This window comes from Crinia signifera, chromosome 3 (assembly GCF_055691185.1).
Source record: "Crinia signifera chromosome 3, ASM5569118v1, whole genome shotgun sequence".
NCBI classification, from domain to species: Eukaryota; Metazoa; Chordata; class Amphibia; order Anura; family Myobatrachidae; genus Crinia; species Crinia signifera.
The window spans coordinates 189796115-189940293 of NC_139219.1; the positions used below are offsets into that span (position 1 = coordinate 189796115).

A 144179-nucleotide genomic window follows, 5' to 3' on the forward strand; every position below is an offset into this window, starting at 1 on the left:
CTCTTAGATACTAAATACTATAAAACTTTACCATACCCTAAATATACAGTAGGGTTCTACTCCGTGAGGAGTTGATTAGTGTTCGCACAACCTAATGGATTGGTAGATCCCTGTTTCAAAACAGGGTGAGGAGGCCCCAAAATAATTTTTTCTTATCAGATACGGGGGTGCTGTTCCCTACAGTATGGGTATGTACATATTACAAGCAAAGAAGGAAAGGACTGTTTGGGGGAACGCACTGAAAGTATTTATTAAAATGTAACTTTTAATGGTTTTATTCTAATATTCCCTATATCAGAAAAGAGGAACTTACATAAACAGCTGAAATTTTTGAAGAAGTTAAAATCACATACAATACATACACAGATACATATAGTGTGTTGAAAGAAAGAAATTATTGTGTTTAAAAATTTACTCAGTCTGTCCCTGAGAACTGTCCATTCTATGTGGCCCTGAAGGAAAAAATGAGTTTTGCTATTGATGTTATTCCATAAAAAAGGAAAAACTCTGATATTACAACCTGTTGCCACGGTATTGCAGTTTATAATATAATGCTGCCTAACCTCTTGACACAGAGGATGTTACAAAATGTAACAGTTACTTTTGAGGGCTTTAAGATCTTCTTTATCAGATATATGATCTATTGGCGCCCTCTTCTGGTCAGTCTTTGTATATTAACTTGACCACAATTACTATATAGTGATTTGTATAGGGCGTATTTAATTCTCTAATAAAGAAGATATATTGTATCAATTAGAGCCCTTCTCCTAATCTGATTGCACTGCACTGCTGGAGTGTGCTATTACATATAATGCACCACCGATTATCAGAGTCTAATTCCTAACCAAACATTTTGAGCAAAACATTTTTTTCTACATCAAATAATCTGGGCTAATGGACATCTCAAGGACAGACAGAGTGCCAACGTAGCGCAGACGTTTCGCTGTTTACCAGCTTTGTCAAGGCCTTGCTTGTAATATGTCCATACCCTAAATACCCTGTGGGTCTTAACTTCACTAATTGTTGTCTACCTCTGTAATTGACATGATAATTTGAATTTAATGTGGATTCATCCTATGACCTCTTAATTGAATAATGAATGCCATCAGACTAGAAGAATAGTTAGTAATAACAAGGTATTTACTTTTATAAGTACATTATCTAAATTATTATTTAGACTGAATAATTTTTGATTGTATTACAGTTAACAACATCAATTACGTAGTTAAACAATCCATAGGATATAAAAATAGATAAAAAAGTATTTAACAGATCATACAATGAAAATAACAAAAAATCTATAGTTAAAGGACAGTGAAAATATTACATAGGAAAATGTTTTGTCAATGATATCACAAGAAAGCTAAATAGACTTTTTACAATAGTAAAAGGTAATGTGTTGTCATTTACTAATAAGAGGCAACATATAGTCCTTATTCTGGTGCTCATTCATTGGCTGTGACCCGAGACACAAATTTGAGAGTAATCGGTTTCTTAGGCTGCATGAAACCTAAAGTGCTGAACTCCATTGGGATCTGCAGACAGAAAATGACAAATGTAAAATTATGACATTCAATTATCACATCAATAATGCCACAACTTTTATTATTTGGTAAATAGATACTAACTTCATATTTCCGTACTTTGCTATTTTCGTTACATATAGGGCCACTTGTAATTTGTGAGTGGTATAGTAATAATGGGGGTGATTCTGGTTGAGTCACTAAAAATAGCTGCTTAGCGAGTCATCTAACGCCACCCCCCGGGCAAGGGAAGGCCCCCCACCCTCGCTGCTGTCCGCACATCTCCACCACTTTGTAAATGGATATTTAGCATAAATATCCATTTCCACGGTAGCCTATGGGAGTGAAATCATTCAATGGTCGCGACCATATAATTATTATTCCCCTGTTAGCAAATGTAAGCCAGTCTTGACGGACCTATATTTGCACCATACGAGTATGAGAACGGGGGGGTGCGGCTGATGTCCTGTGAGGTCAGCCGCCCACCCCTGACAGGCTGCTGCCCTACTGCGTTCGCATGGGGACATCCAGCATTTTCCTGGGTGCACCCAGCGATTACGTGGGTACACCTAGGAAATGCTGGGCATCCCCATGTAAATGTCACCTACCCACCTCCATCCCGCCCCCCCCCCCCCCCCTGTGCGAATGCCATAGCGACTGAGCAAGTTGCCAAAGGAGTCTGCACAGCAGCCCTGCACAGCAGCCCTGCACATGCACATATGCGAATATGCACAAAGCACAAACATTGGTCCCTGGTGCGAAAGCACCAGGGACCGAGCAGATTAGATTGAGAGCCAATGTCTGTTATCAGAGCCAGATTAACAATGGGGTGGATGGAGATACAGCTTCAGGCATCCAGAGAAAACAGGCTATAAGTATTTAACTGGTATTTCTAGTTTCCTCACAAAATGGTACATGTCCACATGGCTCTGGTCAAACTCACACAGCACTAGTCACAGGGGATAGGTACAAAATACTGACAGTTGGGATCACGACAGTAAGAAGACCAACAGCAGGATCAGAATCCCAATGGCTTCTATGTATTTCATCCTAACCCAGCCTTCCCGCAGCCTAACCCTAACCTATCATTAGATTGTATCATTGCCATAACTCATGATTTTTGGAAAATTTTATGTTAAAGTTTCCGTTTGTCCGACTATACAAAAATTGTTCATGTTTCCCCATAAGGATTTAATGCAGTGGACCCAAATTGTGTGCTGTGTGACCATGCCACAGAGCCCTTGCAGGGATCAATGTGATAGAAATAACAGTGCTGGTGGCTGCCAATCATAATATATATGGACAAACAGAAGCACAACCCTGTCCACCACCACGTAACTGAACCAGAGGATAACAGGTTTAATTCCTCAATAAATAGAATAATGTTCATAGTGTGAATGCTTAAATTATTAACATATTTCAAAATGTATAATGTATAGTGTCTGATTACACAGGATGGGTACAAAATACTGGTGGTCGGGATCCTAGCAGTGGGATCCTAACATCCAGAATCCCGAAACAACTACCCAGGGGCGTATTAATAGAGGAGTAGTTTCCATCCGGGCCCGCTCCTCTCTAGCTGCATAGTGCCTCTGAGGACTGGGTGCTGCGCAGGTATCTTAACATGTCTGAGACCCTTAAAAGGTCCTTCTTACTGTAAGTGTGTATGTGTGGGCTCCAGACCATGGGAGCTGCACTGCTCACTAGTATATAAGGCACTATTCCTGGGAGTGTGACCTGCTGGTGCTTATTGCTAATGCCTTGGACATGGGGTTGGAGAGACTGTGGAGTACTCCTATATTTGTTGTTCAGGATTTTATTATAAAATGATAACTGTAATTAAACTTATATTACCTCTTCTTTAAACACAAAGCATCAGGCATATGGTTACTATGAGTAGGTTTTCTGCACTGTTCACTCACCAGGGTATCTTTACATGGTCGGCATGTAAAATGCTGCAGGAGGGTTGTTATGACCACTTTCATGCTCAGCATAGCAAACCTCATCCCAATGCAGTTCCTTGGCCCATCTCCAAAGGGCAGGAAGGTGTAAGGGGTCTGGTTTTCTCTGTTTTCTTTACTAAACCTAGAAGAAAAAAAACATATAGTATATTTGTTCCATAAAAAGACAGGTCATTAATATTATATGCTTACTGGCTAGAACCTACTGTATGTGCCCAAAAGCTAAACAGATGACATTACCCATAGAGCTAGGGGTTTTTCTATGTTATTGCTGCTGCACCCTAATTTTTAAATGAACTTGTAACGCACATAGGGCCTTATTCTGATCAGTGCGGATTTCTCCGCATGCGGTCGTCCCGCCGATGGTTATCGTCTGCGCATGTGCAGAGGTCACTCTGCGCATGTGCAGGCGATTTCGCCGCACGTATTCTTTACACGCCGCACAGGGGGCGTGAGGGGCTACTTAGCCTCATTACCCTTGCATACGCCCCGCGTTTCATGGGCGTTCCCATGCAAACGCGGGGCGTATGCATGGTAATGAAGCCGTGACGCGTGTGTAGGGGGCGGGCATCTGACATCGCCGGATGTCAGCTGCCCGCCCCCATACATGATTTCACACGGACAAGTGTCCGTGTGGTCTTGGGTGGCGGGACCTAGTGGAGCGTGCGGCCCTGCATTCGATGTTCGGCGACCATCGAATGCAGGGGCTGCTCCCACCATGGAGGAGGCGTATCCCCGTCCACTTTCATGCGGATCGCCACATATCCGCGTACGGACGGAGGTGGCGATCCGTATGGAAGGCGGGGATTCGCCTGCACGGTCGTGGCCGCATATTCTGATCGGGCCGCACCGATCAGAATAAGGGCCCTAGAGACCAAGGCAGGGGTTGACACAAGTACTCTGCGTTTGCCCTTGAATGGCATACACAGCATATATTTACCCATAGGTGGAGTTTCTCTGCTGCCCCATTATGTACACTTAACCGCATAGCCTTCTTTATTAGGCCTATAAGAGGTAGATTATCTCTTATGGAACACAAACTGTCATTTACAAAACTATGTTATATATGTTATATATTGAGGAATTCAGTGGTTCCCAATTACTGTAAATACAAATAACTAGTGCTAAATAATTATACAGGCTTCCATATTCAAAATGCTTGGCGCCCAAAGTGTTTTTCGGTATTTTGGAATATCTGCACACCATAATTATATAATTATATATCTTGGGGATTGGACCCATGTGCAAACCCAGGCACCGAACGGCTTCGGCGAGTTACACAATCGCCAGGCCGTTTGTTGTGGGGAGGGAGAACCTGGGGCATAAACGGCACTGGAGCAGGGGAACAGCCAGCGTTTTATGGACATCGCCTGGGAATGCGGGCGGCCCGATGCATGCTGGGGCGGGCAGCTGAGGTCACATGACGTCAGCGCCCGCCCCTCTTATACATCCCCATACACAGTACCCATGGGGGCCAGGGATGTTTGGACGCTAAGCAGCGAGCCTTACTGAATCAGGCCCATTTTCTGTAACGCTATGTGAAATGTGTGTGTGCAACATAAGTAACTGGTAAGAATAAGTTTTATAGCCCTTCTTTTATTTTACTTCACTAGGATGAGGTCTCGCCTACGCATTCTCTCCATGCAGAGCACCACACAAGTGGTGTGTTTATTGTGCAATGAAATAAGGGAGAGTCTAGGTTGGCAGTCTCCTTTATTTAAAGCATTGCAGATGTCATGCCTTGGTTATCTATAATGTTTAATAACTGCACATGTTGGAGAAAGCTCTGTGTGATTTGTATTTGCTGTCAGTTACCTTTCGGGATGAAACTCTTGAGGATCTGGCCAGTATTCAGGGTCGTGATGCAACACATAAGCTGGGATCATACAGACCACCCCCTTTGGTATTGTTATACCATTGATCTCAACAGTTTCCTTTGAAACCCTCTCCAATCGCCCTGCAGGAGGAAACATTCGCAGAGTTTCCTGAATCACCATATCTAGGTACTCCATCTGCATCAGGATGTCATAAGTGGGAGTGGCCTGCAGGTGACAGGTTATACAAAGACAAATGCTTAGGAATCTCCTTTACCACTCCACTTAATTAACCCCCTCTCCCAGAATGTAAAAAAAAAAAAAAAACAATATCACATTATCTCTGCACGGATCATTAATGTAATTTACAATCACAATGAATAAAGTGCTTAATCTTTTAAAACAGGATTTAGACATCTACTTGTGTGTATGGTAAGCTTGTCATGTATGATGTGTTACATTCATTTACAAATAGAATGGGCCTGATTGAGGCCCATTCGGAGTAACATAGTGTTTTCTGGGAGTGGCTCAGAAAACAAAGGTTCCCCGGCCGTTGGGAGGGCCGCTGACATCCTCGGTGGCCTCCTTCTCCGCATGGCATTCAGAGCGCTGAGTGAGTCTACGGGCTGCACATACTCTGTGTTTGCCAGAAGGGAAAATCATTAGATGGCGAGTGATATTTCCCTGTGTGCACAGCTGCGGGGCGGGGCAGGGGAGTTCGGCAGGGCGGCATTAACCTGCTCGCTGGGTTCCAAACACTCGCAGTCCAGCGAGCAGGTCTGAATCAGGTCCAATGACATACCTTAAGGCCCCCATCCACCAGTGAGATTTGGTCTGATCTGACCCAATTCCGACGGATTGGGACAATAAATCTAACCAAATCTCATGTGTTTGACATCCTGTCTGACCTGATACACAGTGCCGTGCCCATCGGATCAGAGGTCGGACAGGCTGCACATAAGATGAATCTTATGTGCAGCACGGAGACAGGCAGGGGGAAGCTGGGAGACAGCGGGGGAATGCAGAGAGGCAGATGGGGGGGATGTAGCGAGCCGGTGGGGGACAGAGAGAGACGGGCGGGGGGACTCAGATGGCTGGCCAATTAAAAACAAAACAAGAAAAACCCCATACAAATGAATAGGCAACCACTGATTGACCCAGCAGCTCTACCCCCCCCCCCCCCCCCTAAAAATGATATTGAATAAATTTTTCCTGAATTACTGGCAGACCGCGGCGTATCTTCTCACCTTGTCATGAAGATAGGAGTCCACTTCTTCCTGTAGCCTCTGCTGAACATCAGGGTGGGTTGCCAGGTTATAAAAGAGGTAGGTTAATGTCATACTTGTTGTCTCAAAACCAGCCACTATAAAAATAATGGCCTGAGCCATTATTTCTGTATCTGTAAGAGCTGTAAAGATAAATACAGACATATTCTGAAATACTATAATAGTCTCCTGAAGATGTTTTTGTTTCCTCAAAATGTTACTGTAAAACTGACAGGTGCTGTCTAGACTTTAGAGATTACAATATGAAGATATGTGATGTTATAATGGCTTTAATAAAACTACCATGTGCAACTGCAAACTTTTTTTTTTTTTAATTTAGGGCATATACTACATGCTCCCCATCCGGAATATTTTTACATGGGGACAAGCTGTGCAACTGCATGGTGCACCGCATGGTTTGTCGCACTATTGCAGGGCCGCTGACTCACTATTTAGAGTGGGAGCAGTGGCTCCAGCAGACTGGAATGCTGTGCATACCCAGGCATTTACACAAGAGGTTGGAGAAACACTTGGAGGGAGGGCGGAGCTACACGGATGGGACTCCGGAGAGACTGAGCTACACGGGACTCAGAGAGGAGAGGCAGCTCCACATCCAGGGCCTGGCCAGCCAGTGAGGCTGCCCTCTGTTCCTAAGGTAAGAATGAGTAGAGAGAAACATGTGTTTGCATATTTCTTATGAACTTAAGTATGTAAGATGGGTTAGCGTTCGGCTGGGGAGGGTTACATTTAGTCACTAGCAGGGGACATAGAGTTAGGCTGCTGGGGGGACATAGAATTAGGCTGTGGAAAGGTAGGGGTAGGCTGCAAGGTGACAGAGGGTGTCAGTGTCGTAGAGCGCAGACTGAAGGGTTAGAGCGTGTCAGTACGATAGAGCGCAGGCTGCGGGAGGGCGTCAGTGTGATAGAGCGCAGGCCGCAGGGTGAGGGAGCATGTCAGAGTGATAGAGGGATTCAGTATGAAATCCCGGCGGTCGGGATCCCGGCGTTCAAAATCCCGACGCCGGAATCCCGACAAGGGGGGGGACGTGGATCGCCCCCCCTTGCGGGCTCGCTGTGCTCGCCATGCAGCGGGCCCGGTTCCTCGCTACGCTCGGCACGCTAATTTATTCTCCCTCCAGGGGTGTCATGGACACCCACGGAGGGAGAAAGTGTCGGGATTTCGGCGGTCGGGATTCCGGTGCCGGGATTCTGAACGCCGGGATTTAAACTGCATCCCGTGATAGAGCGCAGGCCACAGGGTGAGGGAATACGTCAGAGTGATAGAGCGCAGGACACAGGTTGTGGGAGTACGTCAGTGTGATAGAGTGCAGAACGCAGGGTGAGGGAGCGCGTCAGAGTAATTGGTCTCTAATGTCCTGTCCCACACATGCCGTTATCATTCCACCGTCTTCCATATGCTGCGTAATAATGCAATCCACCACTGACACTGAACCAGTAGATTGTGGAGGACATACAGCAGCAGCCAATAACAACCATGCTGATTCTTATTGGCTATATGCTCTGAAGCTGGTGCTTGTCCAAACTGTGGCAGCCATAGCTCTGTTGGCTGTCAAGTGATAACAATAGATTAAAAGACAGACATTCTTACAGGCTTGCTTTGCCCGCTCCATCATCTTTGCATGTACTGATGAGGGAGCCAATCATTAACAAGGGCCATGAAGAATGCAGCATGACTTCTGCTCAGACACCCCCCCCCCCGCCAGCATACACACTTGCCAAAGCCGGTTACCTGTGGCAGGGATCGTACTGTGTGTACACACTTTAAATGTAGCAGCCCATGTCTGGCTGCTTTGCTGTCTGCCCTGGCTGTATGGCTGGCAGCTATTCCCTGCATACCTCAAAACCAGAGAAGTCACCAAGGTGTAAGGTGGAGCTACCTGCTAGGCAATGCCCCCTTCCTGCAAGATTACACCTGGACTAGACCATGCCACACTCATAACTCTAAGGGGTAAATTTACTAAAGCTTTTAAAAATGAAAAGAGGCCAAAAGTTGACCATAGCAACCAATCAAAGCTTTAGTAAATTTACTCCTAAGTGTCTCATGTAGAGATGAACATAAGTCAAACTCAGAAAACAAAATACACTTTTTGGTACTGCATACAGTATATGTAATAAAAATGAGCATATTCAGACTGCTGCATACCTGCCCTTCGCATCCCTCTATGCCAGGGATGGGAAACCTTCAGCCCTCCAGCTATTGTTGAATTACACATCCCAGGATGCCCTGCTACAGTTTTGCTATTTGGCCATGCTAAAACTGTTGCAGGACATGCTGGGATATGTAGTTAAACAGCTGGAGGGCCGAAGGTGCCCCATCCCTGCTCTATGCTGAAAGTGCCCATACACTAAGCTGAGGTATCGCATGTAGCCTTGCATGTGATACCTTGGCTACTGCCCGCCGGGCCATTTGTATATGATGTATCTTATGCGATGCAAGCAAGGGCTGCAGGATCAGTCAAATTCTACATTCTGCCCTTGCAATCTCCAGCACATGGGACCGCGCATCGTATCGGAATCGGAAGTTAGGCATATACGATTTGGGCATAACCTTCATTCAACAGCCTGAATCGTCGGGGCACCTTAAAAGGCAGAGCAGGGGAAGGAAGGCAGACCTTGCTGCAGACAACAGGTACATACTTAAAGTCCTCATACAGAAGGAGCCGCTCTAGTTGGAGTGGGCCAAAATGGGGCGCGTGCAGCGGCCACACAAGCGTGACATATCTCTAGCGCTGGCAGATGCAACAAGACTGGCTGCATCTGTAATATACGGATTCTCAATACCTTTCTGTTCCTTTTTCAATCCACTGATATCTTCGATTCTAGAATCCAACATGAGTTGCAAAAAATCCACACGGCTCTGTTGATCACAAAATAACATTCAGAAATGATGCTCTTTTTTACATACTGTATAATGAAAATAATCTGTATTGATGTTGATCTACACACGAGTACCTAGAAGCAAATAGATCTTCATATACAGTATAGATAGATGTTTAGTGGGGGCAGCTGCAAATAGAAGAAGCTACTCACTGCACAGTTGACCTTAGCTTTACCATTTGACATTCCCAAAATTATTATTGGCAAAATATGGTAACATTTGGCCTAATTCGGACCTGACTGCAGGACAAATTTCTCAAAATGGCCAAAACCATGTGCACTGCAGGTGGGGCAAATTTAACATGTGAAGAGATAGATTTGATTTTGGGGAGTTATTTTGTTTATGTGCAGGGTAAATACTGGCTGCTTTATTTTTACACTGCAATTTACGTTTCAGTTTAAACACACTTCACCCAAAACTAACTCTCTCTCTCTGTATAACTTACATTTGCCCCACCTGCATTGCACATAGTTTTGCCCATTTTGAGAATAAATTTGTCCTGTGATCAGGTCTGAATTACACCCATTGTAATCTTTATGTGCATATGTGAAAGTTCCATGTCTCTTTTACCCCTTTTACATCGCAAATGGCAGGCCACACTCGGGATTTGGACATGTGTCTGTCCTGGAAGCGACCCAGCATTTGCAATGATTGGCCCCCATAGTGACCCGGCAATAAGCCAGATCGCTGACATTAGTAAGGGGGCGGATCGGCGGCACATCACAGAGGGCGAGGTGGAGGCAGAGCTTGGAGCAGATGCTGCCTCATCCCTATAGTGTGAACTGGACTATGGTTGCCCTACCCGGGGTTACCTGTTTACACTGCCCAGTAACCCGGGTCCAACCCAGGATTAACCCTTCTTTTAGCCCAGGTCAAATTGCCAGGTTGCTGGGCTCAGGTTTTTCCAAATGGCCCTTTTGACCCGGGTCGACCCAGCAACCATTATTTGTGCGGTGTGAAAGAAGTATATGTTTATAGATCACTGGTCTAGGTAAATCATTCCCTGCAGAACTGCATTTCTGTTAAGGCCCCCATAGCCCTGATTGGTTGTGGGGAGCCTCAGTGATTCCCTGCACCATCGCAGAGGAAGCCAAATTCTGAAGCGGGCGGACCTCCAGGGGAGCGGAGGGAGGTGGGGTAGTATGTGTGAATGTATGTATGACAAAGTTATACAGGGGTTGCGGGGATGGCCCTGATCTTCAGTCCTGAACAGGCAGTACTATTTTTCTGGAAAAATAGGTCCAGGAACTTCAGGTTTTGCACCTCTGGAAAGATTTGGATGGCCAGAATATTTTAATGGGGCCCCTTGAGACCTGCCTGTCCCTAGGAAGTCGACTAGGTTGTGTTGTAGAAATTCTGCCTCTGTAAAGAGCATCTGGTGATGTCTGATGGCAGACATTTGGACTGTTTTTTCTTAGCTACATAAATTATGTTATATTTTCAGTGTGTGTGTGTGTGTGTGTGTGTGTGTGTGTGTGTGTGTGTGTGTGTGTGTGTGTGTGTGTGTGTGTGTGTGTGTGGTAAGTTTGTATATGTTTGTACACAGTGGTCGAAGTGGAAATTTTGAAGTGGGGGTATGGTAATTTTGAAGTGGGGGTATGGAAAAGTAAAGAGTGAATATAGTGCGCACCTTCGGACACCCCCCTGTCCATCAACGTCCCCTGCCAGACTGCCCCGTTGTACAGGGGTATTACAAAAGCACAATATGCGCTGCTGAGTGATCAGAGAGCATCCTGAGGGAGAAAAAAAAGTTTTTTTTTTATCTTCAGATTAAAGTGGCGGTATGGCATACCCCCGTATACCGCCCCACTTCGACCACTGTTTGTACACAAAAATTATTCAGTACTTGTCCTCTATTGTATTCAACTGTAAAGGCCCCCTTTACATTTGGCCGACTTGTCCTAAGGACAAGTCGGCCCCGACTTCCCCTGAGCTCTCTCGGATTTGCCACTTTATGTGCCATTTTTTACATGTGATAAATCGGCTCGATTTATCACATGTAAACCCGGGGAGCAGCAGGAGAGTAGGGTTGGGGGGGGGCTGCAGGAGAGGGTCCGGGTCTGTGGAAGGGGGCGGGGACTAGAGAGCAGAGTCTAGCCACTAGCGGGAGCATAGAAAATAAAATCCTATTCAAAATCTTGGCAGCCGCTGATTGGCAGAGCTTTCAATCAGCGGCCGCCCAGTCTTTTGAATAGCATTTTTTTCTATTCTCCCGCTTGCCGGGAGGTTGGGTGTAGCGGCAGCGGCGGGAGATAATCATATTCAAAAAGACTGGGCAGCAGGGATGCTGCGGGGCGGCTGGTGGGGGGCGCTGCTAGAAAGGCAAAGGCAGCATGCAAGGGACGCTGCGGGGGACAGTGACATAAAAGCGGCAGTAACGTAGAGGCTGGCAGGGGGAGGCGGGAGCTGTCAGTGCTGGAAAAAAAAAAAAGCCCATACAATGAATGGACAGCCTGTGATTGTCTGAGCGCTCCCTCAGCCAATTGCTGACTGGCTTTTTTCCAGCGCTGACAGCTCCCGGCTCCCCCTGCCCTCCTCTACGTCACTGCCGCCTCTTTGTCCCCCGCAGCGTCCACTGCCTCTGCACTACTAGCAGCGTCCCCTGCCCCCCTGCTCGGAGCATTAACAGCTCCCTGCTCCTGCTCCCTCTGCCCGACTCCTTCCCAGGCGGGGACCAGTCCGGGGAAGCGGCAGGAGCAGGTTGGGAGCAGGTACCGGTCCGGGAGAGCGTCAGGAAATGTAGCGGCAGGCGGGACCGCAGATGGAGAGCAGAGACCGGGGGCACGGCAGGAGAATAGAAAGAAATCCTATTCAAAAGACTGGGCGGCCACTGATTGGCTGAGAGCTCAGCCAATCAGCGGCCGCCCGGTCTTTTGAATAGGATTTCTGCCTATTCTCCCGCCGCGCCCCCGGTCTTTACTCTGCATCTGCGGTCCCCGCCCATAGATATATCGGATCTGAAACATCGTGGGTGCTAAAAAGTACCCACGATGTGCCCATGATGGGTCAGTTTCAGATATATCTTATGTTCAGCAGATCAGACGCCCTGATCCGATCCAATGCGCGCAGGAACGCGCATCAGATCGGAACAGATGTAACAAACTTCCGATTTTGGGCCGATTTCACCCGATTTATCGGCCCAAAGTGCCGAAAATTGGGTGAAATCGGTTCAAAATCGCATAGTGTATGGGGACCTTAAGTCCCTGTTTCTCATTTTTCATTTGTTTATGTACTCTAATTGCTGCAGATCCCTTGTGGCACCATATAAATAAAGGATAATAATAATCATAATGTGACATGACTGTGGGGAGTATGCAATGTGCCGCCGCTATTTCCGACGTGGGAAATAGCGGCTGCTCCCTATTCAATGCTGTCTTTAATGACAGCATTGATGCGGGTTTACGGCAGAACGGGCCCGACTTCAGAAGCTGTGGGCCCGTTCTGCCGATAACGGCCGTGGATTGTCTTTATCCGGGCCGCAGATCGACAATCCACAGCCGTTTTCACGGCCACTCCCCCTTTGCGCACATCGGCAGGTGGGACATTGAATCCCGTCTGTCGTTATGCGGTCGATCTGACTGCAAATGGACCAGGATCACGGCTGTCAGCGAGGATCGACAGCCGTGATCCCAGATTGCATACCCCCTTAGTATATACTAACAAGCCATCTAATGTTATGGGGGTTATTCTGATCACTTGGAAAGGCACAATCACTCTCTAATGGACAAAACCATATGCACTGCAGGTGGGGCTGATGTAACATGTGCAGAGAGAGTTAGATTTGGGTGTTTTATGGTTTCTGGGCAGGGTATTTTCAGGCTTCTTTATTTTAACATTACAATATAGATATCAGTTTGAAGTACACCCCCCACCCAAATCTAACTCTCTCTGCACATGTTACATCAGCCCCAGATGCAGTGCACATGGTTTTGTCCATTAGAGAGTGATTGTGCCTTTCCGAGTGAATCAGAATAACCCCCTATTGTGGTGGACTTACTGGCTGGTCTTCCTTCTGCCTCTTCTCCTTGAAACTAGTAACAGCATTCATATAAAAATTCAGGAAGTCTTTTGGAAAAAAATTAACATTCAGCCCCTCCAGAATAGGCCGTAGGAAGGGGAAAATCACTATAGAAAACAAAACAAAAGAAATAAGGAACTTTTATGTGAACCTAAGAAAAATTATGATTGATCATGCCTAGTACAAAAGAATATATGGGGGGAAAATAACATACAAAACAGTGGGCACTGTTATTACTAGTGATATCACTGAGACACTAAAAGTATCACCGCCTACCCGAATATTTAACATATCAGACAGAAAAGAAAAATATACTTGTATGCATCTGTAAGGACAGAGAAACATGTAAGATGGTTCACAGTTTATGAGACATATTCTATCTTAATAATAGTTTGTTATGATTACTCATCATACCGTATTGTCAGTAGAATAAGCACCAGAAAGCTTTTATGTAATCATTTGCTTTGTGTTGTATGAGGTAGAGTGGCACTGTACATTCATTCTATTCATTTTATGAATTCAATAAATGAAAGCATATACCTGTACTATAATATAATCAATCGTGTCTGATAGTAACATAGTAGTTAAGGTTGAAAAGAAGACGTTAGTCCATCGAGTTCAACCTATTTGACTTGTAACTACTGACTTGAGTAAGTCATATCTATAGGATTCCCTTAGTGGCCAAAAATGTATCAAGTTTTGATTTAAATTCATTAATGGTAGTTGCTGCAACCTCCCCCACCGGCAATGAGTTCCAGAATGTTACTGCTTTAATGGTGAAAACAAACACTGCCATAACATGACCAGACAATGGTATAAATCCATGCATCTGAATTGCCACCTCCCATTCACCACCCAGGAGCGCTCAATACCCCACAGCTGTGCATCTCAATTGCAACTGCGCCTCTGTGCGTAACACTATGTGCTGCCCCATCTGTGTGCGCATCTATCAATAATTTGCATAAATATTGGCATTGCGTGCGACGCAATATCAGGTCTCTAAAGTTTTTAATATAAAAGCAGAAGCTGTGCAAACAAAAAACAAAACTATTGCAAAAGTTTTACAGTACAAAACATTGCTATTTAAATAATGCTGCATATGCCGTCAAAACACCCACAAAAGCAGTGCTAGCTGGACCCAAAGGTCCAGTGGGAAGGCGGGAGGGAGGGAAAGGCCATGAAGAAGGAAGGCCCTAGTCTTTAGAGCTTACAGACAGGTGTGCAGTAGAGGGCAGATACAGCGAGCAAGGAGCATGCAGTGGTGGCGGTATACAGTTGTTAGGTCGACGCTATTAAGGTCGACATGCAGTGGGTCCACCGCTGAAGGTCGACAGGGTAAAAAGGTCAACACAAGCATTAGGTTGGCAAAGGGAAGGTTGACAGTCAAATGGTCGACGTGAGTTTTTCACTTTTCTTTTTAGCTGACAGCCGGTATTGCATGCCCACTATGGAGTGGAGGGAGTATAGAATAGTGTGCCAAGCATAGCGATGCACCATGCCGGAAGCATGGAAAGTGCAGCAAGCCATGTGAGGGGAGACGGTGCACTGATGCGGTGTCCATATCCACCATGATGACATCCGGGACAAAAAACATGAACTCATATCGACCTTCCCATTGTCAATCTAATGCTTGTGTCAACCCTTTGACCCTGTCAATGTTTTCCATGTGTCGATCTAAGCCCTGGCGACTATTCAGTGGTTGACCCAATGCATGTCTACCTTAATTTGGTTGACCCGATGACCCCCATACCCGTGGTGGCTTAGGATGAGAGCAGGAAGGCTCTAACAAAGAAGTGGGCCCATATAGAGCTTTGGATAAAAGGTTAAAGTCTGATATGGAGAGGTAGAGAGCATCAGTGTTGGGAAGCAGCATGGCAGAACATGGTGGGAAGAAGTTATAACATAGCAATCCTTTGTATACTTCAGGATACGTAGTCGGCTTGTAAACATTCAGAATACTGAAGCCGTAATTTGCTAATTTGGATACAGCAAAATATATATATATATACTTTACCAATGAAGATGAGTAATGGATTGAATAACCCGAGTTTTAGTAACTTCTTGGTTTGTGTAACAAAGGGATCGTTGGGCTTATTTAAAGAGTCGATGTTCACACTGAACGAGCTACTGGTGACAACATCCATACTGTAAGCTCCCAACAAGCTAAAAGATCAAAGACACAATATATTAATTCAATTATTATGGCTATCCTTTATATTTATATAGCTCTAGATTTGCAATTAGGTTTCTAACATATTGTGGAGTTAAAAAGTTGTATTTAAGATGTGTCTGTAACGTATGTGAGATGTATGTAAACAGCTTTGACTGAGGTTTTAAATGAGACTGTGGGTAAACACTGAAAGTGTATTTCTTGAAGAACTTTCTGTTTTGTCACAGAGGTGAATTTATTAACTGAAGACTGAATGCACTTGTAAACACATGCCAAACATGTAAAAAACAAATACAACAATAGGGGAACATACACAGATATAGGGCCATATTCAGTGCGACCAGTGAGGGGATTAAATGGCGAGAATCACCGAAAACAAGCGACCCTCGCCGTTTAACCCCTTCAGTGGTGTTTTTTTTTTTTTTTAGATAGCGCTCCCCACTGGACAAGCTTTTTTTCTGGAGAGTGCTCCCTAAAAAACATTACAAGGTTGTGCCACTCACAGCCGGGGGAAGGAGGCAGGTGCCGGGCAGCAGGAGCTGGGCAACCACTGAAGCTGAGCGCGGATCTGATCTCAGCACTCAGCCTGGCAGGAGGGAGCGTAGGCAGTGGCTTTCCCGAGAATTTTCTGGGTTTGCCATTCTGCGCACTGGAGCATAACCCGGAAAATTGTCAGGAGTGCCACTGAAGGGGTTAACACCGCGATGGCCACTCACCCTATTCCGGGGGAAACCTCGCTGTCAGAGGAAGGTGAGGATTCCCCCAAAAGGCGGGTTCAGGGCTAATGCAGGGAGCCCGCTGCATTTATCTGCGAGCCTTGCTGTTTTGGCGGCCGCACATGCCGCCAAAACAGCATGTTTTCACCTTGCTGTAGAAACCCAGTGAGGTGGAAATGACGAGTGCAGGGGGGTCAGTTGAATACTAATCCGCGAGCTGTATCGGCAAGCAATCGGCAATGAATACTGCCCTAAGAGAAGATTAGATCGCTTCTAACTACAGTATACACATAAACGCAAAGGGCGGTATTCAATGAGCCTGATTCGCCATGTTTTTATGGCGAATTTGTGCTGTTTGGCGAATTTTTGACAAAAACGGTGAATCACCCTATTCAATGACCACATGGTGAATACATTTGAAGGTTTTTTTCGCCATGTTTCACCGAGTAGCAATCGCTATCTTTTTATGGTGAAGTGGAATGTGAACTTTTAAAATAAAGTGTTTTGTTTTTTACATTTGGTGTAAAAAAATCAGGAATTTTATTCTGAGCAGGGGCATGCTATTTTTATTCATGTGCTGTAAGCACATGAATATATATTTAATTTAAAAAAATTTTTTTTTTTTACACAGCAGCCAGCAGGGGGCGCCGGAGCCGAGCCGCTCATTAGATATTCATATATTCACTGCACCCGATCATTACTATCGGGTGTAGGGAATATACGCGGTCCCCTGCTGGCACCCCGGGGGGGGCAGCCTGTGCTGCCTGGCACCCGGGGAGCCCACCTTCCCCCCACAAACGTTCTGGGGCAGGCAGAGAGACTTCCATCTCTCTGCCTGCCACCGTCCTCAGGCTCCCTGCGGCGTTCGCCGCAGGAGCTCATATTCGCCGGTCAGGGGCAGCGAGCCCCTGACTCGTTGAATACCGGAGCCAGCGAGGCTCCGGAACGTGGCGGATGTGCAGCGAATCCTAAAAAGGATTTGCTGCACCTCGCAGGTATTCTCATTGAATACCGCCCAAAGTATTATTACTATATAGATTTAAGCTTTATAATTAATAACTAAATTAGATGCAGTAAAACTATTCAGAATATAAAAGCAGCTTAACCATTTGAGTGTCAACATCTCTGTGAGAGATAAGCAAAATATCTGCTAAAAATGCCAGTGTCGCTCACATTTGTTATAATGTGTAAAAAGATTATATTTCTTATATAAGGTAAAAATTATGGGTGAAATATAATAGGATGAGAGAATCAGAAAGTGAGAGATTTGGTAAGAAATCTCCAGTTTTCTTTAAAGCAGCAATCATTTACACTGCAAAATCAAACTGTTTTCTGATTCTCTCACCTTATTACATTTCACTCTAGAGGTAATTATGATGAATAAAAATGTTTGCTTGGCATTTTTCACACCTATTTTTTGACATTCACTTGGCTATTAACTAGTATTTTTATTGATAGCAGAAAGCGTTGAGGGGCATAATTCTTAATACCCATATTTTTCCACATTAATTAAGATGTTATCATTGGTATTCACACATTAATTAATGTGCCTAATTATCATTTAAGTCATGAAAATACATTGCATCCAATAATAGGCTGTCCTGGCAATGATTTTCCGGTACTTGTTTCCTATAACGGTGCCCACTAAGCTATTTGCTTAGTCGGGTATTCTTCGTAGGGAAATCGCATTGCATCGCATGGGCCCTTTTAGTGCCGTGCGATGCGATTTTTTCATGTAATATTAGGTAGACAATAATACGTTTGTATGTCATAAAATGAGGTTTTACGCCCCCCCCCCCCCACTATCCACTCCACCCCGAAGCGTGGCGAGCATCCTATGACTTTTTCATACCCCCACTATCCATGTGGAGCTGATTTTAAATAGTGTGGCGAGCGCAGTGAGCCACCTAGCCCGAAGCGTGGTGAGCCCCTCGAGGGGACGCGAAATACATGTAAAAGTTATCCTCGTCCCCTCACGAGGCATGCTGCGATGTGATTCTATCCCCTGGGGCACATAGAGCAGTGAATAAATAACATTAAAAAAATCGCATCGCACGCCACTAAAATGGCCCATGCGATGCGATTTCCCTACGTTTGCGTACGTAGAAAATCTGGGCGCCGTTCTAGGAAACAAGTACCGATTTTCCCAATTAAAACCTCCTTCACATCTTATACCTGGTATTGGGAACCTTTGGCCCTCCAGCTGTTGTTGAACTTCACATCCCAGCATGCCCTGCTACAGTTTTGCTATTTTGCAAATATAAAACTGTTGCAGGGTATGCTGGAATGTGTAGTTCAACAACACCTCGAGGGCAGAAGGTTCCTCATCCCTGTCTTAAGCCCCATATACACATGGTGCTGAGCGGGGCTTTGCCTATTTTTGATCTGACTTAGAATAGGGGCTGAAATCACCCCGTGTGTATGCCCTGTAACACTAACATATAGTATAAAATGGCAAACTCCATTTCCATTACACTCCATCTACAGACAGATAACATGGGTGGAGGGTTCATTCTGATTTACTCGCATTCTTGCGAGTTCGGCCCCATCCCAATGTTTGTGGGACTGCGCATGCGCATGGTCTTTTGATCGCATATACAGCATTTTCGGCGGGGCAGCGCCACAGGCACTCGGCAAGCTGCGAGCTTTGCAGCTTACCGAGCTAATCACAATCACCCCCATGATTCTGGTTCTAGCACCACCACTTCTGCTGCATATTGTCATGAAAGTATCAGACAATAGATGAAAGAACTGTAGTGCAAATACCTGATTATTTTCTATAAATCTCAGCTTCTGTACTCTCAGTGTGCCAATTCTAAACTCTGCAATGTAATTGTAACAGAGCTACGGGTTAACCTATACTGAAAAGCAGAAGTACAATTTAGGTCAAAGAATTGCTAACTGAGCTTCTTCGTTTCTTATGACATTCTAGGATACGGCCCTACTGTTATGCCTTATCTCGCCTGATCTAGGAAGCTAAGCAGTGGTAGGCCTGGTTAGTACTTGGATTAGTGACACACTGGGAACACCAGGTGCAGTATAACTGAAGTCAGTTGAGGTCTCTGACCTCTGTCTCCCACCATTTGCTTCAGCTTTTACATGGATGTACTTTCATGCAGTTGACATGTACCATACTACCATACTACTATTGATAGATGAAACTGAATAAGTGATCAAAAAGGTTTTATACATACAATTACCTGGAAACACACAATCGGATAAGAATTATTACTCAATGCATGAATATTATGAATGAGAATTATTAGGCAGTTGATGTTCATTCCCCACCCTTCAATGATATGTATTTGTTTGTACACTATTTTTCACCAATTTCAAGGAGGAATGAAATAAATTCCACCTAGTAGGTTAGAGATAGCAGGTATGTTAAATAATTTATAATAATTAAAACCTTTATGTCTCTGCATAATAATCTTACAATTACTTTAGCTGAACTCGGGAGCACCGCCAACCACAAGCTGCACTTATGAGAGGACACACATCCCATATGTTGTTGTATACATGATTCTGTGATATGTTTTTTTGTCATGATTCTTAAGGTGCCCATACACAGTACAATTATTGTATACAATATTGCATCTCATCGCATCGCGCAGGTTTTGCAATGCAATGAGATGAGATCTAGTACAAAAAGTATGAGCAGCACATACTTTTTGTACTAGATCTCATCTCATCTCATTGCAAAAACTGTGTGATGCAATGAGATGAGATGCAATATTGTATACAATAATTGTACCGTGTATGGGCACCTTAAGGGCGGGGGGGGGGGGGTATTTAATCCCCACCGCTAACTCCCCTGTCGGATTCAATGCTTGCTGTTGTGGCAGCACGTCAGAACTGACCCAGCAGTCAGGTTGTTTTTGGCAAAAACAGCTGTGGATTGTCAAGATCACGATCTAAACAATCCACAGCCGTTTTCGCAGACACACCCCCTTTTCGCTAATCGGCAGGAGAGACATTGAATTCCGCCTGCCGAAAAACTGGCGAGCGGGCCGAAACTGTCAGGACGTACTGAGACAGTCGGAACCCAGGATTGAATGCCCGCCTAAGTAATTATCCAGCTTACCATGGTGCCGGCACATTAACTTCAGCAGGTAGATTCTTCTTGCACCCTACGAGGTGCAAACAGAATCTGCCTAGCGTTGTAAGGAAAACCATGATGGCAACTCACAGATAACTGAATTTGTCTGTTAATGTAAGCTGCGTTGGACGAACCCTGGAGAACTTTTACGTAAGGTGTACAACAGGAATCAAAAGAGACAAATGACATAAGATGTATCAGAGAGAGGCGTAACTCTGGGAGTCAATGGAGCCATCTGCCGCGGGGCTCCTGCTCCCAAGAGGGCACCCTTACTCCCCTGCGATTTTGAAGCAGTTAATTGAAAGCCGGCTATATCGCTTCTGTGGCTGACTCCCTCGCCTAACATAATTTCTGCAAGTGTCACACCCTGTATCAGAACTCATGATCTTTCTTACTGAGGCCACACACCTTACTGATTGAGCTAATGTGGGGCACCAATATTTATCTTGCCTCCAGGCAATTTTGACAAACTTACATCACTGGTATCAGATTAAGCTAACCAGGGCATAAAGTGGTCATGCAGAGGTGGGGGAACTCATTTATCTATGCCATCTAATTACACCCCCTCCCCTCCCCCAATTAGGCAGAGACAGGGCCAGTGGTAGGGTTTTTGGCATCCTCCTGCAAGCTAGAATGCTTTTCTGTGATAATTACTGTGCAGGGCCTATTTGGAGGTTAAAATGTTCCACCTCACCATTAGATGTGGTGGAACTCAGTTCCACCCCGTCCCCCTCACTTAGGGGGTTATTCTAGTTCACTCTTTCTGACAAAATCCTTCTTAGATGGACAAAACCATGTGCACTGCATGTGGGGCAGATATAAAATGTGCAGAGAGAATTAGATTTGGGTGGGGTTTTACTTCAAAGTGAGATCTAAATTGCAGTGTAAACATAAAGCAGACAGTATTTACCCTGCACAGAAACAAAATAACTCACCCAAATCTAATTCTCTCTGCACATTTTACATCTACCCCCCTGCAGTGCATATGGTTTTGTCCATCTAAGAAGGATTTTGTCAGAAAGAGTGAAGTAGAATAAGGCCCTTAGACCCCTGAAGCTAACTCATCTTTTATTTTTCCATTACACAACAATTTTGTAAGGATACTCACTCCTTCATGTCACATGTTTCATCCTTATCAACATAAACTTGTACATTTCTGACCAGTTTATTTGAGTAGTCCCTCATGATCTGAAACATCTAGAAAAAAAAAAAAACAGAGTAATAAATCTAAATCTCTGTGTTACTTTCCATTTGAAAAAAAATCTAATATTCTAATTCTCAATGTGCAAACAATGTAGTAGATTATATAATGTAGAGCGCAGGTTTTCAAACTCAGTCCTCAGGACCCCACACTGTGCATGTTTTGCAGGTCTCCTTACAGAATCACAAGTGAAATAATTAGCTCCACCTGTGGATCTTTTAAAACGTGTCAGTGAGTAATGAGTGCAGCTGTGCACCTGCTGGGTGACCTGGAAAAGTGACCTGTGTGGGGTCCTGAACACAGAGTTTGAGAACCCTTGATGTAGGAAACCATCTATCTGCCTATTGTCTGATGGTGTGCAGCGAGTGAAACTACATCTTTCTCTCTCATAGATGGGGAAGTGACCATAGGCCACACACAAAAGCACTGGTTTGATTGCACAATCAATTCAAGTGGGTGGGTATTGGGTAGGCTTTTCCTTTGGGTAAAGCTGCAGCCCCCTATCAAAGGTATTGTGGACCTTTGTGAAAATGAACAACCTGGGGAGTGATAGAAGACTACCACAAGGTGGCGCTGCTTTACCACAAAGCACAATTAAAACATAATTATTGTGATATCACTTATTTAATAAAAAAACACAATATACATTTCATCAACACTCAAATGGACATACAAGACAAACAACATATAACATATAATGCATGCGTTAATTATGCAGAGCAATAGATTCTCAAATGAGGCTTATATTATATGCAGGCATATTCAGAGGGAATCTGCGAGCTGTGGCTGGGAGCTCATGAATTCCCGGCCGTTCTCGGCAGAACGATCCCGACAGCTTTTGAAGTGGGGCTCGTTCTGCCGAGATCCCCTGTTCAATGCTGTCAGGGAAAAAAGCATTGAATAGGGCCCCGCCGCCATTTCTCCCTGTTGGGAATGGTGGCGGGAGATTGAATATCCGCCAGAATCTTATTGGTTGCTATGGGCAACATCACCTCTTTTTATTTGTAGAGGATTTAGTAAATTTAAACCTGAAAGTAGTTGAATTTGGTGCCAAGCAGAGACGGAGAGAAACAGCAGACTACTGTACCTCTTTCAGTTTTCCACTGGTGAATGTGGGTGAAAGGACTGTACGAATCCTTTTCCACTGCTCATCTTGAGCAATTGTGAGAGCAGACTCCAGGGGCCCATTGAGACCAAAATTCTACATGGGAGAAAAAAAAGTACATAATATAATAACCATTAATTGTTTTGAAACTAACTATATATATAAAACACTATTTAAACCCCCATTAAAATGACGGCTTCTGCAATGAACTTTCACTTTGAGCTGTGACAGTTTATCCCGCAAACTCTCCATCCAATCCCCACTCCTTATCTGCTCCTTCCTCCAATCTGTCTTTACAGCTCCCTCTCGCCATATCCAGCCAGTCTGAAACAGATGAGTGTAACTGCAAAAATTGCTTTCACTTTGGACTGTTCAGCTGAGTCTAGTAGTCACTGGTGGACCTTCACCTCATAGAGGTGAGGAGTAGTTAGCCTTATTTTTGGCATTCACATATGGCTGTCCTAACTTCTGTTTAGCTCCTGTTTTGTAACAAAATACAACTTCTACCCTAATAGGCATGTCAAATAAATGAAGCTAAATCACACTGCAACTGTACTTGCAAACTAGTCATCCAATACAAAAAAGGTGGCAAAATAAGCCAATAAATTAAATTATATTACCAACATAAGTAATAATGCAGTTAAATTCCTACAAAGAAATGTATTGAGATATTTAATTTTCCTTTAAGATTTTCTGTATCTGAAAGCAAAGATAACTTTCATGATTACAGGAAGTGAGACTATAGGCTTCCATGCATTAGGGAGCTTTACATGAAATTCATTTATTAAATGCACGAAAAGTGCCCATACTGCATGTGATTGACAGGTCCAATGCGATTTGTGGTCCAGTGCATGTCATACCAGAGTCTGCGAGTCACACAGGCTGCTCCGAGCCAAGCAGGCTTAGCTGGGATCGCATGCAATATATCACCTATTTATCCTACCTCACGATGGGTACCTATCCATTCCTAATGTGGCTCCACAATGCGCGTTATTGCTGATCAGAAGTTACATGAAGATTCATTTACTACAAAAGTAAATGCGTCTGTTGTGGAGTCAACAAGTCTCTTTTTTTAACCCCTTCCCGACATTTGACGTACATTTACGTCATGGTCGGGAAGCACTTCCCGACACATGGCGTAAATGTACGTCATGGATTTAAACTGTCACCGCGTCTATAGACGCGGTGACAGTTTCAACATGTCTGCTGTCCCTGACAGCAGACATGTCCGTGCATGCCCAGAAGGGGCTGCGATGCCGCCCCCCCGTCGGCGATCGCTGTGATTGGCTGTTCAGTGTGAACAGCCATTCACAGCGTTTTCCTGTGTCACCGGCGAATAACGTTCGCCGGTGACACGGGATCGGAGGTGATTGGTGCTGTAAAGTACAGCACCAATCACCGCGGGGTGTAAGGGTGACACTGGTGTCACCCCACCTCACCCCGCCCGCCCCCAAAGGCCGTGATTGGTCCGTCGGACCGACGGACCAATCACAGCCATGGAGGGGGGTTTAAACTAACGGTGACTGCACTGCAGACGCCATTCCGGTCTGGAATAGCGTGCAGTGCGGTCACCGTGCCCACCTGCCGCCATATACTGACCAGAACCTTGCTCCATACTTACCTGATCACTGCTTCATCACTGCTTGATCACTGCTTGATCTGTGCTTGTAGTGTGCTGGATGCTTCCTGGATCCTGTTGCTACTTGTGCCTTCCTGTGCTGTGAAATTGTGCTGCTGCAGTGTAATAGCTAGATAGAGAGATAGATAGAGAGAGATAGAGAGATAGAGAGAGATAGAGAGAGAGATAGTGTCAGAGAGTGCTATATTTTGTGCTGCTGCAGTGTGATATAGTTATAGATAGAGAGAGAGAGATAGAGAGATAGAGAGAGATAGAGAGAGAGATAGATAGAGAGGCCTAGTGACAGAGTGCTATATTTTGTGCTGCTGCAGTGTGATAGTTATAGAGAGATAGAGAGAGATAGAGAGAGAGAGATAGAGAGAGATAGTGACAGATTGTGCTATATATTTTTTATATAACTGACTGCTGCCCCCTCCTTTTGTGCTGATCAGTATAAATTAACTGATCAGCAACTTTTTGGGGGCGCAGGTTTTTTTTTATATATAGATATACCTGTCAGTGCTGCTGCTGCAGTGTCATAGAGTGATAGATAGTGAGAGATAGAGAGATAGAGAGAGATAGTGACAGAGAGTGATAGAGAGTGCTAAATTTTGTGTCTGCTGCCCCCGCCTTTTGTGCTGATCACTATATCTGAGGTGATCAGCAACTTTTTTGGGGGTACAGAGTTTTTTTTTTTTTTTATATATACCTGTCAGTTGCACTGTCAGTTGCACCAAAGGTTGTGCACCTGCTGCACCTCACTGGTAATCAGTGTCGCATCACTGATCACCTTTTTTTTTTTTTGTGAGTGCTGTGGGGTCTTTTTTTAATTTTTTTTTTACACACACTGTGATTTTGTGGGTGTCCTGTGGCCACTGTGCGCTGATCAGTGACGTACATCACTGATCAGCTTTTTCGGCACAGGGTTGATCTATTTTTTTTTTTTTTTTGATCAAATTCCTGTTGCCTTTGAGCGCTGTTCAGTGACAGACGTTACTGACCAACATCTGTGCTCAATTTTTGGCGCAGGACCTTTTTTTTTTTTTTTTTTTTTAACCCCTTCAATTTTTTATTTTTAACCCCTTCATTTTTTTTTTTTTTATTGGTATAAAGTTTTTTTTTTTTTTTCTGCACTACATACACACTACACACTACATACCCCCGGGTTGAAATAAAGTTTGTACCCCCCCCTACACTATACACGTGTTGAAACATTTCACTACCAGTAACACAAAAATAAAAATGGCATCCCAAATGTCCTCCCAAATGTCCTCCCAAATGTCCTCCCAGTCATCCAGGAGAATGTATTCAGTGGAGGAGGCATATGCCATGCTTGCCTCTGACTCTGACACAGCCAGAGATGCAAGCGGGGAATTTGAAGGATTCGTCTTAAGCTCCTCTTCCTCCTCTGGTGATGAGGGACCCCCTCAAAGACGCCCCCGTAGAGCAGCTGAGACCCCCCCCCAACAATTGATCTCGTATGGACCCCACCACCAGACAATTTTGAGCCCCAGGTTCCTGAGTTTTTGGCCATGCCAGGAATCCAATTTGATTCCACAGGTCTCAGAGAAATTGACTTTTTCAAATTATTTTTCTCTGATGATTTTATAAATTTAATGGTGGACCAAACTAATTTATATGCCCAGCAGTTTATTGCTCAAAACCCCACGTCATCATTTGCTAGGTGGACCCCTGTAGATGCAGTAGAGATGATGACGTTTTGGGGTCTGGTGTTTCATATGGGCATAGTAAAAAAGCCAGAAATTAGGCAATATTGGAGTACAGATGTTCTGTACAGTACTCCATTTTACCGTATGGCCATGACCCGGACTCGATTTGAGACAATTCTTAAATTTATACATTACACCGATAATGCACAGTGCCCACCCAGAGATGATCCCACCTTTGACCGGCTATTCAAAGTCAGGCCGGTCATTGATCATTTCAGTGCCAAATTTGAAGAGGTGTACATCCCTGAAAAATTTATTTGTATCGACGAGTCCCTTATACATTTTAAAGGAAGGGTTAAATTCCGCCAGTACCTTCCCAGTAAGAGGGCAAGGTATGGCATAAAAATGTATAAACTGTGTGAAAGCACCTCAGGGTACACCCACAGGTTTAGGGTTTATGAAGGGAAGGATTCAAGAATTGAACCGCCAGAATGCCCCCCCTCCCTCGTAGGTGTTAGTGGGAAAATTGTCTGGGATTTAGTGCACCCCTTCCTGGATAAAGGTTATCACCTCTATGTGGATAACTTTTACACTAGCATCCCCCTGTTTAAGGCCCTTGGTTCAAGAGGTACAGCAGCTTGCGGTACTGTGCGCAAGAACCAAAGAGGCCTCCCAAAAACGCACATTGCCCAAGTAATGAGAAGGGGTGAAAGCAGGGGAATATGCAACGAAAATATGTTGTTGGTCAAATATAAGGACAAGAGGGATGTCCTTATACTGACAACAATTCACGGAGACAGTACCACCTCCGTCCCTGTACGAGGTACCAGTACCCACACCTCAAAACCTAATTGTATCCTGGATTACAATAGGTACATGGGCGGAGTGGATCTTTCAGATCAGGTACTGAAGCCGTACAGTGCCCTGCGGAAAACAAAAATCTGGTACAAGAAGGTGGCCGTGTATATCATCCAGATGGCACTGTATAACGCTTACGTGCTATTCCGTTCTACCGGCCAGAGGGGGACATTTATGCACTTTCAAGAGGAAGTCATAAAGGGCCTAATATTTGGGAACCAGCAGGCAGAGGGCCCCAGTACTTCTAGTACTGGCCCCCGTATTGTACCAGGGCAGCATTTTCCTGATGAAATCCCCTCCACTGGAAAAAAGGGCAGGACACAAAAAAGGTGCAAAGTTTGCTATAAAAAGGGAATAAGAAAGCAAACTATTTTCCAGTGTGACACTTGCCCCGACAAACCCGGCCTATGTATAAAGGAGTGTTTTAAAATATACCACACATCTATGGAATATTAGGTTCATAATTTCACCGTGCTTCGGGGGTCTTGCTAATGCCACATAGCACCCACCATTCATTCCACCAGAATCTGAGCCGCAAAATCCAAAAATCACTCCTTCCCTTCTGAGTCCTGCCATGCACCCAACTGGTATTTTTTGGTCACATGTGAGGCATTGCCGTACTTGGGAGATATTGGGGCACAGATTTTGGGGTGCTTTTTCTCCTTCATTCCTTGTGAAAATGAAAAATTTTGAGCCAGAACTGCATTTTTGTGTAAAAAAATGTAATTTTTCATGTTCACTGCCCAGTTTTATCAAAATTGGTGAAACCCCTGGGGGTTTGAAATGTACACTATACCCCTAGATGAATTCCCTGAGGGGTGTAGTTTGCAAAATGGGGTCACTTGTGGGGGGGTTCCACTGTATTGGTGCTTTGGGGGTCTTGCTAATGCGACATAGCACCCACCATCATTCCACCAGAATTTGTGCTGCAAACTCCAAATATCACTCCTTCCCTTCTGAGTCCTGCCACTTTTTGGTCACACATGAGGCATTGCCGTACTCGGGAGAAATTGGGGCACAGATTTTGGGGTGCTTTGTCTCCTTCATTCCTTCTGAAAATGAAAAATTTTGAGCCAGAACTGCATTTTTGTGTAAAAAAATGTAATTTTTCATTTTCACTGCCCACTTGTATCAAAATTGGTGAAACCCCTGGGGGTTTGAAATGTACACTATACCCCTAGATGAATTCCCTGAGGGGTGTACTTCGCAAAATGGGGTGACTTGTGGGGGGGTTCCACTGTATTGGTGCAACATAGCACCCACCATTCATTCCACCAAAATCTGTGCTGCAAAATCCAAAAATCACTCCTTCCCTTCTGAGTCCTGCCATGCACCCAACTGGTATTTTTTGTTCACATGTGAGGCATTGCCGTACTCTGGAGAAATTGGGGCACAGATTTTGGGGTGCTTTTTCTCCTTCATACCTTCTGAAAATGAAAAATTTTGAGCCAGAACTGCATTTTTGTGTAAAAAAATGTAATTTTTCATGTTCACTGCCCACTTGTATCAAAATTGGTGAAACCCCTGGGGGTTTGAAATGTACACTATACCCCTAGATGAATTCCCTGAGGGGTGTAGTTTGCAAAATGGGGTCACTTGTGGGGGGGTTCCACTGTATTGGTGCTTTGGGGGTCTTGCTAATGCGACATAGCACCCACCAAAATTCCACCAGAATCTGAGCTGCAAAATCCAAAAATCACTCCTTCCCTTCTGAGTCCTGCCATGCACCCAACTGGTATTTTTTGTTCACATGTGAGGCATTGCCGTACTCGGGAGAAATTGGGGCACAGATTTTGGGGTGCTTTTTCTCCTTCATACCTTCTGAAAATGAAAAATTTTGAGCCAGAACTGCATTTTTGTGTAAAAAAATGTAATTTTTCATGTTCACTGCCCAATTGTATCAAAATTGGTGAAACCCCTGGGGGTTTGAAATGTACACTATACCCCTAGATGAATTCCCTGAGGGGTGTAGTTTGCAAAATGGGGTCACTTGTGGGGGGGTTCCACTGTCTTGGTGCTTGGGGGGTCTTGCTAATGCGACATAGCACCCACCAAAATTCCACCAGAATCTGAGCTGCAAAATCCAAAAATCACTCCTTCCCTTCTGAGTCCTGCCATGCACCCAACTGGTATTTTTTGGTCACATGTGAGGCATTGCCGTACTCGGGAGAAATTGGGGCACAGATTTTGGGGTGCTTTTTCTCCTTCATACCTTCTGAAAATGAAAAATTTTGAGCCAGAACTGCATTTTTGTGTAAAAAAATGTAATTTTTCATTTTCACTGCCCACTTGTATCAAAATTGGTGAAACCCCTGGGGGTTTGAAATGTACACTATACCCCTAGATGAATTCCCTGAGGGGTGTACTTTGCAAAATGGGGTGACTTGTGGGGGGGTTCCACTGTATTGGTGCAACATAGCACCCACCATTCATTCCACCAAAATCTGTGCTGCAAAATCCAAAAATCACTCCTTCCCTTCTGAGTCCTGCCATGCACCCAACTGGTATTTTTTGTTCACATGTGAGGCATTGCCGTACTCGGGAGAAATTGGGGCACAGATTTTGGGGTGCTTTTTCTCCTTCATACCTTCTGAAAATGAAAAATTTTGAGCCAGAACTGCATTTTTGTGTAAAAAAATGTAATTTTTCATTTTCACTGCCCACTTGTATCAAAATTGGTGAAACCCCTGGGGGTTTGAAATGTACACTATACCCCTAGATGAATTCCCTGAGGGGTGTAGTTTGCAAAATGGGGTCACTTGTGGGGGGGTTCCACTGTATTGGTGCTTGGGGGGTCTTGCTAATGCGACATAGCACCCACCAAAATTCCACCAGAATCTGAGCTGCAAAATCCAAAAATCACTCCTTCCCTTCTGAGTCCTGCCATGCACCCAACTGGTATTTTTTGGTCACATGTGAGGCATTGCGGTACTCGGGAGAAATTGGGGCACAGATTTTGGGGTGCTTTGTCTCCTTCATTCCTTGTGAAAATGAAAAATTTTGAGCCAGAACTGCATTTTTGTGTAAAAAATGTAATTTTTCATTTTCACTGCCCAGTTGTACCACAATTGGTGAAACCCCTGGGGGTTTGAAATGTACACTATACCCCTAGATGAATTCCCTGAGGGGTGTAGTTTGCAAAATGGGGTAACTTGTGGGGGGGTTCCTAAATTTTAGCATCTTATGGTGCCTAGAAACCTACATGGTGCCTAAAAAATAATCTCATAAAAAGGAGGCTCCAAAATCAAGTAGGTGCTCCTTCTATTATGAAGCCTGTGGTTTGGTCAACGTGCACACTAGGGCCACATATAGGATATTTTTGAAAACAAAAGAATTGGGGGAATCAATTTTTAGTCACATTTCTCTAGTAAAATGTACTGTGTTCCTTAGAAAAATGTATTAAAATTGCAAATCTGCAAAAAAAATGAAATTTTGAAATTTCACCTACACTTTGTTTTAATTCCTGTAAAACACCTAAAGGGTTAACAAACTTCCAAAATGCTGTTTTGAATACTGTGAGGGGTGCAGTTTTTGAAATGGCATCATTTATGGGGGTGTCTCACATACAAGTCCCTCAAAGTCATATCAGAACTGAACTGGTCCCTAAAAAAATCAGTGTTTGAAATTTTCTTGAAAATTTGAGAATTTGCTATTCATATTGTAAGCCTCCTAGTGTCCAAAAAAATTAAAAGGAAGTTGAAATAATGATGGAAACATAAAGTAGACATATGGTCTATGTTAGTTATTAACTATTTTGAGTGGTATGATTATTTGTCTCACAAGCAGAAAATTTAACATTTTGCAAATCGCTAAATTTTCCATTTTTTCACGACATTTTGGTATTTTTCACAAAAAAACACAGACTGTATCGACCCAAATTTACCACTAATTTGAAGTACAATGTGTCACGAAAAAACAATCTCAAAATCACTGGGATAAGTAAAAGCAAAAAAAAGTTATCCCCACTTAAGTGAGACATGTCAGATTTGAAAAAAATGGCTCTGTCAGGAACGCAAAAACTAGCTCTGTCAGGAAGGGGTTAAGAGCTCTTTAATTAAAAAGCAAATACTGTTTTACCATTACAAACAGAGGGCCTGATTCAGACCTGCATCATCGCCGCTGCTCATCATTGCTGCTGAGCGAATGTGCAGTCCTGTGATCAGGCAGAAGCTACCCCGCTATAGAGAAATCCCGCCTTGCAGATTAATGTGCACCCTTTGTGAATGGATGTGTATGGCTAACGGAAAATTTGACCAGTGATAATGACCAAATTCCTTCATTACAGGCTTATCATGGAATGATTTTTCCACTGAGCACCACTCATCGCAAGCTAGGAGTAGCCAGAGACTAACTCGTCGGCTGCGATGAACACAGGCTTATCCGGCTCGGAACTGATGTCACACACTCCATAAAATGCTGCATTTTCTGAGGCATGTCTAACAGTTTTTCTGGCATTCTTGCGTTTTTCTTAGCACTCCTGTCAATCACCTTCAAAATGGCTGGCGAAGGAAAACAGTAGCAGGATAACTGCCTTAGACCCATCTGTTCAAAATGACAACGACTCTGTTATTTACTGTAAGTAGATGTTTTCTAAAACAATGGAAACCCTTTAGGGAGTCTTATATTTTTCTTTAAGCTCATTTAGTACTGGAGGACAAATAAAAATTGGGTCCAATTCAAACCTGCACTCACAGGTCCAAATTCGGCCACTCTGTCCAATAGTGCGCCTACTGTGCATGCGCAGGGCCTGGCTGTGGGGTCCTTCTGCAAATTTCACCATTGCCAAGGCGATCACATCCTGACTGACAGATGAGGGGCATGCCCGGGTGAACCCATTGAATTTCATGGTCGTGCCAACAAAAATGGTGGGCCCACCCATAGAAACGGGGGGAGTGCCCAGCCGAAGGCAGGCATTTATTTGCCTGCTAGGGGCGGGCACATGACGTTGGCATCTGTCCCGAAGCCTCTTAAATCCTCACAGCCGCCAAGTGACTCCTGGGTCATGTGGTGGCTGCAAGTAACCATTAAATTATTTTTCCTCAGTGCAGGTGCTTGTGGGGCATGGACACCCGAGGAGGGAGGGGGTTGATTAGGCGGGGTGGCGTCTGAATCAGGCCCAATGTGCAGAGAAGCAGGTCTAGTAGATAGCAATCAGAGGCATAGTGCAATGTGTGGTAGTTATTATGAGAAATGAATGGTTCCCAATGTATTTTGTCCAGTATCGCTGGGGTCATCTTACCCGTCTGTTCATGAAGTTACTGTAACAATCTTTCACTAGAATGGATTTAATTATAACTGGATCGAGAATTGCAAGCACTGGTTGTCTGCCATCGTAGAGGCTGCAACACAACAAACATCAAAACAAATTAATATTGATAGAATATCTACATTTACTAACCACTTTATTGAAACCTATGGTAACACTTTTGCAATTAGTATTAATATTACAAACTCAATATCAAAATATCAGCTTTGGAAACTTTGTGCTTACCCCCAAAATTTGCCATATTTCTCATTGCATTCCATGTCATACTGGACCACACCCTGCAAATACATAAAAAAAACTGTTTTACATCAAGGTTAGCATTTTCTTCCCACATACTTCCCTTACCTGCGCAAACATTTACAAAGTGCTAGCAAGTTAATGCTTCATCTGTAAATGTTTACAGAATATACCATAATGTCTCTTTGCCATTACTATATACCATTGTTTAGCAGTGCTCCACACAGTAACAATAGGAAGAGCTCAGAGGCATATCTAGAAATATGTGGGCCCAATACCAAAATTTTTAAGGCACCTTCTATTCATCCTCACACTGCCTCCATACTTATATACAGTACACATAACGCCCAACATTCAGCACCTGAGAACAGGGACGTGGTCTATGTAAAAGGGTCTTGTGTGGTTGTTGTGACTGCAGACCACGCCCCCTTTTTATGTCACTAAGAGGGCATGGCTAGCACTGTGTAAGCTGCTGGCTATTCCCCCAGCCCCTCTGCCTCTCTGAATAGATGCTGTACACAGCATCTATTCCCGCTGCTCTCTAGCAGCAGCAGGCAGGGGGTCCTCCCAACTGCGGGACACTGCCGGCTCCGGACTATCAGGTCTGAATCGTAGGCAGAGCCCGAGTGGGGTAGACACACAGGGCCTAAATCTGCCCCACCTGCAGTGTATATGGTTTTACCCATTGTGAGAACAAATTTGCCTTGCAATCAGGTCTGAATTAGGCCCACAAATCCAAGAGGGATTGTTAAAGAAAGTCACAGCTCATTGTGCGAGCAAGCCGTTGAGGGTTAGGAGACATGAGTCCATACCTATATTAGACAGGTAAGGCCAATAAACTCTGGTACTGAAGTGAAGCCACTATGGCCCCCATTTATCATTGATCAAATTTACAATGCGATCTGGGCGGAATATTACCGCCCAGGATCGCATTGTAAAATGCGATCATTTCGGCCGAATGTATGACCTTCTGTGCGCAGGGACTGTCCCTGCGATGCCTGTAGCCGGAAGCCGGGGGGTCTGCGCATGCACGGTTATGCGCCGACTCCCCCGCGACCCCGCTGACCGCACTGCCGCTCAAGCAGTGCGATATGTAGCCGTAGGCTACAATGGGCTATCGCCATATCAGAATGGCGATAGCCCAGGGGTGGGAAACCTATGGGGGATGCAGCCGGCGGCGCTGTAGGGAGGGGATCGCAGCATGGATGGGAGATTCCTGCTGCGGTCCCCCTTAATACATCTCAGTGCTACTTAATATTTGCGGTTTACCGGGGATTTAACCGCAAATATTACTTGATAAATGGGCCCCTAGGCCTTGAATGCAGACTGGAGCCTGTGTTACCCAGTAGGCAGCAGGATTGAGACTGTGCATGTGACAAGCCATGCAAGGATAACTATACCTGTGCCGATGTGTACACACATTGAGATTTTGTCTATGGGCGATTTTGTCTATGATTTCCCTTGAACTCCCCGGAGTTTTAGCAGCGCTACTAATACAATAGAGAACATAAAAAGCAGGGTAATTATTGAATGCAAAACTTTACTTATTAGACAAAAACATGCCACTTAAAAGTTGTAGGGTAAACAATAAACATAAATAAAAACAATTTAAAAGTAGACCTCACTATCAGGTAAGGGGTGATGGAACATCCAGGTTGTAAGGAGTTTGTTGGATAAATCGGTAAGTGCACTTTACCATATATCGCTGTAATATTGCTTCACTGCTAGGAGAGTGTAGTTGAAGCCCCCAAGGGGGTACCAGAGTCCTCTCTAGTAACATGGTGTCCTGATGTGTAACCACTGGAGTAAGGTATCCTGGTGAACCCAAACGTAGGACTCAAGCGTCCTCTCTCAAGGGTAGCTGCAGGTTACCGGAGGATATCCAGAAAGGGGGGTGTCAATGTTCAAGACCAGATCTGGTTGTGGCAGCAGACAAAATACTCCAATTGGCAGTTTAGCAGTGTGATGGTGGAAAGTAGTATGCTTCTTGTATAAATAACCTGGTCCTGGAAGTGAGGCAGTAACAACTGACGTGTTTTGCTACCTACTGTAGCTTTCTCAAAGGACAGCTACAGTAGGTAGCGAAACATGTCGGGTGTCTGCCGCAGACTCAAACTATGAACAGCAAGTACCATGAGCAGAGTGGGGGTTTCATAAGCTAATTAGCCGATGAGTATATGTTGCTAATGAGTAGAGGTGCAGGAACACTGGAAAACACTGTGCATATGTCACATTGATGATATGACAAATTGAGCTGCATGCGCAGACGATGTGGGGGATGGTCATTAATGACCACAGGAGCGCATATGATTCGTCATTTGTAGCATACACACCGGTTGATATCTTAAAAGATATCGCTCAGAATAAACGACCTCATTTAAAAAATTGTCCAGTGTGTACGCACCTTCACTTATGATTCTGCATTATATTCAACATACAGTCACTGGGCCAGATGTACCAAGCTTCAAAAAGTGATAAAGTGGAGGATGATAACCAGCCAATAAGCCCCTAACTGCCATAGTACATGCTGGGTTTTAAAAAATAATTAGGTGTTGGTTGTTTATCGCTCTCCACCTTTTAACTTTTTGAAGTTTGGTGCATCTGGCCCAGTATGTTTCTTTTGTTTCACTATGGTGCAGTGCTCTAGGATACAGCAATGTTTGCTAATAATAATAGCAGTAAAAATGTTAAAACAAGAGACACTGCTGCGAAATGTCTGTAACAACTTGTTTATTCTTTTTATGTACAAATTTGTGATGACTTCAGATTGTTATCTATACAATGGGAATGTATTCACAATGCACATTTACTGTCATGCTTAAAAAAAAAATACAGTGGTACAATTGACCATTAATTAGTCATTTTAAAGTAGCATAAGATTTAGCAATAATAACAACATGACATACTTACTTTTCTATATCCCAAAAATGTTCCAATAAATGGTAACGGAGTTGGTCCAGGAACTCCCAACTTCTTGAATATTCCATATGGTAATATACCGTAGCTGTAACAATAAAATACAATAGGTAATAACAAGTAACATGCATTACTGTCTACATCAGAATTAGAGGCTTAACTTACTTGAAAATTCCACAAAAATGGTTCCGTTGCATAACATGTGGACGTCTATTATGCTGACTGTATGTGGTCATTGGTAACACTCTTAAGCTGTGTACACACGGGGGCGATAGGGGCTGAAATCGCTGGAAATATGGTCGCAGGCGACCATATTGCCAGTGATGAGAGTGTGCCCCCGCCGGGGGCACTCTCCCGTTTTCTGCCCCATTATAATCGCTGGTCGCAGGAGCTTGCTCCTGCGACCAGCTAATTACCTCTGCGGTACCGCCGGCAGAGGTTCCCTTTCATCAGCGACCATCTCTGGTCGCTGATGAAAAGGAGAAAACTGACCAATATATTGCTCAGCCATATATTGCTAGCAATATATGGCTGAGCAATATATCTCCCCCGTGTGTACGGGGCTTTATAGCCATTATATACAGTGTTCTCGCCAAGATCAATTTCACAGTCGCAACATCCATCTCATTTTACATGTCACGCGGCACTATACCACTCCAACGGGCAAAATCGAATTTACGCTAAACTTACATAACTGTGCCAGACACAGGAACAAAGATCCATAGGAGTATTTAGATCTGCAAAAATACATGTGGCCCCCTCCTGGGTTTGAACCAGCGATATGTCCCATAGCAATAGGGCTTATATGTCACATCTCCTGTTCATTACTTAAGTCAACATATTTTAAAAACATATTTATATATTTTAGCTATGGAGAATTAAGGTCTAACAAACTCCTAATTGTCCATATGATTGGATTGGGGAGAGGCAAAATATAGGGAGACCCGAAAAGAAAAAGTTTTATGCAATCAAGGTGGGAAAGTGTAAGTGCATTGATAAGGGTTTTAGTAAAACAGCTGAATCATATAACGTTACCAAGAGAGTCAGGGGAATTAGGAGGGATCCTGGATTGGGCAATGAGTTCACTCCCAATTTCAGAAAGCTCTAAGGATCCAGCATAAGATGACAGAGAGGAAGTTAAGGCCCCCATACACTGCAGTGACTTCCCCTCAGAGAAGTTGCAAGCATGCTCAAGGGCCGCCAGAGACCTTCCCAGGTGGCAGAATTGCATGTGATATATCGTATGTGGTTCTTTTGCATGTGATATACTGCATGCAATCCCAGCCAAGCCAGAAGAAATCAGCAGGGGCAACTCGGATGGTCCGATGAAATGCACACGGAACCTCGCATTGCATCAATCCCGCTGTCAGTCACCTGTAATATGGGCTCTTTTCCTGTGATTGATTGCTGCAATCAGAGGAAAAGAGCCTGAATTGCAGGTGCATCGCCCATTGTATGGGGGCCTTTGGAAATGCAAGAATACTTACCCTCCGGAGACCAGCGGTGGGGGCAGGAACGCTGCCGCTGCATTTTTAAGGTGATCTGCATATTCACAGTGGAGTCTAATGCTGTGTACACACGGGGGAGATATATTGCTCAGCCATATATTGCTGAGTAATATATGGCTGAGCAATATATTGCTCAGTTTCACCTTTTCATCAGCGACCAGAGATGGTCGCTGATGAAAAAGAAACTGCCGGGGGGAGCCCGGCAGTGGAAATCAGCTGGTCGCAGGAGCATGTTCCTGCGACCAGCGATCACCACAGGGGCAAAAACGGGAGCGCGCACCCGGCGATATATCGCCGGTGCACACTCCCATTGCGGGCAATATGGTCGCTCATCGACCATATTTCCTGCAATTTTGCACAAGATCGCCCCCGTGTGTACGCACCTTAAGCGCTCTAGAGTTCAGACTTCACAGCGTAGTGCTGTAATAATATTATACACTACATTTAACTCACCCTCCACCACCGCTGGCTTTTAGCTCGGGCTGGCAAAGAAAATATTACAAATATTTTTAAGGGATAATGCAGTCAAGTAATTGTTACAATATATGACTATGGGGAATACTAAAATTAGCAGTAGTAATTAATCGCTGCAAAAGGATTTGCTGGAGGCTATCCTATTAGCCCCGATAGCTGGAACTTATCCCCCAATGCCGACACTTATCGGGGATTGCTCTCACCTGCCACAGGCAGACAAAATCAAATTAGGGTCATTGTGTCACCAGCAAATTGTTAGATAGCCATTAGGTCAACATGCATTTAGGTCGACAAGTGTCTAGGTCGACAGGGTCATAAGGTTGACAGGGTCATAAGGTCGCCATGGGTTAGGTCGACAGTCAAAAGTCGCCATGGGTTTTTTCACTGTTTTTTGAGCCGACATGTGCTGACAGGTGGTATTTCATGACCTACCTACCATAATTTTGTGTACCCTACCATCCACTAGGGTGTGGTGGAAGAATAAAATAGTGTGTCGAGCATATCAAGGCACCAAGCCCGAAGCATGGCGAGCGCTTTAACCTGTGTCCATGTCGACTGTCGACATTTGGGTAAAACCCCATGTCGACCTTATGGCCCAGTCGACCTTCCTGCATGTCGACCTAATGACTGTTTAACAACTTGCTGGTGACCAACTGATCCACACCCAACCAAACATGTGATAGATGACCATTTATCCCCAATAAGTGTTGCACATATAAATTAAGTCTATGGCTTTTCAGACCTATTGGGTTTCTTGTGTGAGGTAATTTAAAAAATTGAAACACCCCTTACCTGTGCAAAGTTTTGATACAGTAGTTTACACATAATAACAAGTCATGTTGGAAGGTGTGATGTGCATGTTGGAATGATGTGCATGTTGGAATGATGTGCATCATGTAGATTGTAAGCTTGCGAGCAGGCTCCTCCGCTCCTACCTCTATGTCGGTCTGTTACTGCACAGTTTGTTTATTCACTGTTTCCAACTGTAAAGCGCAACAGATATAGGGCATACCTCCCAACAGAATAGGGCATACCTCCCAACATGACCCTCTCCAGGACGGACACATTGCTCTGTTTCTGGACTTTCCCCTTAATGGATGATTACTAGAGACAGGATTATATGCATTTGCATATTTGCATATGCATTCGCATATTTTGCCCATTCTCACTTGTTATTGCATATTTTACCTAAAATGTAGTGATGGTGCATATTTTAGGACCCACCACCTTTCCATCCACGAATCACAGCACTGATTTGCCCTCCTGCTGGCCAGGTAGTGGTAGAGTGTGCAGGCCGGGCCAATATGTCCGCAGTGTGGGGGACATTGCTCTAGGCTGCCAACCTATTTTAATAAAAGTCAGTCAGGGCGGGTTATGCCACAAAGCTCCTGAACCTTTGCCTGCCCCTGGCCTGGGACTTTGCGCCAGGAGAGAGACTTCTGCAGCAGAGGAGGTGGGCGGAAGGATTGTGACATCACGTGGCGCGGAGGAAACTCCGTGTCACCGTGAGTATGCGGCGCAGGGAGGAAGCCTTCCACTGCGCCGATTTCACATGCTATGTTGACATTTGATCCATCTGCGCTGGAGATGAGGGTCTGTGTAGTTGATAACAGAAGAGCCTAGGACGCTGCAGTCTGCTGTAGCAGCCTGGAAGAAAAAAAATCCTGTGTACAGCACTAAACATCTGCAGGTGCTGTGGGCCTATTTTGAGGTTTATTTGCAACTAATAGGATGCTGCTTTTTTAAATAAATAAGTTAAAAATGACTTTTTTTATTATTTAATGTAGCATATTTTAACACTTTTCATGCATATTTTAAGTATTTTTCATGCATATTTGCATGCATATTTCAAGCTTTTTATATTGCATATAATCCTGTCTCTAATGATTACCATCACTTGTGGTAAAACACCTTTCTAATAAATTAACCTGTTTGAAACAGGTGATGGTAATCCGATATTAAGAGGGAAGTGCAGGAGCAGAGCATTGTGTCCCTCCTGGAGAGGCTATGAAAACTGTAAGATTTATAGTGTACAACTGCAGTCACACCATAAATTATAATCACCGCTTGACAACTACTGAATATTATAAGTGCACAACATACAGTATATGTCTCAAATGTATTGGTATACTCACAGCAAAAGCAGCAACCACAATACAGCCAGCAGGATCCAGGTCCCTGGAGAGAGGTTTGGTATAAAATTCATGATGATTTTTCGTTACACTATGCCCAGTGTCACTTTGTTATACAGGCAGCCAAGCTCCTGTGTCCAGTCACCAGTGTGTCTCCAAGTGCGAGCACAGACAAAAGCATGAAGTGTAATAATGTACATTTCTTATCTTCTCCACTGCTCATTACTTCCTCCTTCCTGATTCTGAACATCAGTCACGTCACGTGATTCCGAGGGTTAGCCATAGCCAGCAGTGCTGTAATCCAATGTACGTAATTTTGTGTACTGTATGTTGTAACCCAGTGCAACCTGCCGAGTCACAAGACCTGACCTGGTCATAGAGTATAGTGCAAAGATATGTGGTAGCATGATGTCATGTGCTGTTAAATAGATAATATCAGGTTTCAATAGAAAACAGAAGCTGGTTTGTAGAATTGTACTCCGGGTCGGGAACACGACACACAATGCAGTCAGCCAGCAGGATCCCTGGATAAATGAATCCCTATGTTAACTATCTAGTAAAAATATATATTTTTTCCTTCTTTTGTTGCAGGCTGTAAAAAAAAATCTTGAAATAATGTGGTGCATGCTGCTTCTATGTGACATATGGTTAGATTGTGATGCAATAACAATTTATAATGTTGATTTTACCTTCATTCGGGCCTTAAATGTTTTTCTACAGAGAACTAGTATGATTTAAAATACGTATACAGTAATATCATACCCTCCAACATTTGAAGGGCAGAAATTGTTACACATTTAGGAAGGCGTCATCTCATCCCCAGGCACCCTGCCCCCTCGGCCCAGCAATTGCTGCAGCTCATGTCACATGGTGGCATGGTGGGCTGCTGGCATATTAAATAAGTATATTTGGTACTTACGGCGGCAGCGTTTCAGTCGCAGCAGCTTCGCTCGCCCACGCTACGGACTCGGTGGCTCATTACGCTTGCCGCGCAACTCCATGCCAACGTGGATAGTGGGGGTATGAACCAATTCACGTTGGCATGGACTTTATTTTAGATAGTTTTCTGAGCGCCGAACCTGGAAGTAGCGGTCGGCCATGCTGCCGCCGTGAAACTAAACAAGTGCCGTATATTTTATACTTATTTAATAAATAAATAATTAATAAATAAGTATATTAAATATACTTATTTAATATGCTAGCAGTCCACCAAGCCACCATTTGACATGAGCTACAGCAGGTGCACATGTCAGATGACAGAGTATAACAGAGTCAAGTGAGGAGATTTTATTTTTCAAAGTCAGTGCAGCCTTTGCATTACAGACACCCACAGCACTGAGGATTTGCCAACACCCTGCACTGCCGGAAAACCTGAACACGATAGTAGCGAGTCAGTTTGAGGTGCTTTCTGTATTGCAAATATACCCCCCCCCCCCTCCCCGTCACTGCAACGCCGGCATCCTTATGCTGCCCATTCCATCGGCACCCGCACTTTAAGAAGATTGCCGGCACTCCTGTACCGATGGCACCCTTTGCATTACAGACACCCACAGCACTGAGGATTTGCCAACACCCTGCACTGCCGGTGTTGGCAATATATATTTCCATTTGCTCATTATATAACAGAAGAATCTGGACAAAAAGAAATAATAAAAGAGGCAAGTGCCCATTTATCGACGATGATCGAATATTCAGTGTAATCTATGTGCGATGTTAGCGCCTAGCATCTCTATGCGATATGAGATCCTATTGCCTGAATATATGAACATGCACACGCAGGGCAGGGCCGGCAACATAAATCTTGGGGCCCGGTACACTGATATCTCTGGGGCCCCCCCAACGACACACCCAGATTTTAATAACATTGAATGTGTTTTTATTATTAGAAAAAAATGATCATTAATATTCACTATGTAATATAATAGGGCAGGGCAGATGGAGAGCGCAGCCATGCTTACATCCCCTGAGCCCCTCAGAGCCTTGGGGCCCCTCACAAGCTTGGGGCCCGGTACGAGTGTCCCCTTTGAACCCCCCTGTCACCTGCCCTGACGCAAAGGAGCCTGTCTCTTTTATGTGCTCAGTGAGCTGTTAGTGGGGGCGTCAGCTCATGTGCAGTCACAGCCGGACCCTACAGCTTAAAGGTGCCCATACACGGTGCATTTGCACCCCGTGCGATGCGATGCACACTCCCACAGGCATCTCATCGCACAGTACAAAAAGTATATGCTGCACATACTTTTTGTTATGCCTTCTGATCGCATCGCACGCAAATTGCATGCGTTGTGATGTGATGCAATCCAGCCCCTAACAGGTGTGATCAACACACCGTGTATGGGCACCATAACATTTCATAAATCGGGCAGCATCCATACTTACTCCATTCCTGGAAAGTTGCCTCTCCAGGAGAAGCCCAGAGAAGAGATCCAATGCTGCATGGCTGGTGGTGGGGACAAGGCTGATGTCACAAATCCCCGCCCACAATCCACACAAACGCTGTGATTTGCGTGTCCATAGGGAGAGGGCAGGGCTAAAATTATGTGATTTGCCTCATTTTAGTCCCACCTCATTTTTAGCGGCTCCAATGGTGCGGAGGCTTTGGGAGCATGCAGGAGATTTGCCCATCTTCCCGGGGGGGGGGCAGGGAGGGGGACCCAATTTTTGGGAGCCTCCCGGCCATGCTGGGAGGGTAGGCAAGTATGGCAGCATCGCATTTATAGAAACCTATGTGGTATATGGCTTCACAGCTAGTATCGGTGATACATACATGTCAGGGATAAATAATATTTTTGACTATCCCGAAAATGAAGAACATAGCCAGAAATATACAATGATAAATGAGCCCTAAAGTGTTTTTGGTGTTGTATTACAAATCATCAACAAATCACCACTTGTTGCAAATGATAAATGGGTTTCTAACCAATTGACTCTTTCAAATACATGACAGTTAGTAGCTAAGTGGCTGGAGCGCGGCGCTAATTATCATTTGTAATGAGCGATAACAAGATCACTGATTGATAAATCTGTCTCTATTTGCCTCTGAGTGGAGGACATTGATCTGAAATTTGGACAAGCCATTTTCACGGGGCCGTAACTAGATGTGTGCCAGCGGTGCCTTGCCCACAGCGCATCTGCGCTGCAATATTTAACTAAACTTCGGTTAATTGACTTGGCTGTATTTGTATTTATTTATACTAAAACAACAATCACTGTGAGCAACGCTGACATTTTTAGTAGATATTTTGAGGATCACTCACAGCGTCGTTGGCACTCATATGGTTAAAGATTCCAAGCAACTCTGGAAAACCTGAACACGATAGTAGCGAGTCAGTTTGCTTTCTGTATTGCAAATATACCCCTCCCCATCACTTCAACGCCGGTACCCTTATGCATCAAACTGAGTACACCACCGGCACACCTGTATTGCCAACACAGCCGGCGCTCCTGTACTGCTACCATTGTGCTCTTGTGGACACCACCAGCAACCCTGCACTGCCAACACCACTGACAGGATATCACTGACAGTGGTATCCTACAATGTATCCAAACCATCCCTGCTAATTGGATTGCTTCGGCAGAGCTGTGCTAATTGTATAACCCTTATGTACTAAGCCTTGGAGAGATAGAAAGAGGCCAGATATAAAGTACCAACCAACCAGCTCCTTACTACCTTTCTCAAACACAGGGTGTAATATGGCAGTTAGGAGCTGATTGACTGGTATCCATGTCCACTTTATCTCTTTTCAAGGCTTAGTACATAGGCACCTCACTTGCTTAATTATTCACACAATTCCACCATAAACATTAGGTTTAAATATGGGTTTCTCTTTAAGCATGCACAGACTATTTAAAAAATACACCCAACATATTTACTATGTTATTTTTAATATTAATTATATGTTTAAGAATTTTATACAAATAAATATATTTTTATACACTATCATACAATTTTACATAAAAATGGGTTCTACTTAAATGCTATGTTCTCTCTCTCTCTCTCTCTATATATATATATATATATATATACATATATATATATATATATATATATATATATATGCAATAAAGGTTGGCAATTTATAAAGGTACAGTATAATTTGGATTTAAACAGTCCTTTGTGGAGTTCAAATGAAGCAAGATCCATTGTAACAAATAGTTACACTGTAATAGTCACTGCCTATGGAGAAGATGAGGTATTTATGCTTTACAGCGCCTGTCCCACAGATGGAGCCTTTACAAATGTTGGACTGCATGCAAACTGGTATCCTGTGTTCTGTCCATTTGTTTCAATTCTGGCTTCTTATTAATCTTTATCCGATGAGCCACAAGCTGTCACGTCACTCTCAGTGGAGCCAAGACTTGTCAGTCGCAGGCACAAATGAGTTGGCTTTTTCTCAGCAGGTGTGCAGTTCAGCAAACTATACACCTACCCCCAGCAGTATACACCTAATAGAAATGATTGGTTATATGAATAATACATTTCTAGAGATTATTCTGATTCAAATCCAGAATCGTGCTCTTCCTCATTGTTGTCCTCGTCATTGTCTGTATCTGACTCTGAATCATTGTAGAAAGATATCGTTGCCTGGACTGGGAAGTTTCTTAATAAATCAGCAGCTTCTACATACGTTTGATCTAATGGCTTAGACTTGGGCCAAAACAGTCTACAAAAGAAAAAAAAGAAAACTATTATTAAAAGAGAAAACAAAGTATGATACATTGGGATTAGTAATAAACAGATATAAATGGGGATTCATTCACTAGGTCTACAAGCATTAGTTTGACAAGCATTAAGGTCAACGTGACGGAAGGTCGACATGACATTAGGTCGACACAAGCATTAGGTCGACATGGGCTAGGTCGAAAGTCAAAAGGTCGATATGGGGTTTTTCACTGTTTTTTGAGCCAACGTGCTGACAGGCGGTATTTCATGCCCTACCATCCACTAGGGCGTGGTGGGAGAATAAAATAGTGTGCCAAGCGTGCCTGGCTACGTCTCAGTGCCCATGTCGACTGCGTCAAAATTCAGGGTAAAAAAAGTGTAAAACCCATGTCGACCTTTTGACAGTCGACCTTCGCCATGTTGACCTAATGCTTGTGGCGACCTAATTACCTCTCGGCCTAATCCATGACAATCTTTCTGCATGTCAACCTTCAGTCATGTCAACCTTAATGCATGTCAACCTAGTGGTGTTGACCTGGTTGCTGTCTATCCAATGATCCATACCCATATATAGCATCCATTATAATATTGTATACAAATAGTGAATAGGGAACATATAAAGCTAAGAAAAAAATAAGAAAATGGCTGTAATCCTAATAACCAGAACAGAACTAGCAGCAGTTAGAATCCTATTCCAATTCTAGCAATCATGGTTATCACAAGGGTATACGGTCACCAGGTCGACCCTATTTATGTCGACCTGTATTGGTACACTTTGACAGTGTCTATGTCGACATTTTGACTGTTGTCCTTCCCATTGTCGACCTAATGCTTGTGTCAACCTTCCAACCCTGTTGACTGTCTAACCCTGCCTTTCTTGATGCTGAGCCTAAATTGAATGTGATTTTCACATAACATTTTGCATGTAGATAAGATGTTAAGGGACTGTAAGCCATTCAATATTTGTGACACATAACCTGAAAACTCCAGTTTCCAACATCTGTTTTTTTTGTTAAGTAAGTGCTGAAAATGATTATGGTAACTCAGTTACAGCCTTACCTTACAGGGTGGTTGTACTCAGCAGGCCTCTGTCCAGCTTGGGGAATTTCACACAGGCCTTGGGCATATGGCTAAAATAAAGAGAGGAACATGTTATCTCTACAACCTGTTTTTTACATTATTGAGTTGCACTGAGTGTTGTTCATTTTGATGAGCACTTATCATGTTGGTGTGAGAAAATATAAGCCATACAATGCCTAACGAGAGAACATGGTGTACATACACCAGGAAGGTTAGCCATAAAACCAGTTTACTGAATATTTTCTAAATCTGTACTGAGAGACATATTTTTGCCGACTTTATTATTTTTATTTAAATCTAAAATATTAGTAAAAAGTAGAAAGAAGTAGCATGCACAGGATAAAAAGGATAAAGGATTGCCAATGGGAATTCATAACTCTATCTCAGGTTAGATTCAAGTGACAATTCCACCATTTAGATGTAATGTAATGAATCACCTTAATAACTTATTAATAAACTTTTTTTAAATAATTTAAAGCCATGAAGGGTAAGTTGGCAATCATGTTTTGCACATTTGGGAGCCTTTAGAATAAGTATATATTCTTTAGGCCTATGGATATAATAATTTATAAGTGTTGATGAACCTATTGATACCCAATATTACTAATACAGTATGTTGCATAGTACTACAATATACCAAAGTATACAAGGTTCTATTATTCTTTTTTATTATTATTATTATTATTATTATTATTATTATTATTATTATTATTATTGTTGTTGTTGTTGTTGTTGTTGTTGTCTGTGAACATTTTTATTTATTTCTACAGCATCAAAAAGTAAATATTACATATCTAAAGTGTAAACATCATGATAGCAAAGTGAAAGGTTGTTACTTTACTTACTGTATTATAAAACTTCTAATATATATCTCTTAAGGTGCCCATACACGTTGCAATTTTATCATGCGTTTTGAACTTTAAGAGTTCAAAACGCATCGCATTGGTTAGAATAGCACAGTGTACCTGCCGGGATGCGATGCGCGGGTACAATATTGGGTACTTGTTTAGTTTCACGGCGGCGGCGGCCGAGCGTCTGAGTCCCCTTGCGGGGCTCGCTTCGCTCGCCCACGCTGCGCTCGCCACGCTATCTAAAATCAACTCTATGCCAACGTGGATAGTAGGGGTAGGAACTATCTACGTTTGCATAGAGTTAATTTCCTTTATTTTAGATAGTTTGGTGAACGCCGCACCCGGAAGTTCACGGCGGCGATGCTGCCGCCGTGAAACTAAACAAGTACCCAATATTGTATAGCACAAAAAGTATCTGCAGGCAGTACTTTTTGTGCTACATCGCATCACAACGCATCACTTTTGTAGTACTACAATGCGATGCCCATTAGGTAACTATAAACTTTTTAAAACAACTGCATCGCAACAGTACAGTACTGTACATCGCATGGCATCGCATCCCCTGTAAGTGCCAAAATCGCACGACACCTTGAAGTTCAAAACGCACAGCACGTTAAAATGGAAACGTGTATGGGCACCTTAAGTATAAATATATAGGACCAATCATTGAAATAATGCTACAAATAAACTAAAACCCCACAAAGCAACATGTACATAATTAAAAAGCATATTTTGGATGTTTTTGTGGTCGCTATATTTTTCCAACAACATTGGCCACAGTTAAAGCCAGATATAGAAGATTATCTCCTTCTTCATTGCTATATTGTATTTGATTAATTTGAAAATATTTCCTGATCATCTATGGTCAGTGTGGTGGTATGACGTCACAAGTAATTCTTACCAAGCTTTTTGATGACTTTTGTTGGCAGCTATTATGAATCCAGGGCCTCCAAAATAATGCACGCGGCCTGCAAATAATTTGAAAATAGAAAAGTTAAGCGGTATTGTGGTTTTTTGTACCAGTTATCGTTTGTTATTTCAACATAAACTCTACTGTTTAGGACTAGCTATAGTTTTAGTTATACATATTAATGGTTTTATAAGTGTCAATATTTGTACAAAATAAATGAATTAATAGAGAAATGGTAGAGGAAAAATAGAAATACAGCAACATTTTGCAACAAATTATATTAGTCAACATTGTTGCATATTATAAATGGTGCTCCAGCCAAGCAGCTCTTATTAAGTTGGGAGTTGATTGGCTGGATCACCATTTAAAATAAGATATACGTTTAAAAATGCATTGCATTTGTTAAATCAGCCCCAACAATGGTTCAAATATATCTGTAGCTACCAGTTGTAAAGGGTTTCACATGTATTATTAGCTGCCTTTAATTGTATTGTTCTCAGCAAGACATATGCAAAAGATTCTGCAATTTGATGTTTTAGTGCTATGCTAATTAAATGCCTTCATAACTATCACTAATTGTGTATATTATATAACACACATATTGTAGTAGTAGTAGTAGTAGTAGTAGTAGTAGTATTAGTAGTAGTAGTAGTTCCTTTGACACCTCCTTTCTATAAAAGTATTCATTAAATATATAAAATAAATGGTGCAACATACTGTATATATTAGTGTGCAAAGATGAAAGACTATATCAGGGCATGCTGGAACTGCTAGCCAGTTGCACAGCAGATGTAAGGTAACCCGTCCCCTCCCCCTACTCATTATTTTATTATGGGCTGACAGATATCTACTGTACAGTATTGCCATCTAAAATGAATTAAGGACTTTGCTAGTAATCCACGAAATTGCAGATTCATATACAGGTGTGTCTTTTAAATAGCTTTTAACACAGAGAAAAGTCCAAACTGCACCCCAGGCACGCTGCTGGTGGTGGTGTGTGCATTGCAGAAGCAGGATAATTACCGGCGCTCTCCTCTCCTGTCTGCTCTTCTGCTAGCCCGAATACATCCCACTGGGAAAGCTCTCCTGTCCTTGCAGCCATAGCAGTCTACTGCGAGTGCCGATAGCCCATGCCCTCCTTGTACATCAGTGTCCTTAGCCTCGGCCTGCTCCATGCTGCTACTAATAGTCTCCGTGCTCTTCTGCATTCATGTGTCCTAATGTCAGCCTCCGTCCTGTGCGCTTATATAGTCTATGGCCTGGACCAGCCCATTATTTACTTAGCCGATAGGCAGGTCATGGTATCACATAGAAGGGGGCCAGCAATCACCCCTGCTCAGACTCGTGCTGGCCGCCCAAATGGCCTGGGGAGAGATATGACAAGTAGGTGCTTATGACACCTCAGCAGGTCCATGCACAGGACAGCTCAGGCAGAACAGCATGGTCTATGATGGGATACACTGATACCTCTCCGCAGGCTGACCTTACGGTGTGACCCATCTGTATCTCTGACAGGTGACAGACTGGGCACCTCAGCAGCCCCCATTCCTGCCAATCATCCTGTATTCTCCATATACCCAGGGCCAGGGAAGCAATTACATAACGTGCATGGCTCTTATACAGATACTCTGCACAGCACACTACACAATATATTTGTAAGCACAAATGAGCAGCCCCAGTTTATGGCTTGGAATATTTAAAAGGGAACTTCAATGGTTTTGATGTGCCCTGGCTGATAACCTTTAGATGTTTGTAAACAAGGAGTCATGTCATCATAAACAACACTACACAGGGGAGCACACGCCAGGACTGGGAGCAGCTAGCAAAAGCCCTCTCTTTAAACTTTAAACTGTCCGGGATGAAAAGCTAGATAGGTTCACAGTTTAGATTACAATGTAACCGTAACCTACATCATGCTAATATATATATATATATATATATATATATATATATATATATATATATATATATATATATATATATATATATATATATATGGCATGCCATTCAAAGGGAGTTACTATGTTGCTATGTTGCACTTTGGTAAGTATTGCTGCGAGTAATGGGTTACGTGAATTGGAATCACTACTAGCTGTTTTGCTAAATGCTGATATAGGTACCTCAGGTTGGTGCTGAAATAACAAGACCTGAGAATATTTGTTTGTTTTACAGCACAATACAAATCTATGTAGCTCGTAGTGACCCTGGCTGTCACAGGCTCACAGCCATGGGGATAGGTGGCAGACTGTGACTGGGGAGCACATACTGCATCTGCCAGGCGAGAAGAGATTTATGTAGGGGCACATAAAGTGGTGGCTGGGGCCTGGCCCGTGTCTCTGACTTTCTCACCTCCCCCCAGGGCTGCACAAGATAAGAGGGCAGGAGAAGGGCATTTATCTGATGGAATGTGCTCACAAATGGCTCAGGGGGAGAACTGACAGGTTGGGGTTAATCAAAGATTAGTATGAGAATCACTGCACTGCCATATCTCTGAGCCCAAGACATCAATCCTTGCACGTTGGTAGCCGGACAAAAGTATGGTTATATTATGGGTATAACTAAGATGGACATATGCAACCCAGCTATTATTAGGTGTTAATAGGGTAATTTGCCTGTGAATACTATTTCTAAGCATGTGTCATTTGTAATTCAATTTATAAATAATGTGCATATCTATAATGGTTGTTTGCATATATGGCATATTTGAGTATTGAAAAGGAACCCTGGGTGGAATACATTCATTATTTGTTTTGTTAAAGACATTCCTTATGGCATATTAATACTATGATATAAGTTGTGATGCATTCTACCTGGGTGTGTACTGTTATACTGTAAATGTAGTATCATGGCAGTATACTCTGGACAGTATACTCTGTACACAAACGCTTCTCGACGGGTCTTGTGACGGATCGTGTGCACATTGGGCCTTAGGTACTCTTTACCTAGAAGGGCGCCCGCGATTAGAATCGCGGGCGTCGGGAGTAAAAAATCGCGGGCATCGCGGGTAAATCGCGGGTACATAAAAACGGGTGCCCGCGATTTTCCCATAGGGAACAATGTTAAAAAGGATGATTGACCGCAATTTTACATTCAATGCTTCAATGGCCGCGATTTGGCCATAGGAATCAATGTTAAATGGACTACAGAGCCCAAATAGGCACAATTAACACTTAAATGTCCCCCCAAATTTTTAACGCCACTCCACGATCCACGCCAACCCGAAGCGTGGCGAGCGCAGCGAGCCCGCGAGGGGCGGCGGTACGCGTCCTCTGACCTTTTCATGCCCTACAATCCACGTCGGCGTGGAGTTGAGAATAGAATAGTGAGGCGAGCGCAGCGAGCCACCGAGCCCGAAGCGTGGCGAGCGCAGCGAGCCCCGCGAGGGGACGCGGATACCTTCACAGGTAAACGCGTCCCTTTGCGGGCTTCACAGGTGTCCGCGTCGCCACGGACACCTGTGAAGCCCGCGAGGGGACGCGTATAACTGTGAAGGTATCCGTGTCCCCTCGCGGGGCTCGCCACGCTTCGGGCTCGGTGGCTCGCTGCGCTCGCCACACTATTCTATTCTCAACTCCACGTGGATAGTAGGGCATGAAAAGGTCGGAGGACGCGTACCGCCGCCCCTCGCGGACTCGCTGCGCTCGCCACGCTTCGGGTTGTCGTGGATCGTGGGGTGGCGTTAAAAATTTGGGGGGACATTTAAGTATTAATTGTGCCTATTTGGGCTCTGTAGCCCATTTCACATTGATTCCTATGGCCAAATCGCGGCCATTGAAGCATTGAATGTAAAATCGCGGCCAGCACTAAATTTAACATTAAACCCTATGGGAAATCGCGGTGATCGCGGGCATCGCGTCGCGGCCGTTAATGTACTGCCCGCGATGCCCGCGATCACCGCGATGGGCGCCCTTCTAGGTAAAGAGTACCGGGCCTTATTCTAGTTCACTTTTTCTGACAAAATCCTTCTTAGATGGACAAAACCATGTGCACTGCAGGGGGCAGATGTAAAATGTGCAGAGAAAATTAGATTTGGGTGAGTTATTTTATTTCTGTGCAGGGAACATACTGGCTGCTTTATTTTTACACTGCAATATAGATCTCACTTTGAAGTAAAACCCCACCCAAATCTAATTCTCTCTGCACATGTTACATCTGCCCCACCTGCAGTGCACATGGTTTTGTCCATCTAAGAAGGATTTTGTCAGAAAGAGTGAACTAGAATAACCCCCATTGTTCTAGTAATGATGCGCGGTCCTGCGTGATGCGCGTCTGATCCTCTGGCTTGCATTGCTGTCATAAGCAGGTCATATGTGCTATTTAAGCTATTACATATGAATTGTGCTGTCTGTTTAGAAAATATTGTAGACTTTTATTTATTCTTTTGGTACTTGTTTCCTAGCACGGCCACCCCGATTTCCATCGGGGTGGTTGTGTCGGAAAAATTGCGTCGGTCGCATCGCATGCGATGCAACCGACGCGACCGACCCGATTTTTTAATTGAATCAAATGTGAATAGGGTCCCTGGGACCCGATTTTACATTGGACTTAATGTAAAATATTCCCTAGACCCCCAAATTTTACAACGTAAACCCCACCCCATGATAGACGCCAACCCGAAGCGTGGCGAGCGTAGCGAGCCCACGAGGGGCGGCGGTGCGCGTCCTCCGACCTTTTCATTCCCCTACTATCCACATCAGCGTGGAGTTGAGAATATAAAGTGTGGCGAGCGCAGCGAGCCACCGAGCCCGAAGCGTGGCGAGCGTACGCGTATAACTACACAGGTATACGCGTCCCCTCGCGGGGCACACTGCGCTCGCCACGCTTCAGGCTCAGTGGCTCGCTGCGCTCGCCACACTATATATTTTCTCAACTCCACGCCGATGTGGATAGTAGGGGAATGAAAAGGTCGGAGGTGACGACGGGCCATATATAATGTGAAATGGGTCATATTGGCCCATTTCACATTTTTCACATTTTTTACTATGTGAGATGGACTTAATCAAGTCCATCTCATCTTGTGCCATTATAATGGCACAAGACCGACGCGATGCTCCCGATTTCAATGTTAAAACATATTTTAACATTGAAGCCTATGGCAAAATCGGGGGCGTCGGTCGCGTCAAGGCCAATGTTAATGGTCCCGACCGACGCGATGCCCACGATTTTTTCTTTGCCGGCAAAATGGACCTGATTTCAAAGGAAATCGGGTCCATCGCGGGCATCGTGTACCTTAACTTAAAGGTACACGATGCCAAAGATTGTGGCCGTGCTAGGAAACAAGTACCATTCTTTTTTTTTTTTTTCGCAGTGATGTCATACAATACTGCTGATTAGCCAATGGGCTGAGTGTTGTATTTTGCCATTGTACAGAAGACGATAATTTGCAAGGTACATTAAAATTGTTTATCTTTTCAAATGTGCTGCACTATGATCGTCTTCCGTTTTATGGTCACCATTAAATCCCCATTCTAGGCCAGACCAGTCTTTTCCAGAATTCACCTGGAACCTGCTGTGTTCTCTTACACAGAGGGCAATACCAAAACCATCAGGTTGATGTATTTATATTAACCTCACATGTATGGTGTTTCACATTGTTAAATACCATGTCCATATAAAACTAAGTGGACATCTGCAGCAAGGGCTGGTGGCCTGAAAGCAGTGATATTTGTTATATCTCCGGCTTTGTGCATTACAATATTTTAGAAATACTAAGCTCAGTCCTTCATGATCTTATTAAGCACAGAATTGATTAAAAGAAAAAATCTAGGCCCTTAATGAAGATCATCAGAAGGCATTTAGATTCCAAATGTCCATTACTGGTTACTTGACAGAGAGCTGAAATTATATTTACCAATTGATGATGGGTATATGCTCTTGACAGTACAGAAGTAATGTTATTGGTTCAGTCAGAGCCAGATTAAAAATGGGGCAGATGGAACTGCAGCTCAATGCCTCCACAAAAAATAGGCCCATGACACCATGATGATCACCAGACAGACCCCAGCTGGCCACATGGTTGGCCAAAAATCATGTCCAACAGCACAAAAATACACAATCCTTAAATGGGGGAAACGCGTGTCCTTGGTGGTCCAGGACTCCACTTTACCAATCCTAAGTATCGACTATACATCACTATATTTCTTTATATTTTCCATGTAACTATTTGTTATACTCTGAAGATATTACGACTTTGACTTTTAGATACTTTTCTATTATCTAGCAGGGTTAGAATTACTTTTGATACTCTATGCAACTTTTGCATTGTGATATAAAATAGTGCAATAATCTGTGATTTTTAGTGATTTACACCAGGCTTGGTGTGTAAACATGATGCTTAGTTTGAAATATTGTGTATAAATACTGCATATTACTACTCTTTACTCTGAGCATGACTTTATTTGTGCCAGACCTTTGGTCCACTCCTGCAATGGTTTACTAACAGAAGTGGAGAAAAAGGTCTAAAGGCTCCCATACCTTTGGCCGACTTGTCCGAAGGACAGATCAGACCTAATTTCCCCTGAGTTCCCCCGGCAGCTGCCCGGGAGAGCTCACTACGATGTGGCACTGTATGTGCCATTTTTTACATGTAATAAATTACATGCGATTTATCCCATGTAAAATTCCCGGGGAGCTGCGGGGCAGGAGAAAAAAAATACCTGGGCAGTGTGGGGTCAGCGTGGGGTCTGCGTCAAGCGCCTGGGGGCTGTGGGTGCAGCGGCGGAGCAGGCAGTCCGCAGTTTCTTGAAAGCGCTGAGTGAGCAGACATTGCGGACAGCGGCAGCAGAATTTGAAAATTCAGAAGATAGGCTGGTCGCTGATTGGCTGAGAGCAGCAGCTAGGCATTTGCCTAGGGCGCCGGCACCTGGAGGGCGGCAGTTCTCCCCTCACCCCCAGCATGTGCATATAGCTGGCGGCGTGTCAGCCAATCAGCGTGCGGCAATTGTTTTCGAACCCAGAAGCGCTTCCCACGCCGCCGCATAGCGCTAGTTATTCTCTATTCACTGCAGGGACCCTGCCACCGCCAGCAGCAGCTTTATACACAGTGACAGCGCCGCAGGTACCCCCGCGGCACGGACACCCCTGCCCGCTCCAGCACCACTAGCGCTATGCGGCGGCGCGGGAAGCGCTTCTGGGTTTGAAAACACTTGCCGCACGCTGATTGGCTGAGATTCAGCCAATCAGCGTGCGGCAAGTGTTTTCAAAATCAGAAGCGCTTCCCGCTCCGCCGCATAGCGCTAGTTATTTTCTATTCACTGCAGGGACCCCGCCACCGCCGCCGACAGCAGCTTTATACACAGTGACAGCGCCACAGGTACCCCCGCGGCACGGACACCCCTGCCCGCTCCAGTACCTGCCCGCTCCAGCACTGCAGGGACGCCGACGCCGCCAGTTTTATAATACAGGTACCACCAGGGGCGGATTGGCACACCGGGAAACCGGGCCGTTTCCCGGTGGGCCGGCACATTTTAGAGTCATAGCGGCCGCCCACCCTCCCTGGCTGGGCCGCGGCCCACCAAACCGCCATCTCCGCGGTTACCGGCCGCGGCCGCAGCAAAATGCCCTGATTAAACATGGCCGCGGCTGTGGCCGAAGTTGAAATGGCCGCGGGAGGGCTGGTGCGCATGTGCGGCCGCACACAGCACCTCCCGCGGTGCTTACGGCCCGATTAACACACTTCCGGCTTTCACAGCGCCCCCCTCCTCCCCGCCAGCGGAGCTCTAAAGCCGCGCAGAAATGTATGTGAGCGGCTGCAGGGAGAAAGAAGTGCAGATTCTTCAGTACTGTCCACAGCTGTGTCTGCTTTCATTGCCGCTTTGAGTAGAGCGGCAATGAAAGCAGACACAGCTGTGGACAGTATTGAAGAATCTGCACTTCAGGGCGATGGTTACTGTTGGGGATGAGAAGCAGGGTCGGGTGCCGGGCTCGGGGAATCAGCAGCCAGAGGAGCCGGGTGACAAGCAGAGCAGGCAGGGATCGAGTGTGTTCCTCACTTGATTTGTATGCCTGGGGGCTCCACTCTACACTCTCCCTGAACAGGCTGCTGCTGAACTTCCTGTGTCAGAAGAATGAAGCTCCAGTTCTATAAAGGTAGTGGCTGAGGGCATGATTCATCGGGGTACTGACAGGTAATGCACTTCCACTGTACAGTGTGTTTGTCACTGTGTGTGCATGTTAGTTTGCCCTCCCCTGCCCATTTCAATGACAGCAGCTGTAATGGGGTGCTTTCAGCCAGGACCCTGACACTGCAAAATGGCACCTAGCTGCTCTGAGATTACCATCCCTGGCCCCACTGCCCTAATGTACACCATAATTCTCCTCTCTCCTGCTCATCCACCCACCCACTATTCCTCCTCTCTATTGCTCTCCCACTATTCCTCCTCTCTATTGCTCTCCCACTATTCCTCCTCTCTCCTGCTCTCCCACTATTCCTCCTCTCTCCTGCTCTCCCACTATTCCTCCTCTCTATTGCTCTCCCACTATTCCTCCTCTCTCCTGCTCTCCCACTATTCCTCCTCTCTCCTGCTCTTCCACCCACTCTTCCTCCTCTCTCCTGCTCTACCATCCACCCACTATTCCTTCTCTCTCCTCTTATTTCTCCCACTATTTCTCCTCTCCTTTCTTCCACTAATCCTCCTCTCTACGGCTCTCCCACCTTTGCGATAACATTGGGACTACACCCATACTCCCGTATCTTGCCACACTAGTAACCATGCTCCCCCAATTACAGTGCCCCCCCTGTCATTTTTATCTGGATCATGCATTAAAGTACAGTAGTCAAAGAAGGAGGGGGCAGTTCAGACTGGAGGAGAAAAGGGGAGGCCATCCTTTAAGGCAGTGGTTCCCAACCCTGGTCCTCAAGTACCCCCAACTGTGCACGTTTTCCAGGTCTCCACACAGAATCACAGGTGACATAATTAGCTCCACCTGCGGATCTTTTAAAATGTGTCTGAATAATGAGTGCACCTGCTGGGTGACCTGGAAAATGTGCACTGTTGGGGGTACTTGAAGACCAGGGCTGGGAACCACTGCTTTAAGGGACAGTTTCTGCAGGGCAGGCATGCCACCTGCATTTCCTCTGCCACAGTGCAGCCCACCTTCCCATATAATCTGCTTGATCCCTTCCCCCATCCCAGAGCTGTCATATGCTTTGATACAGGCAGAATGGGGCTCTGGGCATGGCCAGCGGTTAGATGATGTGTCTGTAACCAACTGCGTCTCCATGCTTTGTGAGTTATATTTCAGCTAACAGTATAGGTTCAGCAGGCAGAAGCTGGGTTCCCGGGGGATGTGGGCTACAGGCAGGGTCAGGGCACAGCATGCTGCAGACTTTGGCCACTCAGCTGGAGGGAGTGGAGACGGCGAAAAAATCGCTTTCCTGCACAAGCTGTAATGTCACTGTAGTGTAGCATTTAAAGTGTAGTGATATAGTGCTGCATATTGAGGGAATGTACTGTAGTGTAGAGGAGTGGGGGCAATGTACTGTAATGTAGTGATTTATTTCAGTGTAGAGATATAGGGCCTGATTCTGGTTGGCTTAGACTTGCGGAGTCAGTTCCTAGACCTGGGCGGGCGGCTGACGTCCTGTGGTGGGAGGCAGGTTGGTGGGGGCCTAAAACATATGTTTGCACCTGGGCCTACTAGACATTAGTTCCGGCACTGAGTGCTGTGTAGGGAGATCGGTGCTGCTGCTGTGATCTGTGCGGTGCTGGTAGGTAAGGGTTGCTGTGCAGGAAGAAGGGTTATGGGTTAGGGGTGCTGACATGCTGAGAGAGGTGTTGGTTGCTGTTCTGTGCTGGAACAGGGGTGGTGAGTGTGGCGAGATGACATACAGGAATGGGTGCTCTGCTGTGATCTGTGCTGTGCTTGAAGAGGGGTTTTAAATGAGGGGTGCTGTGCTGGGTGAGGGGTGATGGATGCTACATAGTAAGGGGAGAGTCTGGGGTCCTGTGTTGTGAGGGTAGACTATGCCGTATAGAATGCCTTCTGTGGTAGGGCTGTAAGGGACTTTACCCTAACATCCCCCCGTCATTTAGGTGCTTATTTTTTTTAAATCTAGTTTAAGCTGGGAGCTGACACCAGAGACGGGAGCCGGGGTCTGAACCTTGCGGGAGCCAGAAGCAGACTGCTAGAGACGGGAGCCTGACCCTCAAAGCTGCTTGAAGCTGACACCAGAAACAAGAGCCAGGAGCTGAGGTATGAACCTTGCACTAGCCAGAAGCTGACATCTAGAAGCAGGAGCCTGGAGATGGGATCTGACCCTCGCAGCTGCCGGGAGCTGGCAACCAGAAGCGGGAGCCGTGCAGCAGCCTGGAGCTGACAGCCGGAGGTAAGTCTAGCGCAGCTTAGGATGTGGCAGTATGGCCCTCTACCTCACAAGCTGCTTCACACCACACTTGCACCAATGTTACATAACTCCATCTTTCTCTCTCTCTGACTCTCCCTTTCTATCTCTATCCACCCCTCCGTCACTCTTTTCCTTTCTCTCCCTTCCTTTACACCTGATTTCTCCCTCCTCTATTTCTCTTTCCTCTCCTTCTCTCCCTTCTCTCTCTTTTTCTCTCTCCCTCTCCTCCTCCCCCTTCTCTCTCTCCATCCTTAGCCTCTCTATCTCCCTCCATCTCATCCTCTCTTCCTTTGTCTCTCCCTCTCCATTTCCCTCCACCCCTCTCTTTCTATCCCCCTCCTTTCTCCCCCCCTCTTACCCTTCTCTCCACCTCTCTCCCTACCCATTCCCCTCTACCCCCCCTCCACCCTTCCCCTCTTACCCCCCTTCCCTTCTCCCCCCCCCCCCCCGTCCCCTCTTTCCCCCCTCCTCCTTCCCAACTATCTCTTTCTGTCACCTCTCTTTCTCTCCTGTCATCCAATGCCTCTACCTGCCATCCTCTGTCACACATTGCCTTCTCCTGGCATCATCCACTTACTACCTCTTTTACTCTCTCCCTGGGGTCACCCACTGCTTCTCTCTATCACCCTTTGTCTCTCTCTGTAAACCACTGCCACTTTATCTCCCATTATCCGTCCCCATCGTCCACTACATCACCCTCTACCTTTCCCCAGTGTGACTGTCACTATCTCCCCATTTCCCTCTCTCCTGTTGGTCTCTGACTTTTTTAGACATCACTCTTTGCCTCTTCCTGTTACCTTTTCACTGTCACCCACTGCCTCTCTACATCATTCCCTTTGAGACCACACCATTGTAAGGCCATGGCCACTGTTTCAGTTTTTTTACTGTTTGCACTGGGAGCCGAATTGCCAAGAAACAGTCCAATTGTTTTTGGCTGGGGGGATCAAAATTTCTAGTTATGCCACTGAAACCCCCCCCACACACACAGCCTAACCCTAACCATACTCGCACCCCTGCGGCCTAACCTTAACCCTACTCATATCCCTCACAGGCCTTACCCTAACTAAAAAAAACACACAAACACAGCCTAACCATACACCCCCTGCAGCCTAAACCTACTTCTACACACAACTCAGCCTAACCCTAATAATAATTCCCTGCAGCCTAGCTACAACCATACAAATACCCCATTGCATATCTCTAACCCAGAAAACTAGCTAAATGCCTGGGGGCATGCACCCTAAGCCTAGACTCGGCTCAGCTTCACCCCTGCTTCCCACTATTGCTCCCCGCCACTCCCCTTATCCACACTACTACTACTCCAGCCTGCCCCTGCTTCCCACTACTGCTCCTAGCCTGTCCCCTTATCCACACTACTACTACTCCATCCTGCCCCTGCTTCCCACTACTGCTCCTAGCCTGTCCCCTGTGGGGGGCAAATTGATTATTTTTTCCATATTGGGGGTCAGGTATGTTTTTTTTTTCCTGCTGGTGCAAATGTGTTTGTATTTTCCTGTGGGGCCGGTCCATATATTTGGTGCACGGCCATGCACCAGGGCAGTGTAACTGCATTAACATATAGCTGCAGATGCAACTGCAGAAAAAGTTGCAAGAAAGGCCGCAACTGCATGCAACCTGAAATTCTACCCTATAAGTAGACACCGCCCCCTTTTACAGACCCCACCCCCTCAGCAGACTCCACCCCCATTAGGGCTGCTGCCATAAATTTCCCGGGCTGGTTTTCCATCCCAATCCGCCCCTGGGTACCACCCACACCCCGGGGCACCGGGTTGCCCCCACCCCGACTCGCCTGGGGCGCTCCAGTGTCTTGCACCGGCCCTGCGGCCGGCCTATCTTTTTGTCCGCAGTGACCACTTGCTCAGCGCTTCCCTGACACTGCAGACTGCCCGCTCCACCGCTGCACCCACAGCCCTCAGGCACTTCATGCAGCCTTGGTCCTCACGCTGCCCAAGTATTTTTGTTTTCGTGTGGACTGCCTGCCCTTGTGCGACCCTGCTACCCACAACCCCCGGGCGTTTCCTGCTGCCCTTCACACCTATGAATCGGACCAACACATTGTGGGTGCTAAAAAGCACCAGCGATGTGCAGCTGATGGGTCCAATCCGACGGATTGAAGCTGCAGCTGGTTCAATCTGTAGGGTCCGACCCGATGCGCGGTCCTGTCAAGCAGCCGATTCTGGCAGAGTTCTCGGCCCGATCCATCGGAATCGGCCTAAATTAGCCCAAATCGGATAAGTGTATGGGCACCTTTAGACATAACAGCAGATCTTGATGACTTTTTCTGTCATTTCCTTCACCTCTGATCTCCAGCCTAGTGCTCTCATCCACCAGTTGACTGCTATCATAGCACACAGGTTGAAAGTAGAAACAGATGAAGAAGCAAGTAAATTATATCATATCTATAAACCTCTCATAATAGCCAGTCAAGGTCATATAGCTACATAAATTAAGAGACAAATGTGGTAGGGAATATAGATTGTAAGCTCCACTGGGGCAGGAACTGATGCATCATTAAAATTCAGCACTATTAAGGCTCCTACACACATGATGATATTTAAGGTCCATACACACTGGGCGACTATGCCCAGCGTGTATGGACAGAGATGATGACAATCACCGCTGCGGGGAAAGCCGCTCAGTGCATACACACTGAGCGGCTTTCCCCCTACCCGGCGTGGACAGAGGGGGCAGGACGGCGTTGCATAGCGCAGAGCTATGCAAAGTCGTCCTCAAAGCCACTCATCTGCTGGTATTACCAGCAGATGAGCTGCCTTCCTGGCGATGATGCGGGAGCGCAAAGCAGTGCTCACCGCTGGGGCATACACACTGGGTGGCTTTGAGCTGAAAGACGCTCAAACAGACTGTTTTGAGTGGCTTTCAGCTCAAAGTCGCCCAGTGTGTATGGGCCTTAAGGCATTTTGTAAGCGACTTTACTAAGTTTGGCTAAGTCGCTTAGAAAATGCCCCTACATCAGTGTGTGTGTGTGGGGGGGCCATAGAAACAGCAATGTGTGTCCCTGCGTGTCGCTATCGCTGGCCGAGATTTGTAGTCAGTGAGCACAAATCTCGCTGATCGTCAGTGTTCTCCCCGGAGAACACCCATCACTGAAAACTCATGCTGTGTGTGAGCTGTCAGCGCTGTGTGCTGAGCAACCTAGCGGTTCCAGAAAGCCCTACACATTGGCATGTGTGTAGGGCCCTTTACCTAGCTTGTGTTTAACAGGATTGGTACCTATCTGCAATTGCAAATCACAGTGATACATTCCACCATTACCAGTACTGTCATACTATTATTAATATTATTATGCACATGGCACTTTGTCATATATTTTATATATCATGTACTCAGTACTCACCGCTCATACACACTGGGTGACTTTTGAGCTGAAAGCAGCTCAATTGACAAATTGAGCTGCTTGATGATCTGTCTGGTGATCATCATTGTGTATAAATACTGCATATTACTACTCTTTACTCTGAGCATGACTTTATTTGTGCCAGACCTTTGGTCCACTCCTGCAATGGTTTACTAACAGAAGTGGAGAAAAAGGTCTAAAGGCTCCCATACCTTTGGCCGACTTGTCCGAAGGACAGATCAGACCTAATTTCCCCTGAGTTCCCCCGGCAGCTGCCCGGGAGAGCTCACTACGATGTGGCACTGTATGTGCCATTTTTTACATGTAATAAATTACATGCGATTTATCCCATGTAAAATTCCCGGAGAGCTGCGGGGCAGGAGAAAAAAAATACCTGGGCAGTGTGGGGTCAGCGTGGGGTCTGCGTCAAGCGCCTGGGGGCTGTGGGTGCAGCGGCGGAGCAGGCAGTCCGCAGTTTCTTGAAAGCGCTGAGTGAGCGGACATTGCGGACAGCGGCAGCAGAATTTGAAAATTCAGAAGATAGGCTGGTCGCTGATTGGCTGAGAGCAGCAGCTAGGCATTTGCCTAGGGCGCCGGCACCTGGAGGGCGGCAGTTCTCCCCTCACCCCCAGCATGTGCATATAGCTGGCGGCGTGTCAGCCAATCAGCGTGCGGCAAGTGTTTTCGAACCCAGAAGCGCTTCCCACGCCGCCGCATAGCGCTAGTTATTCTCTATTCACTGCAGGGACCCTGCCACCGCCAGCAGCAGCTTTATACACAGTGACAGCGCCGCAGGTACCCCCGCGGCACGGACACCCCTGCCCGCTCCAGCACCACTAGCGCTATGCGGCGGCGCGGGAAGCGCTTCTGGGTTTGAAAACACTTGCCGCACGCTGATTGGCTGAGATTCAGCCAATCAGCGTGCGGCAAGTGTTTTCAAAATCAGAAGCGCTTCCCGCTCCGCCGCATAGCGCTAGTTATTTTCTATTCACTGCAGGGACCCCGCCACCGCCGCCGACAGCAGCTTTATACACAGTGACAGCGCCGCAGGTACCCCCGCGGCACGGACACCCCTGCCCGCTCCAGTACCTGCCCGCTCCAGCACTGCAGGGACGCCGACGCCGCCAGTTTTATAATACAGGTACCACCCACACCCCGGGGCACCGGGTTGCCCCCACCCCGACTCGCCTGGGGCGCTCCAGTGTCTTGCACCGGCCCTGCGGCCGGCCTATCTTTTTGTCCGCAGTGACCACTTGCTCAGCGCTTCCCTGACACTGCAGACTGCCCGCTCCACCGCTGCACCCACAGCCCTCAGGCACTTCATGCAGCCTTGGTCCTCACGCTGCCCAAGTATTTTTGTTTTCGTGTGGACTGCCTGCCCTTGTGCGACCCTGCTACCCACAACCCCTGGGCGTTTCCTGCTGCCCTTCACACCTATGAATCGGACCAACACATTGTGGGTGCTAAAAAGCACCAGCGATGTGCAGCTGATGGGTCCAATCCGACGGATTGAAGCTGCAGCTGGTTCAATCTGTAGGGTCCGACCCGATGCGCGGTCCTGTCAAGCAGCCGATTCTGGCAGAGTTCTCGGCCCGATCCATCGGAATCGGCCTAAATTAGCCCAAATCGGATAAGTGTATGGGCACCTTTAGACATAACAGCAGATCTTGATGACTTTTTCTGTCATTTCCTTCACCTCTGATCTCCAGCCTAGTGCTCTCATCCACCAGTTGACTGCTATCATAGCACACAGGTTGAAAGTAGAAACAGATGAAGAAGCAAGTAAATTATATCATATCTATAAACCTCTCATAATAGCCAGTCAAGGTCATATAGCTACATAAATTAAGAGACAAATGTGGTAGGGAATATAGATTGTAAGCTCCACTGGGGCAGGAACTGATGCATCATTAAAATTCAGCACTATTAAGGCTCCTACACACATGATGATATTTAAGGTCCATACACACTGGGCGACTATGCCCAGCGTGTATGGACAGAGATGATGACAATCACCGCTGCGGGGAAAGCCGCTCAGTGCATACACACTGAGCGGCTTTCCCCCTACCCGGCGTGGACAGAGGGGGCAGGACGGCGTTGCATAGCGCAGAGCTATGCAAAGTCGTCCTCAAAGCCACTCATCTGCTGGTATTACCAGCAGATGAGCTGCCTTCCTGGCGATGATGCGGGAGCGCAAAGCAGTGCTCACCGCTGGGGCATACACACTGGGTGGCTTTGAGCTGAAAGACGCTCAAACAGACTGTTTTGAGTGGCTTTCAGCTCAAAGTCGCCCAGTGTGTATGGGCCTTAAGGCATTTTGTAAGCGACTTTACTAAGTTTGGCTAAGTCGCTTAGAAAATGCCCCTACATCAGTGTGTGTGTGTGGGGGGGCCATAGAAACAGCAATGTGTGTCCCTGCGTGTCGCTATCGCTGGCCGAGATTTGTAGTCAGTGAGCACAAATCTCGCTGATCGTCAGTGTTCTCCCCGGAGAACACCCATCACTGAAAACTCATGCTGTGTGTGAGCTGTCAGCGCTGTGTGCTGAGCAACCTAGCGGTTCCAGAAAGCCCTACACATTGGCATGTGTGTAGGGCCCTTTACCTAGCTTGTGTTTAACAGGATTGGTACCTATCTGCAATTGCAAATCACAGTGATACATTCCACCATTACCAGTACTGTCATACTATTATTAATATTATTATGCACATGGCACTTTGTCATATATTTTATATATCATGTACTCAGTACTCACCGCTCATACACACTGGGTGACTTTTGAGCTGAAAGCAGCTCAATTGACAAAACTGAGCTCAAAATTGCCCAGTGTGTATGTATGTTCCTTAACAGCGAGACAGGTACCAGGCAAAACCACAAACCTCTCCCTACTGCCAACATCTGACATGTTATTGCTTTACTAAATGTTATAAACTGTATTTTTTTTTTTACACACTTGTCTGTATCTCAGCACTTTGCATCATTGTGTTCACTTTGTATATCAACATTGTATTTGGAAGGAGATGAATATATTTTAAACTAACCAATAAAGATGTAATATTTAAAAAAAAAATGCAATTATTTCAGAAGCAGTGCCCCATAGAAAAGAGTCTTCTTTCCCTCCTGTACCCATGCTGATAGCCTTAGGACTCTAGGGAGCGCCACCAACCAAGTTATCATAAAAGGTATGTCATATAGATTCAGTCAGAATTGGTATACTATTTATTTATTTATTTATTTACAGGTTCTTATATAGCGCAGCAGATTCCGTTGCGCTTTACAATAGTAGACAGTGATAAAACAAACTGGGTAACAACATACAGACTTGGAGGTAGGAGGGCCCGGTCTAGCTCAGTGCGAAATTACTTACTTAACTCCTTGAGTGGTAGGTTTTGCTGGGGCAGGACAAACTTACCAGGTTTGTCCTGCCCCAGCAAAACCCACCACAGTTGGAAGCCAGGCCCTCCTCCCTCACCTCTGCTCCGGGGTTAATACGCCGGAGCTTCCCTGCCGCCGCTGTCCCGGCTGCCTTAACCACTGGCCTGTCACATTCAGCAGTGACGTCGGCGGCAGGCTGGGGCATGTTTGTGGCGGCTCGGGAAGACTCAGGTGCCTGAGCGCTCCCGAGTCCCCCCGAGCCGCCCCAAACATCCCCGAGCCTGCCGCCTACGTCATTGCTACTAAAAGTATGGCGGCAGGTGGCTGGGGGAGCGGGGTTAGAAGAGCTCCGGCGTGCGATCGCCGGAGCACAGGTGATGGGAGGGTATGGAGACTGACTTGTGGGGGGGGGCTCTAGAGGTGCTGCGCCAGTGGTGCACACCTTGACACCACTGGCGCGCACCTATTTCACATTTTCCAGGACAGCCCGCTGCTCCAGTGCAGCTGAGCCTGGAAAATTTCCAGGCATACCACTCAAGGAGTTAAGAGGTGATGTTGTTCATAACAACCAATAAATCATATAATGGATATAACTTCTCTATTGCATCCTAGAAAATGATAAACAAAATCTGATTGTCTAACGATTAATATGGTTTCTGTAGGTTACTGTATACTGTGATAAAGTAACCATTGTATGCACCAAAGGTACAATCTATGAAAGTTTCCCTGGAGTCCACAGTAATATAATTAAATAGCTGGGCAACGCCTTCTGGCAGACAGTGGTAAATGAGCATGGCAATATAATAATGGAAATTCTGCAATCAAGCTTCAATGACTTGTAGCCAGCCAGATTACCATGATACTACTTCAGAGACCCACTGTTGACTTCTCTCTTCTTGACAAAAGGTAGGAGCTGCCCCAATAATGGTTAATTACATCAAATGTCATTGGTTAGTGGTTATTATGATGGGAGTCGCCTCTTATTATAGACATCAATAGTTAGCAGGAAGGTGCTAACTATGCTGCTCTGTGATATCTTAAGCATCTACTGTACAATTTAGTGACAAAGTGGTTGTTACTAGCCAAACACAGCTTAGACATAGGCAGTTCAAGTGCTAGCAATGTCTGCATTGCAGCAAACAATATAAAATGAAAGAATAGTTGCCACTTTCTGGACCTAAGGTCACCTGACTGATGAAAACGCTCCATGCTAATTGGTAATAAAGACATTGTTTATTACGGAGTTTCCCCGATAATAAGACACTGTCTTATTCTTTTTTTTTTTTTCAACAAAAAACACCATAGAGCTTATTTTCAGGGTAGGGATTATTTTAATTAACATTGCATTACAGAACCATGCCTCCAGTCCTGCTTTCACAGCCCCCATTCCCCAGTAGAAGCCCCCTGGCTTCTACGGATACAGTACAGTACTGTACAAGCAAGGCGGCAGTGAAGGGAGTTAACGGGGGTGGAGATGGGGTCATAGAAGTTAGTGCTTGCACTCGACTAAGAGAAATTTTGATAGGACTTATTTTCGGGATAGGGCTTATTATTGGGGAAATACGCTAAAAATCAGTGGATGTCAGCTGCCCGCCCTCTTCCCATACAGGAAGCCTGCAAACCAGAGAGGTGTCTTAGATTTGCGAGCGCTTGCAAAATCATTTTTGGTCAGCGACCATCGAATGTTTATGCTAAACATCCTTTCACATGTGTGCAAGGATATCCGGTGTGCAAGCAGGGGCAAGCGGCGCATAAATGACATGCAAAGCTGCGAATTTCGCAGCTTTGTGTGTCAATCAGAATCGCCCACAAAATGTAAAAGTATGTTCTGAGGATGAATGTGAGTATTCAAGTGCGTACATTAAATATTATTATTATTATTATTATTATTATTATTATTATTATTAATAAAGGTGACATGACATGGTCCGTAGGTATCCATCCTGACCTTGGTGCCACAGACTACTTTACGCTGACCACTGTGCATGTAGTCTAGAACTGCATAGCTATCCTGATAAACTTTGACTTGTTCTTGATGTATGTGAGCATATGTGTACTACTAAAGTGTTTCTATATTAATTTTATTGGTGCACCCGACTAAGACTATGGTTGGCATTTTGGATGAAGTTGCACCACCTTAACAATTAAGGAGGATGAACATTGTAACACAATACAAAACTTTGCGCTTTTGTTTTTTTTGTTTCTGCTACTTTTAACATTTATAATTTAGTTCACAGTTACAAAAAAGTTGCACAATGCTGACAGTCATTGTTTGTATTAGTTCACTTTAAGTGATCATTTGACCGTGCTTGACCTGTCTGTCACCACCAAATGGGAGTGAGACTGGAGATTCACAGGCGAGGGTGCAGAATTAGGCACCTCTCCTACTCTGCAGCATTCCTCTGTCCTATGGTGTGTGAATTAAATCCTTTCAGAACATCTTTCTGAAACAATGTTTAATACATGAGATAATTACATTATTAAATACATGCTGTTGTTTTGGTTAGGATACATGGTTGTTAACCTGACTATGCCGCCTATCCTATTGCGAACACCACATCACATTTAAAATCTATGGGGGGCAATTTAATTGGGTGGGAGGTTTCGTGAGGAAAAACCTCCTGCACCTCGCTCCCTATTTTGGATTAAGTACTTATGTAGTAGCCAGGCGCCCACTAAGCAAATAGCAAATAGTTTAGTGGGCGATTTTCCTATGAAATTTATTCACTGCTCTCTGGCCTTGGGCGGTGCGATGAGATTGCATCGCATGCAATCACATCGCACCTCCCGCAAAATCGCATGCGATTTTATAGGGTGCAATGCCATTTAATGTAGTATACACTTGTATGACATCCATTGGGACTTAGGCCTCCCCCCCCACACACACACACACACACACACTATCCACGCGGCGGAACGCGTCCTCCTGACCGTTTTATACCCTCACTATCCACGTCGGTATGGAGTTGATTATATATAGTGTGGCGAGCACAGCGAGCCACCGAGCCCGAAGTGTGGCAAGCGCAGCAAACCCTGCGAGGGGACGTGAATTACGTTGCATGTATTCCGAATTACGTTACATGTATAGGCTCCAGAGCTGATGGGAGGAGAAGTGGCTGCTTGGATATGTACTGTAGTTCTTACAGCATACTTGCCTACCATTGGTCCCTGCTCTTGCTAAAAGGCTACCAGTGCTGCTGGCAGTGGTGCAAGTAGAAAAAATATGTCAGTGGTACTGTGCTGCTTCGGCGAGCAGCGAAAAAGGGCGTGGTCAGGGGAATGGTCATATGACACGAGGGGGAGTGGCTACATGACAAAACTTTAGAACACAATGACATTTCTGTTTGGGCTTGTGCATTGCATCCTGCACACAAAATGTAGGAGCCAGATAAACTACAAACAGGGATATTGCACGCCGAAGGCATACGCCCAAAATGTACACAGTAATGCCTGTTACGCGTCACACACCCAATACATATTACCCATGCCATAATGCCCGTTACACATTATGCCCCACATCATAATGCCCATTGCGCAGCTGCCACACAACTGATGGCCATTACTAATATGCCCCCAGTGCCGGATGTGCCTCCAGTGCCACACATATGCCCCCCATAATGCTAGGTATGCCCCAAGTGCCACATACATATGCATCCACAGTGCCATATATCCCCCCACAGTGCCAGAATAAGCCACCAGCAACAGCAGCAGCAGCACAACTCACCCTCCGTGTCCTGACTCGTGCAGTGCTGGCTGTTATCTTGTGTCCGGGTCTCCTATCCCCCTCCAGTCCCAAGCCGCCGTGGATGCTACTGCTGCCGCTTCTGCTTCACTTCCCTTTGGCGGGGAGGGGAGCGCATCGCGCATCTCTCCTTCCCCGGCGTCACTGTGTCCCTGACTGAGACCGGGCTGTCAGCTAATCATATCTCGCGGGCTGGCTCTGATTGGCTGACAGCCCAGTCACAGTGACACAGGGAGGCAAAAGAGAGATCCGTGATGCGCTCCCCTCCGAAGGGAATCAGTTGTGGCAGGGTGGCGGAGGCCACGCCCCCGCCACTTACACAGTTCGGGGGGGTATTTGTTATGGCGGTACGGGGTACCGGCACAATATGTTTTACCGGTACGCCGTACCACCCCGTACCGCCATACTTACACCCCTGGCTGCTGGTGATATTATTTGGTTTTCCTGTAGTACCTGCATGTCCTCACTACCTGAGCACCTAACTCATATGCCTAAAGCCCCCCCCCCCCCCCCCCCCCCCTTTGGCCAAGTGGCTCAAATTATGACAGAAAAAGCAATGGTATATATTATTATTATCGCTTATTTATATGGCGCAACAAGGGTTCCGCAGCACCTGACAATACATAGATGAGCAAAAGAACAAAACAAGAAAAATAGTGATTTACAGTACAAATACAAATTAGGACAAGTACATGGTAAATAAAAAAGACAGTTACAACAGTGGACACTGAGGCAATTATAACAGTGGCAGAGATATAATATCCTAAGAAAAGCACAAGGAGAGAGGGCCCTGCTCGTTAGAGCTTACATTCTAAAGGTAAGGGACAGACAAACTGGGGTGACACAGCAGGGATAGAAGCGAACATAAACATAGGGTTAGGCAGTGGTGTAGCTAGGTGCCATGTTGCCCAGAGCAAGGGCATGTTTCGCACCCCCCGATTTCAGTAGGGTGTCAGGAAGAAGCCACAGAAAACCGAATTTGTTGAAGATCCGCTACTATTGGAGGCATCTTCACAACTACTCCGGAAACCAAAACCTGAATTGGATGACTTTGCGTAATATGTTGTCAAAACCATGTGTAAACTTTCCAAGCACCAGCAACTAGAGTGCTAGCACCTGGTGTCACAGGTTTTGTACAAAACATTCACAGTATAAGTGACACTAAAGTGGAACCTTCATGGGCCAGAACCTCAAGCACCTGCTCCTCATGTCCCTTTTACTTTCAGTTCACCACCCACTTTCCCTTCCACCAGTACCCATCCTCCTCAGCATCCCACCTACCATTCCAGTTATCCACAATCACAGGCCACCACTTACCAAACTCCTCCTCATACCCATCCTCAAAACAGCTATCCTTGCCATTAACCCCCACCACCATCCCCAATTATATTAATTCATTAACTTTTTTTTTCTTAGTATTTTCTTTTTTTTTTTTTTTAATAAATTTTATTAATGAGATGCCATGGATACATAAATAAATAGTTAGACAAATAGATATGGTAAAGAATATGGTCCAAATATGTACAAATTAATGCAAAAATTAGGAACGTGCGCAGAGGTTCCCTGGACCAAATACAATACGGTCAAGAAAATATAGAGGCATCTCTTTTGTTTTTGTTTTTAAAGGTGATAATATACTTAAAGGCAATATAGATATAATGCATATAAACAAGGATAAATAATAATATATGTACATATATATATATATATATATACACACACACACACATACATGCATACATACATATAGCTTACACATATATACACATACTAACATTTTTATTAGTCACAGAAGCCTTAAAGATAAAGTGTTTAAGAGAACTAATAGAGAAGAGAAAAATAAAAAAAGGAAAGAAAAAAGGGGGGGGTTAAAAAAAAAAAAAAGAGGACAAGGAAGGGGAAGGTGAAGAAAAAGGGAGGGGAAGGAGGGACCCGGAAAGGAGGGGGGTCCTACCCGACTGGTCAAGTTCAAACTTTTAGGAGATAAGTTACTATGTTTTTAGTGGAAGGCTGGGGGTACATTGAAATACGTGGTCCAGGGCTCCCAGACCCTAATAAATGTAGCGGAAGAGCAATTTAAGATACTAGTGATGTACTCCATTGAATGAATATGCCAGATCTTGGCAGTCACCTCGGCTAGAGACGGAACAGTTTGAGATCTCCATAGACCCGCTATACAGGTTCTAGCCGCCAGAACCATATGAGTGAACAATTTATTCTTCGAGCGAGTTGTGTCTGGGATATTCATTGAAAGGAGAAAATAGCCAGCTTCAAATGGAATTTGCAAAGATAGAATAGAATTAGCTAAGGTAGTCAGCTTCTGCCAAAAAGGGATAAAAACTGGGCATTCCCACCAGATATGCAGAAAATTTCCATCCGCCTTTTTACATCTCCAGCATAGGGGGGATATATCTGCGTTCATTTTATTAAGTCTTACTGGAACATAATACCATCTATAGAGAAGTTTATATGCGTTTTCTTTCAGTTTAACACATATCGAACTAGAGGCAACATTAGAGTAAATTTCAGACCAATCGTCATCTTGCAGCATTTTTCCTAGGTCAGATTCCCATGCATTCATATATGAATCTCTAGTATCAGAAGTCTGAGGTAATAAAGAAGGATATAAATTTGAAATTAGACCTTTTGTCGATGTCTTGCGAAAAACTAAGTTTTCTATAGAGGTGAGTGGTCTAGCAGTGACTTGTGCAATTACTGAGGAATGAAAATGCCTGATTTGGAGATATTGAAAGAAATATTTATGCGGAATAGGGTGTATAGATTGGATGTCTGCAAATGTGGGGAAGGATGAAGTTTGAGAGATGTCATTAATAAACCTTATCCCGTTTTTCCACCAGCTACTAAATGCCTTAGGGGAGCAACCTTGTCGAAAGTAAGGATTATCAAATAGAGGGATCAGTGTGCTACTTTGAATCGTTTATTGGCAGTGTCCCAGATATCTAGAGAATGTGATATTACCGGATGGGTCTTTGTAATCTTTGGACGGGCCGGTCTGGATAACCATAAAAGAGAATATACCGAATGGAGTTTGAGACTTTGAGATTCAATATCTACCCAAACCCTCTCAGAATTAGGTCTATTCCAAAGGACACATTGGGCCAATCCCGCTGCTAAGTAATATGAATTTAAATTTGGGACCCCCAGACCACCATCGGAAGAACGTCTCTGGATAATCAAACGACTCACTCTAGGCTTTTTATTTGACCAAATAAAGTCCATAATTTTTTTTGGGAGAAATTTAAAAATACAAGGGGGAATACGTATCGGCAGGGTTTGAAAGTAACAGAGTAGACGTGGTAATACATTCATTTTGATAGCATTAATTCTACCAATCCAGGATATATGATATCCTCCCCAGTCAGCAAGGTCTTTTTGTAAACGTGCAATTAATCTTGGGTAATTAGCTTGATAAAGATGTCTGTAATTTTTAGTAATGGCGACACCCAAATAGGTGAGCTGGGTTCTATTCCAGCGGAAGTCGTAGGCCGACGCCAATGTATCTTTAATGTGCTGCGGAACATAGAGATCTAGGGCCTCAGTTTTTAATGAGTTAATTTTATAACCTGATAACGTTCCGAAATCTGATATCTCACGGAAAAGGTGAGGGAGGGAATTAGCTGGGTCAGTAATTGTGAGCAGGACGTCATCAGCATAAAGTGCTATTTTATGCTCCGCGTCACCTATTTTAATTCCTTTTATATTTGGGTTGGATCTAATGCGTGCTGCAAGAGGCTCAATAGTTAGTGCGAAAATGAGAGGGGACAGCGGGCATCCCTGTCGCGTCCCATTAGTAATTAAAAACGGGGAAGAGGCTATTCCATTAGCCAATACTGATGCACGTGGTTTGTCATAAAGGGATGATATTCCTTGAAAAAATCTACCAGAGATGCCTATCTTTTGAAGTATGTGAAACATGAAGGGCCATTGAATCCGGTCAAAGGCCTTCTCAGCGTCTAAGCTTAACACCAGAGCTGGAATCTTCTGTTCATGAATACTATGAATCAAGTCAATTGTACGGCGCGTGTTATCAAATGCCTGTCGGCCAGATATAAAGCCCACCTGGTCGGGGTGTACCAGGTCCGGGAGCAGTGGGCCCAGCCTGTTGGCTAACACCTTTGCAAATATCTTGATGTCAACATTGAGCAAAGAAATGGGCCTATAGCTTGAGACCAGGAGGGGATCCTTGTCTGGTTTGGCGATCACCACTATGTTGGCCAAAGAGGTTAGTGAGTCAAAAGAATCACCATCAAGGAGACCATTAAAAAAACTTTTTAAAAAGGGAGTCAGAACTGAGGTGAATTTTTTATAATATAGAGGGGTAAATCCATCCGGGCCAGGAGTAGAGGAAGTTTTTAGACCTCCAATTACTGAGTGTATTTCCTCTTCTGATATTTCTGCATTCAGTTCTGCCAATCTCCGGTCGTCAAGGGTTGGAAAAAGGCCACTAGAGTGGAAGGCAGAAAGAGACAGGGGATCAATAGAATTGTTTTGAGTACTGGAACTATTCAAATTATATAATTTCTTATAGAAATCATGGAATTCTGCTACTATTTGTTTTGGGTCATAGGTGATTATTCCCGAACTATGACTCTTAACCCTGGATATCAAGCTGGACATTTTCTTCTGTCTGAGTTTACTTGCCAAAACTGAGTCCGCTTTATCTGCCTTATCATAGTATTTTTGTTGTAATTTTTTCAGAAGATTGGCTGATCTACGGGATAAAATTGTATTTAGTCTCCCTCTAAGGGAGTTAATCTGAGTAAGTAACGCTGTCGTAGGATTCCGCTTATGTTGGTCAAGAAGCAAAGAGATGTCTTGTTCTAACTGTAAGATTTCTCTCTGAGCCTGTTTTCTCCGGAAAGATGCTTTACTAATCAGATTACCTCTAATTGTAGCTTTATGAGCTTCCCAGATTACCCCTTTAGTAATTTCGTCAGAAAGGTTAAGATTAAAATATTCAGAAATCGCAGATTTGATATCCTCCAAAATAGAGGGGTCTAGTAATAAATTGTCATCTAGTCGCCAGGAACGAGATTTATGTTGGAATGAGAGAGAGTCTAACAGAATATAGGGGCCTGCATGGTCCGTCCACGAGAATGGAGTAATACCAGCCGCCGAAACCGAAGAGGCAATTGAACGAGAAACAAATATCATGTCTATTCTTGAGTACGATTGATGCGGTCCAGAAAAATGAGTATAATCATTGGCCGTTGAATTTTTGAGACGCCAAGAGTCTAGGACCGATAGTTTGGTCAAACCTGCGCTAAGATTACGTGATGTACGCAGTACGTCCAGGGAGTGTTTGAGCGGGCGTGCAGCTTTTTTATCTAAACAAGGGTCTATCACGGAATTAAAATCGCCACCTATTATTAGATGTCCCTGTGAAATTTTCTCTATTTGTTTAAATAATTTCGTATAAAAAGGGCATTGTTTGGTGTTAGGTGCGTACATGTTGACTAAAGTGATTTGAGTTGAGCCTATAGTACCCACTAAAATAAGGAATCTGCCATCCGCGTCAGTTACTTTTTTTTCTAAAACAAAAGGGACATTTTTTGAAAATAAAATGGCTACTCCCCTTTTCTTACATGAGGCCGATGCAAAGTATGTTTGATGGAAATATCTACTCATAAGTTGGGAATGCTCACCTGTGAGGTGGGTCTCTTGCAATAGAATTATATCTGCCCTTTCTCGTCTACAAGCGCTTAAGACCAGGGTGCGGTGTCTAGGAGAATTTAGCCCATTAACATTTATAGAGATTAATTTCAACCCCATGGTATGATTTTATAATCTGCTTCAAAGAAGGCTCTGGGATGATCCTTGAAGAATAAGGGTGGAGACCAGTCGGATAGGAGGGAGGGAACAAGCTGGGAAAAGGGAGAAAGTAAGACAGAAATAGGAAAGAAGATAGAGGAGTAATGTAGAAAATGAAGAGGAGACCTAATTAGGTCAAAACCCTGAAATAGGTAGACCCAAATGAAGGGGCTACACATAATAACTATTAACTAAAAACTTAAACTGAAGTAGGGATAGTATACATATATATAGGAGTATATATATATATACCTTAATAGTGAAGGGGGGAAGGGTAGAGGGCGAGGAAATATCCCTGGCAATGGAACCGGGCCAGGGACCCTCACATATATAGCAACACATTTAAATAAAGGTGAATCCAACTTAAGTTAATAAATTTCACGAAAACTATGCAAAATAGTATTAGTTATAAACAGAGAAAAAGGCCCATATGGCATAAAGTCAACCATCTCATGAAGGGATCAAATCTTCTCTTCTGCTCCGTCGAGTTGTGGACCATTGGGCCGCAGGAGGGCAGGGTCGTTGTGGCCCTGGTGTACCTTGGGTGGGGAGTGATGTAGAGGGATCTTGTATTAAGTTCAAGTCCTCCAAAACTTTTTGACCCTGTTCCAAGGTTTTAGCTGTGCGAGTGACATTGTCTTTAAGGACTTGCAACTGAAAAGGAAAGTTCCAGCGGTACCGTATATTATGTTGACGTAGCACTTTGGTAATGGGTTGAAGATCTCTCCTCTTTTGAATCGTGGATGGAGCAAGGTCCTGGAAAATCTGAATGGAGAGGTCTTTGAAAGAGATTGTCATCAGGTCTCTTGATGCCAACAATAATTTCTCTTTAGTGCGGTAATAATGTAGTCTTGTAACTATGTCTCTTGGAGGCTGACCTGGGACTGGTTTAGCCCTCAGAGCTCGATGTGCCCTCGATGTATTTTCATTGACCAACTCAATCCTGAGAATCCCTGGAATCCTGGGATTGATATTTTTTCCCAAAGAATGGCCCGGGAATGGCATCCCTATTCTCAATGTAGGGGGTCACCAGACAGAGCAACTCCTGGAAGGTGTCATATTCATACTTGCCTACCCTCCCGGCCCCCCAGGAAGGTGGGCAATTCTCCTGCATTGTAGCAACAGCCCCTGCTGTCCAAATTTTGTGGGTCCGCGGGGGAGGGGGCGGGGCTAAAATGACACAAATCGCAGCATTTCGCGTCATTTTAACACCTCCCCCCATCCACCTACCCGATAATTAATGCGGCTGCCTGTCGTGAGAGCCTGATAGCGAGCAGAATCCATCTCTACACACAGCAGGTGTGCTTTTAGAATGTAAGCTCTCACGGGCAGGGCCCTCTCTCCTCTTGTGCCTTTCTTATAATATATAAACCTCTGCCACCCTGATGATTGCTTCAGTGTCCTGTCCCCTGATGCAACTATCCATATTAACCATGTACTTGTCCTAAACTGTCTTGTACTGTAATTCGGTATGTGTTTTTGCTCCTAATATTATTATTATGCTTTGTAAAGCGCTGCGGAATCTGTGTGCGCTATATAAGAAACTGTTAATAAATAAATAAATAAACAGCAGTATAGAAACAATTTGTAATGCAAGCAACAAAGCAATGCACGGTAGTTAGCAATGTGGAACGAACAGTAGGTATAAACCAAACATATAGTCACAAAGCAAACAGGAGTGCAGAGAGTTAAAATGGCTGCCAGTTTATATATCCCTCAGATAGCTCAGCCCTCTATTTATATTTTTCAAAATCTGTCCGATAAATCTGGTGCAATCGCAATCGCATTCGATCATGAGATTCCACCTGATTTCTGATAGTAAGGGGCATGCGATAAATCACATGATTGTATGCACAACAAAATGTTTTTATGGTACTTGTGTAGTTTCACGGCGGCACTTCCCTGTGGATCGCATCGTATGCAAAATTTTATTTAAATATCGCCTGCGATTTGCATATGATTTGCATAGGATTCAACCTGCAATGCGATTGAACAATCCCCCACTATCCACATCAGCCCAAAGCGTGTCGAGCGCAGCGAGCTCCGCGAGGGAACGCGGTACACGTCCTTGCGACCTGTTCATACCCCACTATCCACGCAGGCATGGAGTTGATTTTATAAAGTGTGGCGAGCCACTGAGCCCCGCGAGGGGACGCGGAAAACAAGCCCGAAACGTGGCAAGCGCAGCGAGCCCCACGAGGGGACACGGATTACTTGTTGTCTATTCCGCGTCCCCTCGCTGCACTCACCACACAATCGAATCCACGCCGACGTAGATAGTGGGGGTATGAACAGGTGTGCTAAATCGCATCGCAGATCAAATCGTATGCGAATCTTATGCAAATATCGCATACGTTTTGCATATAATTTGTACAAGTACCGTTTTTTTATAGCATTTTTGATGAGATTTATCGCAAGGTGATCTTCAAAGGAAATGGGGCCTGATATCGCGTCGAATGCAATTGCACAAGTGTATGGGCTACATTAGAAATATAGATTTTATGCTTGTAGTGGGGATGATTAAGTCATACTGATGCGGGAACGGAAACAGGAGTGGATCTGAAGGAGTTGAAACGCCTACTTTTACCGCCATCAGCCACAGCCAATGGAAGCAACTCAGGGAGTGGGACACTGGTGGTACATCCCACTGTCTTTCGCAATATGCTCATTGCATGTGTACTAATAAATGCTTTGAGCAACACAAGGAGCATGTCTTCCAACAGGAGCTGCCATTTGCCATCACTGCCACTCTTTGGACTTCTTGCATGTGCAGAGACACCGAGGACTGTGGGGCATGCTGGGAGGGATCCATCTCGGATCCCTTATACAGCAGCCTATAGGCTTCTATGGGGTAACATCAGGGCCGGAGGTGGGGGGTTTTGCCGGTCCACAGGAGGGGGGGGTCCCCCTCCACGCTGAACTCTCTCTACAGGGGAGGGGGGTGCCGGGCATTGCCGCGACGTTCCACGGGGAGGGGGGGGGGGAGTTTGCCAGGGGAAGGGGAACAGGGGATCCGGGGACGACGATGCCACTCACCTCCATATCCAGGAAGGGGGACACCTGCTCCAAACTACAGCCCTTTAGCACCCTCCAGTGGCCGGCACCCTAGGCAAATGCCTAGAGCTGCCTAGTGGTGGCGGCAGCCCTGGGTAACATCAGCTACAGCTGTCCTTACACCCCCAAATCAGTTCCTACCCAGCATCACCTCCGGTGCAAAGAACAATGCCAGCAATGGCGTTCCTTCAGAGAGGGAGTGAAGCTAAAATGAGGCAAATTGCTTTATTTTAGCCCCACCTCTCTCCATAAACTGGAGAAAAGCAGCATTTGACTTGAACGGGGCATGGTATAATGACACTGGCATCAGTCCTTAAGGCACCCCCTGCCACTAAAATGTGTGCACCCCCCTCCTCCCCCCCCCCCCTTCATCCCCACTCACCGCTGCATCTTCCACCGCGACAATCTGTTGTGGTCCCAGCTTCCTGGACCTGCTGTCTGCACTCTGCAGTCCTGGAGCTCCTGCTCCTCTCTTGTTAGAATGTCACTTACAAAATGGCCGCCGCTTTACAGAAGACCATTATTTAGGATGCAAGAGGAGGTCGCCACCTACTCTAGCATCCATAATAACTGTCTGCTGTGAATGGGGCGGCCATTTTACAAATTACATGCTAACAGGAGGAGCAGAAGCACTGGGTGGCAGACAGGGGCGGATCCAGGATAAAATGACAGGGGGGGCACCATGATAAAAGAGGGTTTAGGTGGGGGAGGGCCAGTGTTAGTGGTGCCAGTGTACATGCTAAGAGAGTGGCAGAGAGAGGGTGGCAATGGGATTAAAAATAGGCCCTGGCATTTAAAGTACGCAGGCCCACCATGGCAACAAAAAGCGAAGGATGTAGTTGTGCGCGCGCCGAAGGCGCGCTCTGGAAAAGGGGGTGTGGCCACTCAACAGGGGGCATGTCCTTGAGTGTAGTGTACAACACCATATACAACTTCTACATATTATGCAACAAAATACTAGACCCCATTATACTTGCCCCTTACACATGATGCCAAATGGAATGAGCCAAAATTCACATAATGCCACACGGATTGAGCCAAAATTCACATAATGCCACATGGATTGAGCCAAAATTCACATAATGCCACACGGATTGAGCCAAAATTCACATAATGCCACAAGGATTGAGCCAAAATTCACATAATAACACACGGATTGAGCCAAAATTCACATAATAACACACGGATTGAGCCAAAATTCACATAATGCCACATGGATTCAGACAAAATTCACATAATGCCACACGGATTGAGCCAGAATTTACATAATGCCACACAGATTAAGACAAAATTCACAATACGCTTCATAAACAGGGACATTGTCCACCAAAGGCGCGCATTAAACATTTACACCAGGCATGTCCAACGTTGGCCCTCCAGATGTTGTGAAACTACACATCCCAGCATGCTTTGCAATAGTTTTAGCATTCTCTAATAGCAAAACTGTGGCAAAGCATGCTGGGATGTGTAGTTTCACAACATCTGGAGGGCCAACGTTGGACATGCCTGATTTACACCATAATGTCCATTGCACGTTAAATTACACGGCATGATGTCCATTATGTATTATGCCAAACACCATAATGCCTATTAAAAATTATGCTACATACAGTAAGTGCTGCTTATCTACATGCTCATTGCCAAGGGTTCCATGCTCATTGCCAGAGGTTCCATGCTTGTTGCCATGTGGGATTACATGCTCATTGCCAACGGGGAATACATGCTCGTGGTAAATGGGGGACAGCCGCCGCCAGGCAGAAGTGATAGCCACTGACAGTGGCAGAGCCTGGCTGTATTCCGAGCACTGCAGGTCCCAGTTATTTGAAATAATACCCATTTCACACCAGAAAATGCATTCCCAGGTTGGCCCCTTTTACACCAGCCTAGTCTCTGCATTTTCTGGTGTGAGGGGGAGAGAAAACCACCCCTCCCCCCCCTTAACCAGTTATCTCATTTAACCGGCTATATCTTCGGAACTTACTGACCCATTTACATACCTCCCAACTGTCACGATTACAGCGGGACAGTCCCGATTTTCCGGTCCTGTCCCTCTGTCCCACCAGCGGCATGCATTGTCCCGCTGCGGGGGGTGGCAGTTGGGAGACCATGCCACCCCCATGCGCACAGCGTCTATACTCGTATGAAAATGAGGCTGCGGCTAATTAGCATAAGCCGCACCCTCATTTGCATACGCCCCACCCCCTTTTCGGGCGCTCGCGCAGTGTCCCTATTTCACCAACACATATGTTGGGAGGTATGCATTTACATGAGACAAGTATCATATCGAAGAACTTTTGAGTGGGCTTTGAATGATTTTGGTTCAGTGAAACTGGAACGTTTGGTTCCAGAGTAATCTGCCCTCAAAGAACATGAACAGCCATGAAATTACATTTCAAAAAGAAAAAAAATCGATTTACACGCTATATCTCTGGAATCGATTGACCGATATGGACCATCCTGGTATCATATTGAAGGCCCAGCGATTTGGAATTGAACAACAAGCTCCTGTGATGCCAGGGGGGGAACTGGCAGCCGTCGGAACTGGGTGGGGGTCGGAATTGACGGGTCCCATATTATCCTATGGGGAAAAAATGTTACAGCTTTGCCAGGCGATATCTCCGGTTCCCGGGGGGCTAGAGACACGGGGCTGGGCTCGTTGGAAAGCTCTGGTCCTCATCTACAAATTGAATGACAGGGGGGCACGTGCCCGGGTGCCCCCCCCCCCTGAATCCGCCACTGGCAGCAGAGATTCAGTGGAGGCGGCAGACAGGCGGCAGAGATTCAGTGGAGGCGGCCCCATTAACAATAGCTTCCGCAGACCCTAAGATGCCCAAACTTACCTAGTGCCTCTAAGGGACCGCTTTTGTTATGCCACTGCTTCCAAGCCAATGTGAATCAGACCCTAAATGCATACTTAACGTTTCAAAACAAGTTTCATGGAGATTATCAGATCAGTGGCATATTTATAATGGGTGCAGTGTGTGCATTGCATATGGGCCCCTGAGTCACAGGGGGCCCACACTACAAAGGTTGCACCCATTATCTTACGTCTTATCCCCCCTGGAATTCTGCTGCAGAAATGTGTACAATTTGTCAGTTTTGGTCGGTGCGGCTCGGTTGCCTTGTGGTGGCACACTATAATATCTATTTAGTCCTTTTTGAACATTATTACATTTTCTACTAATACTACATTTTGTAACATTTTTTATATATATTTTAAATATATTTATTTCTTTTGCAAATGAAAATGTTAACAAATCACAGATACAAAATGATTCATCAGCAATATTTCTCAACAGTTAAATCAGGATCACATGACAAGCGAGTCTATCTGCATATATATAAGCCCAGGACACACAATCATTCCAGCTATCGTCCAAAGGAAGTCCACTGTATGTTGTAGGGGATTTAGAATGTTTTCCATGTAACTATATTGTAACCGATAATAAATATGCATTTACTGAAGGAAACATGTTTTCTTTCTATTGTTTTCTCAGTTAAACACATACATAAACTGGGGGAAGGGGACATCTGAGTCTGAATCTTCTGAGCGAAATCTTAAAAAAAAGAGTCTAGTGTGTACCCTCAATATTGTTAACAACATACCTCCCAACACTCACGATTTCAGCGGGACAGTCCCGATTACCGGGTCCTGTCCCGCTGTCCCACCCGCGGCCGGAGGTGTCCCGCTGCGGGGGGGCAGTTGGGAGCCCCCCCAATTTAACAGAATAGACGCTGTGCGCATGCGCACAGCGTCTATTCCCGGCCGAAAACGGGGACGCGGCTCATTTGCATAAGCCGCGCCCCTCATTTACATAAGCCGTGCCCTCTTTTTGGACGCTTTGCCGTGCGAGTGTCCCTATTTCTGCAGCTACAAAGTTGGGAGGTATGTAACAATGCCTTCTGTTGTCAGAACGGGCAGGTCAATTTTCGATATGTACAGTAGTCCACAACCTGCATATTCACCGGCCACAGGTGATGTCACTGAACTATATCTGCTGTGGTACCCCCTACATACCTCCGGGGGATAGTTAATATTTTCATGTACACGACAAATTAATGGGTACTTGTTTCCTAGCACGGCGCCCATCGCATTGTATACCATAAGACTAAATATGGTATGCGATGCGATGCTGCACGATGTTGTACAATAAAAAATTGTATGGCATTGTATGCCATACAATGCGATGGTATACGATTTTTTATTGTACAACCACCCAGATGGGTCCTCACAATGTTAAATGCCACCCACTATCAACGCCAACCCGAAGTGTGGCGAGCACAGTGAGCCCGCGAGGCGTGGAGTTGATTTTATATAGTGTGGCGAGTGCAGCGAGCCACCGAGCCCAAAGCGTGGCGAGAGCAGCGAGCCCCACGAGGGGACGCGGAATACATGTAAAGTAATACGCGTCCCCTCGCGGGGCTCGCCACACTATCTAAAATCAACTCCACGCCGACGTGGATAGTGGGGGTATGAAAAGGTTGGAGGACGCATACCACCGCCCCTCGCGGGCACGCTCCGTTTCGAGTTCGCGTTGATAGTGGGGGTGGCGTGGGGGTGCATTTAACATGCAATAAAAAATCGTATTGCATCGCATCGTATGCGGCTATATGGCATGCAATGCGATGCGATGGCATAAGATGCCATAAGATGAAAAAATTGGGCACCGTGCTAGGAAACAAGTACCAAATAATGTGTTATGGGGGGATAACCAGCAATTATTAATACATAAATGCGCTTAATAGCCTCTAAATTGATCTACATGAAAATTCCCTTATTAAATAATCCATATTTTGCATCAATCTGAGATGCTCTTCTCTCATTGAGATTCCTAGGTAGCATTTTGGAGTATTATGGTAACTATCATAGGGGCAGATGTATTAAGCCAGGTGAAGAGATAAACTTGAGATAAAATGGAAGGAGATAATGCACCAGACAATCAACTCTCAACTGTCATTTTTCAAACATAGCTGATTGGCTGGTGCATTATCACCTTTTACTTTATCTCTTCACCAGGCTTAATACATCTGCCCCAATATGTATTACTGCGGTCATATATTGCTGCATATACAGGAATGGTATCCAGTCATTAGGTTGACAGTGTCAAGGTCGATTGTCATAAAGCCGACTACTATTGGTTGACAAACAAAAAGTTGACACATGAGAAGGTCAACATTCATTAGGTCAACATGGTCAAAAGGTCGGCACAATCAAAAGGTAGATATGGAAAAGATCTACGTGGGAAAATGTTGACATTTTTTCTGGATTTTTTTTTAAACCGGCTCGTTCATACTTTTCCACCCCAGTGGGCATAAAGGGAGAATATAACAGTGTGCCATGCACAGCAACGCACCGTGCCCAAAGCATGGCGAGTGCAGCAATACACTGATACAGTGTCCATGTTGACCTATGTCAACATAGACATTAAAAAACCTTGCAAAATTCATGTTGACCTTTATTCCACATTGACCTTTTCCATGTTGGCATATCGATTGTGTCGACCTAATGCAGCTCGACCTTATTCATGTGTCAACTTTTTGTCTGTCGACCAATAGTGGTTGACCTTTTGGCTGTCGACCTAGACATTGTTGACTTAATCTACTTTTCTTCACTCCTCTCTGGAAAAAGCCCAGAGAGGAGTAAAAGGGGGCGGGACGGGACGAGGCTACATGTCAGGGACGGGATGAGGCTGATGTCACCAAGCCTGCACCCATGACAGCCAGCAGTGTCAATTTGCGGGTCTGCAGATTGGGGGGAGGGGCTAAAATGACACCACATTACGCAATTCGCATAGTGTTTGCCCCGCCCCCTCCCTGTGGAGCGGGGAAGGGGGAGTGGGGGCTGTGGGGGGGTGATGCCTGGGGGGCCTGGAGGGGGACCCGATTTGCAGGAGACTCCCGGCCATTACGTGAGGGTAGGCAAGTATGCTCTGGATGCCTTGGTAGAAACAACGGTACTTGTTTCCTAGCACGGCACCAGCGATAAAAATTGTATCCATTTATTGTTTCCCAACCCTGATGGGTCAAATGCCCCCCATTGTTAACGCCACCCCACGATGAACGCCAACCCGAAGCGTGGCGAGCCCGTGAGGGGGGGGGGGCGGTACGCGTCCTCCGACCTTTTCATACCCCCACTATCCACGTCGGCATGGAGTTGACTTTATACAGTGTGGCGAGCGCAGCGAACCACCGAGCCCAAAGCGTGGCGAGGGGCCGCGCATGACTTCACAGACATTACACATCCCCGCGCGGGGCTCGCTGCGCTCGCCACGCTTCGGGCTCGGTGGCTCGCTGCGCTCGCCACACTGTATAAAACCAACTTCATGCCGACGTGGATAGTGGGGGTATGAAAAGGTCGGAGGATGCGTACTGCCCCCCTCACGGGCTCGCCACGCTTCGGGTTGGCGTTTATCGTGGGGTGGCGTTAACAATGGGGGGGGGGGGGGCATTTCTCATGTAAAATACCCATAAGGGTGGGTATACAATGAAAAATCGGGTCCATTGGACTATTTAACATTGTTCCCTATGTAACATCGCGTCCATCGCATCGGACGCATCGCATGCCTTAACTTAAGGCATGCGATGGACGCGATGTATGCGATTTTTTAATTGTCGGGGAAAAGGCAAAAAAAAACCTTAAAATCGTGTTGGTCGCGTCCATCGCATACCTTAAGTTAAGGTATGCTATCACCGAAGTACCGAAACAACCATTCTCAGCATTTGCTGTTTTCCCTTTCACCGACAGCCTCATGCAGCAGTGTGGAATGGTTTATTATGTATTCTGTATTTTGTATTAAACTATTATAAATTAAAATAATAATAATAATATCATGTAAAATACCAGAAGTTGCTTTGCAGTGTGATAAAGCCACCTTTATCTATATATGGTCATGTTGTCCATATAGCTTAAATATAGATTTTACAACTAGAGCAAAGAGAAAAAATTAAAGAAAAAGTGGAGTATCTTACCTTGTTACATCTATGATGACCAGCAGAGAGCAGTCTCACCAATTGAAATACCATGCACATTTTCAAAGGTAAGTGTACAGTTTCCATCAGTGTCAAAGATAACAAACGTAATTTAAGCTATGAGCAGCTCATTAAGCACAGTTGTTTTATCACTCTTTGCTTCTAGCCAGGGTTCCATCACTTATGGAGTAACGTATAGGTGAGAAAACTTTGTTGTATAACTAGTTTTCAGCACAGTAACAGTAAGCAAATCCTTTTATGGACTACAAATACGCAAGAAGAATTAACTTTAAAAATGTATAATGAAAACAAGTCCCCTCCCTTCTGACAGGATACGGTTACTATGTCTACAACAACTAGGTCAACGAGCATTAGATCAACACCACTAGGTCGACATGCATGAAGGTTGACATGACTGAAGGTCGACATGGGGTTAGGTCAAAAGGTCATTAGGCTGACAGGGTATTGTGTCGACATGGGGAAAGGTCGACAGTCAAAAGGTCGATATTATTATTATTTATAAGGCGCCACAAGTGTTTTGCAGCGCCGTACAAAGGAGCAGTACAGGGAGACAAAACTTAGCATTACAGTAAATAAATAACAAAAATAGAGTACAGGTAAAATGAATGCCACAATTCAATACTCATTACAGCTTAAATGTATGTAGTGAGGACTTGATCAACGTACTACTAGGGTCTGGTGGCCAAAGATGGAGATGAGTATGTGGACGAGGATGGTCGCTGAGTGTGTAAGTATGGGAGAGCTGTGAGTGAAATGTGAATAGAAGAGGGCTCTGACAACAGGAGGGAAGAGGGCCCTGCTCTGAGGAAGGGGAGACAGACAGATTACATGAGGCAGATAAAGAAAGAGAGTTTTGCCGGTCGCACAGGGAAATACTGTACTATTATTATTTGCGGACCCTCACGTCTAGGCTCATAAATTATTATTGAAATAGGCCAGATGGGTGTGCTACCACTTGACACTAAATAATGCACTGGTTAATGGACAAGTCCTTTAACCATCAGATTACATGAGGTGCAAGCAGGTGGGAGGTCACTTGATAGCAGGATGTAAGCAGGCAGAGATGATCAAGGCGTGACATATGGTTCACTGTTTTTTGAGCCGACGTGCCGACAGGCAGTATTTCATGCCCTCCCTACTACTAGGGCGTGGTGGGAGAATAAAATTGTGTGCAGAGTGTAGTGAGGTACCATGCCCGAAACATGGTCGAGCGGAGCGGTGCACTTTTTTAGTGTCCATGTCGACTGTGTCGACATTCAGGACAAAAAAAGGTGAAACCCCCATGTCGACCTTTTGACTGGCGACCTTCACCATGTCGACATAACCCCATGTTGATCTTCAATCATGTCGACCTTCATGCATGTCTACCTAGTGGTGTCGACCTAATGCTTGTCAACCTAGTCATTGTCTATCTAATGATCCAATCCCCTTCTGACACACTGCTCTAGTTAGTTTATGTCACGTGAGAGAGGCATAAATGTGTAATATGTGCAAATATTAAATCCTGGTAAAATGGCCACAAAGCCGGTGAAACATATTGCAAGTAATTATCAGTGGTAGCAATTGACTCCGCCTTTCTGCGATAATTTTACAAGGATCAGCGCTATTAGTGTGCTGCTTCAGTCCCCTGATAACTAACATCATCCCAAGATAGTGATAGCAAGGTGAAATGAAAGAAAAGAAACGTTTCACTTAACAAAATGTAGCATATTTTTGGGAAACATTCAGCATATTATACAGGTTGAGTATCCTGTATCTGGAGATCCGTTATCCGAATCATTCCAAAAGCCAGGGTTTTTTTTGGAATAATTTGAGTTTTCTTTTCCTCCCCTAACCCTTTTTTATACTTACCAAGTCCCCGGCGTCCATGGCAGGCCTTCAGCAGCGTTTCCAGCGGTCCCAGGAGTGCATTGTGCGAGTGCGCGCCCGCGCCGGTGATGTCACAGGCGCACCTGGGAACTCACGCAATGCACTCCTGGGACCGCTGTAGACGCCGGATACGATGCTGAAGGCCTGCCGTGGACACCGAGGGACCATCGGGGCACAGGTAAGCATGTTTGAAAAATAAATATTTAAAAAAACTGAAAAGTACCTTATCCGAAATGCTCGTGGTCCCGATCATTTCCGATAAGGGATACTCAACCTGTAATTGGTGTAATGTGTACGGTTCCAGGGGGACCACACTGCACACCCTGCAGCTATCTTTTCAATACCTACCTCTCAAGAGTCCCAGAAAAATGTAATAGTAGGCATTTGACTAGCATTTTACACTGTGCTATTTTACTGCAGATCTGCTCAGGTAAATTAGGGGCTGCACTAGCATCTTCTAGTGACCCTAGTGCTCTGAGTAACTGTGCTGCCAGCTATAGAGGAGGGGGCCTGGATGGAGCCTAGACATGGACTCCCTGCTCCCACATAATTTCGCCACGACTACAGTACCAAAATAAATTAAATTATACAGTCCAGCATCTAGAATAGTAAGGATACTGTACATTTCCTCCATTTTGCTTGCACAGTCTTCCTTCAAAGGGTTGTTAAAGGCAGCAGCACCATGACACCCCCCCCCCCCCCCTAATGGCCCCCTCACGTGTGGCATTGCTAAGTGTCTATGCACTTGCCGATGCCTGTCCCCTGTCGGGTCTTTGCCACCGCCAATATCGGTTTCATGGTTATCGGCGGGGATCTTCTAGTGTGTATGGGCAGTACCAGATTAAGGTCTAAATGGGCCTGGTGCTGAAAATTATCAAGGGCCTATTATGGGCAATAATAGGGGTTGTGGCCAGCACCTAATAATGTGTGTGTGTGTGTGTGGGGGGGGGGGGGGGGGCGTGACCAGAGTTCTGTTTGGGTGGTCTGCTCATGGGTGTCAGAGCCGGCCTTAGGCATAGCCTATAGGCAAACCAGGCAATTGCCTAGGGCATTTGGAATGCCCAGGGGCACCAGCAGCTTCTGCTGATTAAAATGATATGCGGCATGCCTATATTCTGAGTGAGGCTGTATCTGCATATGAAATAGTGTATTCATGGAAATCACTGTAACATAGCATTCCGTATTCAGGTACAACCACAGTCGCACACAGAATATAGGCATGCCGCATATCATTTTAATCATTGGAAGCTCCTTGTGTGTGCTGGTCATAACAATGCAAATAAGACAAATTTTCAGCAAAAAAGGCACCCAACTTTAGCAGAACTGGCCAGGAGCTGCATGGCCTATTGAGGCAAGATGTATGAGGAAACATCTGTATCCAAGCAGAGGCAACAATGTTAGCGGCTGTTCTAGTGCTGTCTGCGGGTGAGTTGGTTGTGCAATAGTGTTCGACATATGTGTAAGGGGCATTATGTGTGTCATGTATAAATGCATTAATGTGCGACAAATGTGTAACAGGCATTATTTGTGTCATGTGTATAATAAGGGCACTAATAATGTGCAACATATGTGTTTTATGGGCATTATGTGTGTCATGTGATTAAGGGCATTAATAATGTGCAACATATGCGTAAGGGGCATTATGTGTGTCATTATGTGTATGAAGGGCATTAGTAAAGGTTGGCATAATGTGTAAGGGGCATTATGGTTATAAGGACATTAATAATGTGTGTAATGTGTATTATTTATTTATTAACAGTTTCTTATATAGCGCAGCATATTCCGTTGCGCTTTACAATAGCAGACAGTGATACAACAAAACAGGGTATTTACAGACAGTCAAAATGTAGGAGGGCCCTGCTCGCAAGCTTACAATCTATAAGGGGCATTACTGTGTGGTATTATCAAGGGAGCTGAGCGAAAGGGGTAGGGGGTACAATTTACCCAGGCCAAAGTCTGATGGAAGGGCCCAGTGGGGGCCCCGGACCCCCTCCCCTTAAGTGTCAGCAGCAGCTGCAGCTCTTCTCCTTTGCCCAGCACACACTGCTTTGTGCTGGGTTGCAGTGTGGCCATGGAGGTGCTTAAAATACAATATTTTCTCAGGATATTTTTCTAAGGGTATAATGTGAATAATGTGAGGCGTAATGTACATAAGGTAAAGTGGTACTACTGTGTGATGTAACGTGAATAAGGGACACCATCGCATGATATACAGTAATGTGAATAAAGTTGCGCTACTGTGTGGCATAATTTGAATTGGGGGTACTATTGTGTGGCCATGCCCCTTCCCAGCAAGAACACACCCCTGTTTGGGCTGCGCACCGAATGTGTGCACTGTTTCTATTTAAAATATTGCGGGTAGGAGCACCAAAAAGATGACTGCTATGATGAGGGTTGATGGTGCTGGGAAAGGGGAGCAGGGTCAGAGGCGGAACTAGTGGCGGTGCTAGGGGGCACCAGCCAAAATCTTGTCTAGGGCGTAATTGAGGCTAGGGCCGGCTCTAATGGATGTGTCTCTCTTTGTGTAAATACTTTCAACTAATTATATATGACTGGAAAAGGCAGGGGGCTGGGATCAAAATAGAAGCTGCAGATATACTTACCTTCCAGCGGCGGCTGCAGACTTTGGGCTGCAGTGCCGACCATGTATCGCCAGCACTGAGTGCATCGGACGATATATATGCACACTCCCTCCAGCCAAAGAGTGCAATTGCATATACAAAACAAGGCTTTTTTTCAATCGCACAGGCAAAAATAGAATATATGTATTTTGTACCCCTTTATATGTTTTACACTCACTGAGTTTTTATTTCCTGGGGTGTGCTACCACTGAGACAGAAATTAGACACAATTTATAGAAGAAGAGAAGAGGCTGTCATGAGTGTGGTGCACTCGGGAGAAAGAAAATTATCATAAAAAATAACTTTTAATATTTAATTATAAAATGGCGACATATTAAAACACAACATACATGGGTAGAAATTGGGATAAGAATAAAAAGGAAAAATAAAGAAAGATTTTTCCTGCTTAGTGAACCCCGCTATCCCTTGATTCACTCTTTGAAGTGTACCGTTTGGACTGGTGCACAACGTGTGTCCTTTATTGTACTCACTATGGAGTTGACACGTGTGTGCGCTATCCTTATTGATTGGTGTGGGTCCCCTTGAATTTTAGATCTGGTCTTGTCAAGTGGATTGTGTGCAATATCTCCTGGTGTGTACTAGGTGCTATTGTAATAAGATAGGTTATCATATAATTCTGGTGCTGACAAATATTTGCTCTCAAATTGCAGGGAGGTTTCAATGTTAAATAACAGTTGTCATACAAGAGACGTATAAGTTTATAGGTCAAAATTCTCAGTTATTACGAGTATCCCTACAATGTGGGTTTCTCCAAAAACTGTCTATCTTGACCTCATGCGTCCTTTTGGTGACAGAAGCCGCTATCCCTACAAGCCTGTGGGGAAGCGTGGTATACGTAGTCCTCTAGTATGCATTCAGTGTTTTTCACAATAGTTGATTCTCACACGATATGTATGATAGATTGCCTTTCTGTTTAATAATTACTCTTTCACTTTAAAGGCGCATGGGTTTTATAAGTCAGAATTCTTCAGTTTATTGGGGGTATTCCCTCTGGTAGGGCTCCTCAAAAATTATCTGTTTGACTTAATGCGTCTTTGGCTGAGATCGCCTTGTGTGTACACATGTATAGAAATAGGCAAAATAGGTTGATCATTCGTGAGTAGCAATAAACCTTGCTGTCCCCACAAGCCTGTGGGGAAGCGTTTGTTCAGAGGTGGATTGAATATAAGCAACAATCTAATAACACATATTTGCACACAAATTTTAGAGCTGGGTTTAGTCAGTGCAATTACCCGCTGTTCAAGGTTTGTGAATGTGTAGCACCGTTTATTGGGTGCTTTCTAGGCTGGGATTGCCTGGTGTGTGTCTGTTTATAATCGTGCGGATAACTGTAGTATCTTTGTTGATACAGTGAGTTTATTTACCACATAATGATACATTCAGTTAATTGTTGCAAAGAGAAACTTCTCCACATTTTATCAGCAGACTAAATACGTGGTAGATAATGTTGCTTATACTGAATGCAGTGAGAACTGTTATATCTTGTGTCAAGAGAGTAATTGTCCCTGTTGTACTTAGGGCTAGGTCGCTCAGTGTGTATTCATTTTTAATCTTTACAGATCAATTTAATAAATAAATTTTATTTTTTATTTATTTATATATAGCGATTTGCCACTTTAATCAGCGGCAGATATTGTCAGCAGTGGATTTTTCAAATAGAATTTATGTGAGTTTGATTCTCACACATGCACCAAAAGTAGCGTTATAGCTTAATCAATGTAACGTACAAGTTAATACTAAGATCTGCACAGGTAGAATACTGTGGCTTAGAATATACACGCCGGAGTTGAGGGGAAAATGCACCGCAGTGAAGCCGTCACTCTGCGACTCTCCCTGCTGGTGTTAACCCTGCTCCGTGTGCCTGCTTATGGAGTGAGACAGAGAGACCAGCGCTGATTTCCAAGTAACAGCAGGGTTGCTGGCTGCTATGCAGCAGGAAGTGAGGAGAACGTGGTCAGGGTCTGACCGCACGGCTCCCGTTCAGTGCTGTCTCAGATACTGTCAGCCAGGTACGCACACATTACACATCAAAAATTATACATTTCAAGGGGATGGGATAGGGGGGATTTAACACACTAAGTGTGTAGGTCAACGCGCGTATCGCCGTCTAGCTTCATCAGGACCACCAGGTGTGAGTCCGGAAGCCCTTTAAATACCTGCCTCCTCATGAATATTCATGAGTTCAGGTGTGGGAGTGTCTCTGTGGAAATTGCATGGGAGAGACGTTTGTTATATTTTGTTACATGTCATTGGTCTGTCATTTATGTGAAATTCTCCCTATGCAGTATAGGGAACGTTAAAAAATATGACACTAGGTTGTTTAAACATAACCATTCTGTTTTAGTGTATGAGTTTGGAGAGGAAAATATCGTACATTTTTGTTTTTAATATTTATGGTGTTTATATATTTCATGGTAATGCCTTTCTTGAAATCTTTGGAATACACATGCTATCCAATTATCGATCTTTTTGGAGTTCTCATACTTATAGTTCTCATAAAGAATGGCAAGTCCTTTATAAAGCGATTCCTCATATTGGGAATGATATATTTTGTTTTCTTTGCGAGTCCGGGATTTCATGTGAGTCGTGTTGCTAGGTGATGTAGTAAAGAATAAAAATATATAATAAAATATAAAATGAATAATAATTAGTAAAGTGAGAAAAATAAAAACAAATTCTTTTACAAGATGACTTTGAATTCAAGTCAACGTGTGGTGAATGTGTGAAACGAGATAAGTATAGAAAATAGTTGATCGATTGATCGATTCATAATAATAATTGTGAATGAAATATCGCATAAATTCTTATCAATTTCAATTTTTAAATTGATATATGGTGAGAATGTGAAATAAATGTGAATAACCGTCAAACAAAAAACGTGAAAAACATGAACTAAGTGAAAAAGTGAAAAAAAGGGGGGGGGGGAATAAGGAGGTGTAAGGAATAGATAATATTGATGTTTGAGATACTCGTGTAAAGATCACTATGCGTGAGAGAAGGGGGGGTTGGTTAGGACTTGATTTCCCGATAAACTCATGATTTTATACGAGTTTTTTATATCATTTGAAAGTTGGATACATGTATTACACATATTGGTTATATTAATTTTCCGATAGTTTTTATAGGCATATGAGGGGTAAAAAAGGGGGAGTTTTGAGGGAGGGGGAAAGAGTTGACACAATGCATAAGATTTTCTTGTACGCATTGTCGTCACTTTGTGTGGCCGATGATATCTGCGTCTCATAGGAATACTGAATAGTTATTTTCTTCGTTCAGGCCGTTTGGAGACATAGTATTCATCAGGAATATGAGTCGCGTCTCCTGTTTAAGGAGTTCTTTATCCCAGTCTCCCCTTCTTATCCCCATTTCCACTCGGATCATACCATACACTTTCAGACCTTTGGTATTGCCTTGGTGGCATCTAGCGAAATGTTTCGCTACAGGCGTTAGAGTTTTAAAGTTCGCTTGGTCTCTTGCAGCATTTTTAATGCTGAGGAGGTGCTCAGATATCCGGATTTTTAGGGGTCTTCTTGTTTTTCCAATATAATGCTTTTTGCAGGGGCATTCGATGTTATAGATCACCCCTGCTGTGTCGCATGTTATATATTTTTGGATTTTCCACTTCTTGTTATATCTGTCAGTGTATGTTTCTTGTGGATTCATGTAGGTACAGATCTTACACGTTCCACATTTGAAGGAGCCCTGCTTCTTGATGGTTATTTTGGTTTCCTTCTCGAGATGGCTGTGGACTAGGAGGTCTCTGAGGTTGGCACTTCGCCTCCAACTTATATCCACCTTATTTCCAAGGATTTCCTCTAAGTCCTTGTCTGTTTTAAGGACATTGATGTGTTTGTCCAGGGCTCTCTGAATCTCCTGCCACTCCTGGCAAAACGTGCCTATAAACCTGATTTTTTCTTGTTTATCTGTTGGTTTAACTTTTGGTACAAGGAGTTTCTCTCTGTCGTATGTGTCCACCTCTTTTCTGGCTTTCCTTGTAGCTCTTTTGCTGTAACCTCTATTTTTCAACCTTTGGTCTAACTCATCTGCCCTCTCCTTATAGATTGTGGGTTTGCTCCAAACCCACAATCTATAAGGAGAGGGCAGATGAGTTAGACCAAAGGTTGAAAAATAGAGGTTACAGCAAAAGAGCTACAAGGAAAGCCAGAAAAGAGGTGGACACATACGACAGAGAGAAACTCCTTGTACCAAAAGTTAAACCAACAGATAAACAAGAAAAAATCAGGTTTATAGGCACGTTTTGCCAGGAGTGGCAGGAGATTCAGAGAGCCCTGGACAAACACATCAATGTCCTTAAAACAGACAAGGACTTAGAGGAAATCCTTGGAAATAAGGTGGATATAAGTTGGAGGCGAAGTGCCAACCTCAGAGACCTCCTAGTCCACAGCCATCTCGAGAAGGAAACCAAAATAACCATCAAGAAGCAGGGCTCCTTCAAATGTGGAACGTGTAAGATCTGTACCTACATGAATCCACAAGAAACATACACTGACAGATATAACAAGAAGTGGAAAATCCAAAAATATATAACATGCGACACAGCAGGGGTGATCTATAACATCGAATGCCCCTGCAAAAAGCATTATATTGGAAAAACAAGAAGACCCCTAAAAATCCGGATATCTGAGCACCTCCTCAGCATTAAAAATGCTGCAAGAGACCAAGCGAACTTTAAAACTCTAACGCCTGTAGCGAAACATTTCGCTAGATGCCACCAAGGCAATACCAAAGGTCTGAAAGTGTATGGTATGATCCGAGTGGAAATGGGGATAAGAAGGGGAGACTGGGATAAAGAACTCCTTAAACAGGAGACGCGACTCATATTCCTGATGAATACTATGTCTCCAAACGGCCTGAACGAAGAAAATAACTATTCAGTATTCCTATGAGACGCAGATATCATCGGCCACACAAAGTGACGACAATGCGTACAAGAAAATCTTATGCATTGTGTCAACTCTTTCCCCCTCCCTCAAAACTCCCCCTTTTTTACCCCTCATATGCCTATAAAAACTATCGGAAAATTAATATAACCAATATGTGTAATACATGTATCCAACTTTCAAATGATATAAAAAACTCGTATAAAATCATGAGTTTATCGGGAAATCAAGTCCTAACCAACCCCCCCTTCTCTCACGCATAGTGATCTTTACACGAGTATCTCAAACATCAATATTATCTATTCCTTACACCTCCTTATTCCCCCCCCCCCCCTTTTTTTCACTTTTTCACTTAGTTCATGTTTTTCACGTTTTTTGTTTGACGGTTATTCACATTTATTTCACATTCTCACCATATATCAATTTAAAAATTGAAATTGATAAGAATTTATGCGATATTTCATTCACAATTATTATTATGAATCGATCAATCGATCAACTATTTTCTATACTTATCTCGTTTCACACATTCACCACACGTTGACTTGAATTCAAAGTCATCTTGTAAAAGAATTTGTTTTTATTTTTCTCACTTTACTAATTATTATTCATTTTATATTTTATTATATATTTTTATTCTTTACTACATCACCTAGCAACACGACTCACATGAAATCCCGGACTCTCAAAGAAAACAAAATATATCATTCCCAATATGAGGAATCGCTTTATAAAGGACTTGCCATTCTTTATGAGAACTATAAGTATGAGAACTCCAAAAAGATCGATAATTGGATAGCATGTGTATTCCAAAGATTTCAAGAAAGGCATTACCATGAAATATATAAACACCATAAATATTAAAAACAAAAATGTACGATATTTTCCTCTCCAAACTCATACACTAAAACAGAATGGTTATGTTTAAACAACCTAGTGTCATATTTTTTAACGTTCCCTATACTGCATAGGGAGAATTTCACATAAATGACAGACCAATGACATGTAACAAAATATAACAAACGTCTCTCCCATGCAATTTCCACAGAGACACTCCCACACCTGAACTCATGAATATTCATGAGGAGGCAGGTATTTAAAGGGCTTCCGGACTCACACCTGGTGGTCCTGATGAAGCTAGACGGCGATACGCGCGTTGACCTACACACTTAGTGTGTTAAATCCCCCCTATCCCATCCCCTTGAAATGTATAATTTTTGATGTGTAATGTGTGCGTACCTGGCTGACAGTATCTGAGACAGCACTGAACGGGAGCCGTGCGGTCAGACCCTGACCACGTTCTCCTCACTTCCTGCTGCATAGCAGCCAGCAACCCTGCTGTTACTTGGAAATCAGCGCTGGTCTCTCTGTCTCACTCCATAAGCAGGCACACGGAGCGGGGTTAACACCAGCAGGGAGAGTCGCAGAGTGACGGCTTCACTGCGGTGCATTTTCCCCTCAACTCCGGCGTGTATATTCTAAGCCACAGTATTCTACCTGTGCAGATCTTAGTATTAACTTGTACGTTACATTGATTAAGCTATAACGCTACTTTTGGTGCATGTGTGAGAATCAAACTCACATAAATTCTATTTGAAAAATCCACTGCTGACAATATCTGCCGCTGATTAAAGTGGCAAATCGCTATATATAAATAAATAAAAAATAAAATTTATTTATTAAATTGATCTGTAAAGATTAAAAATGAATACACACTGAGCGACCTAGCCCTAAGTACAACAGGGACAATTACTCTCTTGACACAAGATATAACAGTTCTCACTGCATTCAGTATAAGCAACATTATCTACCACGTATTTAGTCTGCTGATAAAATGTGGAGAAGTTTCTCTTTGCAACAATTAACTGAATGTATCATTATGTGGTAAATAAACTCACTGTATCAACAAAGATACTACAGTTATCCGCACGATTATAAACAGACACACACCAGGCAATCCCAGCCTAGAAAGCACCCAATAAACGGTGCTACACATTCACAAACCTTGAACAGCGGGTAATTGCACTGACTAAACCCAGCTCTAAAATTTGTGTGCAAATATGTGTTATTAGATTGTTGCTTATATTCAATCCACCTCTGAACAAACGCTTCCCCACAGGCTTGTGGGGACAGCAAGGTTTATTGCTACTCACGAATGATCAACCTATTTTGCCTATTTCTATACATGTGTACACACCAGGCGATCTCAGCCAAAGACGCATTAAGTCAAACAGATAATTTTTGAGGAGCCCTACCAGAGGGAATACCCCCAATAAACTGAAGAATTCTGACTTATAAAACCCATGCGCCTTTAAAGTGAAAGAGTAATTATTAAACAGAAAGGCAATCTATCATACATATCGTGTGAGAATCAACTATTGTGAAAAACACTGAATGCATACTAGAGGACTACGTATACCACGCTTCCCCACAGGCTTGTAGGGATAGCGGCTTCTGTCACCAAAAGGACGCATGAGGTCAAGATAGACAGTTTTTGGAGAAACCCACATTGTAGGGATACTCGTAATAACTGAGAATTTTGACCTATAAACTTATACGTCTCTTGTATGACAACTGTTATTTAACATTGAAACCTCCCTGCAATTTGAGAGCAAATATTTGTCAGCACCAGAATTATATGATAACCTATCTTATTACAATAGCACCTAGTACACACCAGGAGATATTGCACACAATCCACTTGACAAGACCAGATCTAAAATTCAAGGGGACCCACACCAATCAATAAGGATAGCGCACACACGTGTCAACTCCATAGTGAGTACAATAAAGGACACACGTTGTGCACCAGTCCAAACGGTACACTTCAAAGAGTGAATCAAGGGATAGCGGGGTTCACTAAGCAGGAAAAATCTTTCTTTATTTTTCCTTTTTATTCTTATCCCAATTTCTACCCATATATGTTGTGTTTTAATATGTCGCCATTTTATAATTAAATATTAAAAGTTATTTTTTATGATAATTTTCTTTCTCCCGAGTGCACCACACTCATGACAGCCTCTTCTCTTCTTCTATAAATTGCAATTGCATATATATTATATATAGGTAGGAATACACAGCGTCACTCCAGGGGACTTTTTCAATATAAGCTTTATGCTGTCATAAACTGGATCAAATAACCTTCACATCCAATATACTGATGTTTCAATGTACAAAGACATTTTGGTACTTGTGTATTTTCACGGCTCCCACGATGTACATCGTACAGGGAAAAATCGCATCGCATCGCATGCGATGCAATGTAATTTTTCACTGAAATTATGGACATGAGTTGACATCATGTAAAATGCACCCCAGATGTCATTTTTCACACTGTACCACCCTCACTATCAACGCCAACCCGAAGCGTGGCGAGAGCAGCGAGCCCGCGAGGGGCGGCGGTACGCGTCCTACGACCTTTTCATACCCCCACTATCCACGTCGGCGTGGAGTTGAGAATAGAAAGTGTGGCGAGCGCAGCGAGCCACCGAGCACCGCGAGGGGACGCGGATACCTGTGAAGCCCGCGAGGGGACACGGATACCTGTGAAGGTATCCGCGTCCCCTCGTGGGGCTCACTGCGCTAGCCACGCTTCGGGCTCGGTGGCTCGCCACACTTTCTATTCTCAACTTCACGCCGACGTGGATAGTGGGGGTATGAAAAGGTCGTAGGACGCTACCGCCGCCCCTCGCGGGCTCGCTGCGCTTGCCACACTTCGGGTTGGCGTTGATAGTGGGGGTGGTACAGTGTGAAAAATGACATTTGGGGTGCATTTTACATGATGTCAACTCATGTCCATAATTTCAGTGAAAAATGACATTGCATCGCATCAGATCGCATGCAATCTCATGCAATCACATGCGATGCCATCGCATGCGATTTTATAAAAAAAATGCATAAAAACACGGGAAAATCGCATCGCATGCCATCGCATGCCACTACATATGGCATGCGATGGCATGCGATGGGAGCCGTGAAAGTACACAAGTACCGACATTTTTCTCAAGGTGAGATGTGTGGTAACATGGAGGCACCCAAGGCAAGTACAGCAGCAGCAAAGTGTTGGCTTAAACCCCAGTGTATATATATATAGCCAAGGTAGAGGGGTGGCATTAGGACTAACAAAAGAGGTTGAATAAAGGAGATGACTACTCCATCTGACAATGTTTAGTTTATTAACTGTTTCCGTTACTTGTGTATATATATATATATATATTTTTTTTTTTGTGAGTGTGTACACACATACACATATATACATACACACACACACACACACACACTATATTTCCTGGCACTCCGGTGTCCCAAATCTGAGGTTACCTCCTTAGGGGTGAGTCCATTCTATACAGTCACAGGAAAGTAGACGGAACACATAAGGCTCTACATTTATTAAGAAAAGTGCTGGTGCAGTTTAATGCATATATATATATACTGTGTGTGTGTATATATATATATATATATATATTATATATATATATATATATATATATATATATATATATATATATATATATATTACAAATTCCAACAATCACAGGATGCAGGGAGATATATTGCCGGGTGCACTCCAACAGGTGCACCCGCAGGATGCCAATGTCCTAAGATACTTGTGGGCTAAGGCGGCATTCCAGTCATAAAAAAAAAATACTGAAAGCCAAAACTTGGTAGACAACATTTCAGCACCATTTATGTGGTCACCTAAGTTTACCACACCATATACCCCTTATACAAATCATGCAACACAATGGTAACCACCTTATACTGTATTTGCCTCTTATACATTATGCCACATGGAATGAGCCAAAATTCGCACTATACCAAACAGATTAAGCAAAAATTCACAATATGCTTCATAAACAGGGGCATTGCATTAAAAAAGTTACACCATAATGCCCATTACATGTTAAGCCACACACTATAATGTCCATTATGTATCATGCCAAATACCATAATTCCTATTAAAAATGATGCTACATAAGTGCTGCTTACCTACATGCTCATTGCCATGTGGGATTAAATGCTCATTTCCAAGGAGGAATACATGCTCGCTGTAACTGGGGGACAGCCGCCGCCGGTGAGAAGTGACAGCCATTGACAGCTGGGCAGAGAACATGGGGCTGCCCGGCTGTATTCAGAGCACTGCAGGTCCCGGCTATTTGAAATAATACCCCTTTCACACCAGAAAATGCAGGGATTTATCTGGGAATATGATCCCAGGATCATGCAAGGACATTCCCGGGCTGGCCCATTTTCTACCAGCCTAGTCCCTGCATTTTCTGGTGTGAGGGGGAGAGAACCCCCTACCCCCTTTAACCAACTGTCTATATCTTGTGAACCAACTGAGCCATTTACATGAGAAGAACTTTTGAGTGGGCTGCAAAAGATTTTGGTCCATTGAAAATGAGCCATTTGGTTAAGAGAAATCTGCCCTTAAACAACATGAACAGCCATGAAATTACATTTCAGAAATGAAAAAATTGGTTTACCCGCAATATCTCTGGAACCAATTAACCCATATGCATACCTCCCAACTGTCACGATTTCCGCGGGAACGTCCCGATATTCGGGGACGTTCCCGCGTCCCGCCCGGGGCCGCCATTGTCCCGCGGTGGGGGGGACAGTTGGGAGCCCCCCCAGCTTGCCGAGAATAGACGCTGTGCGCATGCGCACAGCATCTATTCAGCGCCGACGAGCGGCGAAAACGGGGCGTGGCCGGAGTTCGCGTCACCTCGCGTCACCCCCTTTTCGGGAGCGCGCGCGGCTTCGCCGCGCGAACGTCCCGATCTCCCAACTTCAAAAGTTGGGAGGTATGCATATGGTATGGCAGCCATTGGAACTGGGTGGGGGTCGGAATTATCGGGTTCCATGTTATCCTATGGGGAAAACGTCCCAGCTTTGCCCCGCTCTATCTCCAGTTCCCAAGGGGCTAGCAACGTGGGGCCGGGCTCGTTGGAAAGCCCCAGTCATCAGCTACATAATGGGCCTATTTGGAGAGTGGGCCTGGAGCTGTAGCTCCATCAGGCCCATTGTTAATCCGGCCCTGTTTCCATAATTGACAGGGGCTGCTGTGATTGGACAGCAGATCCAGCTGCTGTCCATTCACAGCAGCCCCATCATTAAAGCTTCTGACAGTGCCACCTTTGCCCCCCTAAATATATCTTGCCACCCCCCAACATAATACCGTTCTGGCTCCCCTGAATAAACAGTATATATAGATGTGTTTGTGTTTAGTGCATCTGTCCAGCTGTCCTGGGTGCCCTCCTATATGAAGAGAACCTCTGGTGAAGGTAGTCTGCGGGGGGGGGCTGCCCAGTACAGTACAAGGCCAATCACCTGGCACATCGCTAAAGTGCAAGCGCTTTGCCCCAAAATGAAGCGCTCGCACATCACTGAATGCACCCTGGTCATGTTCTGGGTCACAGCAGGTGTGTGTGATGTCACCTCGCTGTATTTATGTATTATCCTGTGTTATTCCCAATAGATGTTACAAGATGCTAGGCAACCACCAAAAGTGGGTAAATGGTGTGGAGGGGGCGCAGTAGGCAGAGGTTTTACCTAGGGTGGCACTGGCCACAATCCTTGCACCGGCCCTGCTAACAACCGTTTCCCAGCACATCCCAGATGATAAAGTGGTCCCTTAGCAACAAGAACGATGCTCAGCGCGCAGTGCTGTCAGGTTGCCGTGAGGTGGCGCCATGCAATAACTAGTAAAACGTTGGATGTACGCAGGCTGATTCCTGCCAGTATCTATCCCATGTCAGACGCAGGCTCCTCTGCTTGACAGACAGAACTGGCCAAACTTTAACATGTGTATAGGTTTATAGTACAAAGCAGATCCCGTGTCCACTGTCCTCCCTCCAGACTCCAGCCAGAGAGGCCTGTTCTGTCTCCCACTCTCCGTTATGGGCACAGTTATCTCCCTCCTGCTGCTCCCTGCCCGGGTGACGGGCTAGCAGTGTAGTAGTGTACACATGGCGGGGTGTGAGTGCCGACACCTCGGATAAGGAAGACACGTGCTGCTGGGGCATATGGCGGGGGATGGGGGCGAGCCGTTTGCTCCTTTTGCCGCGACGGCGACATGACTGACAGCATTACAGTAATGTCTCCTGTCAGGTCGTGTATGAACTACATGGGATAGCTCCCTGTGGAAGAAGCATGTTTAGAATAGATGACATGCAATCTACATGTGTGGTTATTACCGTTATTATGCTGCACAGTCATCATTTGGAATCCTGCTGAGTGTATGTCACACTCAGTGTCCGTGTTGTCAGCTGTGCATGACTGAATTACATGATAACTTATATTACTAATATTTTTATGTAGATCAAATATTTATGAAATGCAGTTATTTTAGAAATGACTAAGCAGCATATTTACAAATTATTGGGTTTCAGACCTGATAATTAAAAGGTACTTGTTTCCTAGCACGGCGCTACGATATTAAGTTGTATGACATCGCATCGCATGCGGGCATATTTTAAATTGTATAAGCCCCTATACGGTTTTTAATTGTATAAGCACCCTAATGGGTGCTTACAATGTTAAAAGCACCCCCATCATCAACGCCAACCCAAAGCGTGGCGAGCGCCAACCTTTTCATACCCCCACGTCGGCGTGGAGTTGATTTCATATAGTGTGACAAGCCACCGAGCCCGAAGCGTGGTGAGCGCAGTGAGCCCCTCGAGGGGACGCGTATTACTTTACATGTATTCCGCGTCCCCTCGCAGGGCTCGTTGCACTCGCCACGCTTCGGGCTCGCTGCGCTCGCCACACTATCGTACCTCCCAACATGACCCTCTCCAGGCAGGACACAATGCTCTGTTCCTGGACTTCCTCCTGAATATATGATTGCCATCACCTGTGTTGAACCTGGTTAATTGATAAGAAAGGTGTTTCACCACAGGTGATGGCAATCATACTTTCAAGGGAAGTCCAGAAACAGAGCATTCTGTCCCTCCTGGAGAGGGTTATGTTGGGAGATATGCACTATATAAATTCAACTCCACGCCGACGTGGATAGTGGGGGTATGAAAGGGTCAGAGGAGGCGTACCGCCGCCCCTCGCGGGCTTGCCACGCTTCGGGTTGGCGTTGATAGTGGGGGTGGCGTTGGGGGTGCTTTTAACATAATAAGCACCCATTACGGTGCTTATACAATTAATTATCTTCTAGGATGCACATTTAACATTGAAAACACCCATTAGGGTGCTTATACAATTTTAAATCATATACCATTGTAGATGGCATACAATGGCATACAATGCGATGGTTTACAATTTAAAATTGTATAACATTGGCTGCCATCGCGTAACATTGCATCACATACCATCATATGCCTTATGGTCTGCGATGCGATGGGCGCCGTGCTAGGAAACAAGTACCAATTAAAACTTATTGCTGTTATTATAATTATTGATTATTTATTTGGTGCCATAGGAGTTCTGCTGCACCTTGTTACAGCGAAACGCATCAGTGCAAAGGCACAATTGGCGACCTCTTTGCTACCCTCACCACTACCAGGTTCCAGACCAGCCGCCACCGGAGCTCAACAACTTTACAAATTTATCCGCAACAATATGGAAATCCTACAACACTCCATCTGAAGACACCTGCAGTATTTGCTTTCCTCAATAAGGATTAAAAATCTTAATTTGGACATTCCTTTGCGGTAACTATACAGCATGCTTTAAGTTAACAGACTCTTACTGTATCCAGAATTTCTCCAAAAATCATTTGGCGGTGTATAGGGTGGCCAATCCCGGGATCGGGATCGGCGGGATCCCGGGATTTGGCCCCTAAAACGCCGGGATTTCAATCCCGGGATTGGAGTTTCCAATCCCGGGATTTCGGGATTAGACTGCGCATGCGCAGTCTAATGCCGGGCAGCGTCTGAGCTAGTGCTCAGACGCTGCCCGGCTTCTCCCGTCCCGGGCAGTGCAGCTCTGCGCAGCGTGACGACGTCAGAGGTCACGCTGCGCAGGGCACACAACAGCCGCCGCCTCCTCATCTGACTCCTGCGCTGACCTCCCGCCGCCCGCCCTCCCACCCAGCCTGCATTCTCCTTTACCCGGACCCCCAGACCATCGACCGACAAAGGCTACAGCCTCCCGCAACACACGCCTGGCTACTGTATATCCGCCCGGCCGCACCGCAACTGTAAGTAAATATGCGGGCGGCCGGGGCGGGTTTTTGTATTAGGGAAGCCAATCCCGGGATCCCGGGAATCCCGGGATCGGGCATTTTTCAATCCCGAATTCCGGGATTGAAAAAATGCCCCGGGATTGGCAACCCTAGCGGTGTACTAGGAATGGACCGATACACTCAGTAGCTATAATAGGTGCCAGTGCTTTATTGTTATTTTATTGTGCTTTTATGAACCATATTCTTTTTTATGTCCTATTAAATTCTTTAAATTTATATTGTTTAGCGCTACTATTTTTTCTGTACTTTTTCTTTGTTGAAGGGATTCTCACCGACCTTCCCTAATAGCTGCTTCACAACACACCCCATCACAAGCGCCTAATTGGTTGTTATTACAACCATTTTTCTTCCGTGTGGCTGTGTAGCATAACCTCTAACATGACACTGCGCAGCTGCACAGCATGTTTTCCAGGCAGCATCTGAGCCGAGCACTGGTCCTGCACGGTGCTGCCTGGCAGAAAGGGATGAAATATACATGTGCATATCAATTCCAGGATTAAATGGCCAAAATCACAGGATCCTGCCAATCTTGATCCTGGGATTTCCATCCTTAACCCCTTCAGTGGCAATCTTGAGAATTTTCTGTGCTGTGCCTCTCGGGATGCCACTCAGTGGCGTAACTATAGCTCTGCAGCCCCCGCGGTGGCGGGGAGGCGCAGAGAAAGTTTGGGCACCGGGGGTCTGCGGGGCTATAGTTACCCGCTGCTGTCTCTGCCGGTACCTGCCTGCCGTGCCCGGTGCCGTCATGGTCCCGACTCCATTCTCTCCCAGCGCTAGCTAGTGGCTCCTGCTGCTATAATGAAAACGGACACTTAGAAAATGGCTGTCCCCATACTGCAGACAGTTTTCTGTCTGCAGTATGGGGGCAGCCATTTTCTAAGATATTTTTCATTATAGCAGCAGGAGCCACTAGCCAGCGCTGGGAGAGACGGGACCGTGACGGCACCGGGCACGGCAGGAAGGTACCGGCAGAGCCAGCAGCGGGGGGCGGCGAGGGGAGGGGGAGTGGGGGCGCCCAAAAAATTTGCGGCGGGGGGGGCTCAAAATACGTAGTTACGCCTCTGATGCCACTGTTTACAGCCGGGCAGCGCTGCTGAGTTCAATCACTGCTCCCTCCCCTCTGCTTCGCCTCCGGCTCCCTCCTCCTCCCCCCTCCCATCTGGGTTTTGTATGAAGTCCCAGGCGTTGGCTTATGACAAGCCGGCTGCCGGAGACAGGGACACAGTGCGGGGGCGCAGGTCCGGGCAGCCACTGATTGACTGTGCAACGGCGCTGCCCGGACCCAGGGAGGCAGGTGTGTTTTTTTTTTTAAGGGAGCGCTCTCCATTAAAAACTCGCCCAATGGGGAGCGCTCCCAAAAAAAAAACACCACTGAAGGGGTTAATTATAAATAGAATTGCTTTGGCTAATCCTTTTGAATGAAAACACTGAAAAATGTTACATTTAAATATGCATTGAAAAGGTTTCACATTTGTATCAGCTAATTTCGGCATGCAAAGTCATCAGTTTGGCCAAATACTAGAGCACACGGCCCTCTGACATTATAATGATGTCAATATAAGCATGTTCCAGAGGGCACTCCCTGCTGAATCATGTCACGTTAGCTGTCCGCCCCCGGCACCTGCTCCATGCCTCCATTTGCATGGGAACGCCCAGAATTTGCATGGGAACGCCCATGAAACGCTGGGCGTTCCAAAGCCCTATTGCCACCATCTCACCTATACACCCCCCCACCCTATGCGAGTGCTTTGCTGACAGTGCAGGTCAGCAAAAGCGCTCGCACAGATGGCCTGCACATGTGCATAACTAATTATGCACATACGCAGGACAAAAACATCATTCAACTTTGGAACGCACGGGACACCAAACAAACCAGAATGAGAGCCATTGTCCCCAGGGCTGTAAAGCACATTTCTTCATATGGTGGTTTGCTATACAGGTTGAGTATCCCGTATCCAAAATGCTCGGGACCAGGAGAATTTTGGATAACGGATTATTCCGTATTTCGGAATATTTTAATATTTCAATGATGTATTTTGAAGTATCTTGCATTTATGCTGTATAAACACATAATATACACACAAATATATTTTATTACCACATAAAATACACACAAACATATTTTAATTGTTCAAAAAACAAGGTTTCAAAACGTGAAACAAAATGTGTGTACTATCTCAGCACTGAATTTGAATGCCAAGCAATCATTGTCTTGCACATATATAGTGCCAGTTACATATCATGTCCCCAGTGATGCTGTTACAAATGTCCCCAGTGAGTTTTTAGCAAAAAAAATTTTTTTTTTCACTTTCTGGAATGTCCGTATTTCGGAATAATTCGGATAACGGATATTCGGATACGGGATACTCGACCTGTACTAAGCATTGGCATATACCTAGAACAGAGGCGTGAAATAAAACCTGTCAGGGTCTTTCACAAGGGACCCCCAGAGGGGCATTTTTGGGCTTCTCTGCACCCAACGTGTACACTTGCAACTGATTGACCACTGCGTGGCATATAGTAATGTGATCATGAGACTCTAACAAGACCGGAAGGGCAACCACAGCAAAAGAGCACAGGAAAACCATTGATCAGGACACATTGGGGGAAATTTATTAAGGCGAATACACCTGAAATAGGCATATTCGTAGGCAGTCGTATACAATACAACTGCCTACACGTATTTTGGGCATTTAATATGCCCGAAATATGCCTATTTGTATTCTTTTGAGGAGCTTATTCGTATTCCTAATCAGGAATACAAATGCATACACCATCAAAATAATATGAGTAGAAAGCAACATTCAGGCAAGCCTATCATATTTACATTCCACACGCATAACCCTCTGAGGCACTAATGTATTATATAGCTTTTCTTCTGGACTTGCAACTTGGTTGAACTGCTGTGCTATTACTCGTGCCTGTCCTTGTGTTTCCCTCCTATGTCCCTATAGATTGTAAACTTGCAGCAGGGCCCTCTAACCCCCAAGTCTGTCTGTTGTTACCCAGTTTGTTTTATCTGTTTAAAATTGTAAACTCAACTTAAAGAGCCTGTCCTGGTTCTAGAAATTGACAAGTCCAACTGAGTAGGGGATCCCCAGAATTTTTAAAACCAGCACCAGGCTCAAGGGCTGGTCCTGGTTCACAAAATATAGGGGACAAAATGACTAGCAGGCCCCCGTATTTTGAGAACCAACACCGGGCCCAACCACCCAGCAGGGTAATGTATAAAGTTTCCCCCGGCTGTGGAATTACCCCCTGACTAGTGAAGCCAGGTGCTGGCTACAAAAATATGGGGGACCCCTTCATCTTTTGTCCCCCATATCTTTGTAACCAGGACCGGTCCTGGAGCCCTGTGCTGGTTCCTTAAATACAGGAGAACCCTACACAATTTTTCCCACAGCGTTCCTCACAGAAGATGGTGGGTGAGTAATTTTTATTTCCACAGGTACCCCTGTTGGATTCTACATGGACAAGAGGACAGGCCATTGTGGGAATGTATGAGTGAATGTAGTGTGAAATAAAGTTTTAAGGAACCAGCACAGGGCTCCAGGACCAGTCCTGGTTACAAAGATATGGCGGACAAAAGATGTAAGGGTCCCCCATATAGTCACCCTGGGCTGGGGTCCCTGAGGGAATGGGGACCCCCAATAAAGGGATCCCCCCTTAGCACTTGATGAACTACAAGTGCCAGCATGCAAGGATTAAAGGCAGCTGGGACATTTAGTTGGTATGTAATCATGAGGACAGTAAGGGCAGCACTGTGTAGGATGAAGTCAGGCAGTGGGATGATATTTAGGCCCTTATTCTTGTTCGTGCGGTAACGGCCGCATGCGGCCGTTCCGCCGATGTTTTCGGTCTGCGCATGTGCAGAGGCTACTCTGCGCATGTGCAGCCGAATTCGCCGTACACGTATTTTGTCCGCCGCAAAGGGGGTGGATAGGGGCGTGAGGGGCTACGAAGCCTCATTTGCATATGCATACGCCCCGCGTTTCATGGGCATTCCCATGCAAACGCGGGGCGTACGCATGCTAATGAGGCTATGACGCGTGGGTACAGGGCGGGCATCTGACATCGCCGGATGTCAGCTGCCCGCCCCCATACAAGATTTCACACGGACAAGTGTCCGTGTGGTCTTGTGTAGCGGGACCTGGTGGAGCGTGCGGCCCTGCATTCGATGTTCGGCGACCATCGAATGCAGGGGCTGCTCCCACCATGGAGGAGGCGTATCCCCGTACACATTCATGCGGATCGCCACATGTCCGCGTACGGACGGCCGTGGCGATCCGTATGGAAGGCGGGGATTCGCCTGGTGCGGTCAGAGCCGCATATGCGGCTCCGGCCGCACCGATCAGAATAAGGGCCTTAGTCATGAGGGTAGTGAGGGAAGCAGTGGTCAGTGCACACTATGCCAGCCTCACCCTCTCCTGCCTCTATGCTAAGGCACTTACTGAGTCTTCAACTACCGTTTCAATCAGATCCCTCCCTGCACCCTCTGTGTCCACCCCGTCAATCTGTGCATGTGTAGACGGACTCCTGGGTCATAAACAAGAGACCAGCGCTGATTGCAAAGCACATCTCTTATAGGGAGAGCTGCTCTTTGCATTACTGGTACTTGTGTACTAGCACGGCGCCCATCGCATCGCAGACCATAAGGTCTGCGATGCGATGTTGCGCGATGGCAGCCAATGTTATACAATTTTAAATTGTATACCATCGAATTGTATGGCATTGTATGCCATTCTTTTTTTTTTTTTTTTAATTCATCTTTATTTGATCGTTTCTCATAAAATTCTATAAAACATACACATACATCAATACCTTTGACATACCTAACATATAAACAAACAAACATAAGTTACATTTAGCAGCAGCCAGTATATACTCTTGTGGGTTTATAGCCGTTTTTTATCCACCTTCCCACTCCATTTATTCATTCCCTCCTTTGTCTATAAGCTTATATTAGGGGAGTGATCTACTCATCCTAGTGTTTATGTGTGGAACCTAATCTATTATCATATTTCATATTGATTTTACTTAAAACCACTTATAAGTGACTATTGTGTAATTATCGCAGAGTTGACCATACAGCTATCAGCCCTACTGTGCCCTTTCTCTCTCTTTTATGTTTTTTCTTTCTTATTTTTTTTTTTCCCTCCCCTCTCCCTTCCCCCCCCGTCCTTCCCCTATCTAACATTGTGCATATTTATATTATGGGTTAAACCATCTCCCCCATATCCCATACGTCCGGGACCCCCTTTATTCCTAGGGACATGATTTTCTCATGCTCCAACGTTTTTTCGGGAGTTATATTTTGATTCTACCTACATCAATATCATACGACCCAGATTACGTATCAATGGGGGGGAAGGGTCCACCCATGTGAGATATGTATTAAATTACTATTATAGTGTTTACGTGAATCCAGTTTTAAGTGAATATTGTGTATATCTCTCTTCTTAATGTTATCATTCGGTGTTTAAGTTTATTTTTTAAAGTGCTAATCGTTGTACTATATTCTACTCTGTGATACACAAATTGAATAACAACCTATACATTAATTGAACTAAGGACAGGAAGATTTAAGGAGTTAGAGTGGAACGCCTCAACTTCTATAGTGCCTGTTTGTAGCTATTACATGTCGGATAACCAGTATATTATAGCACATATTCATTCCGATCTACTATGTTGAGTTGTTATATTTTGAGTTATACCATTTCCCCCATATTCCATAGAATTTGGAAATTGCGTTCCTCGATAGGTACATATTTTTCTCATGGTCCATGGTACTGTTTACCAAGCTAGACCAGGCTTGAGTTCTTGGGCCATTTTGGGCCATCCATGAGCGGGCGATCACTGTTTTAGCAATTGCACATAAATTAATTGCAAGCTTTCTAAGATCTTTAGTCATTGTGTTAGTGAGCCGACCCCCATAATTACTGTAAGGGGTTGTATACAGTCTCTTGGAATCCCCAGGTCAATCAGTATTATCCCTATTTCTTGCCAAAACATTTGTACCTTTGGGCACTCCCATACCAAGTGCCAAAAGCCACACCCCCTATTCTTGCATTTTGGGCACCTGTCCGATGTGTTTTTAACAAATTTACCCATCCTTTCGGGAGTAAAGTAGGTCCTATATAAGATGTTTAGTTGTATCTGTTGAGTTCTGGCGGAGCTGGTGGCCTGCCCAGGAGCCGCCAATGCAAGTCCCCAATTTGTTTCATTTAGTTCAGGTATATTTTTAGTCCAGTTCGACCTTAGGCCCCCCAACTGATCACTTTGGGTATTATCTAACAGAAACTTGTAACAGTTTGAGATCCGTTTATTGGAGCTCAGTTTTTTGATAAATGTTTTAATCGGAGTCTCCTTTATACTGATAATTTTGTCCCTGTTATTTTGCGCTATTGCACTCCTCAATTGGAGGAATCTATAGAACATATTTTTAGGGAGGTCAAATTCCAACTGTAGTTGGGAGAAGGATTTGAGATTATTATTTACAAATATTTGTCCCATAGTGTTTATCCCATATTGCCCCCAGATCTTACCCCCTTGTTGTAAATTCAATTTTTTAAGCTGGGGAAGGGAAAAAATATACATATCGGGGTCAGTTTCCTCAAAATCCATTCTCTTACACACCCAATTCCATATATTCCTAGCTTGTTTAAGCAGAGGAGGGGATCTACGATTTCCCTCTTTTATCAAAATTGCCTGCAAAGGAGTTTTGACCATGGTCGCTTTGTCTATGAATTTGGATAGATCATCTGTGCATTCCTCCTCCTTAACCCAGCTTACCAGATGGGTCATCTGGGCCGCATAGTAATATAACTTGAAATTAGGCATCGCAACGCCACCTCTATTCCGCTCCCTACTAAGTGAGGACATTTTTATTCTAGGAGTTTTATTCCTCCAGATGAAGGATGATAACACACAGTTGATCCTCCTAAAAACCTTCTCTCCAATTGGGACAGGCGATTGTAAAAATATATAAAGGAGCTTTGGAAGGATTGACATTTTTATTAGATTTACTCGTCCAATTACTGTCAACGGGAGTTTCTGCCAGCTTTTACACTTTCTTTTTATCTCATCTATTATAGGGTCAAGATTGTCATTAATAAAATCGGTAGGGTTTCTAGATATTATGATCCCAAGGTACTTAAATTTATCAACGCTATGAAGGCCCGAGCTGACTACTACTGGCCCGCTCCCCAGTACATTAGTTAAAAGAAGATGTGATTTATTATAATTTATTGTTAGGCCAGAGTACTGCCCGAATTCCTGGATGTTCTCAATAACATGGGGAAGCTGGTTTACATAATCCGCCATGCCTATCAATAGATCATCTGCGTAAAGAGAGATAATGTTACCACCGATTCCCACCTCACCCAGGTCTTCCCTCAATTTGCAGGCAATTGGTTCTATCGCCACTGCGAACAGCAGGGGCGAAAGAGGGCACCCTTGGCGAGTACCTCGAAGCAGGGGAAATGACTCAGAGATATACCCATTGACAAGAATTCTTGCCATCGGGGACTTATATAGGAGAAATACTCTATCTATAAATTTAGGGCCCAACCCAAAAGCCATCATCACTTGTCTAAGATAAGGCCATTCAACCGAATCAAAGGCTTTATTGGCGTCGAAGGATGCAATCGCTACTTTTCTAGCCGATACCTCTGCCATCTGGATATAAGTAAAGAGTCGACGCAAATTAATGGCAGTAGATTTTCCACTCATAAATCCATTTTGATCCGGGTGTATAATTTTGCTAATAAATTTATTAAGTCTATTTGCCAAGATCTTAGCATAGATCTTGGCATCGACAGTGATCAGCGATATTGGCCTGTAGGAATCGACCAAAGCCGGGTCCTTACCGCTCTTGGGAATGACCGTGATGATGGCTTCTGACATTGAGTTTGTAAGTCCACCCTCAATTTCCATTTGCTGGAATAAATATAATAATTTTGGAGCTAAGCTTGCTTCCGCTTTTTTGTATATTTCTCCCGGCAGGCCATCTATTCCCGGGGCTTTATTTGCAGGAAGAGACTTAATCACCTCCTCCACTTCCTGAATGGTGATAGGGGAATCCAATGAGTTACTATCCTCTAGGGACAGTTTGGGTATCACTATGTTACTTAAATAGTTAGAAATTTCATTACTCCCATGCTTTAATTTGGACTGATATACTTCCCTAAAGTGGTCCACAAATACCTCCGCAATCTGGGGTGGGGTTATACACAGATCTCCCTTATCTGAATATATTTTTGATATTATATTCGGGGGTTTATCTATTTTGGAAAGATAGGCCATATATCTACCTGCTCTGTCAATATTCAAATAGAATTGGTGTGATTGTTTTAGTAACCTTTGATTGGCCATAATTTGTAGATGTTCAACCCACCCTCGTTGTGCCGATAACCACTCTGTTCTACTTAGTTCGGTTTTATCAGATATATATTTCTGCTCCTTCTCCTTCATTTTAGTTTCCAGTACCAAGGCCACTTCTCGAGTTTCTCTTTTCAAGATAGATATTTTTTTCAACAAATTTCCTCTAAGGGCTGCCTTAAACGTGTCCCAAACTATTGTGGAGCTAGCTGTACCCGTATTAACCTTAAAAAATTCATCAGTTTCAGCATTTAGGTCTGCTGTATTACTAAATTGCTCCAACCACGAGGGATGGAATCTCCAATATCTAAAACCCCCCTGTGGATCGGGGTCTATCTGCATCAATACAGGGGAGTGATCAGAAATACCTCGAGATTTATACTCTATTTTTGAGATGTTTTTAAGCAAATTTTTAGATGAGAAAACAATATCTATTCTTGAAAATGTATTGTGGGATGGGGAGTAACATGAAAATTGACTGACCTTTGGATGTCTCTCCCTCCATACATCCCACCACCCTATTTCCGAGGTAAATTCAGCGAGTCTACTATTGCCGCTGTCATATCCCCCCTTGTTGTTCCATCTATCCAGACCGGGGTTCATGACCGCATTGAAGTCCCCTAAACATATGATGTAACATTCAGGTCGTGCGGAGACAAAGTCTACTGCCAATCTGAGTACCTCATAGGAGAACGGGGGAGGTATATATACCGCTAAGATACAGTATCTAATCGAATCAACATTCGCATCCAAAAATACATATCGACCCCTATCATCCACTTTTGATGCTATTAATTCAAAGGGAATATTTTTCTTAATAATTATAGAAACCCCTCTGGCCGACGAAGAGAACAGGGAATGGAAAGCCGTTCCAATCCAAGGACGCCTTAGCGCCAATACTTTATCCCCATATAAATGCGTCTCTTGGAGACAAATTATTTCGGCCGCCAGTGACTTGCATTGTTTTAGTACCAAGGACCGCTTCACCTTCTCATTTAGACCACGCACATTCCAGGTCAAAAAACCCACCATTTCTTTTCAGGTATAATTCCTATCAACATTTGTATTTTATCTAGGGATATCCCTACTTGGATCAGGCTATAGCTACATGATTTTTCAATAGTTAACTCCACACTTTTCCAGGGCTGCATGCACAATAGACAAACACAAAAACACATCACAAATACCATATACCCACAACCCGCCCCCCTCCCTGTATGACCTACCCATCTAGGCATACCTATTTCAAACCCCTCGCTATCACCTATCCCTTTCAACCTCCAACTTTCACTTAGGGCAATTTACTGTTTGTCACATCGCCATGAGCAGGCCCAGCCCCCCAGTGACCCCATGCATATATTATTTATGAAATTTTCACCCCCCCCCTCCCCCCCCCATGCCCGCACACTCATTGAGCAGTAATTTAGGATTTCCCATTTCCCTCCCCCTCCCCCCCCCAATCTCTGGATTTCAATCATATAATCAAAGTATCAAAAAAGAAGAAAAGGGAGAAGGAAGGAAGGAAAAAAAAAGGAAATAAAAAACCACAGGGGACCACACCAAACATGTCCAGATATAAATATCAGGCCTCTTCTTATTTTCGACCTCTGGTTCCCAGCAAGACTAGGTAGTTGCCAATTGTCTGCTGGTAGGAGAGTTCTTATCCAACCAGGCAGCAGCTTCCCCAGGTGTAAAGAAAAACTTGGTCTCATCCTGGGTCACGATCCTCAGTTTTGTGGGATAAATCATCGAGTATTTTATGTTCAATTCTCTGATTCTTGCCTTTATCTCTCTATATCTGGCTCTCTCTTTTTGAACCTCGTATGGCAGATCGGGGAATAAAGAAATTCTTTTCCCGTTATGGGAGAGGTCTCCTATGGTTCTTGCCAATCTCAAAATATTGTCCCGGTCTCTGAAATGCAGAACCTTTGCTATTAGGGTTCGTGGTGGACCCCCAGGTATCGGGGCCCTGGATGGGACCCTATGTGCCCTTTCGATTGTAAAAAAGGGGGAGAGGGCCTCTGTCCCCAAGTTTTGTTTTAACCAGTCCTCTAAAAAATTTTCAGGAGAACTGGCCTCCACTCTCTCCTCAAAACCCACAAAACGGATATTATTTCGGCGCAGCCGCCCCTCCATATCCGACATCTTGTTTTGGATTTCTGCAAGTTTGCCCGTCATGGTTTTCACCTGGCTCTGGATCGGGCCCATAGTGTCCTCTATCTCAGATACCCGGGTCTCCACCTCGGATACACGAACCCGGATTTTCTGCGCATCATCACGCAGAAACATAATGTCCGCCTGTACTTTATTAATTTGTTCTGCTAAGCGGGTCTCGCAAGTGTTAACTGCCTCCAAAACTTGTTGTAGGGTAACCTCTCTTGGCTGTTCGGTAATGTTCCCCCCCTTTATAGGGGTGGATTGAGGAGTGCTTTCCCGAGAATCGCTCGGGTTTTTTGCCTGTGTGCGAGCAAACTTTTCCAGCCTTGCGGCCGCTGTATTCTGCCCTGTTTTCCCCATTCTGTTGGAGGAAGTGTTCTTTAAGTATCTGGGCTTGATTTAACAGTAAGTCGGTTACTTGGAGGAAATTTAAACTTTCTATATCCCTCAATCCGACCTCATATAGAGGCCTGTACTGGCCCACTGAACAGGGATATTTCTGAGGACGGGATTAGCCGATCGATGTATTAATGAAGGATATTTCAGGCAGTGCTCTAAGTGTCTATCCGACCCTGTCTGTTTATACTGCGCTTCACCACACACACTTATTAGTTGACACCTATGGCTTTATTCGGTTTATCGAAGGATTTGGTGTCACAGATGATTTTACAAGTATTCCTTTTTAATGGTGTGTTTCAAGTAAAAAAAATATTACCTAGCCGTATGCAGAAACAGACACATGGAACCCCTCCAACTTTAGGGGACGTGCTGTCCAGGTTATCAGCCACAGCAATTACACCCAGGTTATCTTTTTCTTTTTCCCCCACTCCACACAAAAATACAAAAAAAAAAAAAAAACGAGGGGAGCAGTCCACAATCTGGATATTGTTCAAAGTGTGTGTGGGCTTATGTGCAATATACAGGTTATATCAGGCACATACCTGCCAATTTCTTCCCCCAGGCATTTGTTCCCTGTCGATCTCCTCTCATATGATCCTCCAAGCACCCTGCTTCTGCCCAAGACCACTTTGGGTTTATCTGCCGTTGTCTAAAGACCCATTCACCCTTGGGGGGCCAAACGATCCCGGAGAGTAGATCCACGTATCAGAGAGGGCTTTTACTGTTTGGTCGAACCCACAGATCAGCGTGTGGCTCGATATGACTCCCCGCTCTCTGAGCTCTCTGCAGAGACGCCTCAGGACACCACGTCCAGAGAGCGCGTCCCGATACCCAGGCTGCACCCGGGCTGGAAGCGTCGCTGACGTCACCCCTCTCCGTCCGTCCGTACGTCTCAGCTCAGGCACGCCACCGCTATAGCCCTTCACACAGGGCACTTGGTCCGGTCCTCACCACCTCAGTCCGGGTAATAAGCCAGCAACGGAGGGAGACCAGGAGCTGCAGCGTCACACAGCGGGATCCCAAGCCGAGGTACTGCCCATAGGTGTACGATGCACAGGGGGGGGGAGGCGGCGTGGGGCTAGCGATCAGGCATGGAAGCACCAGGGAGCTTAGACCACCTCCTCTACGCACACGCCGTCGTGACCCCGCCCTCCGCATTGTATGCCATTCTATCGCATATACAATGGTATGCGATTTAAAATTGTATAAGCACCCTAAAGGGTTTTCCCATGTTAAAAGTGGCCCTATAAGTTAATTAAATGGCGTGGAGTTCATTTTATAAAGTGTGGCGAGCGCAGCGCGCCCCGCGAGGGGACGCGGAATACATGTAAAGTAATACGCGTCCCCTCGCGGGGCTCGCCACGCTTCGGGCTCAGTGGCTCGCTGCGCTCGGCACACTATATAAAATCAACTCCACGCCGACGTGGATAGTGGGGGTATGAAAAGGTCGTAGGACTCGTACCGCCGCCCCTCGCTGGCTCGCTGCACTCGCCACGCTTCAGGTTGGGGTTCATAGTGGGGGTGCATTTAACATTGTAAGCCCCCATTAGGGTGCTTATACAATTAAATATCGTATAGGGGGCTTATACAATTTAAAATCGCATCGCAGTGCATCGGGTGTATGCCATGCGATGGCATGCGATGCGATTATATGTCGTGCAACCTAATATCGTGGGCGCCATGCTAGTACACAAGTACCACATTACTATTTGCATATGTCAGTGGACAAAGTAGGTTGACATGGACTCCGTATAAGGGTACCGCTTCCCATCGCATGGCTTACTGCGCTTGACATGCTTTAGGCACGGTGCATCGCTGTTCTCAGCACACTATTATAGTGTAACTATGCCCACTTGGATTGTGAAGTAAGAACAAGTTGGTTTAAAAAAAAAAATCGTCAAAAATGTATGTTAAGTTTTTGACATGTTGACATTTTAAATGTCGCATTTTGACCATGTCGGCATAATGAATGTCTGCATTTTGAACGTTTCATTATTTTGATGGTTGTTGCTATTTTGACCATCAGTGTATTTTGACTGTCATTAATTTGACTGCATCCCGATCTGATGGCCATGCACAGTAGTGAGGCACATCCGGGGCACACTTCCTTTCTTACCGGCAAGTCCTATTAATTGATAGTTATGATCCTAAGTTAAATATATCTATATCACCCTATTTAAAACAGATGTACAATTTAGTAATATCTCCACACGCACAATATAGTAAATGGGTGAGAGCGCAGGCAAATATTAAACACCGATTGAGAAAGCTTCCTAAAGTGAAACGTACGTCTCGGTTGCTCCAGGTCCCCGCTGTGCACGAGCGGGACCCTGCACGCTTCACATATCTGTATCTGGCTCTCATCGCTGCAAACAGCACGACCCCGGGCCAGCTGAAGGCTCCTACTAAATGCCGACATATCTGACGGAGAAATACACCGGCGGCTTTGTTCTCCTACCGCCGACGGCACTAATCCCTGGACGGGACAGTTCATCACCGTCGGTTTCCCGTCATAACCAGCTTACCTAAAGCTAGAGGCTTTCACTGATTAACAGCGCAGCCGACGGAGATACACAGCGGCGGCTTCATTCACCTGCCGCCGACGGAACCAACCCCTGGACGGGATATTTAATTACCGTCTGTTTCCCTCTGGTAACTCCTACAAATACTGCTCACTTCAGCTGCCTTATAGGACAAACAGCGGAGTCCATAGTTGTACCTATAGAAGCCTCAGAAGACGCTGGGGATTATTTAAAAGAACGCAGAGATTATTATCTTTATTATCTATCCTCATACACAGACTGCTTCTTTTGATTCATTTACTGTGACAGTCCATATATCCAACTCCACGGGTGATATTCACCATACCGATTGGTTGCAGTATCTTTACTGGAGCATACACACTGGGGGATTTCGCTGTCTGATGTCCAGAGCCGCCAGCGATACACCCTGGACCGGGTGTCCGTGAGTCTAACAACCCTCAGGGCATTTTGTCTGTGATAAATAAATATAATAATACATCCCCTACAATTCTAACTACGGGGTTACTATATAATAATCTATTACTCACACCCTGTTGCTTTATACTTAATTACAGTGGCTTGTCACTTATTGCTAATTGATTGCATATATACCATGTTGCATTTTATTTGATTACAGTGAGTGTTACCTATATACTTAGAACTGTGACTCTGTAACGCACAGAGACTGAGTGTTGCACTATACTTAAACACAGTGGCAGGCAACTCATTGCGCAAAGCTGTGTGTTTTGCATTGCATAGGGATCTCTTTCTCCATCTCTTGCACCTTGGTCTATATGTGGAATTATCTCCTAAAAATCTTTCTTTCATTTACCACCTTTTGCATGGTACAATAGTGACTCAGAAGCCAAAATAATAGTACCGCAGTGCAATCTATACTTTCTTCTGCAATTCACCACCCAGGCACACCGCTCAACCAGTGTTCACTACGTCTATGGACATACACACTGGACAGTAGCGTATGCCAGGGACTCAAAGTGAAGGTGCTCTCTTTACTGACCCCCTCCAATCAGGGTTCTCTCATCTCCGGAGGACCCATTACCTGACTCTGCGCTGTCTTTGTATAACAGGGCCAGGTTGGTCGCCCCTGGAGACAGCAGAAACCCCCTGTTGCTCCACTTTCGTACCTGTGACACTCGCTGAGTCCGCTCAACTGTGCAAACATCTGATTGCCACCGTAAGCACAGACAGCAGCCACCCCGCGAGTACATTTAGCTCAGGTACTTCACCACAGCTTTCATTTTTATATTATTTATGAGTCTGCAGTCTAACTTAAGTGAAAATATAATTACTAGACAAACTTGTGCTGTTTGACAGTGAGCCCCTTTTTGATAACATATTGTATTTATCTTGATGCTTTGATGTGTTAACCAATTGTTGGTCAAGTGAAGACGTGCCTAGTCTGAGAATAATAATTTTTCACACAAATATATTGATATTCTTGTGATACCGAAGATAGAGGCAATTTAGTCCTCTTCTCAGACTTCCACAATATATTTTCACGACTTTTCTCAAATTGTATACCATTTTTCATGTTACTTGTATGTTCTTGTCTCATGTTCGTCATTGATCCACCTAAAGGATCAATTTTAGTAATAATAAAGTTGATATTTTAGACTGTTATATACAATACCATAGAAGGTTGTGCCCCACCCAGGAGTTTCTTTTTTGATATTCTCTCTTGAATATCAACCCTTTTTTCAAATATTAAACACGTAACAGCTCAGGTAACAGTGCTAAGTCTTATATATGGAAATGTAATACAGGAGAGTTATAAGTATTTAAACCTTTTATTATAAATAATATCTTTAAAATTTACAACAAAAATAAATTAGTACAACATTTATATATTCAATTCAGAAAGTGCTCGGAGCGGAACAGCTGCCCGAATTGTTTTGGATCCCACAAAAGTCTGAAATTGCATAGACCTGGTGTTATATACAGATGTCCTATAGTGAAAGACTAGTGTACCCAAGCTAATAGCACTGTCATAGGAGAGCACATTCATGCCAGCAGTGGGCATAGAATTTCACCCTGTTATAAAGTGACAGTGCAACGATCCAGTCCAAGTAAATGGCCCTCTTTCTCTAACAGGACAAGCAGTGCTAGAGTTACCACACTGGTAGCACAAGCAGTATTTATACATCTTATACTTCTCACCCCACAAGTACATATTTACAACAAGGGCTCTGTATGGATAGGTTGAAAAGAGAAATCAATGACTCAAGCATCAAACATCTTTCAAGCGTTGTCATTTCAGTGTAGCTTAACTCATTTTACAATATATTACAAATCATTTTTTTTTTTATAAAAGTAAGACTTATTTTTTATTAGAGATTTTCTTTTTGATGCATAGAACTATTTCCCTGACTGAAATTTTCCAATTTTCACACCTATTTTGACAAATTCACTTGGCACTCAAAGGGTTTAGATAACCTTGAATGGCTGTAGAGGTAGTAATAGGCTCAGTCAATAGTAATTATAAAGTAATGAAAATATGCAGACACTGCAACTGATCAGCTTTGTTTTATGGTATAACACAAATGTTCTTTCCTCTGTAGAAAAAGTGCCCCCGTGGCTACAGTATATGTGATTTGTGTTTACTGTATTCTGGCACTAACACAACATCCTTAAAAATGGAATGTTGGTGCATGCATATCTCTGCTTATAATTCGCAGTATTCCATAGCACTGATTTAATTCTCATTTGCATCTTCATCTTCTGAGCCACTGCTGCTGTCTGACTCCTGGTAAAAGGAAATGGTGGCTTGTACTGGAAAGTTCCTCAAAAGTTCCTCGGCCTCCTGATACAAGAAGTCATAGCACTTTGACTTGGGCCAGAATAACCTGGAATGATAACAGAAAATTACTAAATGATACCCTTTGTAGCTGAAATAGACAGCTTTTATTATTCTACATGCAAGGCTGGAAATATCTTAAGGTGCCCATGTACTACGCAGACATATCTGAAGCTACAAATCTCTTCCGATTTTTCTTGAACTCTCCCAGGAGCTTCCTAGGAATTTGATCTGACCCTGGGCTAAATATTCACTCTATTCGGCCAGCTTCAGATGAGATGGATTTTTGGTGCAGCACCGAATACTTTTTATGTCAGATGGATGGAGACAAGGCCACCAATCGGATCTGAGGGCGCTCAGATTTTGCCTGCTTTTTTCGGTCTCTCAGATCCATCTTACTGAAGAAAACAGTCCAAATCTGACTAGTGGATGGGGCCCTTTACTGTATGGATTGTACTCTTGAACACCGTACTATTGCAGAATAACCCAGATCGACCAACCCGGCAATTCAACATGGGTTATAGGAAGGGTTAAGCTAGGGATGTCCATCGGTGCCTTTGCCATCGATGGTTGCCATTGATGGCAATAGTGCACATGGCCATCGATAGTGTAAAACTATGCAATGGGTGACCATCAATAGTTTTACATATCGATGGTCATCTATTATGTGTGAGTGATTGGCCTGTGGGCCAATCAAAATACGTGGGCGGGGCTTTACGGGTGTCGGTGGGTGGAGCTATGCTCAGTGTCCCGGCACTTTGAAGAAAAAAGAAAAGCAAAACATCAGTTTTGCTGTGCCATCGATGTAGGGAAACCATCTGGTTCTCCCCCATCAACGGCAAAAGTATTCGACATCGGCCATTAACCATTGATTATTTTGAATCATTGATGGTCGATGGCCATCCCTAGGTTAAGCCCGGGTGACCCTGAATTACTGTGGAAGGGTCGGACCCGGGATCAAAATAGCAATGTGAAAGCGGTATAACTGGCTTTGGTATTGCAGCGTGGAAGTGAAAGTCATTTATTACTGGTAATATTACTAAGATTTGAGCCTCATTGGGTGACTACAATTGTGGGTTTCATTTATCAGCAAATGATACAACTCATTGTGAATGATAAAACTTGTTGCAAATGATAAACGCTGCTCCAGTCAATCAGCTCCTAACTGTCATGAGAGCTAATAGGCTGGAGAATATGCAACAGGTTATATCATTAAAAATGAATTTTATCACTTGTTAATAAACAGGCCCATGTATGTCAAAACCTGATACTCACATTTACACATAAAGAGGTATACTGTGAAAGCTGTTCATGCATAGGCAAATAAGTCACAGTTGAGGCAAAACTGGCCAAATACTACTTACCTATCACACTGGTTACAGCCTACCCTATAAGAGCCTGTTATTGCTGCCAGCTACTGTCTGTACACATTATCAGATCAAAGTCAGAGTTACACCATATTTTCCATATGTGCATACTGTATAAGCATTGGATACATCCCATTTTAAATGATATGAGTTTTTGGGTGAAACTGGCAATTTGCAGGATTATTCAGAAATTAGAAGAGCCCAATATCGGCATTACCCACTAAGCAAATTGTTTTTAAATTATGGCTTTTCTGCCACACCACACTGAAATTGCATATGCCTACACCAGGCGTGTACAAACTATGGCCATCCAGCTGTTGTAAAACTACAAGTCCCATCATGCCTTGCAACAGTTTTGCTATTAGGGAATGCTAAAACGATGGCAAGGCATGCTGGGATGTGTAGTTTCAGTTTCACAACAGCTGGAGGGCCACAGTTGGCCAGTGATAAAAAACAAACACTTTATCACTTCACCGAGCTTAATAAATCTGCCCCTAGATGAGGGAATCAGGATAAACCATAGTAAATATATTATTGAGAATCCCCACACACTGCTCATCCTTTTGCCTAATATCTTATGGCAAGTCTGAGCAATCGGATAATTGAAGCCAAGCGTTCCTGGACATTTTTTGACAATTTTATCAGCTAAAGCACCTAAACACTTATGCATACATGCTACACAATAAAACAGGATGATCATCCAATTATTGACAAATTTGCCTAATAATTGTATAATGAGAATCTAGCTTACATGGGAAAATAAAAATCATTTTTTTTGTATAGATTTCATGTTCAGTCACATTTTGTGACTAGCAATTGTTGACTATTTAAATGACATGATATATTTATGCATTGAATTGATTTTATTTAAACCTCTTAATTACACATGATTTGTATTAAAAAGCCCTTGCTAGATGTTATGAGATATGTTACCAACATATACAATACCATGTACTTACTTGACAGGGTGCTGAAAGGCCGACATCTTCACTTTGTCACTGACAAGACCCTGGTTTAAGTTTGGTGACTGCAGACAAGAAAAGATAATACTATTCAGTTAAACATTCTTACACATATTTATAAGACATAACGGAGTTAGATTTAATTTAGATTTAATATAATCATCAGCGGCTTTAAACAATCATTTTAAAACAGCAATAATAATTAATGTTTAATCACTTGATTAGCAATTATTAATGCCATTTTAACATCACTTTCTACAGCTACCTATGATCAGCAGCTTTGATAAAAAGTAAATATGCCCAATGTGGGAGCATTAGGTTTAACTTTATACACATATAGTGGAATAAATTTAATGAAAACTATTGTTGAAAAAACTATCTCATTTTAAACCATTACATACTTAATGCTTTGTGTCTTGCTGGTACAAGTTTTTGTCCCATTTTTTTTTATGAAGGGAGGGAATTGTGTTCTTTACTAGACCATAAATAATATAACTTTCTCAGTGTCTCTATTGCAAAAGCATGTGAGTGCACGGGTGCAGACACATGAATACGGTTGTCTGGGACACTTTGATGCTGAATGGCTGCATATAAGGATATTTAGGCATACTGTTCTCAGCAGACATGGGGTAATTCACGCTATATATGCACTTGACTATAACATGTTCAGCAAGCATACTCTATATTTCTGCATTTAAATAGATCTGCTAGCTTTCAATAAATATTAAGCTGTGGAACTATCCATCCCAGCATGCTCTGCCACTACTTTGTTGTTAAGGAATGTAATAACTAATAGAGCATCCTGGGAAATGTAGTTTATCAGCAGATGGAGTGTCATGTCATTTACTCCTGCAGTAGGAATGGTTAAGTGAGGGGTATTCACCATTGGATAGACACCAACTAGGTCCACACCACTAGGTCAACATGGGTTAGGTCGACAGGGTCATTAGGTCAACACAAGCATTAGGTCGACATGAGGAATGTCGACAGTCAAAAAGTGGACACAGTCGACATGGACACTAAAACGTAACACCTCGTGCGCTCATCATGCTTCGGGCACAGTGCACTATTTTATACTCCCACCATGCACTAGTGCAGGGCTGGGCAACACCGGCCCTCCAGATGTTAATGAACTACACATCCCAGGATGCTTTGTATTAGTTTTGCTATGTGGCCATGCTGAAACTGATGCAAGGCATGCTGGGATATGTAGTTCATCAACATCTGGAGGGCCGGTGTTGCCCAGCCCTGCACTAGTGGATGTTAGGGCATGAAACATGTTGGCTCCAAAAAAAAAAAACCATGTTGACATTTTCACTGTCGACTTAATGCTTGTGTCAACCTAATGCCTGTTGACCTAACCCAGTGGTAGCCAACCCTAGCCCTCGAGAGCTACCAACAGTTCACATTTTCCAGACAACCTAGCTGCTGCACAGCTGCACTCATTAATCACTGACACATTTTAAAAGATCCACAGATGGAGCTAATTAGCTCACTTGTGATTCTGTGAGGAGACCTGCAAAACATGCATTGTTGGTAGCTCTCGAGGACTAGGGTTGGCTACCCCAGACCTAACCCATGTCGACCTGCTTGTCGACCTAGTGACCGTATTCCTAAATGAGCTGGACCAGGTTGTAAAACAGGTACCTACAAATATTAATGTACCATGGCAGATATCTCTCTATATCTGCCAAGATGCCAACATTTCTGACATTAGCCACAGTATATACATTTTACCTTTATTAATGAACAAAGTATATATATATATATATATATATATATATATATATATATATATATCTATATAATAAAGCATATATACTACTAAACATAATAAAGACTTCTAAAATTGCAATAAAATACATTTTTACTTAACGCGGAAGATATATATCAAAAACCTTAGGCAAAAGGTAAGTACTATGAGAGAATGAAAATGCATGCCATGTGGTCAGTGCGGTTACCTGCGGCAGCGTGCAGCTGTGTGTGTGCAGTGCAGGCGCCGCTGTCACTGGGCTGTCACTCCACGGTCTCCACATTGTCTCCCACCTGGAAAACACAAACATGACAGTGTCAGGGAGTCCTCCGGCTTCCCTCTCTCTGTCTAGGTGGCACTAGTGCGTATGAGTAACAGCATCTAGCGATCTACACCTAAACAGCTCCCGTCCCGTACATGATGTCCTCCCAGCTGCCCCATGCTGTAGTACTATACCAGTGTGACTGACCTGGCAGCGCCCGCGGTGTGGACGCATCTCCCCCGCTCTCCCCTCTGCTGCGGCTCCATTGCTACTTCCTGAAGGGTCCGCTCCTCGTTACTGCCCGGGCTGCTTTTGGCTCTGTGTTCCCGGCTCCTGACATTTTATGTGGAGCAGTCGCCTCCCTCCTGCCGGGCCGGGTGAGAGCCGGAGGTGGCAGGATACACATGGCCAGGTGTCACTGTGGACACTTGGGACACGTGCTGGGGCAGATGGTGCGGGGAGAGGTGCCCTCCTGCTGCGCCCATTATCCCAGAGCCCGGCTCCATACTACCAGCCACCGCTATTACTGTCATGGAGAGAGGGGGGCTGCTAATATTATTGAAAATTTCATCACCTACCCTATAGTACCACATGTAAAAGCTAGTAATATTAACTCATTTATGGCTGTTTGGTTTAACATTCTAAAAGTAAATTTGCGAATTTATTAGATTTTTTATCTATTTAATTAATCTCTTTTAATTATATTATTATTTGGTACTTGTTTCCTAGCACGGCGCCCGTCGGGTTGATCGCATGCCTTAAGTTTAAGGTACTTAAGGCATGCGATCGACGCGATGGACCCGGTTTTCTGTCAATCACCAGTTTATTTGCCGGTAAAAGAGAAAATCGGGTTGATCGTGTCCATCGCGGCCCATTATAATGCGATTTTCCCATAGAGAATAGTGTTAAATGATTTTTAAAGTTAAAATCGCGTTGGTCGCTTCGGTCGCGGGCCATTATAATGGCCCGCGATGCGATCGACGCGATCAACGCGATTTTACATAGGGAACAATGGGAAATGAGCCAATATGGCCCATTTCTCATTGTATATGGTTATAAAGTACAGTATGGTTAACGCCCATTGTTAACGCTACCCCACTATTGACGCCAACCCGAAGCGTGGCAAGCGCATTGATTTCAATGTAAAAAGCCCCAAAACCCCCCATTTTAATAGCAAACCCCCCTGATGGGTGAAATGGCCCTCCATTGTTAATGCCACCCCCACTATTGACGCCAACCCGAATAGTGGCGAGCGCAGCGGTACGCACCCTCCGACCTTTTCATACCCCCACTATCCACGTCAGCGCGGAGTTGATTTTATAAAGTGTGGCTTGCGCAGCGAGCCCGAAGCTTGGCGAGGGGACGCGCATAACTTCAAAGGTATACGCGTGCGCTCGCCACGCTTCGGGTTCGGTGACTCGCTATGCTCGCCACACTTTATAAGATCAACTCCGCGCCGATGTGGATAGTGGGGGTATGAAAAGGTCGGAGGGTGCGTACCGCTGCGCTCGCCACTATTCGGGTTGGCGTCAATAGTGGGGGTGGCATTAACAATGGAGGGCCATTTCACCCATCAGGGGGGTTTGCTATTAAAATGGGGCGTTTTGGGGCTTTTTACATTGAAATCAATGTAAAATTGGGTCTCAGGGAATGTAAAAATCGTGTCGATCGCGTCGCATGCGATTTGGTTGGCATGCGATGCGATCAACGCGATTTTTCTGACCCGATCAATACAATCAAAATCGCGGGCGCCATGCTAGGAAACAAGTACCAATTATTTTTCCGTGTGGGGCACCTTCTTGATGGACCTTAACATATGCCATCAAATCGAAACTTTAATGTAATCATCTTATATTAGAATACCTATGTGCTGGATGGAGGGGGGGTACTCAGCTTGAGCAGCATGTGTGGACTGCAGAGTGTGGTGTCGTAATAAGCCCGCATGAGTGGGCATATTGTAAGTATAAACTACATGATTTGAATCATTAATTGCTACAAGGCATTTCGTAACAATAATGGGGCCTACACATGGGGCGACTGTGCTGAGCGATGTTAGAACGCTTATGTCGCTCATCAAGATCTCTCAGTACACAGTGATGTGTCAGCAATGTGCACTGAGCGAGCACCGTCCCTGACTGGCAATCTGACTAGGTTTATCCTGCATGCTGGATATTAATCGCTATCGCGACGTAGGGTCAATTCCTAAGCGATCTAGTCAGATTGCTTAGAAAATGGGCTGAAATCGCCCCATGTGTAGGCCTCATTATTTGTGCATAATATTGTATAGCATGTACCCAGTTTTACTGGGGTCTAACCTTTCCTCTGTGATGCTCTCTTCTCACCTCCCACTTCATAAGGTCCTCTCCTCTTCCCCCTCCATTTATTAAGTTTCTTATATAGCGTATACATAATCCGCAGCGCTTTACAGAGTATACAGTAGTTGCCCATTCACATCAGTCCCTGCCCCAGTGGAGCTTACAATCTATTTTCCCTACCACATGTACACACACACATTCTAGTGTTAATTTGTTGAGAGCTAATTAACCTACCCGGAGTAAACCCACGCAAGTACAGGGAGAATATACAAAAGGCTAAAGCTAATGCCACAGGGCCCCATAGCAGCAGCATCCCCTGCTACTTCTATAGGTGCACCACTGCTGATAAGCCTGTGACATCTTAGTAAACAGATCCAGTTATCTATTTTGATCAATGAGTTTGCATATCCAACAATTACAATATTAAAAAGATGTGTACATATGAATGGTTATGTGACTCTAGCACATATGTTTTATTTAAGGTGTTTCTACACTGGGGTATCCCATAACTGTCTTTTTGGCATCCTCTGTGATGTTGAACAGGCAGACAATTTGCAGATAGCTATAGAACAGGATGGGACCTGTTTTTGTATCAAATTACTGCAGACAACCTTTAAGTAGCACAACATTCCTACAGAAAACTCTTTGATGGGGGATCTAAATGACTCTTCCTATAGGAAAACTGCTGTAAATAACACCTCCATATGGTTTACCATAATCTGACAGTGCTGAGAGTCCACCTAGCCTGGAAATTCCCCTTTAGGTCATTTCTGAAGATTTTTTTTCCGGACCTACTAATTAGAACTCTCAATTTACCTTAATCGAATATGCTACACCAGCGGTTTCCAACCTTTTTTCTTTCTCCCATACCCCTTGATTAGGCTTTTCAGCCTAATACAAGGCCTTGTCCTTGTATTAAGCCTAGTAGAAGAGGAGTGATATACGGTCACTAGCTTGACATGCATCAAGGTTGACCCACCTGAAGGTCGACATGGGCTTAGGTCAACAGGTCACTCTGTTGACACATGCATTAGGTCAACATGCACTAGGTCAACAATAAAAAGGTCGACATGGGGTTTTTCAAATTTCTTTCAGCCGACATGTGCCAACAGTCGGTGTTTCATGCTCTACCATCCACTAGATCAGGACAGGCCAACCTGTGGCTCTCCAGATGTTGTGAAACTACAAATCTCAGCATGCCTTGCCACAGTTTTAACACTCCCTTATAGCAAAACTGTGGCAAGGCATGATGGGATTTGTAGTTTGACATCTGGAGAGCCACAGGTTGGCCAGGCCTGCACTAGATCATGGTGGAAGAATAAAATAGCGTGCCAAGCTTAGTGTGCCGGAAGCATGGCGAACGCAGTGTCCATGTCGACTGTGTTGACATTCTGTATAAAAAAACCTTTCCAAACCCCATGTTGATCTAGCCCCTGTCGACCTAATGCATGTGTCGACCTAGTGACCTGTTGACCTAAGCCCATGTGACCATTGATGCATGTCGACCATCAGTGGTTGACCCAATGCATGTGGACCTTCAGTCTGTCGACTCTATGAGCCATTTCCGGAGTAGCAGGAGTCGTCTCAGGGGTTCCGGCTGACACCTGTGATGTTTGTGAGATTAAAGCCGCTGCTTCCTTCACCTGTGTCAGCGTGGGGCAGCTGAAAGCTTATGTGATAAGCCGCCATGTATCTGTCTGAGAGCATCGCAGATTATCCATCTGAGCACAGCTCAGGTAGCTCCTCAGGTAGCTCCCAGTGGATTGCTGGTCTGGCAAAAGCATGAGAGATGGTTCATCTCCACAGCAATGGAAAACTTGTTCCACCGTAGAGAGATTTCTTTTGCCATTACCAATATTATTTTGATGTACCCCCAACCAGTCTGCAGAGTACTCCCAGGTGTACACATACCCTAATGCTAATGATCACATCAAGCTAATGCATGTTGACATTCCATGTCAACCTATTGACTGTCTACCTATAGTAGTCGAACAAATGACTGTCATCTTAAGTTCTGTTGACCCCATAACCCAGGGCCGGACTGGCCATCTGGCACTTCTGGCAAATGCCAGAAGGGCCGATAGCCTTGTGGGCCGGTTTTGTGCAGAATTTTGTAATACCCCTGTGGACCTTTGATCGACAGGTCCACAGCAGAGGGCGGGACAAGGTGTCCGGATTGGCAGAGGAGGAAGGGAAGTGACTCCCGGAGGGAGGAAGAGGAGGAAAAGGGCAGTCCGGGCAGCGTGGTGAGAGAGGAATGCTGCAGCAGCAGGACATGGTGGCGGGATTTGACTTTCAGGCCACGCGCAAGGAGACAGAAAGTCAGAGAAGAGTGGCGTTGGTAACGCTTGTGGCGGCTGGGAGTGGTGAGTGACAGCTCCAGTCCCGGCACCTAGCGGGCCCCACTTATGCGCCGGATCTTCAAGCAGCCCCTGGCGCACAGGACATCCGGCCGCAGCCCCTGCGCACGGTGACCCCAGCAGTGTCAGCCTGGTCACAGGGAAGGCACCCCCTCCTCCCCCACGTCAACACAGAGCCTCCAAAGACAAGGGACCCACAAAATCCAGGCCTGGCGCTCAGGGATTCCGTTCCCCAGTAGGGCATTGTGGGTGCAGCATAAGTCAAGCGACGCACCCGACCAGCCCGCCCTGCTCTCACAGAACTGCCTGCCTGTGCTGCACAGAATGAAATCTTGGGGCAGCAGGGAGGGACCTCAGGCAACGCAACAGCCAGGCCAGCCCCAGCACATCAGCCAGCCAGCACTTTACATGAACCCTGCAAGCCAGCAACAGGTCAGTTTGTATGAAGGTGCTGACACACTGCTGAGGGGAGGAGGAGGGGGGTATTCTGAGGAGGGTAAAGGTGAGGGGTCCTGTAAGGAGGGTTAGGGGGTCCAGTGAGGAGGATTAAGGGGTACTGTAAGGATTGAAGGGGTGCTGTGAGGGGGATATGAGGGATAAGTGTTGTGAGGGGGTACTGTGAGGAGGGAAATGGCGAGTAAGTGTTGTGAGGAGGGTAAGGGTGCCGGGTGAGGGGGGGGGGGGGGGGCAAAGATGATGAGGTGTTGTGAAAGGGGCCATTGTGAGAGGTGTAATAGTGAGGGAGTGCTGTAAGGAGGGTAAGGGTTAGTGGATACTGCAGATATGGAGGTATAAATAATTTGCAAAGGCTACTTTGTACAGTATTTGTGTAAGTGGTGTAAAATGTATAATACCACGCCTTTTTCCATTAGGCCACACCCCCTCTCGACACACAGCAGGTGGGCCTGTGTGCTCAAAAATGCCAGGGCCAATTTATGGTCCCAGTCCGGCCCTGCTATGACATATACCCTTTGTTAATGAGGGACATGCTGCAACATGGCCCTCGCTCCCCCACCGGCATTTGTAAGTATGTATGCACTTGCCGATGCCGGCTCCCCTGTGCCGCCTATAATATACGGGGCATTACTCCTTGCCCTATGATGCTGGAATTGTGGTGTAAGATAAAGATGTTGGTGTGTGGCTAGGGGCCTAATTTAAACTTGTATGCTAACCCCATGGGTAGTGTACAAATCTGATGGTGGGAACACTGCGCATAAATAAATAAAATGTGGATTGTGATAAATATGCTCCAATATATATTAAGCAGCGTATCCCAATTATACAAATGACAGATATGTATATTTATATACTTCTTGCGGAAGCCTGGGCAAAGATTTTTATTTACAATAGTTCCTCTCTCCCCAGACAGGATTGGGACCTATTAGGAACGCTTTCTGTAGGACTATGTGTATGAACTATATATATATATATATATATATATATATATATATATATATATATATATATATATATATATATATATATAGCACTTCCAATGTTCTGGGTAGAACAATAACGGCACTCAGGAGACTCCCACTCAGCAGACCCACCTCAGATACCGCGAATGGTCCACAGAAATTCCAGGTAGCCAGGTAAGTATAAATTGTTTTTGTAATGTGTTATCCAGTGCTGTAGGTTGGGGCTGAAGAAGGGGGTCACTCCCCGAAACGTTCCCCTGTACACCACAATATATCGTTTTTGCATGTAATCAGTCTCCTGAGTGCCGTTATTGTTCTACCCAGAACATTGGAAGTGCTACATTATTTTGTTCTGGCACCTGGAGCATGCTGTACCTTTAACCCAGCGAGTGCCGGCAGCTATTGGATCTGCATATTTTGTGCCGGGTTGCTTGCAAATCCGACACCGGTTGGCAAGGCACCGCACCATCTTTAAAACCACCAGTGACTGTCTGTTTCTGTTTCGACTGGAGAAAGCATTGCAGCAGTTTATGCTTCATTTATTTCATTAATTGGACTTTTACCTCGTTTTGGCTGCACCAACCGTTGTTGTGGACATGGAAGCATCTAATGCCTCTCCGGCTGTGGATACAGAAGGATGTAGGGTATTTGCAGTCCCTCCATGTGAAACTTATAGGTTCACGGCAGCAGAGATCGAGAACATTCTATTTAGTCCGGACGAGATTCCTAGGGGCCCAGAGGCCACAATTGAGGATATTTATCAGCAATTATATCGTCTGCGTAAACGTGAGACAGACTACCTGCTACATGGGACTTCCCTTTCCGAATATTATAGGGCCAAGCGTATTCCCCGGGGATTCCGGGTACGCAACACGCCCACGATCGGCCGACACAATCCCGACTTTGTGCGCCGCTGGATTGGGATTCTCAATCATTGTTCCCTGGATCTTATGATTCTGGTCGTCGAAGAAGCAGGACGGGAACTGCAGGTAACCAGACATAAGTTAGCTGATCTCACGAAAACCTACGCAGCATTGCTCAATAATGAATCAAATAAGGCCTGGATTGATAAACTGGAGGCTCAATGTATGGCCTACAATAATGAACTAATCAAGTTCAAAAGAAATAAAAGAACCACTGTTGACAGTGACTACGATGACAATCGTGTATACAGTTGGCTGTCTGGGGTGAATCAACGTCAAGAGTCCTCTGAGAGACGTCGTCGCCCGTGGCAACCTCGGGGTGGTCGTCGACATCAGGAGGCACGTGAGACTAACCACGATAGTGACTTCATCATCTCCGACTCTGATGATGCAACCCACACCGGAGGCATCCCTTTAGGCGGGACAGAGGTTACCTCCAGAGCCAAGCCCAACGAAAAGCGCCCTCCCGCAGGGGGGGCCAGGCCAAAAGAAATTCGACGAAATCCACCTCGACGTGTCAACATGAATCAGTAGTCATTAATCTGTCATCCCGTGAGCTGTCCACTACAGAAATCCAGGTACTTAACAAAGGCCTCACATTTGTACCAACGAATCTTCATGACCCATTCACGTGGAAGAAAGATCATCATCAATTACAACGAAAATTAAGGTTGAAGGAGCACTTTCAGGCCACACCTCCCCCAACATCGGTGGACCCGATGCACCAATTTTTGAGTAAAACGTCCAGATCACACTTTGATCCGGTCTCTACGAATTCCTCTATCAGGACATTCGGTCGATTACTGGATGACTCCATAACAAAGTTTTCTCAGGCTCCGGGGAAGTTCAAAAAGAACTTAACCCGGCTTGAAGCTCAAGCCTTGAGTACCCTCAGTAAATATGAGGACATTGTTATTCGTCCCGCGGACAAAGGCGGGGCGATCGTTGTACAAGATGTCTCCAAATATCGCCAAGAACTCCAAGCCCAACTGGCCGATGTCCAGGTTTATAGGAAACTTCCTGCCAATCCCACTGCAAAGTACCAACAGGAACTGCTTTCCATCCTTAAAAGGGCCCAACAGGATGGCAAAATATCTTCCAAAGTAGTTAAAGTATTATACAAAGAACACCCTGTGGTACCAGTGTTGTACTCTTTACCCAAAGTCCATAAGAATCCCCTGTCACCTCCCGGGAGGCCAATTATATCGGCCCGCGATTCACTATATCAAGCTACTGCCCAGATGTTGGATCATTTGTTGCAACCGTTACTGTTGTTAAAATCTACCTTTTTGAAGGACACTACGAGCTTTATCCACTTGCTCAAACAGTTTGATGTGTTGCCTGAAGGCACAATTATGGTTTGCCTCGATGTGTGCAGCCTCTACACCTCCATCCCGCATGATGGTGGGGTGGAGGCTGTTCGCCAATTTATTGTACAACATTTGGATCCAGATTTACTTGATCATAATTTGTTTATTGAATTGCTTACGCTTACATTACAGCGTAACTATTTTTTATTTGACGGGGGGTACTACTTACAGCTAAGAGGGTGTGCCATGGGTTCTCCTGTGGCCCCCTCTTATGCCAATATTTTCATGTTCTTTGAGGAGGAAATGAAATTTTTTGCCAATCCTGCTGTACGCGACAGTCTGCTCCTGTACACCCGCTACATTGATGATATTTTCATCTTGTGGACGGGTGGGCAGGAGCAGCTGTCGACATTGATTGCCGACATCAACTTCGGCAATTCTTCTATTAAGTATACTGCTACTTACAGCAGCACTGTTACTCATTTTCTTGATGTAGCTGTTACCATCAGTGATAACATAATTGGCACTGACATTTATTTCAAAGATGTTGACAGGAACACCTTTTTGCTTGGTTCTAGCCATCATCCCCCGGCTTTGAAACGGGGTCTTCCACGGTCACAGATGATGAGAGTTGCTCGCATCGTCAGTGACCCCAGTAAGTTGGAAACACGCTTGGACACCCTCATCTCTAAATTTGTGACACGGGGGTATGACCCAAAAATTCTACAAACACAAAAATTGGAGGTGTTACAAATTCCTCGATCTGATTTACTCAAATCTAAACCCCAAAGCTCTGCAGCAGTCTTGCCCTGGTCTAGTACCTTTTCTACAGCTAGTGTTGTGATCCGCCATGCCACCAATGCCCTGTGGCCTATTGTTAAAACAGACCCGGATTTACCGGGACTTAATACACTCAGACCACTGGCAGCCTTTCGCAGGGGGCCAAATTTACGTGACCGCCTGGTTAGGGCTGATATCACGGGCATGGGGATACCAAAACCCCCTAACACTTCCACCAAGGCTCCAGGCTGTTATAGCTGTTGGAACTGTGAAACTTGTAGACACATAGTGTCTTGTAAACAATTCAAGCATCCACACGGTCCTAAGATGTTCGACATCAGGCAGGTGTTGCACTGCAGGATGTCTCATGTTATTTACATCATTGTCTGCCCATGTGGTCTTTACTACATTGGGCAGACCTCCCGCACATTTAGGGAGCGTATGACGGCCCACCGGTCTGCGATCAACCTGACCCTACGGGGCAGGGAGATTGATCAGCCGGTGGCATGCCATTTCAAACAGTGTGGCCACACTATCTCCTCCCTCAAGTACTTTATGATCGACCACGTGGCTGAAACACCACGTGGGGGTGATAGATCTAAAAGACTCCTGATCAAAGAATCTGAGTGGATCTTCAAGTTGGGTACCATTTATCCCAATGGCCTCAACGAGAAGATTAATTGGAACACTCTGTATTAATTTGTCGTTTATGGTCCATAATTATCTTGTTGTGACTAATATATTTTGTTTATAATTTCTGAAGCTATGTACATATAATGTTTTGTTTGTTCCACCTTGTTTTTATGTTTTTACTTCATTTATTGTATTTGTATTTCAGGTTTTCACGCAGAATCAGTCAAGATGCCCAGGGGTCGACATCGTGTCGGCAGGAATTTCTGTGGACCATTCGCGGTATCTGAGGTGGGTCTGCTGAGTGGGAGTTCCACGGTAAGACACACCTGTTCAATCATGATACCTGTCTAAGGTCCCCAGTGTTCCTAGCCGCGCGTTGCTGGCTCTCTGGAGCTGGACTGGGGTGCGTTGTCATAGCCTGTTGTGTATTTGTTATATCCCTGGCTGCAGGCGCTCCAAGTGAGGGCGCTTCCAGCGTGTATCACTCGGCATTGAAGGTGGAACGCTAGGCTTCCTGTTCTGTGAAGCGCAAGCCAGGTGTTGCTTAGCAACTAAGGCTGCGCATCGCGTACCGGAAGTTGTTAGCGATGCACTTCCGCCGGCTGGTTCCACGCTGTTGGCGCGTCCTGGGGTGTCCTGTAGCCAGGTAAGTATGAATTGTTTTTGTAATGTGTTATCCAGTGCTGTAGGTTGGGGCTGAAGAAGGGGGTCACTCCCCGAAATGTTCCCCTGTACACCACAATATATCGTTTTTGCATGTAATCAGTCTCCTGAGTGCCGTTATTGTTCTACCCAGAACATTGGAAGTGCTACATTATTTTGTTCTGGCACCTGGAGCATGCTGTACCTTTAACCCAGCGAGTGCCGGCAGCTATTGGATCTGTATATATATATATATATATATAGGAGTCCAGGAGTCCGGCACTCGCTTGTAGTATGTAAATGGCTCCGGGTGCCCTCCTATGCCAAAACACAGATATCCACCAGACGGGCGGCACTCACGGAAATAACAGGCAAGACACACAAAGTGCGCTTAACGTTTCAATCTTTAACAGCTTCTGATGAAAATCTGTTAAAGATTGAAACGTTAAGCGCACTTTGTGTGTCTTGCCTGTTATTTCCGTGAGTGCCGCCCGTCTGGTGGATATATATATATATTTATTGTGAACTATTATTCTTTTTTACCAGTTTATATAGCACATATAGGGGCTGATTCTGGTTCATTCACAATGAACCGAAATCGGCTCCTGCCCCAATGGTCGGGGTTTGTACATGTGCATTTTTCTGTATGTGCAAACTCTGACTGCGTATGACCGCAGCCATTTACACTGTTGACGGGCTGTTCACAGTGGGGAGGGAGGGGGCAGCGATGGGACATGGGAACGCCGAGTGTTTCATGGGCATCCTCAGCATAACACTGGGTGTTTCAAATTTTCAAATGCGGGCGGGACAAAGTAGTTTGCCGGGGGCAGGCCGCTGACGTCACATGTCTTCATCCCAGCACCCACAAATATAAGTCAGTCTCCACTGACTTATATTTGCGAGCCGAAGAGAAATCATTCGATGGTCGCCGACCATCGAACGATGTCTCCTGCTGCGGCACATGCAAGGGGATGTGTTTTCATAACATATCCCCTCGCATGGAACAAAAGGGGGATGGGAAGACCGTGATCATGTGGTGCAAAGAAAACAAAAATAAAACTTTCAAATAAATGTGCACAAGATCAAAAAAGTACAATTAGTCCGTTTTTGACAATTTGGTGAATTCTACAGTATGTGAAATTCTGTCAATCGATGTGGAAGTGTCTGTGATGAATATATCCAGGAGGATGGCTGATTCTTGTGTTCCAGTACATGTGAAAAAACATAAATAAAAGGATGTAATGCTGTGTACACATGGTGCATTTTACCCTTCCATTTTTGACTATATAGTCAAAATCTAATTACTATCACATAGACATCGACTGGAGAGAGAACATCTTTTTAAGCTTTCTATCCCGATTCGATGCCGATGCGCACTCCCGTTCAGCTGAAATTGAAAAGCCAAATAGACAGTGCATCAATGACTATATAGTGCAGATTGAATGTAGAAAGCATGAATTGTATGTAAATAGTACAGAGTTAGCAAAGATTGCATAGCATTCAAATCTTTGGTGGATCAGTGACACTTCTGATTTCTTTGAGGAAGCCGCTGACAGCGCATAGCAGGCGGGGAAACGCGTTAGTATATCAGAATCTTCCTACCTTTCGGATAGCACTAATAATGCCAGCAGAGCCTGAAGGGGACACGATATACACCCTCCAAACTCCGGATAAAGCTGCAGGATCTCGGTGATTCAGCACCAGCAGCTGGGAGACGAGTGCTACACACTGCGTGTCAATACTTCAGGTATTAATCAATTAATGTCTGGCCAGACATAAAAAGGACTGCCTTGTTTAACCTCTTATTGTTGGAACTAATAACCCCACTAACCTCTGAATCAACTAAAACTTTCAGTGCACTGCTTTCACTAATCATGTGTCTGTGGACCATAAACTAACACTACTTGATTAGCATTGCATGAGTGCATTTTCATCTTTGCCATCAGAGGATACATTAGGCTTAACATCGGTACCGATTTTGTAAAATTGTCGACAAAAAAGGTAATCAGTAAGGCCAATTATGACATTCTGTTATATTTTTATATATATATATATTTTTTTTGAATTGTATCTTTTATCTATAAAAATTAAATTTTATTGTGTTAAATATCATCTTGACCTCTGCACAGTTTTTCGAACTGTATTGAATGTAGAAAGCATGAATTGTATGTAAATAGTACAGAGTTAGCAAAGATTGCATAGCATTAGAATCTTTAGTGGAATAGCAAAGGAATCTCACCGTGTGTATACACCATATAACTTTCAGTGTAAACAATTCACTTAAATATGTGTACAATGAATAAACCAAGTGAAAATAAATAATTAAATATGTAGATGGATGCTATCTAACGACGTACCTCGATCACCTCTAAAGGAGGGGTGCCTTGGAGGACTTGCAGGGGTGCCCTGGGTTGGTTGTCCAGGACCAATTCAAGTTATTTATGTCCAATATAATAGTCTAATTGTGCACAAACAGTAGTGAATCCTTTCCATTATCACATAACTGATCCTAAGGATGAGGATATAAAGTTTAAACACAATTTATTTAACTTAATATTTGTTTCTAACTTTTTTAATGAGAAACCTTTAGCCTAGGTGTGCCGCAAAATAATTCTGATGCTTCAGTGTGCCGTGATTAAAAAATATTTGGGAACCCCTGATATAGAGGTTTCGTTTATTAAGAAGCAGTTGTATTGTGGAAAGAGGCATACCCCACTCACACTGGATGTGGTTGTAGCCCCACATGTAATGGTTTCTGTATACCCAGGTTGCTTAATTGATGATTTTTCAATTCCATGGTTTTTCTGATCATCCGCTAGATCAGTGGTTCCCAACCCTGGTAACTGATAACTGAGGAAGCCGCCGACATACCAGAGGCGGAGAAATGCGTATGTAAGCCTCTATTAAGTTGCCAACTACCGCTGATAACTACAACCCATTGCATATTGGGCTAACAGAGACTGTGATTGTACTGTGGACCTGAGTAACATCTGAGCCTGGGAGTGTGGAGTCCAGTTGGAAACAAGTAAAGGGGGCACTTATACCCCATACAGAGAGACTGCCTAAAGCACACCAGGAAGGAACATCCTCAAAATTACATCTATATGGCCACAGAAGAGATTTACTCTCTTAATGCGGGACTGGTAACTATTATCCATTGCCTCATATAAATTGAAAAAGCCTTAATTACCGAAGCCTTATTATATATCGAATATAGCCTCATAATGGTTCTATATTGATTTTATGTTATATGTAGTCTGTCTTGTATGTCTATTTTATTATGTTAGAAGTGCACTTCGATAAATAGTTTTTTATGCTATATATGGAAAATAAATATATAATGTTTTGAATATACCAAAATTGTGTTTATTGCTCTGGGTGTAGCTGCGCCTCCTATAAACAGAAGTTGGTGATATTCACTGATTTCTACCCCCAAAAAGCATATAGATTCAAATTCAATATTGCTAATCGCACCGTGTGTACACAGCATTAGTCTGACCCTTCCACAACTCTGCAACAGAGACAGGCTGATTGAGGCCATCGCTAACGTCACACGCTGTCCCTTGAAATGCCTGGGCACGCTTGCGTATTTTCAGACACTCCCAGAAAAATGTCCAATTAACAACCCTAAACATCGACTTCCTGTCAGTCAAATTGCGAGGGGAGTGTGATTACATCCACTTGCTATTTCTGACGCAGTTTGGGGTTGCGCACCCATCCACAGTCATTCTATAATAAAATGGATTGCGTTATTTGACAATGAAGCAGACTTTCTCAGTTTTATAGTTTTGCTATACAGGTTGAGTATCCCGTATCCGTATATCTATTATCCGAATTATTCCAAAAACCTTGGTTTTTGGAACCATTCGAATTATTTTTTTTTTTTAACCCTCCCTAACCCTCTTTTTATACTTACCAAGTCCCAGGGCGTCCACAGCAGGCCTCCGGCATCTTCTCCAGGGTCTCCAGCGGTCCCAGGAATGCATTGCACGAGTGTGCGCGCGCGCCGGTGACGTCACCGGTGCGCGCGCACACTCGCGCAATGCATTCCTGGGACCGCTGGAGACCCTGAGAAGATGCCGGAGGCCTGCTGTGGACGCCCGGGGACTGCGTGGACGCCGAGGGACCACCGGACACCATCAGGGTACAGGTAAGTATGGCTAAAACAATTTATTCTAAAAACCGGAATATTCCCCTATCCGGAATGCTCGTGGTCCCGAGCATTTCGGATAGGGGATACTAAACCTGTATTAATATCTAATGTCTTATTACATATTCTAAAATCGGATACAGTATTTCTTAGTGTTCCATTGTTTTTGATCCATGTTCCATGATGTCATTGACTTAATATACTAATCTACCTTCATTGTAAGGATCCCTGTAAATGCTAATGTATCCAATAAATATATATTTTCTTTTTTTTAATGGATTGCGAATTTGCACATCAGCAATCAACTTTGAATAATGCCCACATTTAGGGCCATGGTGGGAATCCAACTCATGACCTCAGTGCTGTGAGGCAGCAATACTAACCATTACACCATCCATGCTGCCCTTTTACTTCTGTAATACAGTGGCCCGTGCAGCTTACAGCTTATATAACTGAACTTAACACGCAGGGTCAAAATGGGTTCACAGACTCAGTTGAAGATTCCAGCTACATATTTTCCCACTGGTCCTACCATGCCATGTGTATTCTCCATTTTTATAACTGACAATTTTCATGGGAAACCATATTGAAAGTGTTGCATTTGCTGTGTCTCTGCTTACACTTTGCTACTTGTCAAGTACTGGTGTGAAAAGTGCTGGGAGCCACAATAGAGAAAATTAAGTATATTAGACTGTGTTGGCCAGATTCAGTAAACATTTACACTCTGTCCAGATCTTTAAGCAAATAATAAAATGTGAATGCAGTTCAGGACCAAGCTTCTAAGTGCTAATGCAAATAACACTGCTTAATCTGTTCTTGCTAGCCGTCCACGTTGGTGACAAACAGGGGAGTGTTAATAACACCTTGAGCCTGAGAATAAGTACTAACTCTAATGGCCTCTCAATTCCCTATCAGAGAGCACACTTTCTCACTGTAGATAGAGTGCTGCAATAAACTTTAAACTGTACTTTTGAGAATACTAACGTACTCTCAAATGCTTTAATTGTTAATGTAATATGAACAGGAGAGTTGCATGTAAATATTTGTGATGCCTGTAGACAGATACAAATAAGGAAAATAACTAATTACAACATTGTCTCTCTAATGTGTCTGGCAATGGAATTGGTAATGTGATTGGACAGTGAAGGTGCATTGCTACGTACAGTATACACACTGGCCCTTATTTAGATCTGATCACAGTACAAATTTGTTCTCAACTGGGCAAAACCATGTGCACTGCAGGTGGGGCAGATGTAACATGTATAGAGAGATTTAGATTTGTGTGAGTTATTTTGTTTCTGTGCAGGGTAAATACGGGCTGCATTATTTTACACTGCAATTTAGATTTGAGTTTCAACACACCCCACCCAAATTTAACTCTCTCTGCAAATGTTACATCTGCCCCACCTGCAGTGCACATGGTTTTGCCCATTTTGAGAACAAATTTGTACTGCGATCAGATATCAATAAGGGCCACTATGTAAATAAATTCAGGCTAATTATTCAGACCGACCAAAACAATGATACTGTAAAGCGCACACACACTACACAATAATCATTTCATTCTGATCGAACCGTTTGATTCCAAATGTCGTTAATACCGTCTCCATACAATGAGCCTAATTCAGAGTCAGATGCAAGTACTGCGTCCCATGCAGATTCCCAAATAATTGGGAATCTGCGGTTATGTAGGGTCCGTTCTGCTGGGAATCTAAGCCATGTTACCATACAGACTTCTTAGCCTTGATGCCCCCAGTTCCATTGGTCAGCAGTGCAAGCTAAGGCTTACTCAGCTGGCTGTCTGTGAGAAACATTGCGACCGATGGTAGCAGTAAAGGAATCGTAGCTACAAGCAGGATGTGTCTCTTCTAATGCATGCCCCTCCTAGAGACTGGGTGGAAATTCTCTGCTGCTTGCATGCGGAATTGAACTTCCAGCTCCCTATACAGTAGACACCAGTCGAAGTCTGTGCACACTGCCATTTTTGAAGGATTATATTAAGTAAATGACATAGCATATTGCTCACGGGAGCTGGTTCTATGCAATTTGGACTGTTGTCCCCTGGATCAGCGTACAGTCTAAACAACTATTGGGCCAATTGTCCCAATATCTGTCCAGTCAGCCGAAAATTCTATAGTGTGTACCCAACTAAATTATGTAAGGCAGTTTCGGTACTTATATGTTAGTTGTGCGCCCACTATAGTTAGTACGCTCATACCCCCACTATCCATGTCCGCGTGGAGTTGATTTTATATAGTGTGGCGAGGCGAACGGACGCGGAAAACTAAGCAAATAGCTTAGTGGGCGCCCAACTAACATAAGTAGGGCAGTTTTTATTATGGTTGAACTGCCCCTGTGATGGCTTCTGGCAACTTTGTGCATGTTGTGCAAGTAATGTATGAGTTCTGCTTACAGAATCAGTCTACTCTAAAGAGCCAATATGGTGCCAGCAGCTCTCCTGTAATTTAATCTGCTCCTCTATATAGTTTTTGTCCTGTATTTATGGAAACCTGCATGCAGAATTTAAAAAATCGACTAGTAAAAAGTGCCATCACAGAAAAGAAATCGGACAGGATTAAAACAAAGGGTTTCCACCGCTGTATAGACTGTCTAGTATGTTGTTCACACAAAAAGACCCCGACCAAAGTAGAAGAGTTCCAGTCAAATTCAAATGGACAACATTTTAAAATTTTAGATTTTATCACATGCAATAGCACAAATTGTGTATACATTTTAGAATGTACATGTAACTTGCAATATGTGGGCCGGACCAGCAGGAAATTAAAAGATAGATGGGGTGAACACCTCAGAAACATTAAAAAAGTATATGAAAACCATTCAGTGTCTAAACATTTTAAAGATAAACATAATTGCTCTATAGAAGGAATAAAGAGTATAATAGGAATAAAAAAAGTGGAAGGAAACTGGAGAGTTAAAAGGCAGTGAACATTTTTTAGCAAAAAGTGAAATGAAATTAATATATGAAATTGGCACCTTGGAACCAAACGGCCTAAATGCCGATTTCGAGATAAAATGGTTCCTCTAAAATAACCTGCTTTTACTTTTATCATCTAAGAAGCCTCTATATAGAAGTATATTTACAGGCATTTGGCACTTTATTACTACTTTGCACATATTGAAAATATTTTATTAAGCGTTGTAAATTATTATTTTTTTTTTTATGGACTCCACATAGAAGTATATGGTTTTAGTATTTTTTAAATATCCTGTATAAATTGTGTTGGATGCAATGAGCACTTTAAAAACGATGTGTAGGAACTGGGTTTTCATCAAAGTGCAGCTGTATTTAAGTATAGTATGTGCGTTCCACATGTAAAATCAGGTGGACCGCATTTTCCGAGTCCAATATGGACACGGAGTAAGAAAAGACCAAAACGGAACGTTCTATCCGGAAGTAAGAGGGCGATGCGTTCCAGGGACCATCACGTATGGAACGCATACGCCACTTCCGGCTCCGCCGAGATTGCGGAACGTCATATCAGGAAGTAAGGGGGCGATGCGTTCCAGATACCATTGCGTATGGAACGCATGCGCCCTTTCCGGTCCCGCCGAGATAGCGGGATTAAGTCAGCGGCGAGTCAGTAGACTCCCGAGGAGCCGGACCAACTAATGGCTCATGGTATATGTTAAAGAAGATACACCTGCACTCTATGGTGTATATATTTTCTTGGCGGTTTTTAGGAAATAAGCGTATATGATATACCTGCAATTTGTATTCTGTCTATATTTCTTCTGTGAAAAAAGGAAAATTTGGCAAACTATTATAAACCACACTCCAAATGAATAATAGGGATTTTAATAACTGTTTTGAGGAATTATTAGATGGGAATCCCACACCCCAGGAAGTGAAAGTGGGGTGGGAGGTCCCTTTATGGTATATAAACGGGCACAGTGTGTTTGCCTCCACACACCCTGAGGAAGACTTTGCAGTCGAAACGCGTTGGTGTTTTTGAGGCACCTGGGAACCTGTTTGGAAACTTAACACCGGGATCAGCTTCTGGAGAATTTATGCAGGGGTCCACCCGGGTTGTTACATCTGACCGCCCCATACGCTCCATAACTGGCCTTTGGTGAAAGGCCAGATACGGTACCAGGCTTAGTTTGTTTTTTAGATTGTGTGTTTTTATATAAATAAAGTGGTGGGTGATTAAGCTATGAGTGTTTCCCTTATGTATCTCTGAGGAAACTGGGAAAGGATTGGATCATTGGAAGCTTTCCTGATTTATTAAGTGACCCCCGACCTACACCTAAATTCTTGGCCTAAAGGAGAGGCCTGTATATGGTACGAGTACCCTCCACCTTTTTATGATATATGTATATTGAACATTTAAGGAAAATCTGCACCATGAGATTTTCTCTATCTTCTTTTTGAGGTGAAAACAACTGAAGAACCTACTCGAGGAATAAGAACTACCTCTCATTGAAGGAAACCATAAAAGGAAATTATCATCATCTATTTTCCATCTACCCCAATAGGAAGCGCAGGGTTCCTATTTCTTCTTTTTTTCTAGACACGGTACCAAACTTTTTTCTTTTTTTCTGGCATATACTTTGTAGTAGGTGGTACTACCAGGTGCCCGGCAGCATTTAAGTGGAAGCGCGGACTATTTATTTCTTTTTTCTGCATGCAGTCATGTCTATAACACCATTACACAGTATTATAAATGCAATAAATGTATACGGGGTATGGGTAAAAACCGGACCCAGGGTGTCCCGTCCTGGGAGTGCCTTGTCCGGGTGGATGCCTGTTATAACTTTCACCAGGGACATGGGGAAGGGGAGATTACAGCCTCCTTGTATGGTCCGGCCATGTAGCAAAAACCGAAACGGTCCGGACCACACGGGGAGGCTCAGGGGCGTAACTAGATATTTGTAGGCCCCATAGCAAAAGTTTGTAAGGGCCCCCTATTTAGCAACTGATGGTGATAAATGTATGTAAAACATATTACTTAGACAGTAAAGACGGGCCCCCTTCATCTCTGGGCCCCATAGCAGCTGCACCCCTTGCACCTATGGTAGTTACGCCTTTGGGGACGCTGTAATCTCCCCTTTCCCATGCCCCTGGTGAAGGATATCACAGGCATCCCCCCGGACAAGGCACCCCCAGGACGGGACACTGATTTTGATGTCCGGTCCAGCGGTCTGGGTTCTTGTCCGGGTCCAGTTTTTCCATAGTCCCATGTATATGTGAGAACATGACCTAAGTTATGTTTGTTAGCAAACAAATATTGATAACTGGATCACAAGAATTAACGACCAGCAATAAGGTAAATTAAGGGTGGTTCTGAGCCGGACTAACATATGCTACTTAATCTATCTAGCCATCTACAGTATGTGTTTGTGTGTCTGTTTATTTTCAAGAAACCCACTATCTTTTTTTCATGAGCTGGGGCAGTGTCGCTCCAAGGCTTAACACCCTCGCTACAGCCCTGCCTGACTAAACACTGAGGCTGCAAACTCTATATTCTGTATTGCTGAGCTGATGCTTTGTTTGTTTGGTATAGTTACTCTTCGTACTGCAGTTCATAAAATGATTCCTTGGCTTTCAAATGACTCAGTGGCATGTGCACAAGCTTTCATCCATATATTGAGAGTTATGTATCTTGCAGGCTAGTTTTTAATATACAGTGACTTTACATTTTTATTAGATACATAACATGGTACCTGAATATACATTAATAGACAAAAAAAAGCTATTTAAATGTGTGTGCTTTGACATGCGTAGGTTGCAATACAAAAATACCAGGTGCCCGAAATGGCCCTAAAACTGTACAAATGTTTGTACTAGTGTAAATGTATCAATGTTTTGTCTGGTTTAGTAGTGATATTTCAATAGAAATGAGCAAACTTATGCAAGTCAGCTACTCACTATGGAGGTGACATCTAATTACTTCATTAAAACTAGTGATAGCACTGAGGCATGAGGCTCTGTCTGTAGGTGACATGTCCAATTTAAATGGGCTTGTTACCACCTATGAAAGTAAGTTTTATTTATATAGCACACTTTTTCCAAAAGGACTGAAGGCACTTTAATAATGTAATAATTATTACCTATATTGGTGATCAATATTTGACAGCAGGAGCTGACAGATGACTTCGCTATAAGAATGATGTTTGCTGTGGGATTATAGACACTTGCAACACACTAATACAATCAATTGTCACCTCCACCAGGGAGGCACATTCCTCGGGTCACACTAACAGCAAGTCCAAGTCTTTGTGTAAACACAGATCAGCAGTAGTCACAGGTTAGTGGCATGTGTTCACACCACTTCATTAGGAGACAATCCAAATGAAATAAAAACTAGATAAAATGAGCAAATATATTAAAGATCATCAGGGTCATTATGGACTTGTATTTACATGTGATAAAGCAATGTGTTAGAGCTAGTGATGGTAAAAACACACATCAGTAAATGTAGAAACCAGTGCAACCAAACATGTGCCTACTGCACAAGAGTGACTGCATTGGTCATCCAAAAGAATCACTGTGTATAATTCCTTGCAATCTATTCGATATACAGTACTTTATAATGCAAATAGTCATACTATACACCACGATTTCAGGGCTCAAAATATGTCAAACCCTACCAGATATAAAAAATGTTTTTGGAAATAAATAATGTCATCACTGCATTGGAGAGCTCAGATAGTGGTTAAGTGATTGTGAACAAGCTTGGAAGGAAAGAAAAATGGGTACTCTTTACCTAACACGGCGCCCATCGCGGCCATCAAAT

The 144179-nt window shown here is 44.5% G+C and overlaps 3 protein-coding genes and 1 long non-coding RNA gene across 6 annotated transcripts; 1 reads left to right on the plus strand and 3 right to left on the minus strand.

Annotated features, from left to right (window-relative positions):
- Positions 1-1119: 1119 nt before the first annotated feature.
- Positions 1120-39713, minus strand: LOC146064061 (cytochrome P450 3A9-like). Its single transcript, XM_083177126.1, has 13 exons — positions 39453-39713; positions 35330-35423; positions 32408-32460; positions 32156-32255; positions 22753-22866; positions 21573-21661; positions 15494-15642; positions 13459-13586; positions 9365-9440; positions 6546-6706; positions 5300-5526; positions 3446-3608; positions 1120-1535 (listed from the first exon to the last, which is right to left on the minus strand). The coding sequence occupies exons 1-13, from the start codon at positions 39521-39523 to the stop codon at positions 1446-1448; spliced, it is 1515 nt and encodes a 504-aa protein (XP_083033252.1). The 5' UTR covers positions 39524-39713; the 3' UTR covers positions 1120-1445.
- A 3798-nt stretch (positions 39714-43511) lies between these two features.
- On the minus strand, positions 43512-48125 carry LOC146062946 (protein ripply2.2-like). The gene is made up of 4 exons (XM_083174958.1): positions 47974-48125; positions 46942-47008; positions 45169-45239; positions 43512-44110 (listed from the first exon to the last, which is right to left on the minus strand). Exons 1-4 carry the CDS (start codon positions 48123-48125, stop codon positions 43936-43938), a joined length of 465 nt encoding a protein of 154 aa, XP_083031084.1. The 3' UTR covers positions 43512-43935.
- Positions 48126-54752: 6627 nt separating this feature from the next.
- On the plus strand, positions 54753-80133 carry LOC146062629 (uncharacterized). 3 transcript variants are annotated; one of them, XR_014471431.1, is made up of 5 exons: positions 54753-55076; positions 57008-57277; positions 63755-63852; positions 64708-64951; positions 79973-80133. It is a non-coding gene; the product is annotated as an uncharacterized LOC146062629 (long non-coding RNA). The 3 variants fall into 3 exon arrangements; XR_014471430.1 differs by lacking the exon at positions 64708-64951; XR_014471432.1 differs by lacking the exon at positions 64708-64951 and having other exon boundaries at positions 57008-57144.
- A 37466-nt stretch (positions 80134-117599) lies between these two features.
- On the minus strand, positions 117600-123374 carry RIPPLY2 (ripply transcriptional repressor 2). Its single transcript, XM_083174712.1, has 4 exons — positions 123098-123374; positions 122837-122921; positions 120873-120940; positions 117600-118595 (listed from the first exon to the last, which is right to left on the minus strand). Exons 1-4 carry the CDS (start codon positions 123154-123156, stop codon positions 118445-118447), a joined length of 363 nt encoding a protein of 120 aa, XP_083030838.1. The 5' UTR covers positions 123157-123374; the 3' UTR covers positions 117600-118444.
- Between the last annotated feature and the right edge of the window lie 20805 nt (positions 123375-144179).

Bases quoted from the DNA above. Each gene is read 5' to 3' on its own strand.
- LOC146064061 (XM_083177126.1), bottom strand. From the start codon at position 39,523: ATGAATTTTATACCAAACCTCTCTCCAGGGACCTGGATCCTGCTGGCT. The intron at 21,662-22,752 runs GTACAGTAGTCT...TTTTTTTTCTAG, and splicing joins CCAGTGGAAAACTGAAAGAG to ATGTTTCAGATCATGAGGGA. The intron at 13,587-15,493 runs GTAAAGTATATA...TGTTTTCTATAG, and splicing joins TCCATTACTCATCTTCATTG to TGATTTTCCCCTTCCTACGG.
- LOC146062946 (XM_083174958.1), bottom strand. From the start codon at position 48,125: ATGGAGCAGGCCGAGGCTAAGGACACTGATGTACAAGGAGGGCATGGG. The intron at 45,240-46,941 runs GTAAGAATTACT...TCTTTATTTTAG, and splicing joins AAAAGTCATCAAAAAGCTTG to CCATATGCCCAAGGCCTGTG. The intron at 44,111-45,168 runs GTAAGGCTGTAA...TTTCTTTTGTAG, and splicing joins GAGTACAACCACCCTGTAAG to ACTGTTTTGGCCCAAGTCTA.
- RIPPLY2 (XM_083174712.1), bottom strand. From the start codon at position 123,156: ATGGAGCCGCAGCAGAGGGGAGAGCGGGGGAGATGCGTCCACACCGCG. The intron at 122,922-123,097 runs GTCAGTCACACT...TGTGTTTTCCAG, and splicing joins CACACCGCGGGCGCTGCCAG to GTGGGAGACAATGTGGAGAC. The intron at 118,596-120,872 runs GTAAGTACATGG...TTATCATTCCAG, and splicing joins GCCTTTCAGCACCCTGTCAA to GTTATTCTGGCCCAAGTCAA.